The 124,186-nt window shown below is 42.7% G+C and overlaps 3 protein-coding genes across 3 annotated transcripts; 1 reads left to right on the top strand and 2 right to left on the bottom strand.

Moving 5' to 3' along the window:
* The first annotated feature begins 2,693 nt into the window (after positions 1–2,693).
* Positions 2,694–19,512, top strand: LOC130863519 (transmembrane protein 184C-like). The gene is made up of 10 exons (XM_057753568.1): positions 2,694–3,047; positions 6,499–6,629; positions 6,722–6,758; positions 9,207–9,412; positions 10,182–10,256; positions 12,151–12,244; positions 14,592–14,704; positions 17,541–17,640; positions 18,066–18,237; positions 18,722–19,512. The coding sequence occupies exons 1-10, from the start codon at positions 2,706–2,708 to the stop codon at positions 19,099–19,101; spliced, it is 1,650 nt and encodes a 549-aa protein (XP_057609551.1). The 5' UTR covers positions 2,694–2,705; the 3' UTR covers positions 19,102–19,512.
* Positions 19,513–27,366: 7,854 nt separating this feature from the next.
* LOC130863894 (protein arginine N-methyltransferase 9) lies at positions 27,367–70,183 on the bottom strand. The gene is made up of 12 exons (XM_057754225.1): positions 69,862–70,183; positions 64,311–64,459; positions 61,119–61,355; positions 58,928–59,095; positions 56,208–56,310; positions 54,891–54,997; positions 50,723–50,915; positions 48,240–48,423; positions 37,488–38,205; positions 33,426–33,579; positions 28,086–28,208; positions 27,367–27,809 (listed from the first exon to the last, which is right to left on the bottom strand). The coding sequence occupies exons 1-12, from the start codon at positions 70,042–70,044 to the stop codon at positions 27,594–27,596; spliced, it is 2,535 nt and encodes an 844-aa protein (XP_057610208.1). The 5' UTR covers positions 70,045–70,183; the 3' UTR covers positions 27,367–27,593.
* A 23,342-nt stretch (positions 70,184–93,525) lies between these two features.
* On the bottom strand, positions 93,526–94,404 carry LOC130863631 (histone H3.3A-like). Its single transcript, XM_057753788.1, has one exon. It carries the CDS (start codon positions 94,281–94,283, stop codon positions 93,759–93,761), a length of 525 nt encoding a protein of 174 aa, XP_057609771.1. The 5' UTR covers positions 94,284–94,404; the 3' UTR covers positions 93,526–93,758.
* Positions 94,405–124,186: the final 29,782 nt, after the last annotated feature.

Below are 124,186 nucleotides of genomic sequence, written 5' to 3'. Positions count from 1 at the left end.
ATCGTTTTTAAAAGTATTTTTAAAACACAATCTTAGTCCTGTGTGGTGGTATATACCTGTAGTCCCAACACTCAGGGTAAACCAAGAGAATCTCACATTGAGTTTGATGACAGCCTGCTCTCTATAGCAAGTTGTAGATTAGCCTATGCCACCGTGTGTGATCTTGTATCTAAACAATCAAAGAAGTAGTCAGACGGCCACTATGACATTTAAAAGATGAAGATAATTTGAGATAGCCTAACTATCTTGATGCCATCGTTAAAATTATAGTTCTGCTGGGTGTGGTAGTGTACCCTTTAATCCCAGCACTCCCCCGGGAGGCAGAAGCAGGTGGTTCTCTATGAGTTCAAGGCTAGCAGGGTCTACATAGCAAGTGTGAGGCCAGTCAGAGGTACATAGTGTGACCCTGTCTCAAAATGAATGAAATAAACTGTTTAAAATTATGATTGTCATGAATAAAACAGTATCAGTTTAGGAGAAGACATTTAATGGCATGAGGAAATGTTTATCAGTGTGTGTTTTTTAAAATACAAGGTAGGGATGGAGATACACTTGAGTGTCCGCATAGTGTAGACAAGGCCCTACTGCCTGTCCTCGGTGTCACAAAACAAACAAACAAACCTAGACATGGTGTTAGATTAGTAATAGGCTAGGTAATAAGAGTTACATAGACAAATCTATCCAGTTTAGCAGTTCAGTAAGGGGAAAAGAGAAAAAAATTCATGGAATTGCACTGCCAGAGCAATGATTAGCATCTGAGGGCACACATCATGTGCAGTCTTCTACAGACGTAATTTATGCTAGAAAAACTTCTGGAACTCAACAGTATTCTAATTCAGATAACCCATAGCTGGCAGAATAGCTCAGCAGGGAAAGGCCCTTGCTGTGCACACCAAAGAATTGAGATTGATCCCCAGCACCCTTGTAAAAGCAGAAGTAGAGAACAGAGCCGCCCTCAGGGACCCTGCCACACTGATCATAAAGGAGGGGGAATAAGACAGAGTAGTAGTGCCGTGGCGTGGGTCAGCAGGAAGAGAGGCTTGCCGTTGCCAAGCCTGACGAGGGGAGTTCCACCCAAGAGCCCACAGTAGAGGGAAAGAAACGGCACCAGCGGGTTGTCCTCCGATCTTACATACACGGCCGAAAATAAATAGTATTTTTTTGATCCTAGTAATTATCCAGGTGTGATGGCACGTGCCTTTAGTCTCAGCACTTGGGAGGCAAAGGTAGCCAGATCTCTGGTTCAAGGCCAAGGCCAGGTTGATCAACATAGCATGTTCTAGAACAACCAGGGTTGCATAGAAAGACCCTGTACCTAAATAAATAAAATAATAAAATAAAGTGCTAGTAGGCCCATATAAACACACTGTTAGAACGCAGAATCTAATTATTTGTACCTGGTTTCAAAACAAACAAAAAAAGATATGTAAATCAAATGCTTACGTTGTGAGAATACATAATGAAATTCATCTTATGAAGCTAATTCATTTGTAAGGCAAGGTGCATATATTTAATGAAAACACAGTTTGTTTGGGAGTGTGTCCTGAAGGCAGGATAGTTTGGAGTCCTAGGATACACTGAGGCCTTAACTGTTTGTGGTTGTGTATTTTAATCTTTTTGTGTATATGTTATGTATGTGTTTATTGTGAGTGGGAACATGCCCATGTCACGTGTGCATATGGAGATGAGGAGCTTTGGGTGGCCATGTCTTGCATTGAGGTGAGGGTCTCTCAATTGTTCACTGTACACACCAAGGCTTGCTGGCCTGCGGTCTTCCCCGGATTCTGTCCCACCTCTCAGCTCCCCTCAGGAACGCTGGTTTACGTGTGTGTGTGCTACATGCCAGCTTTACCTGGGTTCTGTGCTTCTCACTTAGGACCTTCCTCACTCTTGTACAACAAGCGCTTTGCCCACCAAGCCACCTCCCTAGCCCCTAATTGCATAAAACAGCTGGTCATTTCATGATTTAGATTTGACATTTACCTCTTCTTGACATCCAGGCAAGCAGTATTAATCACTGTACTGCTAAAATCTGGCATAATTTCAAAGATACATGTGATGGAAGGGCAACGTCCTGAAGCTGTGGCCACAGGCCTGCAGGTAAGTTGGGCTGTCTCTGAACTCAGGGGGTGTTACTGTTTAAGCTATTTAATGCAGTGATGCCCAGAACCTGCCAACGTGCAAACAGTGGGCATGACTGCTAGCTTACTATGTAGTGAGGAGCGAGAACCCGAGAGAAATGGCCCATAGGGACTCATGAGTACTGATTTCATTCCTGATCCGCTTATGTCTGCATGGTTCCTTTCAGTGCTTGTGTAATGCATTGAGAAATTCTTGAGTGAGGGAAAGCAAAAGAGATGCAAACTTTGCTTGTCATGTTATGAAGTGGGGAAAAATGTTGAAAAGGAATATAATCAGGATTCTATTGGCCTTGAGCATCTGAACGGAAACGGAAGTGGATTCATTTCTTTCGAAGATGAGTTCCACTACAGTGGAAGTTCCGGAAGCGTGAGTGAGGAAGTCGGGGGCCGGGTCTTCCGGGGGGCGGAGACTCGCCTACCAGAGCAGTGGGGAGGGAGTCGCTGACTTCCAGCTGCAGGTGGGACCCTCCCCAGGTCACCCCAGCTGTCCTCGGGGCCATGGTGCAGCCAAGACTTTAGGCGACCCCCAGGTGAGCGGCGACTGCGCCGCGGCCGACGGGGTGCATGCCGGTTAGCCGGCGAGGATGCAGCCCGCACCTGCGAGCATCCCGAGCTGCTGCCGCTGCGGCAGCCGCAACCACAGCGCAACCCGAGGACGCGGTGCCAGCGGCTGCTGAATTTTCCCCTGTAGAGAGCCAGAGGAGAAAAAAAAACGAAGAAAAGAAGCCAAAATCTCGGCTTGGTTCATTTTTTGAGCTGTTCAAAACTAATTTGTTTATGGAAATGCCCTGCGCCTGTAATCGGAACAACTGGAGGCGATGGATCCGGCCCCTGCTTGTACTTATTTACGTAATTTCCATCCTCGTCTCGGTTCCCTTCGGTGTTTGGGAACTTCAAAAACTAAAGGTAGGAGGGTCCAGCACCTCTACCCTTTCCCACGCTAGTTGGCAGAATCCCTTTGTCTGCGCTCTCATGCTTGGGGTCTGAAAAACATTTTGTCTTTGAATATACGGACCCGTCTGATTTCATTTTGCCGCTACAACTGGAGGTGGGACCGGGTGGAGAAAATAGTCAATGTTGCTGCTGAGAATGCTTTGCCGATACCCATCAATTCCCAGAGAACTCTTCTTGAAATCAGATCTGCTGTGCTGATATTGGTCTTAACCAGATAAAATAAACTACCTTGAAAGCTACGTTCTGGATTTTAGAAGCTCTTCCTGAAACGAAAGGATTCCCTTTAGTTTGACTTGCTAATTGTTTTTACGTTTGAAGTTACGTCTTTTGTTTCTTTCTTTAATGGGATAAAGTCTTATGTAGACCATGCTCTTTGAAATTTGCCTTGTAGCCTAGAGTAAACCTCCAAGCACATTCTCAGCGCTTCTGATTATTGAACGCTGGGGATGGAACCCAGGGCTGTGTGCATTTGAGGCAAGCAGGCATTCTCCCATCTGAGCGACATTCCCAGACTTGAAGTTACTCCTCAGTAAGGGAAAAGTTTTACTAAAGTTCCTGTGTATTCATTTCTTTTTCCCCCCTTTCTTCCTTCCTTCCTCCCTCCCTCTCTCATCCTCCCTCCCTTCCTTCCTTTCTTTCTTTTCTTAAATGTATTTGTTGGTGTGTTCGTGGGATGGCCCGGTTGTGGAGGTCAAAGGACAGACAAGTTGGGGGAGTTGGTTCTCTCCTTCCTTCTTGAGTGCTAAGTGAGGACCGAGCGCAAGGGATCAGTGTAGTGTTGGAGGCCAGCACCTTAGCGCAGCCATCTCTCTGACCCACCCTTCATTATGTGTTGATGTCATGCTGTGGCATTAGTAAAGCATTGCAAGCTGGGTACCTAACATATCCATAATATATGTATAAAGGGAACTTAGAATTATCGATTAATTAATTAATAACCAGAAAGTACTTTTATTGAGAAACACTTCTTTTGGAAGAGTTATGACATACCATGTAGATAACCCCCCCCCCTTTGATTGTGGAAAATATTTTAGTTAAACAATGTGTCTAGACATATTTGTAGGGTGCTTTTGTTCACTAAACTTTTTTGGCTTCTCTTATAGTCCATATAGCTAGTTCGGGCTATTAAAATATGACATTAAATATTTCTCATTTGTTAAGTTTTTAGGTTATTTGAAATTTTGTTGTCTAAATTTGGGTATAGCAATCTTAATATAAATATAACTTCCTCATTTAGTAGTCCTTGGAATATAGTATATGAAGGTGAGTGAAATGTGTACCATTTCTGCTTAAGACTTCTCTTAGTTGTGAGCTGCAGTTTCAAAGCGCCTCTAACCTTTCAGACCAATTCTGATCTGCAGTGTAAACTGCCAGCACCCCAAGTCAAGTCCCTCAAGTTCTGATAGGGATGTCCAATGGAGGGTGTGCAGGTGAGCCTGTCATACTGCACTGGATATGCAAGTCTAGACCTCAGAACCGCTTCAGCTGCAGTTACTTGTCTTGTTTGCTCTCTCTGCCCTAAGAAAATGCCATAAACTAAACTGTAAAGATGGCTCAGCAAGTAACGCAATAGCCAGGAAAGCCCGACCCCGAGTTCCCCCTCTATAGCCAACATGAACGATGTCTATGGCAAGAGGAAGGTAGACACATAGTTGCCTAGAAGCTGGTCAGCCGTCTGGCCTGGCATATGCAGCACAGCAGCAGAAACAAGAGAGACCCTGGCTCACAAGATGGAAGGAGAGCTGATTTCCCAGAGTTGTCCTCTGACGTGCACACATGCACTCACACCTGCACACCTGTACCCACACCTGCACTCATACCTGCACACCTGTACCCACACCTGGACTCACACATGCACACCTGCACTCACGCCTGCACACCTGTACCCACACCTGCACTTATACCTGCACACCTGCACTCACGCCTGCACACATGCACACCTGAACTCACACACGCACACCTGTACCTACACCTGCACTCACACACGTGAAAGCACATGTTTATGAACTGAGTGCCTTCAACAGGAATTTATCTTTTCACAGTCCTGAAAACTATTTTGGAGTCAGATATCATGGGGGCCAGAGGGGTTGCTCTCTGGGGAGGATGCTCTCTGGTCACAGGTTGGCCATGCTTTTGCTGAATCCTCAGGTTGTTGCCCATCTCATTTTGTGATCACCAGCCCTGTGAGACTATGACCTCATTTTACCTAAGTCACTTCCTATCAGCCTTATGCCCAAATATGGCCGTTGGCATTCGAGGTTAGGTTTCAGCCTCTGGAAGGGGAGCACACCTAGGTACTCCTCCAGGTGTACTCCTAGGTATGGTCAGACTTCAGTCAATGTCCGCAGATAAAGAGTGCTTTAGATCAAGGATGCAGAGAAGGAACAACGGTAAAGGACTGGCACCAGTATTTCACAGGAAATTACAAAGAACGAAGTGAATGCCTGGGAAGGAGGGTTTTGGGGAACATTTTGGCTGGTGTCCATTGTTGCCACCTTGCCTGTCACGTTTCACAAGTAGAAAGGTCATTGGGAGCTCAGTGATTTCACTGCAGTTGAAGGACTAAAGCCAGAACAGAACTGTTCAAGTGGGAATGTGTAGTGGAAGCTTAGAATCCGGAGAATCTTTGAGTTTTGAAGATTTGACTCTGAAGGGCCCTGAGAAATGATAGCACAATGGGCAGAGAAGACTGAGATTACAAAGACTTTGTTTTGTGTTTAAGGTTAGAGGTATTAGCTAGAGCATATCCTCAAGATCGCTCTCATTCATTCTGTAACTATGATTTTATTTAGCCCTCTGAGAAATGCTGAATACAGGAGATTCCCTCTGTGGACGAGGACACTGAGGCAGAGAGAAGTGCCCACAGCGCTGCCGTGCTGTGGCACGTGACTGCAGCGGTGGCTGTGGTGGCTCGTTTTTCCTGTCACGTGGTTTATGACTGCTCGACATGGAACTTTCCTCCTAGCAGCACTCTGTGAGGACACTTGGTCTGCATCAGTCCTTGGCACACTCAGTGCTGGTCCTCACTCAGACACAATTCCATGGGCAAAGATAGTATGGGGAATGTTTTGTTTTGTCGAGGAGGGTACTTTTGGTTGTCCTGGAGCCTCCTCCTTGGACACACACTAAAGGTGTGTGCTCTCCCACCCCTCTAACTTCAGGTCCAAGGATTCTAGCGCCCTCTTCTGGCCTCAGCAGATACCCACACATGCACATACCCACACACAGACACAAACATACGTAAAATTTTTTTAAAAAGTAAATCTTTTTTAAAAATTTTTACTAATTATTTTGGAAATGCCAAGCAGGATTAGGAATCAAATGAAGACATAAGAAATAAAAATATTGATCTGTATAGTTTTAATATCAGAATCTAAACTAATGCGTTCTTTTGTTTTTCAAGGTTGGAATCCACACCGAAGCATGGTTCATCGCTGGTGTCTTTCTGCTGTTGACAATCCCTGTGTCCCTCTGGGGGATTGTGCAGCACTTAGTGCATTACACGCAACCAGAACTTCAGAAACCTATTATAAGGTCAAATCTTAATATATTTGCTACTACTAGTGTTGACGGACATAATTCATAAACATGATATTAAATGTTATTTTATGTTTTACTTTCGATAGGATTCTTTGGATGGTCCCAATATACAGTTTGGATAGCGTAAGTATATTTTATTGTATTGTATTAAGAATTCTTGGGCTGGAGAGATGGCTCATCTCTCTCTCTCTCTCTCTCTCTCTCTCTCTTTTTATTTTTGAGATAGGGTCTCACTGTATTTCTGGCTGTCCTGGAACTCACTCTGGAGACCAGGTTGACCCTGAACTTACAGAGGGCTCCCAGTTTTTTGACAGAGGTTTCTGTCTCCCCTAGTCCTACAGCTGTTCAATCCCAAAGAAACACACAGAACTCTACATTAATTATGAACTGGTTGGCCTATTATCTCAGGCTTCTTATTAACTAATCCTTATATCGTACATTAGCTCGTAATTCTTGTCTGTGTTAGCCACATGGCTCAGTACTTTATATCAGTGAGGCAGTTTCCTCTTGTTTCCTCTGCAGCTGAGTGAGGACTGCAGACTGAATCTTTCCTCTTCCCAGAATTCTCCTGTTCTCGTCACCCCACCTATACTTCTGCTTTATTAAAATACACTTGACAGGGTACAGACCATTGTCCCACAGCACCAGTCTGTCTCCCTAGTGCTAGGATTAAAGGCATATAGCACTGAAACTGGCTAACTCACTTTTTTTAATGTTGGCAAAGAAGATAATGTAATGAAAAATGAAGCTGTTTCAAATATTTCTAATGTGTAGCTCTTTTCCTGTGATTGTCTTAAAGACATTTGTAGGCGTATTGTAGGGATGCATCTCTCACCACTACTCTTTTTTTTTTTTATGGTAACACACATCTTTAATCCCAGTAGCCATGACACACACCTTTAATCTCAGTAGCCACACTAGTTGCCATAGAAACCAGGAGGTGCATGCCTTTTTTTTTTTTATTCTTTTTTACTTAAAATTTCCAACTGCTCCCCGTTTCCCATTTCCCTCCCCCTCCTCCCACATATTGCCCCCTCCCCCCGCTCCCCTCCCCCTATCCCCACTCCACTTCTCCTCCCCCTAGTCCACTCCCCCTCCCTCTCGATACTGAAGAGCAGTCCAAATTCCCTGCTCTACAGGAAGACCAAGGTCCTCCCACTTCTATCTAGGTCCAGGAAGGTGAGCATCCAAACAGGCTACGCTCCCACAAAGCCAGTTCATGTATTAGGATCGAAACCTAGTGCCATTGTCCTTGGCTTCTCATCAGCCTTCATTGTCCGCCTTGTTCAGAGAGTCCAGTTTCAACCCATGCTTATTCAGTCCCAGTCCAGCTGGCCTTGGAGAGCTCCCAATAGATCAGTTCCACTGTCACAGTGGGTGGGTGCACGCCTCGTGGTCCTGATTTCCTTGCTCATGTTCTCCCTCCTTCTGCTCCTCATTTGGACCTTAAGAGCTCAGACGGTTGATCCAAATTGGGTCTCTGTCTCTCTCTCGATCCATCGCCAGATGAAAGTTCCTGTGCCATTCTCCTTGGCCTCTCGTCAGCTCTCATTGTCCACCACATTCGGAGAGTCCGGTTTTATCCCATGTTTTTTTCAGTAGCAGTCCAGCTGGCCTTGGTGAGCTCCCAATAGATCGGCCCCCCTGTCTCAGTGGTTGGGTGCACCCCTCATGGTCCTGACTTCCTTGTTCATGTTCTCTCTCCTTCTGCTCCTCATTATAACCTTGGGAGCTCAGTCCTCACCACTACTCTTTAATATATGCTTGGAATTAATAATAGTGACAGCCCTGGAGGTTGAGATAGGGGTGCAGATAAGAGAACCCCCATGAGTTCAAGACTAGCCTGGTCTGTCTAGTGAGTTCCAGAGTGCAGACCTGGGGTCAGGAGCTGTTTTACATGTTTCTGCCCCAGGGTTGGCTGAAACCATAGATGCAGATTCTCAAGGATCACTCTCACGCTTTTCCGTTATTATTTTGTCACCTCGCCCCCCAAAAGAGGAGAAAAGGAAAGGACAAAAGACTTTCCACAGTGGATGTAACTACTCTGGTGGTTAGATATAAGAAAATGGCTTTAGCCAGGTGTGGTATTACACACCTTTAATCCCATCCCTCAGGTGAACTCTGTGAGTTGGAGGCCAGCCTGGTCTACCTAGTGAGTTCCAGAATATCCAGGTTACATAGACCCTGTCTGAAAAAAAAACAAGAAAGACACACACAGATGTCTTCAGGAGTATTTTCTGTGATCATTTTCCCCTTAATTTCGGATAATTTGAGAACGCAATTAACTTTTCTTTTTATATTCCTCATTTGCCCCAGCACTTACCTTTTTTGTTAGCTGTATTGAAGCTGCTTGTTGCACATCAAGGCATGTGTTACAGCGCTGGGGGTGCAGCTCAGTGATGGAATGCAGCCTTGCATTCCCTGGCCTCCTCCCCAAGTGAATCCATTCTGGATTATGGTAGTTTGCGGCAAGCATGGGACACGATCTCCAGGCTCTAGAGTTAGCTTCTGTGAGTGGGGTGAATTCACGTTATGTCGGTGACAGGTCTTTAACGTCTTGTTTTCTTGTAGTGGTTGGCTTTGAAGTATCCTAAAATCGCCATCTATGTGGACACCTGGAGGGAGTGCTATGAAGCTTACGTCATTTATAACTTCATGATATTCCTTAACAACTACCTAACAATCCGATTTCCCAATTTGGTGCTCCACCTGGAAGCTAAAGATCAGCAACAGCATTTCCCCCCTCTGTGCTGCTGTCCACCCTGGGCTATGGGAGAGTAAGTATGTTTGTCTTTAGTGAGCCTCCGCGTGGGCTTTCAGTATCAGTCAGCTGTTTTTATTGTTTGTTGTTTTGTTTTCTTTTTATGTTGTGAGTGATCACTCTGGTAGAAAAGTTCATCAGTGTATTGTAGGAGAAAACCTTAGAAAACATTTAGTCAGCATCCTTTTTACAGCTGGGAATAGGAGCCTCCGTGATCTTGTCTGTGATCAAACAGCTAATTGTCTCACTGCTGGGACAAGATGACTGACAAGAGCAACTAAGGAACAGAGTTTGTGAGGCTAGACCATTGTGGTGGGAAGGCGTGCGGCCAGTGCACCTGCTGTCAGGAGGCCGAGGAAAGCCGGAGCTCAGCTCACCACCTCCTCTGTGCAGTCTGGGACACAGCCTGGAGAATGTGCTGCCACCCTCGGTGGCTCCCTTGTCCCAGGAAATCTTTCTGTGAACACATTCTTACCTATGCACAGGTACATATGCACAGTCGATCTGTGCCTCAGTTTCTCTCCTGGAGTGTGTGTGTTAGAGCTTTCATTGTCACTTCTAGCAAAAATGTCTGAGATAATCGGGTTTATTTGGACTGTTGATGAGATCATTGGGTCCTGTTGATTTGAGGTATGTCATGGCAAGATTGGGAAACAAGGAAAGACCAAGGTCCCAGAACTTTCTACTCCTTCTGTTACATGCCTTGTAAATGACTTCAGTTTGGAGGCTTTGAGATGCTCTGATGCCACTGAATAGTTGAGCTTTGGTGTTCTCTTCTCTTGCAGAATGCTTCTTTTTCGGTGCAAACTAGGAGTATTGCAGTACACTGTGGTCAGACCGATCACCACTGTGACGGCGTTGTAAGTGTGACCTTTCGGGAGCTGGGTTTATTTTATCTTCTTGATACATGCCAGGGAATACAGCTCAGTTGATAAGAGTGTTTGCTTTGAATGCACAAAGCCTTGGGTTTAATTCCACAGAAACCAAGTGTAGTGATTCATGGCAAATAATCCTAGCATTTCAATGTATATTCAGGAGAATTGAGAGTTCAAGGTCAGACTGGGCCCTGTCTTAAAAGAATAATTTATATTCTTAAATGGGAAAAAACAAGTAGAAAATCAATATTGATTAATAATGTAAATCCATATATAAAAGCTGGATTCTATTACAGTGAACAATGCAAGAATTATCACAAGATTTATTCTTTTGAGAGCAGGCTGTAAAACACAAAAAATAAAATCTCCTTTGGGTTAACCACAGTTTATTTTCTACCTTGTTAAGAGTTATTAGGAGCCAGGCAGTGGTGGCACACACCTTTAATCCCAGCATTTGGGAGGCAGAGGCAGGAAAATCTCAGTGAGTTCAAGCCAGTCTGGTCTACAGAGTGAGTTTGAGGACAGCCAGGGCAACACAGAGAAACCCTGTCTCAAAAAAAAAAAAGTTTTATTAGGAGCACTGTCTTTTGTTACAAGGAGCAGGGGCCCCTTGTTTGTCCCGGCCACCTGGCTAACTTACACCTGAAGTAACCACACCGGAACTATTAGTGAAAACTGCTTGGCCATTAGCTCTAACTTCTTATTGGCTAACTCTTACATATTAGTTTAACCCATCTCCATTAATCTGTGTATCGCCACGTGGCAGTGGCTTACTAGAGATTCTCATCAGCGTCCATCTCAGGTGGAGGATCATGGCTTCTCTCTGACTCTGCTTTCTTCCTCCCAGCATTCAGTTCTGTTTTCTCCACCTACCTAAGTTGTGCCCTATCAACTAGGCCAAGGCATTTTCTTTATTCATTAACCAATGAAAGCAACACACAAACAGAAGGAACTCCTACACCAGTCTTTTACTGGTGCCACCTTTCATCCCAGCACTGAGGAGGCAGAGGAAGCAGCTCTCTGTGAGTTTGAGGCCAGCATGGTCTACATAGACTGAGTCTCAAACACAGACAAAAACCATTTGATGTCAAAATATGAAACATAATTAAACTACCTCGGAAACATTCCCTAAAAATATCCAAAGTGTCAATTTATATGATTCCTCTGTTAGACCTCAAAGTTCTGCAGCTCACAAAGTAAAGACAGCCACGCTGAAACAAACCAGGTCAGTTCTTTATTCTGCCCTCGAGCTGGAGTGCTTTATGGCTTATGCTTTGTTTGTTTGCTGCTTAGAAACTGGACGAGTGCATAACCCAGTACTTGTGCTAAAAATTACTTTCAGGGCGGGGGGTGGGGGGACTGGGTCTGCAGATACACATCTGCCAGGTTGTTTACAGGGAAAAGGTGAGCTGGAATCAATGTTTATCTGTCACACTTTTCAAAATCAGGCCTTGTCTTTTGGAGTTAGTGGTGATTTTCTAGTTTAATGATGCTGAGTTTGTCATTCCTTTGAGGTAGAAGGAATAGTCATATCATACACATCTAGAAGAATGTTTCTCTGTCCGTGACCAGAGTCACAAGATGATCCATAGCGCTGCTGAAGTAGATGGTCTCAGAAATCTTCAGTGCTGCCATCATACCTTCCGTGTGTGTTCAGGGTTAAGAGCACCCCGTACTCCTGCAGAAGACTCGGGTTCAGTAAAATCTAGGGCCAGCGTGGCCAGCACCCTTTTCTGGCCTCCAAAGGCATTGCACACACATTGTGCACAGGTCTGCATGCACTAGAATATTCATATACATAAAATAAGTCTCTAAAGGAGACATATTAAGATATGGGTTTGCTTGGTTAGTCATAACGTTGATTTTTGCAATTTTTTAGGGTATGTGAGATTATTGGTGTCTACGATGAAGGGAACTTTAGTGTCTTCAATGCTTGGACTTACTTGGTTATATTAAATAACCTGTCACAAGTGGTAAGTAAATCATCATTCCCCGTAGCTGTACTAAGTTAGTTTCTGTTGCTGAGTGTTATCAGGCACTTTTCTTGAGAAAAATATTACTTTTTAATTTGTACATGGAACCTGAAACAGCTTTAATGTATATAAAAGTACAGTAATGTGTTCATGAATGATTTGGTGATTACATGCACACCTGTTTGCCCTTGTTACCGCATAGCTGTGGGTAAAAGCATTGTGTGCTTCTAAATGAGCAGAACAACACAATCAGCCTGTTCAGTTGGAGGGAAAGTCTAAGGGTGCAAAAGGAAGGATTCACCAGGTGAATCCCAGCATAAAGGCAAATCTCTGAGTTTGAGACTAGCTGGGTCTACAGAGTGAGTTCCAGGACAGCCAGGACTACACAAAGAAACCCTGTCTCAAAAAAAAAAAAAGAAAGAAAAGAAAAGAAACAGAAAGAACTCAATTGTCTTTTCTGTATTTAGAATTAAAGGAAAATAAAGAGTGAAGTTTTTTTGTTTTTTGTTTGTTTTGATTTTTCTCTGCGTAACAGTTCTTCTAGCTGTCTTGGAACTTGCTTTGTAGACCAGGCTAGCCTCAAACTCACAGAGATCTCCCTTCCTCCACCTCCCAAGTGCTGGAATTAAAGGCATGCACCACCACTGCCCGCCAAGACTGAAACTTAAAAAAAAAATGGGTGCTGTTCTAGGAACTTAAGGGCTGTAAGCAGTGTCTTTGGGTGGTGCTTCCTACAGTGTAGTAACTGAAATACAGTGGCCCACACACAGTGTTGGAAGTTTATAATGGTTCTGGGCATGGCAGCGCATGCCTTCAATCCCAGAAGGTGGGAGGCAGGGGCAGGCAGATCTGAGTGTGAGGCCAGCGTGGTCTATGAAGTGAGTTCCAGGACAGCCAGTGCTACACAGAGAAACCCTGTCTCAAAACACCCAAAACAAAACAATTTTTAATGGAAATAAATGTGGTGTGTCTCCAGAGATTTCCGTCATGTTTGCCTTCATGACCCGTAGTCCTTTTTCTGGAAATGTAGTCTAAAGAAATGGTCAGAAGTGCTTTTGCCTTCCGGATGAAATACCCATGATAAGAAAGGACTGGAAACGCTCTTCATTGTGGGCATAGTTTGTTCTTCCCATTGGCATTTAGATAGATATTAAAAGTAAAATTTAAGAAAAACACACAAAAGTTAGCTACTTTTAGTTGAGAACAATATTGGGGAACAAAATTTTATTTTAGTTCATGACAGATGTTAGGAAATTGGGTTGTGACTGGTGGAATATGGAGTGTTTGCCTAGCACGCATAGCCCTGGGTATGATCCCAGCCTAACAGGGTAACAGTTCATATGTACAGAGAAATGGCTCGGTGCCGAGAGTCAGTTTGTTTTGGTTTCTGTTGTTGCTGTTGCTTTTGAGTTTTTGAGACAGGGTTTCTCCATAGTTTTGGAGCCTGTCATGAAATTTGGTCTGTAGACCAGGCTGGCCTCAAGCTCACCGAGGTCCACCTACCTCTGCCTCCTGAGTGCTGGTATTAAAGGTGTATGCCACCACCACTAGGCCCTCAATTTCTTTTTTTGGTTTGTTTTTTTTAACAGTACTAGAGTTAGAACCCAGGGCCTGTGAGTGTAGAGCATGCAGCTTGCTTGGCCCTGACTCCACTCCAAGGATCTGAAGAAGGATCCTTACTGCTTTCCTGTCCTGGAGTAGTTTAAATGAGCATAAAGTGTCTTATCATTTTAATGGGGAAAGTAAGCTTTCAGAGATGCTTCTTGCTGTTGAAGTCCTGGTTGGTTATTAGAACTGACTCTAACGTCATGAACGTTTATTCTAAGAAGTCAGGCCAGCTGGACTAACAGACTGCTGTCAAGAAAATTTGTATGATGTAGATTTCATGGTCACAATTTTATTGAAACTGTACTTATTTAATGTGTTGATTTATAAACCGTGTATGTATGTGTGTTGTGTAAATGTTACACAAGAGACTAGCTAATAATAATAATAATAATAATAGAGTTTTTATAAAAAGTGACTGTAATTTGTGTTTAAAAGCTTAACAGGTCTGTTTCCCTTCTCTTTCGACTGAAGGAAATCTTTTCTTCTGTTCATGTCATTTGTTTATTGCTTGAGTTACAGTATGTGAATACTTAGAAACACGTTCAGGAAAAATGGTCCATATGTCTTGAGAAATTTCACATGTATACCTCTGCAGTAACGTATTAAAAGCACTAAAACATTGACTAATCAGCCTTAAGTTCCACCTGGAATGTTCCTGTAGAGCAGGCTCTGGTTTCGGCTTTAAGAGTCAGTCCCTGTCTTCCTACTGCAGAATGATGAATGTTGCTTTTGTTTCTAGTTTGCCGTGTACTGCCTCTGGCTGTTTTACAATGTGCTGAAAGAAGAGCTCAGCCCTATACAACCTTTTGGCAAATTTCTTTGTGTCAAACTGGTAGTCTTTCTCTCATTCTGGTAAGTATTGCGTGCTCTTAAATATTCTTTCTTTATAAATGCCAATAAAATTGTTGTTTAAGGGAGTTTTTTACAGTAATGTGAAGACAATGCCAGACTCAGTGGTCCCAGCCCTTGGGAAACTGAGGCAGGACCATCCGTTCAAGGCCAGTCTAAACTAGGCAGACGTCCTTGGGCTGGAGAGAGGCTCAGCAGTTAGAGTTTGCTGCTTATCCTGAGGACCATAGTTTGTCCCCAGCAGCCATGTATGGCAACTCACAACCTCATGTCACTCTAGTTCAAGGGACCTGAAGCCCTCTTCTGACCTCTGTGACACATGCACATACTTGCAAAGTCTCAGTCTCTCTCTCTCTCTCTCTCTCTCTCTCTCTCTCTCTTTCTCTCTCTCTCTCTCACACACACACACACACACACACAAATTTTTTTTTAAAGATTTATTTAATTATGTATACAACATTCTGCCTCCATGTATGCCTGCAGGCCAGAAGAGGGCAACAGATCTCATTACAGATGGCTGTGAGCCACCATGTGGTTGCTGGGAGTTGAACTCAGGACCTCTGGAAGCTCTTAACCACTGAGATGACTCTCCAGCCCCTGAAATTTTTTTTTAAACCCATCAGTTTAGCTTTTGTAAGATTTACAAAAACAGGGCTGGAAAGATGGCTCAGCAGATAAGAGCCCTTGCTATTCTTTTGGAGGATCTGGGTTGAGTTCCCAACACCAACAAATTTAGTGGTCCCAACCTTCTGCAGTTTCAGGTCCAGGTGATTCTAATGCGCTCTTCTGGTATCTGCAGATACTCTACTTGTATACACACATGCAGGCAAAACTCACACAAAACTAAATATTAAAAAATAGTTTTTAAAAGTATTTTAAAAACATAATCTTAGTCATGTGTGGTGGTATATACCTGTAGTCCCAACACTCAGGGTAAACCAAGAGAATCTCACATTGAGTTTGATGACAGCCTGCTCTCTATAGCAAGTTGTAGATTAGCCTATGCCACCGTGTGTGATCTTGTATCTAAACAATCAAAGAAGTAGTCAGACGGCCACTATGACATTTAAAAGATGAAGATAATTTGAGATAGCCTAACTATCTTGATACCATCGTTAAAATTATAGTTCTGCTGGGTGTGGTAGTGTACCCTTTAATCCCAGCACTCCCCGGGGAGGTAGAAGCAGGTGGTTCTCTATGAGTTCAAGGCTAGCAGGGTCTACATAGCAAGTGTGAGGCCAGTCAGAGGTACATAGTGTGACCCTGTCTCAAAATGAATAAAATAAACTGTTTAAAATTATGATTGTCATGAATAAAACAGTATCAGTTTAGGAGAAGACATTTAATGGTGTGAGGAAATGTTTATCAGTGTGTGTCCTTTAAAATACAAGGTAGGGATGGAGATACATTTGAGTGTCCGCATAGTGTAGACAAGGCCCTACTGCCTGTCCTCGGTGTCACAAAACAAACAAACAAACCTAGACATGGTGTTAGATTAGTAATAGGCTAGGTAATAAGAGTTACACAGACAAATCCATCCAGTTTAGCAGTTCAGTAAGGGGAAAAGAGAAAAAAATTCATGGAATTGCACTGCCAGATCAATGATTAGCATCTGAGGGCACACATCATGTGCAGTCTTCTACAGACGTAATTTATGCTAGAAAAACTTCTGGAACTCAACAGCATTCTAATTCAGATAACCCATAAGCTGGCAGAATAGCTCAGCAGGGAAAGGCCCTTGCTGTGCACACCAAAGAATTGAGATTGATCCCCAGCACCCTTGTAAAAGCAGAAGTAGAGAACAGAGCCGCCCTCAGGGACCCTGCCACACTGATCATAAAGGAGGGGGAATAAGACAGAGTAGTAGAGCCGTGGCGTGGGTCAGCAGGAAGAGAGGCTTGCCGTTGCCAAGCCTGACGAGGGGAGTTCCACCCAAGAGCCCACGGTAGTGGGAAAGAAATGGCGCCAGTGGGTTGTCCTCCGATCTCATATACACGGCCGAAAATAAATGGTAATTTTTTTGATCCTAGTAATTATCCAGGTGTGATGGCACGTGCCTTTAGTCTCAGCACTTGGGAGGCAGAGGTGGCCAGATCTTGGGTTCAAGACCAGGTTGGTCAACATAGCAAGTTCTAGAACAACCAGGATTGCATAGAAAGACCCTGTATCTAAATAAATAAATAATAAAGTCTTAGTAAGCACAGGTAAACACACTGTTAGAACTCAGAATCTAATTATTTGTACATGGTTTCAGAACAAAAAAAATATATAAATCAAATGTTTTTCTGAGAATACATAATGAAATTCATCTTATGAAGCTAATACATTTGTAAGGCAAGGTGCATATATTTACTGTAAACACAGTTGGTTTGGGAGTGTGTCCTGAAGGCAGGATAGTTTGGAGTCCTAGGATACACTGAGGCCTTAACTGTTTGTGGTTGCGGATTTTAATCTTTTTGTGTATATGTTATGTATGTGTTTATTGTGAGTGGGAACATGCCCATGTCATGTGTGCATGTGGAGATGAGGAGCTTTGGGTGTCCGTGTCTTGCATTGAGGTGAGGGTCTCTTAATTGTTCACTGTACACACTCAAGGCTTGCTGGCCTGCGGCTTCCCCGGATTCTGTCCCACCTCTCAGCTCCCCTCAGGAACGCTGGTTTACGTGTGTGTGTGCTACATGCCAGCCTTACTTGGGTTCTGTGCTTCTCACTTAAGACCTTCCTCACTCTTGTACAACAAGCGTTTTGCCCACCGAGCCACCTCCCTAGCCCCTAATTGCATAAAACAGCTGGTCATTTCATGATTTAGATTTGACATTTACCTCTTCTTGACATCCAGGCAAGCAGTGCTTATTGCTTTGTTGGTTAAGGTTGGCGTTATTTCAGAAAAGCGTACGTGGGAATGGCAAAGTGCCGAAGCTGTGGCCACAGGCCTGCAGGTAAGTAGGGCTGTTTCTGAACTCAGGAGGTGTTACTGTTTAAGCAATTTAATGCAGTGATGCCCAGAACCTGCCAACGTGCAAACAGTGGGCAAGACTGCTAGCTTACTCTGTAGTGAGGAGCGAGAACCCGAGAGAAATGGCCCACAGGGACTCATGGGTACTGATTTCATTCCTGGTCCGCTTATGTCTGCATGGTTCCTTTCAGTGCTTGTGTAATGCATTGAGAAATTCTTGAGTGAGGGAAAGCAAAAGAGATGCAAATCTTGCTTGTCATGTTATGAAGTGGGGGAAAAATGTTGAAAAGGAATATAATCTGGGTTATATTTCAAAGTTATTGGCATTCTAAGTAACTTTGAAAAGTTAGCAATTTGAAAAATTAGATCGAAGCCCAAAGATGTCTGATATTTGTGTGGCTGTTGTAGGATTTCATCATCTGCATCGAAATGTTCTTCGCGGCAATTGCTCATCATTACTCCTTCTCCTATAAACCCTACGTGCAAGAGGCAGAGGAAGGCTCGTGCTTCGACTCCTTCCTTGCCATGTGGGATGTGTCGGATATCAGAGAGGATATTTCTGAGCAAGTAAGACGTGTCGGTAGGTAACAGCTGTTTAACTTCTGTTAGTGTAAGTGTGTATATTGGGAAGCTAGGTTTGTGTGTGTACACATGGGGTCAAAGATGAACCTCAGGTGTGGTCCCTCGGGATGTTCAGCTTGGGTTTTGGAACAGGGTCTCTCGCTGTCCTGGGGCTCACAGATTCAGCTAGGATGGCTGACCAGAGAGCCCCAGGGATCCTATCTCTGCCTTGCTAGCACGGGGACTATAAACATGCCCAGCTTTGTACCCGTGCTGAGGATCGAACTCAGGTCCTCATGCTTGTGTGGCACCCTGACCCAAATATGTAAGATAAGGAAGGTCATTTACTCTAGTAATTTAAGAAATGAGAAAATATGGAAAGCAGTGCTATGATACAGGCTCTTCAGATTTGGGGAAGACAAAGGGGGGAAGGGAGTGGTTAGAGAATTATGTTTACAGCAGTAAAAATAACCGTTGGCTATTAAATTTATATTGTCTTATAGGGAGAACAATGCGAGGTTATCCCCCCAAAAAATGTTTTCCTGAAGACCCAGAGCATACTGAACACACAAGTCTGCTTTCCTCATCACCACGCGATGCAGGTTCTCCAGGTTCAAAGTCATCCTCACCCCAGGGCCAGTATCAGGGCTTTGGACACACGATCACTCCCCAGAATGCAGCTGCTGCAGCCAAGCTCTGTGAAGACGTCATGATTGACATCCCAGAAGAGCAGGGCCCTCCTGACAATGCAGGCCAATATCCTGACTTGGAAGACACAGTGTCTTCACAGGACAAGCTCTCTGCAGACCAGATGTCTGAAGATGCCATGAATGACATCCCAGACGAGCAGAAGAAGCTCCTTGACACATCCGCAGACTCCTAGAGAGGTGCCACAGCTCAGAATGTTCAAAATTTCAGATAGGCAAAGCCAGATATAACTACTATATAATACTAATACATACATGTTAGTATATATATTTGTATATGTTTTATATATCACAAATAACACTTAAATTTCCTAGGCTTTGGCTTTCTTAAACTCTTAGGGTTTCATATATTCAAACAGTAGGTAACAACTTCAGCTGAGTGTTCTTGCATTTCTCAAGAGGATGGACATTTGAGGATAAAAAAATTAAAAAAAAAATCAGTGCTTCTTACCACTGCATGAATGTAATGCTCTGGACTGAAAATGTAAATATAAAATTCAGATTAATTTAATTTAATAATCATGTGCCATTTAAGTTTACATAATTATACTTCAATTACATGTCTTTCAATAAATCTAGTACTGTTTTCTGAAACTCTTACGTCTTATTTTTTTACTCTTTTTTACTCTTTTGTTTTTTTTTTTTTGTTTGTTTCTTTTTTTCTTATTGAGACACGGTTTCTTTAAGTGTTCCTGGCTGTCTTGGAACTCCCTCTGTAGACCAGGCTGACCTTGAACTCAGAACAGCCTGCCTGTGCCTTCTAAGTGCTGGGACTAGAAACATGCACCACCACTTGGCTGTGTCTTATTCTTTAAGCATAAATTCTTAATGCTTTAGCAAAAATTTCTTGATTAGAAGTCCAAAATTTTTGAGCCAGACTTAATGATATACCCAGCACTCAAGAGGCAGAGGTGGCAGGACTTAATAAGTTCCAGTCCAGCCTGGTCTAGTCCAAAAATGTAAACAAATCATTGGTCAAAGAAAGAGAAAATGGAAGGACACACTGTGAATCCAAATAAATCTTATCACAATGCCCACACTACCCATAGGAATATATAGATTCAGTACAACTGCCAGCAGAATCTTAGTGACATTAGTCAGGTGAACAATCCTAAAACTCATGTAGAAATATTAAAAAAAAAAAAAAAGGCCAAACCACTTCTGAGGAAAGTTGGACACATGGTCCATCCTGATTTGAAATACAAGCTGGGTGCCATGATTCATGTCCCTGTCATCCCAGCATATGAGGCTAAGGGAGAAGGGTCATTTTTAAGACCCCATGTTTAAGATTAGCCTGAGCAACATAGTGAGAAACACGCACATACAACATACCATATGCCTAAGAAAGAGTTGTTAAGAGAACTCAGTGGTCAAGAGCGGTGCCTGGAGAGTTGGCTCAGGGGTTAAGAACACTAGTTGCTCTCCCAGAGGACCCAGGATTGATTTCCAGTACCAACATGGTGGCTCACAACCATCTGTAACTGTAGTTCTGAAAAGTTTAGTGTCTTGTTCTAACCAACTCAGGCACTAGGCATGCCCACTGGTACACAGATATACATAAAGGCAAAACGCCCAAACACAAATGAAAGTGTTTTAAGGAAAAAGAGTGAAACTAAGAAAAACCAGACAATTGGAACAAAATGGAAAGTTCAGGATAGTTGCTGACAAGAGCACCAGATAGGCATACTAAGAAAAAAACAGCTTCCATCCAGGGGATTGTCCCAGGAAGTCTGGATTCCACACACCAAAGGATGAAACTGGACCCTCGTTTACACCAGACACCAAAATCAACTCACTGTGTAAGACACAGATATAACTGAGACTTTGAGAATATCACACCATCAGAAGGTACCATACAAGCTTCCAAAGTCCTACACAGCTATGACAACCTCAACAACAACCCAATGTCATGATAACCCTAGGGATGCAACAATGGCATGTGTATTCTATTTGGACGTAAGATCTGCTCAACAAGAGGGAAACCATGCCTGGTACTGGAAACCTAGTTAACTACTCAGTGCTAATAATTATTGGAGGAGAATCTACAACCACTAATTTATAACACCAGCCTAATCCCTAACAAAAATCTATAAACATCTGTCCTTATACCCACAGATGAGTGTAGTTTTTACCCCTCATCAAGGGAATTTATCTACAATAGACCATTACAGAAAACCATAACCAAACATGCAGAGTTGTGGGGCCCAGTCCCAATGGTTAAATCTACAAAACATTCCTACACCTAAGGTTGAGGGGACATTGTGGAAGAGGGTGGAGGAAGAGTAAGATCCAGAGGATCAGGGACTTTGCTGTGAGATTGTGGCTCCAAGTAATGTCAGAATCTACACTCACAAAGTCTCACCAACATGGCTACCCAAATGTGAGCTGAGCAAGGACAATACCAAGGTACAAACCAAACCGGACAGGGAAAATCCCACAAGGCCTCAACCCTACACAAAACTGGGCAACTGAGGAAAACTGGAAGTAGGAGAGGTGGTGTTTTTTTCATAAAATGCACAATAATAATTGGTTGTCTAGTGTCAAATGGTCAGCTCCTAAAAACAAATGCAGGTAGATTATATAGACTGAGCAGGTTATATTTAGGAATATATATGGTATACATATATGCATACAATAACAATGAGAAAAGAGGTCATGAATTTGAAGGAGAGCAGGGAGGGATGTATGGGAGTTTGGGGGAAAGGGAATGGAGAACTATTATTATATTCTCAAAAAATAAAATATCATACCATAAATTTGTTTTACAAAAGCAAACGAAATGAGTGAACAGGACTTGATCCACAAGATTCTACAAGAGATGGCATCTGCCTACACCCAGATTCAAACAGCCCATGGTCACAAGAGATGGCATCTGCCTACACCCAGATTCAAACAGCCCTGGTCACAGCTGCCTACTGTGCTAGACAGGCACCTTTTCCTGTCTTCCATGCATGGCCCCGACACTGCATTGGCTGCCATATCTAGAGCTCCCATAAGGGCAGGACAAGTATATAAATTAAAAGCTTCTGCAGAGCAAAGAAAATATATCAGTGACACAGAGCAGCAGCCTACATGCTGGGACAAAGACTTACAAACAGTAGCTACTTAAAAGGAGTTAATAGATATAAAAAAAAGCAAAAAACTCATACAGCTCAGTAATAGAAAAGCTGAACAAACATTTCATAAAACAAAAATAGCCAGCAAGTGCTGTCTGTTTCTTCCTGACTGTGGACAATATGACAAACTTTCTCACATAGCTGCCACTATGCCACAGGACTGTATCCCTCTGTAGGCCTTCACGCTATTTGCACTGAGAGCTGTGCACTTGGCTCCAGCCAGGCCCCACATCAAGGCTTGTTTCTTTGTTGCTTTTAGTGCAGCCCCTTCATGTAGAATGTCCTTCTGTATATGTGTTGCTTTTATTGGTTGTTGAATAAAGTTGTTTCAGCCAATGGCTTAGCAGAGTAAAACCAGGCAGGAAATCTGAACAGAAATATACAGAAAGAGTAGGCAGAGCCAAGAAGACACAATGTAGTTGCCAAAGGAGAAAGGCGCTAGAACCTTACTGGTAAGCCACAGCTTCATGGTGATACATAGGTTAATAGAAATGGGTTAAGATGTAACAGCTAGCTAGGAATATGTCTGAGCCATTGGCCAAACAGTGTTATAATTAATGTTAGCAGCAAATGCCTTGTAGCTCTTTTAAGAGGTCCTGCCACCAAACACTCAAATGCTGTTTATGAGCAGCCATCAGCATGCTTCTTGGTGGTGGCATGGACCTAGAAACTCCACTGAGCTGTGGTAAAAAAACGTGGCTCCCACCAATACCCCCTCCATGAGGCAGGACTCTCAGGAACCAAGGAATAAGACAGATCCAGTCACCAAAACTGCAGCACTAATCCTAGCCATATCACTTAGCAGGTTAAAGACTCAAGGTCAGAAAAAGATAAAGGTACACAAGACAGATTCAGACAAAAAAGATACTCTAAATGGTTTACAGTGTGTTTAAAAATATACACGGGGCCGGGTCCCAGCACTTGGGAGGCAGAGGCAGGTGGATCTCTATGAGTTTGAGGCCAGCCTGATCTACAAGAGCTAGTTCCAGAACAGACTCTAAAACTACAGTGAATCCCTGTCTCAAAAAACCAATACACAGGGAGCTGGAGAGATGGCTCAGCAGTTAAGAGCATCGCCTGCTCTTCCAAAGGTCCTGAGTTCAATTCCCATCAACCACATGGTGGCTCACAACCATCTGTAATGAGGTCTGGTGCCCTCTTCTGGCCAGCAGGCATACACAGACAGAATATTGTATACATAATAAATATTTTTTTTAAAAAAACAATACATACACAGAGGCTTGGGAGAGAAAAGAAAAAGGATATTAAAAGTTCTAAAAAAAGAAAAAAGAAATAGAGTAGTTGGATGTGGTGGCACACACCTTTAATCCCAGCACTTGGGTTGCAGAGGTAGGTGGAGCTTTGTGAGTTCAAGGCCAGCCTGGTCGAGAGTGAGATTCAGGACAGCCAGGGCTACACAGAGAAGCCCTTCTCAAAAAACCAAAAGTTTAAAAATAAAAGAAATAGAGTAAAAACAAAACAAAAAAGCCACGTAAAGATGGAAAATACACAGAGTCTGGATTGTGTAATTATTGTGTTTTCTTTGAATTTTTTGACTGTTAATGAGTTAACTGCTGAAAACATTTGATTCTGGGGCTACTAAGCCAAACCAATATATATATTTTAAAAGTATCTTGACTTCAAAATTTGAGTCTAAGGATATGTTACTTTGGAAAAGAGGTTCTGCTTTTGTTTCCGTAGAAGATGAGAACCTGTGGATTCCTTCTAGGTTAGTGTGGTTTGATGGAACAAGACCCCCAAAAAGGTCTCTGAACCCTAAAACTACTTTGTCCACCAAACAACAGGAAGCAGTTTGGAGAAAACTATGCCCAAATTCCCAAATGATTGTTTATAAATGTTTTATTTTCATTTAAAGAAGGTTGTTTATAATTAATGGTCACAATTTTTTTTTCTTCTTTTTTTTTTTGGGGGGGGGGGGTTTCAAGCCAGGGTTTCTCTGTGGTTTTGGAGCCTGTCCTGGAACTAGCTCTTGTAGACCAGGCTGGTCTTGAACTCACAGAGATCCGCCTGCCTCTGCCTCCTGAGTGCTGGGATTAAAGGCGTGCGCCACTACCGCCCAGCCACAATTAATTTCTAAAAAAAATAAGGGGAGATGATAGTATGGATTTTGGTCTGCTGATACAAAATTAAAGTCAATTTCATTATATGTATATTTCTACTCTTGTTTAAGGTATTATGTTTATACAGCTCATTTAAAAATGTAATGTATAATTTAGAAATTATGGGTTAATAGTCATGTATAATAGTCAAACTTGTAGCCATGGTAGGTTTTCTAAATATACAGCAATATATTTCAGTTCCACAGACTCATAGGGAGTGGCATCATTTGAATTAGGACATGCATCCTTGTTGGATTAGGTGCAGCCTTACTGGAAGGTGTGTCACGGAGGGTGGGTTTTGAGGTTTCAGAAGCTCAAGTCAGACTCAGTGGCTCACTCTCTTTCTGCAGTCTGTGGATCAGGATGCAGAACTTTCAAATCCTTCTCTAGCACCATGTCTGCCTGCACACTGACATGTCCTGCTATGAAGATTGTCTCAGTTTCTACTGCTGCAGTGAAATACCTAAAGTCTAGCTGGTGGGGGGGAGCGGGGGGAGGGGACAGGTTTATCTGGCTTATACTTCAGCACCGTCAAGACAGGAAGTCAATCACGGCAGGATCCTTGAAGCAGGAGTTGATGCAGAGGCCATGGAGGAGAGCTGCTTGCTTACTGGTTTGTTTCCCATGGCTTGCTTAGCCCACCTTTTTACAGAACTCAAGACCAACAGCCCAGGAATGGCACCACCCACCATGGGCTGGGCCCTCCCCCCACTGATCACAAGATGAGAAAATGCCTTACAGCTGGATCTCATGGAGGCTCCTTCCTCTCTGATGACTCTAGCTTGGGTCAAGCTGACAGACAAAACCAGCCAGTACAACGATAATGAACTATAGACCAGTCCCAATTAAACATGACCATGGTGTCTAGCCCAAGACAGAGGTCCAAACACTATTGCTTTAGAAGAGGTGGGGCATACAACAAAACATGGACAGACTGTGGAGCCAGGTTATCAGAAAACACTAGGAATCTTTTGACTGGACGAAAACAAATGCACCCAAGAGGCTATGGAAACAGACACAGTACGGCTGTGCCACAACAAATGAAGAGCAGGAGAAAGCGAACACTGGAGCGACAGGATCGAGGTGCTTCTCACTGACAACTGAACAGCAATGCTCCCAAATCCACAAAGACACAGATGAGCCCCTCGCGGTCAAAATAAGGATCTACTATTTGTTGTCTCCACAAATGAGCCACCAGTATAAACTGATGGTACTACGCGGTGCCAGGATGAAATGGTGTTCCAAACAAATGGAACTATAAACAAGCAAAGTGCCACTGTTTTAATGCCTGACAGAGCCAGGCAGTCACAAGGTCTAAGATATGATTGTGTATCTAAGGCAACAATCTATCAAGAGGACATTACAATTCTAAACTTCTGTTCACCCAGCACATGTGCACCCATTTCACAAAACAAAACTACTAGATGTAAAGTCAAAGATGAGCGGTAGGAAGATGGCCCAGTGACTAGAAAGGAGCAGGAGCAGCATCCAAGCTAGACAGCTGTGGTTATTCTCTGTCACCCAACACTGGAGGAGAGCCAGGGTCCGAAAGGCAAACTGGCTTGAAAAGACTTTGCTATTGGCGCTCTCTGGCTTCAGCAAGAGAACATACCTCAATAAACGATGAACGAGGGAGAGAGACAGTATCAACTTCAGGGTTCAGTATTCATGGGTACATACTGTGTGTGCACACTAGCATATACATGTACTAGCACACAAGCCACATGCAAATAAAATTTTTAAATCAAATAAAAGGTCACAAATTAATCCTGACACACAGTGGGTGACTTTCTCAGCAGCAGACAGGTCATCGTGTCAGAAGGTACACACCAGAGTTAACTGACATAGCAACAGAGCCTATAGTCCATTCCAGCACTTCAGGACAGACATTCTCAGCAACTCATAGGAACGGCTCTAAAACAGACCATAATAGATCATATAATAGGACATAAACATAGGGAACTTTAAATAACTTTTATTTTAATCAAAATGTTTAAAAAACTAAAAATCAACAGCAAGAGTAACTACAGAGCATGCAAACTTGTAGAAACTCAACAACACACCAATGCCATTGCACTGGCATTGAAGAAATCAAGAAGGCAATCAGAGAGCAGGAGAATCAAAGCAAAAGGAAAACAACAAACTAAAACCTACGGAACACAACAAAAGCATTTCTAAGGGGAAAGTTGTAACCAAACGTGTCCACATTTAAAAAAAAAAAATCAGAGAATCTCAAAGAAAAATGAACCTCAGAGTCTTGGGAGAAAAACAAGCCAAACCTAAACAGCAGTGGATGGAAAGAAATTAAAATGAGGGCAGAAACTAATGAAAAGACTCATGAAGCTAAGTTGGTTCCTTGAGTAGATGAATAAGGGATGGCAATGGAGTTTACTAAAAATGTTTGACTAGCATGCCCAAAGCACCGAGTTTGGTCCTCAGCAGTACACAAACCAGAGGTGCTGGCATGTGCCTGTAATCTCAGCATTTAGAAAGTAGAGATAGGAAATTCAGAAATTAAAAATTATCCTCAGATACATTGCTAATTTGAGACCAGTCGGGGATATATAAGACCCTGTCCAAAAAAACAAAAAAAAAAAGAAAAGAAAAAAAAAGGGAGGAGGAAGGATCAAAGAAAGAAAACGGAGAGGAGAAAAGAGAGAAGAAGAGACTGGAACAAGGGAGAAGATTTAAAAAAATCCTTATTGCTGGGCGGTGGTGGCACACGCCTTTAATCCCAGCACTAGGGAGGCAGAGGCAGGTGATCTCTGGGAGTTCGAGGCCAGCCTGGTCTACAGCCTGGTCTACAAGAGCTAGTTCCAGGACAGGCTCCAGAGCTACAAAGAAACCCTGTCTTGAAAAAAACCAAAACCAAAAAATAAAGAGAGAAAGAAAGAAAGAATACCTTAGCAAAATCAAAAGTACAGAAAGCACTTCAAGATACAGACACGGGCAAGGACTTTCTGAAGGCTTTCAGATCACTCAGGAAACAGTAACAATTAAAAATGGGATCCTGTGAATTACAAAGCTTTGCAAGAGGACATTCAAATCAAAATTTAGAAAAATTCTGCTGAGCCGTCTCTCCAGCCCCTGAGTTAGCATTTTTAAGCTTTTGTTTGTGCCTCCTTAAGACACCTCCTAGAACCTTCACTCTCTAACTCGCTACCTAACAGAAGCAAGCTCTGGCTCACACCACCTTTCAGTCTTCAGTAGAAGCCAAGGCCTCAAAACCTTAAAAATCTGTTTAACTAACATGACAATGAGGCAGATACCTTTCAAATCTCTACTAAGCCCAATAAAATGAAACAAAGGACACATCCTTTTCTAGAGAGCAAAAACAAGGCTGCACGTTAAGACCGTTACCATGTGCTTTATTAATGCTTTACTTTGACCACGACAAGGAAATTTACACTCCTCCCATGATTACAGTCTCTCTCACTGCTTCACTGTGATGCTGACATTGCTCTTGTGATGCTGCACATTGAGCACAAGCTCCTCTCCCGCCTGCACCTGGATGGGGGTGTCCAGAACCACGGCAGCTTGCTTCCAGTGGGAGGCTTCACCTGAGGTGTCCAGCCTGACCTCATCATCAAGGCACAAATGAAACCAAAATGGGACAGCAGTCACTCGTCCAGATCTACAAATGCGGACCTATAGAAATCGAATTTTGAACATTTTATCACGGCAAATCATCAAGTCTTTCTCTTTTTAATCAATTTGAATATAAGAACTAAAAACATAATGAACCACCCATTCAAATTTAATAATAACTAGTCCTAGACACTAATATTTATTCAATCTATTTTTGCATGTTGTCTAGAAAAGATTTAAATCTTCAAAGAAAATGATAAACCGTGTGAGTATAGTATCCCTCATGAAGGCGAACTATTCTGACTGACAAGAGTGACCGCTGGCCGTTGTCCTTACCTTTACTTCTCTACTGGAAGTGTTCAGATATGGCGTCATCAGATCTAATCTTAAGAGTTCTACTGGCTGGCTTAAAGGGACACATGGCAACGAAGATAAATCCAAAAACACACGGATAGGCACCTGAAAGAGAGAGAATACTCTGACTTATCATTTGTGCAGTCAGGTTCACTCTGTGCTTGATTTACAATGAGCTCCTCATGACCGATGTTTACTGCCTCGTTTATATTCTGCATCACCCTAAGGCATGAACCTCACAATCAGCTTTTCAGGATGAATGAACAAGCTAAGGTTTAGGCAGGTTCAACACTTCCCTATGGTTTGTTACCTGCAGGTCTTTCTCTTGGATGAAACCACACTAAACTCTGAAGTGGCCAAACAATCCCAGAAACATTCGTTCCTAGAATATGTGAATAAATAATCTAACAGTAAGTACTAATGTGTTTGATCAGAGGCAGCAAACTCAGCCAGCCATGGTGGGGTGGTTCATCCGCTTAATCCCAGCACTTAGGTATCTTTATGAGAAGCCAGCCTGGTCTACATAGTGAGTTCAGACCAGCTTCAAAGAAGCAAATTCATCCAAACAGATTCATCCTGAAAAACAAGCTCCTTTCTACAAGGCAATGGTTCTCAAAACCTCGGCTGCAAATTCAAGCAAGTTACTGGGGGTGTTTGAAAAGGTCTACCTGCTCAGGGCACACCCTATGTCAATCCGTAGTCGGGCTCAGGATTCTGAAGCTCTCAGAGTCCCCACAAACTACAGTCTTGCTTGCACTGCATCTCTGTCTCTCATACTTTCGAGACGGTGTTACTAGAAGATGCTTTCCTGCCTATGGAAGGCTGAGACTGGCCACAGATTATCAACCTCTTCTGGGCATTCAACCGTCCAAACTTTATAAACACTCAGCAGCTCCAAACCACTTCCAGTCTTCTTCCTTCTGCCTTTTACTCCTGTCTATCCAGTGCCTGTGACCTCTACATTCCCACTTTTCACTGCCTGAGACTGAAATCCTCTCGGCTCTCCTCACGCCTTACTGTCTGCCCCACTTCTGCTTCTCTCCTGTCACCATCAATAACCTTTCTAGATGTCTAAATTCAGCCCTCAACCCTTTTTCTGCACACCCCTAATGTTCCATCTAGTCTTGTGGTTTTCAATACCATATATAGGATATCGACTGTTTAATTTGCATAAGCCTAGAGTTTCTTTGATTCCTTTTTGATTCCTTATTCCTGACACCTCCTACACACAAATACAGCTGATCACTCTGATGTTTCCCATATCAATAACTGCTAACTATCTTTCCTGGTCCTCTCTCATACACCATACGCAATCTGTAAAACTCCAACTTTTAAAATACATGCAGAAGCACACACGGCTTCAGCTGCAGTTTAAGCCACTACCTCCCACTGCATCGCTACCATGTTTGTGCCTTTGGCTGGCTTCAAAGTGATTTACAAAGCAAGTTGGCACATCGTTCAACTCTGGTGCTGCCTAAGGATCCTTTTTTGCCCCATGGGATATGACCCACACCATATCAGAGATTTTCTTAGTGGACAGTTAGTTATTCAGGGTTTGAAGTCATTTAATTTCATTTCTGGAATCAGAAATTGTATCCTAGCTCCTGAGGGAGCAGGGTATCTGACTGTGTGATGTGGATGCTGGAGCTGGAGATGCTGTCCTCTCTTTCTGCCATGGAACAGCTGTTTGAATGACTCGGAGCTCTGCATAGGCCCTGACCCTGAAGGAAAGAAGAACAGGCCTCAGGCTGGAACTTCTGGGACCAACAGCTCCAAAACTGTCTGGTGAAGGGTCTTCTTCCCTTAGTCTCGCACTCAAAGGCAGAGACTATGGGCTACTGCTTTTCCAAGGATCTGACAACACTGACTGCTGTCCCCATTGTAAGGTTCCACCACTTTTTTGTTCTTGTTGACCTGAGTCAATCTACCAGCCTCCTTCATAGTCAGAGGCAACAGAGTTGAGAGGTTTCCTATCCACAGCACCACTCTGTGGCTCGTATTGCCTTCTCTGTCAAGCTCACACAGTTTAAGTGGTCTTCTCATTGGCTGTAGCAGAACAGCATTTTGCATGGATCTGGATTCTTTCCTGGGATCTCCCTGCCTGGCGGTCTACGTTAGTGACTAGAGTTAACTAGGTGTCCCCAGGCCCAGCATCTCTAGGTTGGCTGCCAACCTGCTGAACTGTTGGTCATGGTTCCACCTGAAGGATAGGAGGACCCCTTAAGGTTGAGCTTGCTGGCCATACTCTTAATCTCTCAGCCATAGAGAGGTTCCATTTATTTATGTAAGCCTTAGATTTATACTGAGATACCTGTTTTGCATAGAATTGGCAGCAATGTGCATGGTGACAAAAGATTCTTGAGTTCTCTACTTCAAGCCTCCTAATGTGGCATAATGGACATATTAGGGCTATAAAGCCTATCATTTATGGAAGTATGAATCAATTCTACCTGGAGGGAGTGTATCTATCATAGGGTAGGATTTCAAGCTGCCTATATATTTGACTGGGTATGTTCTTCAATTGCTATATGCCATAGATAATGAAAAAGAAACTAACAGAAAATTCCACAAGCTAGGACTATTTACTGTCAGGATACACTGAAGTTCTGGAAGACATACTATGACACTCTGAGAAAACTGTAACAGGGAAGTATGTGTGGAAGCAGTTTATAAATGAAATACTACAAAGCTTGTAATAGTGCATCCCGTTTATAAAAAAGAGCTGCTATTGGTGGAATAGTAGAGCATCATATTACCACTATATACCAATGTTGAAAGCTTCTGTACACACGTTCGCTTTGCTTCCCAAGTAGCACATGCCTTCGACAGTCTCATTTGCTATCTAACATGCCAATCATAGTTTTGCAAATAATCACTATTATTATTTATGAGACGAATTTAACCAGTTCCAAGAAACAAACTTCCAGAATCAGCAAAGCAACATTAATACTCACTTTCCCCCAAGAAAATGGAAAACTCATTCTAAAGACATGATACAAACCTAATGGAATGAACTATGCCCCTAGAGAAGCAAAAACGTGAGAAGAGTTGCAAGCCTGGAAAACATTAGGAACTAAGTGACTGAAAAGTCAGTAAAAACTCAAGAAAGTCAAAGGAGAATTGTTTTCCTAGTGCGACATCAAACGTGTCACTGGATTACTAGAAGCTGTTCTGTCACGTTTACTGAGAGTGCCTAGTCCCAGACAACACATGGAATCCTGAAAAACCAGAATGATTGCTTTTATTCTGAAAATAGTGGTACACAACTCAATTATTTCTTTAGTTGCTTGGACATCTTACCATCTTAAGACAATTTAAACATGGTTGTCTGCAAATTCTTTCTTTGCAATAGTAGACTGTTTACACTTTGCTGCTGATCTGTGTGCTTTCCCAACTGCAGTTACTAAACAACTAGTCTAGACATTGACGGTCTACATGAATATAACCAAACATGAGAAAATGGAAACTACAAATTTTGAGAACTGCTTTTTTTTTCTTCCATAGTAGGCTTTTAAAATAGAAAGAAGCAAGTGGTCACTTTAGCAATTGAGAATGTTAAATCTACAAAAGACCCTTCAGACAAGCTGTTCTTAAAAACACAAATTATTGCTGGGTGTGGTGGTGCACACCTTTAATCCCAGCACTCAGGAAGGAGGGAAAGAGGCAGGTGCAGGTCTGCATAGTGAGTGCCAGGACAGCCAGGTCTATGTAGAAAGACCATGACTCAAAAAAACCAAAAAGAAAAAACAAAACCAACCAACCAATAAACAAATGAAAAACAACAACAAAAAACAAACAAAACCCAAAAACCACAAACCTCCCACCTTATGTTTGACAGAGGTAGAATTTTCCTCCACGATGGACTGTGTTCTCGCAGACTCCGAGCCAAAACAAACCTTATTTTAAGGTGCGTTTGTCAGGTGCTTTGGTGTAGCAATGAGTAGTTAATATGTACACATAATTTGGGAATGGTGATGTACATCTATAATTCCAGCCCTCGGAAAACAGAAACAGGAAGAGCAGGAGTTCAAGCTGGCCTCAAACTTACAAAGATCCACCTGCCTCTGCCTCCCAGTGCTGGGATTAAAGGTGTGCGCCACCACCACCCGGCCAAGGTTATCCTTGGTCACATATTGAAGCATGGGGCTATACATTAGACCCTATCTAAAAAAGACAAAAATAAATAAAACAGCACATGTAGAAGATGTTCAGTAAACAGGTTGAATAGTTTTTAATGTACTATAGTCCTTTAACAACCTCTGATTTTGTTTCATTGATTCAGTTACCTAGTAGTGGAGATAATATCTATGGCAATGGGTAAACAGTCTATAAAATATAAAACTGCCATGACAGGCCAGTGGTGGCATAAACCTTCAATCCCAGCACTCAGGAGGCAGAGGCAGGCTGATTTCTCTGACTTTGAGGTCAGCCTGGTCTATGGAGTGAGTTCTAGGACAGCCAGGGCTACCCAGAGAAACCCTGCCAGAAAGATAGATATAGACAGACAGACAAATAGATAAGACAGACAGATAGATTAAAAAAATATATAAATCTTCCAACAAGAGTTATAGATTCTCTTTAGATAGTTAAGGGCCAACTATAGGGTTCACATAGACATGTAAACAGTCGGTGGGATTTAACCAAGGCAGGATTACACAAGAACAGGAATGGGGTGTACTATCTAAATTACATGAAAATACACAGAGCACAAAACCTAAGCTGTTCAGGAAAGAGTAGCCACAGCTGGGAGCACAGTGAAAAGGCAGCAGGCCCAGTGTGCTGTGACTGATAGAATTGCTAGAGTCAGAGCAGAGGAAGATGGGGTGGAGAGAACACAGCAATTGGGAGCACACACTGCTCTGGCAGGTGCCCTGCGCTCAGCACCCAGCACCCACATGGTGGCTCTAGTTCCCAGAGATCTCATCTCCTCTTCTAGACTCCATGAGCAATGCACACACAAGACACACCTGCATACAAACACTTATACATTAAAATAAGTAAATAATTCTTTTTTTATCATAATAGAAAGATAGATGATAGTATTTTGGGACCATGCACAGAAACAGCGTTAAGTATTAACCATCTCTATCTTGTGATAGATGATTCGGAAGACAATCTGTAAACTTTAGTCAGTATTCATGACAAAAATCCTTGCTTATTCTGACTCTCAGGTTGGCTTTCATTGGTGACATGTTCCTTTACTCTAGGGAACTGCCTGTCTTTCTATCCAGCTAGGCCCACTGACTAAGTAAAAATTCAAAGGAGAGACAACGATAACAGGAGGCAGCAGGGTCTTGGCTGAACGGTTCTCTACACGCTTACCTGGAACTGGTTAATAAAAGGTGCTATGTTTAACCCAAGAGTGTGCTCTGTTCCTTGAACAGCACTCTCTTCTACCAGTGTCTGCGACTCCACGAGCATCCCGAGCATCAAGACGTACTGGGGGAAGATCTTGCCTCCAGACTGCAATAAACATCTGAAGAAGGGTAGATAATTATAAGGCCTTTTAATTCCGTACATTTTATAGATAACAAGTAAGAGTCACAAATTAGTGGAGTGTAGATGATATATAGTCTAGTGGACTTTGGCATTATTGACTAGTCATTCAAAATTTAAACCATTAGAAATAACTGCTCAAGTCAAATTTGGACAGACTAAGGCAAGTCCTTAGTTACAGGCCATAATCATTAATGGGGAACCATCCTATGTGGAAATCAAAGTGCTCCCAAACCAGCACGTTTAGCCAGGCAGTGGTGGGGCACACCTTTAATCCCAGCACTCGGGAGGCAGAGGCAGGCAGAACTCTTGAGTTTGAGACCAGCCTGGTCTACAGAGTGAGTTCCAGGACAGTCAGGGATACACAGGGAAACCCTGTCTTGAAAACAAGTAAATAAATAAACAAAAGAATGAATAAATGAATGAATGAATGAATGAATTCCAGTGCTTTTTGATTGTTCATACAATATAATATAAGGAAAGTTTTATGTATGACTTCATGACTAGGCTACCATCAAAACACAAGTGCACTAACAACGGTTCTGGCTGCTCTACAACTGTGTGTAAGATGTATAGGAAACATGAATAAATTTCACGTGTAGACTCGTTTCCTCCACAAGCTATCACTACGTGTAAGCAGCGGCAACACTGATGGTCCCAAGCATTTCAGGCAAGGTGAAAGTCTGACTGGAAAAAGGACAGTCTCACAATACAACACTACACATAGCTCAGTACATGAGGGCAGAGTATACAGCAAGCTCTCTGAACTACTCTGTGACGTCTCTGAAGTGGACACTCTATAGGACTAAACTCTCCAAAAGCAAACATAAATGTAAACTGAAATATTCTAGAAAGGAAAGCCAAGATAAAGGTTAACAAAGCCTTGCTCATGCAACTGCGCTTAATGCAACCACCACACTTGTTCACCTTCGTTCTCCCTGTAGTCCCACAGAAATGGCATTATCAATACTGCGTGTGCTTATTAAAAAGCAGCTTCTGAAGTAGGCTGGACCTGGACAGAGAACTAGGAGCAAACAGTAAGTGACGGGTGGGAAGCTGGCACCCCCATGTGTGAGGTACCGGGTGCTCCTGTGAACTACTGTGGAGTCTTATTTCTCATACCTGAGCCATAGGGAGGAAGCAGAAACAGAATACAAGGTAGGTCTTAGGACAGCGAGACTGTTCCTCACTGTCACATTTTCAAATATCAGTAAAAACTGAGTCCTCTGGGATGTCTTCCACTTCAACTTCCAGAGCAGGGACCACAAAGAGGTGGCACTGATCACCTCAAGTGTCTGTCACCGTAAATTTAACACTCAAGTTAAAGATGGAAGGATCTACTTTAAAATTACAGCCTAGCCATCTGGCCAGTTTGTACATATCTAAAAAGATCATGTGCATAAGTGTTTCCATTTTTGCTATATAGTTCCCTAAATAGATCATTAAGACTTGGGAGCTGGGGAGACAATTCAGTGGATAAGGCACCTGCACTCCAAATGTGAGGACCAGAGCTAGATCCATAGCACCCAGGTAAAGCGGTAGCATGTCTGTAATCCTAGCACTGCGGGGGTAGAGATGGATCCTCAGTGGAAGTTCAAGACCTAACCTACCAAAGAAGCAAGCCGCGTGTTTAGTGACCCTACCTTAACAAAGGGAGGAGGAGCAAACAAGGACATTCAACAATGACACACAGGAGAGCAGGAAGGAGTGGAGCACTAATGTACACAGGACTTGCTCTAAGCTCAGGTGAGCATGTGCTTACAGCGAGTAAAGGGATTAGCTTAGTCCAAGGTCATGACTTACCTGTCTGATGCCCTTAGATCTGGTGTCTGTGACTTGCTGACCCTATGCTCTCCTACACTGTTCCTAACAACTTGTTTGGGTGTGAGGGAAAGTCAATCTCAATTAGTGACATCTCAAATTAGTGACTTAAAGCTCTCAACAAAACCATTCCTATTATCTTGTGAGCTGTGTGAGATTAGTCTATTTACTTGTTAATTTTCTGCCCATTTACTTTAACTTTCCAAACTCTGAAACTCAAGAAAAGTTCTAAGAATGATAACAGTGCATACTAACTTGTTATTTACCTGTTACTAAATGAATCATTTAGCAGGCACTGACATTCTATTAGGTTTCTCTTTGTAGTACTGGGGATACCAGAGCAAGCTCATCAATACTGAACCATACCTTCAGCCCATAAACTTGACTTTTACCTTAACTTTATTTATTTCTCTTATTTATTAAAACTTCTACCACCAAACTGGAAGGCGAGTTTTTCCAAAAAAAGAGCCAGTTAATTAATTCTCTGTCAGCTGAGCATCTTAGATTGCTAGTCCACGCTAACGTTCTCTAGGGTTCAGTCCCACGGGCCTGCCTCACTTCAGATGCCAATCCTAACCCCAGGTGTCCAGTGCACTCTCACTGATAGACATGTGGAGTTCACACAACTCCCTCATTAAGGGAAGTATCTGATAACTTGCTAACATGGCTCAGAGAACTAAGAAAAACATAATACCTCTATGCACTGGTACGCTACAAAGATTAAAACTCAGAAATAGGAAGCTAGAGAGATGGCTCAGCTGTTAGGAGCATTTGTAGCTCTTGCAGAGGACCCAAATTCGGTTCCCAGCACCCATATGGTGGTTCACAACCATCTGTAACTCTAGCTCCAGGGATCCAACATTCAATTCTGATCTCTCCAGGCACCAGGCGCACACGTGTGGTATAGATACATACATGTAGGCAAAACACACTTAAAATAAATAAATACATCTAAAAACATTTCAAAGACAAACTCATTCAAGAATGGCTAAACAGAAGACATACACAGGGCAATGGAGATTTTCTCTAACACTCCATTTGATCTTTATCTTGTCTTTGTTGTTGATGCTTTTGTTTGTTTTTTGGTATAAAACATAGGCATTTTTTCAGAGTCAACGAAATAATAAGAACTCTTGTGTATACCAAGGCCATGCCAGGTGCTAGGGACTCCAGGAGTCTTGGGTTTCTCCTCCAGAAAGAATTAGGAATGACTAGATTAACTTGCTGTCTTACTTCCCTGCCAGGTTAAATTATCGCTAATACCCAGTGATGCCCCACAAAATCCCGAAGAGACAGCACTGAGACCTGTGCAGCTCAGCACGTAAAAGTTCCTGGCCAGCAAGTCGGGGGAAGACCATGGAGACTCTGAACCCTCTGCAGCTCTCCTGCTGGCTCCGCATACATAATAAATAGGTTCACCCAAGCCACACATTTCCCTAAGTCCTGTGAGCTGTGATAGCAAATTCAGCCAAATCTGAAGAGGGTTTTATAAACTGAGGGACTTTAATTTGTGCCTGGTGGTGTAGAAGCACAGGTGACAACCTACCATGTGCATCAGTGCATCTGACTTTTGAAGCTGTGGCTGCCCTGTAGGTTCTGCCTACCTCCAGATGGGACCAGAACTGAACTGAATTAAAGAAACCCAACTGGTGTCTGCTGGGGAACAAACTGCTCAGAGTGTGGTCTCTCTGCCTAGCTATCACCATGAGAGCTGACAAAAGGTGGGTTAGAGGAAGAAATAGCTCTTTATGGGAGAGGGGCACTCTTGAGGCCACTATTCTCCCACATTTTGATGTGCTTACCTCCTCTGGAAAGCCTGTAAACTTTCTATTCAGAGCTGAAGATTCAGTTAGTCACTGGTGACTAACTCCATTTCAGGTGAGGAAAATCTAACCAGGCAACTAGCCTCTCCCCCAGGCCTGTCAGAGGCCCTCAGCAGAACAAACTCCAATGTCAGGAATGGTTAAACATTAAGACATTCATCTCACCCCATCACATACAAAACTCAAAAAAGAAAGTGAATTTTGAACCCAACCCCCCCATTCAATTTTATGGTTTTTGTTTTACCTGGATATTGCAGCTTTTTCCATTATTTCCTGCTGAATGAGCCCAGACGGCTCAATGACATCTAATATAATTATGCTCCACAATTTATCTGATTTGGGCCTTTGCAACACAGCAGCTTCATCTTCTATATGTCTCAACCAAAACTCCAGTGTTTCCTTAGGGAAGTGATTGGCTTCAGATATGAGGTTCAAAGCAACACAATGCTGGTCTTTCTCCACAGAACTGTAGGGCTTAACCTCACCAAGTGTTCCAGCAATTATAGGCAAAAGAGAGAAGCCTTCGGACACATCCAACACATAGAGAGGGTCAGAGGTGCTCGGTGCAGTAGCACTCTGTCCACTTCCAGAGTTCATCTCAGAGTCCTGACACTGAGGATCCATGGGCTGGCACAGTTTCTCTGGAGCCAGCGAAGACAAGACCTTCCTCATGGCCATCCTAAAGCCTTCATGATATGGAATGTTATTGAGCAAAGCAATCTCTGTAGGTTCTAACACACAGGTATGCTCCAGAGCATCTGCTCTACTGGTCTGAAGGTTAGCCAGAGCACTACAGAGCTCAGCCTCATTCCCTAGAGACAGCAAATCTTCACTCTTGGTAAAATGCTTTATAACTTCCATTTCATGTTCCAAATGCACGATATTGATACTCTGGATTCTTAGGTAACAATCTTGACAAGATGCTTCCATTGTCACATGGTCCCCGGGCTTTATCCAGTAGTCTTCATTAGTAAGAAAGGAAAAAATATATATGTAACTGATTGTCATAGTTAGTTCTATTGCTATAATAAACACCATGACCAAAATCAAGCTGGGGAGGAAAGAGTTTATCTGGCTTATACTTCCACATTATAGCCCATCATTAAAGGAAGCCAGAAGCAGGAGCTGACGCAGAGGCCATGGAGGGGTGCTGCTTACTGGCTTGCTCCCTATGGCTTGCTCAACTTCCTTTCTTATAGAACCCTGGACCTCCAGTCCAGGGGTGGTTCCACCCACAATAGAATGGGCCCTCCCCCATCAATTACTAATTATGAAAATGCCCAGAGGCTCACCTACAGCCCCATTTCATGGAGGCATTTTCTTAATTGAGACTCCCTTGTCTCAGGTGACTTTAGCTTGTGTCAAGTGAACATAAAACAAAATTGTCCCCTTGTCACTTTAAGCTCTGAACATTCCACGGCTGCTGCTGTTCTTGGCAGTTGTCTCGTGATATTGTCATCTCCAAAGTGCTAGGGTCTCTTGCTACAACTGAGCTGCACCTTAAACTTGCCCTGCGGCTAAAGTTGACCTGGAACTCCTTATTCTTCTCCCTCTACCTCCTAAGTGTCGAAATTGCAGATGTGTACTACAAAGCCCAGCTTCTTACAGTTTTTTTTTTCATTTTTACTAAGATCAGTAGATGTACTGCCAAACTCAGGAAGATGTGGGGATAGAAAGAGGCTTTGTCTGTAAGCAAAGATAGATGAAATTCAAGGATCAATATCAAGCCTCCTTTTAGCTTAAATAGACATTCTTTTCCCTAAAGGTAATTTCCAAAAAATTGAAAGCATTCAACACAATGGCATCTAACAGTCCTTAAGCATTTGGGAATCCGCGTGTTTAGGAAGATCACTGTTTAAGGAAGGCTAAGTCCTGCAGAAAGGGCTATCCTCTGCTCCTTTCTGAGTTTTCACAGCGTCCATTTCTAAGCCGTCGCGGATAACTGTCCCTGAGTCATAGAGCCAGATGAAAACACAATCTGTCCCAAACAGCGGGGAGCTGAGGCAGAAAGGTTCCTTGAGCCCCAAAAATCTGCTTCATAGCCCTAACTACTGGAATTCAGTGCCTAGAAATCCATAAAGGTAGAAGGAAATGGTTGTCCTCTGAGCACATGCATGCAATGACAAGTACACGTCCCCAAAAACATCTACACATCACACAAACAAAAGTTTTAACTGGAGGCCGGGCACCAAGCGAAGGGCAGCGTGATACCCTGCTAAGAAGGGCAACCAGCTCCTTCCTCCCAACGCACACATGAAGAAAGCCACAATCTTTCTCAGTCCTGCGCCTGCAAAGGGCGCTGAGGACAACCTTTCAGACTGGGGAGTGGGTGACATCCCGGGGCGGGGCTGAACGTATGAGAAAGGAGCACTGGGCCCCTTCAGCTCCTGCTGCAGGGGCTTCTTGGCTCTGTACAATCCACCCCTCCCCCAATTTCACCCTTTTGTCTGCGGGGTCCTTCGACCTCCAAGAGTCCTGCCCCTGTGCTGAGGACAACCTTTCAGAACGATGAGTGGGTGCCATACCAGGGCAGGGCAGAACGTCCGGGGAAAGGAGCACTGGGCCCCTTAGCTCCTGCTGCAGGGGCTTCTTTGTTCCACACATCCCTGCCCACCCCCTCCAAGCCTGCCCTATTGGCTGCTAGTTCTGTGGCCCAGGAACAGTGCCTACTCCTGCACTGAGGCTAACCACCCAAAGGGGAACAGTTCCTGCTTCTGCACTGAGGAGATCCACCCAGAGTCAGTCACAGCATAGATTGGACCAAGACACCAAGACTCTCCTGGCTGCATTTGAAGGAAGAGATGGGCAGATGTCAATGCAAGAATTCCTCCAGGGATCACACAACAAGAAGACCTGAACACCCTATTCCAGAAGAAGTAGAAGAAATCGACATTAAATGTAACATTATGAAAATGATAGAGGACCTTAAACAGGATGTGAAAAACTGCTGTAAAGAAGTGGAGAAGACAAACAAAAAGGTAGAAGAAATGAATAAATATCTCAAAGATACCCAAGAAAACCACAATAACGCAATCAAACAGGTAATGGAAACAGTTCAAGACTTGAAAAATGAAATGGAGGTAATGAAAAAAACAGAAACCGAGAGAAGGCTGGATATGAAAAGTCTGGGTAATCGATCAGGAACTACAGAGAGAAGCATAACCAACAGAATACAAGAGATGGAAGAAAGAATCTCAGACACCGAAGATACTATAGAGGAAATAAACTCATTGGTTAAAGAAAATAACAAATCCAACAAATTCTTAACACAAAACATCCAGGAAATCTGGGACACTGTGAAAAGACCAAACCTAAGAATAATAGGGATTGAAGAAGGAGAATTACAGCTCAAAGGCCCAGAAAATATATTCAACAAAATTATAGAAGAAAACTTTCCCAACCTAAAGAAGGATATTCCTATGAAGGTACAAGAAGCATACAGAACACCAAATAGACTGGATCAAAAAAAGCATCCCCTCACCATATAATAATCAAAACACAAAACATACTGAATAAAGAACAAATATTAAGAGCTGCAAGGGGAAAAGGTCAAGTAACATATAAAGGGAAACCTATCAGAATTACACCTGACTTCTCAATGGAAACCATGAAAGCCAGAAGGTCTTGGATAGATGTGCTGCAGACACTAAGAGACCATGGATGCAGGCCAGACTACTATACCCAGCCAAGCTTTCTTTCACCATCAATGGAGAAAAAAAGATATTCAAGGACAAAAACAGATTTAAACAATACTTAGCCACAAACCCAGCCTTACAGAAAATACTAGAAGGAAAACCACAAACCAAGGAAGCCAACAACACCCATAATAACATAAGCATCTAACAACCCTCCACCAGCACAACTCAAAGAAGTGAAACACACAAACACTACCACCAGGAAAAATAACCGGAGTCAGCAACCACTGGTCATTAATATCACTTAATATCAATGGACTCAATTCACCTATAAAAAGGCACAGGTAAAGAGAATGGATACGAAAACAGGATCCAACATTCTGCTGTTTACAAGAAACACATCTCAAACTCAAAGACAGACACTACCTCAGAGTAAAGGGTTGGGAAAAGGCTTTCCAATCAAATGGTCCAAAGAAACAAGCGGGTGTGGCTATATTAATATCTAACAAAATTGACTTCAAACTAAAATCAATCAGAAGAGATGGAAAAGGACACTTAATTCTCATAACAGGAACAATTTATCAGGAGGAAGTCTCAATCCTGAATATCTATGCCCCTAATATAAAAGCACCCACAGATGTAAAAGAAACATTACTAGAACTCAAAGCATACATCAAACCCCACACTCTAATAGTAGATTTCAACACTCCTCTCTCACCAATGGACAGGTCAACCAGACCGAAACTTAACAGAGAAATAAGAGAACTAACAGATGTAATGAACCAAATGGTCTTAACAGACATCTATAGAACATTCCACCCAAACAGAAAAGAATATACCTTCTCAGCATCTCATGGAACCTTCTCAAAAATTGATCACATAATTGGTAACAAAGCAAACATCCATAGATACAAAGAAACTGTAGTAACCACCTGTGTACTATCGGATCACCATAGAGTAAAGTTAGATCTCAACAACAATGCTACCCCCAGAAAGCCTAAAAACTCATGGAAACTGAACAGTCAACTACGGAACCACCCCTGGATCAAGGAAGAAATAAAGAAAGAAATTAAAGTCTTCCTTGAATTTAATGAAAATAAAGAAACAACATACTCAAACCTATGGGACACTATGAAAGCAGTCCTGAGAGGAAAGTTCATAGCACTAAGTGCCCACATAAAGAAAACGGAGAAAGCACACATTGGAGACTTAACAGCATACCTGAAAGCTCTAGAAAAAAAAGAAGCAGATTCACCCAGGAGGAATAGAAGACTGGAAATAAATCAAACTGAGGGCTGAAAGCAACAAAATAGAAATACAGAAAACAATCCAAAGAATCAATGAAACAAAAAGCTTGTTCCTGGAGAAAATCAACAAGATTGACAAACCCCTATCCAAACTAATGAAATGGCAGAGAGAGAACACACAAATTAATAAGATCAGAAATAAAAAGGGGGACATAACCACAGACACAGAGGAAATTCAGAGAATCATTAGATCTTACTACAAAAGCCTGTATGCCACAAATTGGAAAATGTAAAAGAAATGGACATTTTTTTAGATAAGTACCATATACCAAAGTTAAATCAAGACCAGGTGAACAATTTAAATAGACCTGCAAGTGGCGAAGAATTAGAAGCTGTTATCAAAAATCTCCCTTCCAAAAAAAGTCCAGGACCAGATGGTTTCAATGCAGAATTCTAACAGAATTTCCAAGAAGAGCTAATACCTATACTCCTTAATGTATTTCACAATATAGAAACAGAAGAGTCATTGCCAAACTCCTTTTATGAAGCTACAGTTACCCTGATACCAAAACCACACAAAGACCCAACCAAGAAAGAAAATTACAGGCCAATCTCACTCATGAACATCGACACAAAAATTCTCAATAAAATACTGGCAAACCGAATCCAAAAACACATTAGAAAAATTATCCATTATGATCAAGTAGGCTTCATCCCAGAGATGCAGGGCTGGTTCAACATACGCAAATCTATCAATGTAATCCATCATATAAATAAACTGAAATAAAAAAACCATATGATCATTTCATTAGATGCTGAAAAAGCATTTGACAAAATTCAACACCCCTTTATGATAAAGGTCTTAGAGAGATTAGGGATACAAGGATCATACCTAAATAAAATAAAAGCTATATACAGCAAGCCGACAGCTAACATCAAATTAAATGGAGAGAAACTCAAAGCCATTCCACTAAAATCAGGAACAAGACAAGGCTGTCCACTCTCTATGGACCTCTTCAATATAGTGCTTGAAGTTCTAGCAATAGCAATAAGACAACATAAGGAGATCAAGGGGATTCAAATTGGAAAGGAAGAAATCAAACATTCATTATTGGCAGATGATATGATAGTGTACATAAGCGACCCCAAAAACTCTACCAAAGAACTCCTACAGCTGATAAACACCTTTAGTAATGTGGCAGGATACAAGATCAACTCCAAAAAATCAGTTGCCCTCCTATACACTAAGGATAAGGATGCAGAGAGGGAAATCAGAGAAGCATCACCTTTCACGATAGCCACAAATAGCATAAAATATCTTAGGGTAACTCTAACCAAGGAAGTGAAAGATCTATTTGACAAGAACTTTAAGTCTTTGAAGAAAGAAATTGAAGAGGATACCAGAAAATGGAAGGATCTCCCTTGCTCTTGGATTGGGAGGATCAACATAGTAAAAATGGCAATTCTACCAAAAGCAATCTATAGATTCAATGCAATCCCCATCAAAATCCCAACAAAATTCTTCACAGACCTTGAGAGAACAATAATCAACTTTATATGGAAAAACAAAAAACTCAGGATAGCCAAAACAATCCTATACAATAAAAGTACTTCCGGAGGCATGACCATCCCTGACTTCAAACTCTATTACAGAGCTACAGTAATGAAAACAACTTGGTATTGGCATAAAAACAGAGATGTTGACCAATGGAATCAAATCAAAGACCCGGATATTAACCCACAAACCTATGAACACCAGATTTTTGACAAAGGAGCTAAAATTATACAATGGAAGAAAGAAAGCATCTTTAACAAATGGTGCTGGCATAACTGGATGTCAATCTGTAGAAGAATGAAAATAGATCCATATCTATCACCATGTACAAAATTCAAGTCCAAATGGATTAAAGACCTCAATATAAATCTGACCACGCTGAACCTGACAGAAGAGAAAGTGGGAAGTAGTCTGCAACACATGGGCACAGGAGACCAATTCCTACGTATAACCCCACTAGCACAGACAATAAGAGCAACAATGAATAAATGGGACCTCCTGAAACTGAGAAGCTTCTGTAATGCGAAGGACACTGTCATTAAGACAAAAAGGCAACCTACTAAATGGGAAAAGATCTTCACTAACCCCACATCAGACAGAGGTCTGATCTTCAAAATATATAAAGAACTCAAGAAACTAGACATTAAAACTCTAATTAGCCCAATTAAAAAATAGGGTACTGAACTGAACAGAGAATTCTCAACAGAAGTTCAAATGGCCAAAAGACACTTAAGGTCATGCTCAACCTCCTTAGCGATCAGGGAAATGCAAATCAAAACAACTTTGAGATACCATCTTACACCTGTCAGAATGGCTAAAATCAAAAACACCAATGATAACCTATGCTGGAGAGGATGTGGAGTAAGGGGAACACTCATTCATTGTTGGTGGGAATGCAAACTTGTGCAACCACTTTGGAAATCAGTGTGGTGGTTTCTCAGGAAACTGGGAGTCAACCTACCTCAGGATCCAGCAATTCCACTCCTGGGAATATACCCAAGAGATGCCCAATCATACTACAAAAGCATTTGTTCAACTATGTTCATAGCAGCACTATTTGTAATAGCCAGAACCTGGAAACAACCTAGGTGCCCCTCAATAGAAGAATGGATAAAGAAGGTGTGGCACATATATACTTTAGAGTTCTACTCAGCAGTTAAAAAAAAAAAAAAAAAAAAAAAAAAAAACACTGACTTCTTGAACTTTGCATGCAAATGGATGGAAATAGAAAACACTTTACTGAGTGAGATAACCCAGACCCAAAAAGAGGAATATAGTATGTACTCACTCATAAGCAGATTCTAGCCATAAACAAAGGACATTGAGCCTATAGTTTGTGATTCTAGAGAAGCTAAATAAGAAGGTGAACCCAAAGAAAAACATATAGTCATCCTCCTGGATATTGGAGTTGACAAGATCACCAGGCAAAAGTTGGGAGCAGGGGGGTGAGGGTGGATTGGGGGAAGGGGAAATTGGGAGAGAGAAGGGAGAAGGGGAGGACTGGGGAGAGCTTTGGGGGAATGGGATAATTGAGATGGAGGAAGGGTGGATATGAGAACAGGGAAGAAGTTATCCTAACCAAGGGAGCCATTTTAGCGTTGGCTGGAGTCTTGGCTCTACAGGGGTTCCCAAGTGTCCAAGGGGATTTCCCCAACTAGTTCCGTGGGCAGCAGAGGAGAGGGTGCCTGAACTGGCCTTATCCTATAGCCACACTGATGAATATCTTGCACATCACCATAGAACCATCATCTGGCGATGGATGGAGATAGAGACAGAGACCCACATTGGAGCACTGGACTGAGCTCCCAAGGTCCAAATGAGGAGCAGAAGGAGGGAGAACATGAGCAAGGAAGTCAGGACTGCGAGGGGTGCGTCCACCCACTGAGACGGTGGGACTGATCTAATGGGAGCTCACCAAGGCCAGCTGGACTGGAACTGATGGAGCATATGATCAAACTGGATTCTCTGAATGTGGCTGACAATGAGGGCTGACTGAGGCACTGAGTTTTGATTCTACTGCATGGACTGGCCTTGTGGGAGCCTAGTCTGTTTGGATGCTCATCTTCCTAGACCTGGATGGAGGTGGGAGGACCTTGGACTTCCCACAGGGCAGGAAACCCTGACTGCTCTTAGGACTGGAGAGGGAGGAGGAGGGGAAGCGAAGGGAGGGGAAGGAAAATGGGAGGAGGTGGAAATTTTTAATAAATAATATATATATATATATATATATATAAAGTTTTAACTGGGAAAAAGAACAAAAAACAAAAGTTTTTATTATAAAAGTTGTTATTTTTATGTTTAAGCAATTAAAATGGCTTTTCCCTGAAGATTCTTCAAGGGATATTTAAATTACCTAAGAAAATATAAATAAATATAGGTTTAAAATGTAACTTTCTTAGAGCCAAGCCTTTTTATTTATATCTTACCATTCCCACATCCCTCTAGGGTAGACAGCACTGTCCTATTTTCAGATAAAACCCAATAAAAGTTCTAACATCTTTGTTGGCAAGTCATTCAACAAGAGAGCCAAGACCTGAACCCGAATCTTCAGACTACAGATTCCACGGTCGACTGGCCTTGGTGAATCAGATCCCTGTTAAAGAGACCACAGACATGGATTTCCTTTAAATGCGTACTTTTCCACATATCTTACTGTTGGAAACACAGAAACCCACCAAACTGCTATAAACAGTTTTCTTTTCCTAGATGGATAATGTCTTTAATATAACCTTTCCCAAGGGAAGTTTACAGATCCCCACATTCTCTCAGAACTGTAAGATTTGTACTTCTAGAACTGTATGCACTTCAACTCCTACACTTGTTCACTGGAGGCACATGCACACGCCCCGGCATGTGTGAGGTCAGAGGACAGCTTGGGAGAGTCAGTTCTCTTCTCCACTATATGAGTTCCAGAAATCAAACTCAAGTCATGAGAACTGGCAGCACCTTTATCCACTGAGCCCCCTGCATACATTCTTATTATTTGGGCTCTGCAAACGTTATCAGGGTCTCTATGGGTTAAGTACTCCCACACTTTATACTTTTCTAACTCATTTGGAAGAAGAAAAGAAGAGGAAGGGAAAAGGAAATAGAAGTAGGAGAATAAGAAGAAGGAAGAAGAAACACAGGACAGTACACACTTGAGAAGCACTTATACTAAAATTAAAACACTAGCATGGTTTCTCAGCAAGGTCGACAGGCAAATTCATGAAGTGGTTCATTTCTATTTTGTTGTTGTTGTTCTTTTGTTTTGGAGGGGTGTTTTGAGACAGGGTTTCTCTGTGTTGCTTTGGTGCCTGTCCTAGAACTAGCTCTTGTAGACCAGGCTGGCCTCAAACTGACAGATTCGCACGCCTCTGCTTCCAGAGTGCTGGGATTAAAGGCATGTGCCACCACCACCTGGCTTTTTTTTTTTTTTTTTTTAAGGAACATTTCTTTCATCTACTGGTAAGTACCACTTGAAATTATGAAATGATTAATGAGAGTTACAGCTAAGGAGCATGCAATAGAGTAACTTTAGATCTTTATTTAGAGACAGAGTCTCACTATGTAAAGCTGGCTGGCCCTGAACTGCCTCCAGGGTGCTGAGATTAAAAGTGTATGACACTGAACACAGTAGTTTTTGCTTTTTAATAGAATATCTTCTATTTAATCTTTTGGCAATTTCACAGACAAAAACAATGCATCTTGACAATATGCACTCTCAACCCCATCTCCAGGAACTCTCAGCCCCTCTCTCCCACTTTCCAAGGCAATGATTGAATCTCTCTTTTTATTTTTTGAGAATGGGGCTCAGTGTGCAGCCAAGGTTGGCCCAGACTCTCGCTACAGAGACCAGAGAGGCCTTGGATTCCCAGAGGTGTGTCTGCTCTTAGTGCCTCCACAGTCCAGTGATCAACAGTATGCACCACCACAGCTGGCTTCAATCTCTCTTCTTAACAACACAGAGTTCTAAAATTGACTTTTGGACAAAGAATGTGGAAATTCTGAAATACAGAAGCAACACTCTTTTGCTGAAAACTTTATCTCTAAAGTGATTCTGTTTTTCTTTTTGGTCACTGGCTCAATTACTTAGAATAAACAAAAAAACCCTGTTTGTTTGACTGGTTCCATGGGAAGAGGTTTGACTTAATTTTTTTAAAGATTTATTTATGCACTTTTAAAATGTATATGGATGGTTTGTCTGCATATCAGAAGAGGCCTTCAGATCCCATGGGACTATGGGTATAGACAGTTCTGAGCTGCCAGTGGGTGTCCGGAATTGAACTTGGGTCCTCTGGAAAAGCAGCCAGTGCTCTTACCTACTGAGCTGTTTCTCCACCTGCCCCCAATTGTGTTCTCAGTCTCTCCCCTTCAGTACTCTCCCATAGTCCCCATGCTGCCAATTTACTCAGGAGATCTTGTCTCTTTCTATTTCCCATGTAGATTAGATCCATGTATGTCTCTCTTAGGGTCCTCATTATTGTCTAGGTTCTCTGGGATTGTGAATTATGGGCTGGTTTTCTTTGCTCTATGTCTAAAAGCCACTTATGAGTGGGTTTTAATGAGATAATACTTACCTGCAAGGGCCTGGACTGGATAAACAGCCTGTTCCCAACAGGTTTCCTCCCCAGGACTTGTGGACAGACTGTATTCGTCATCCAGCTGGAGAACAAACCAAACCATGACAGCATCCAGCACGCCTTCTTTAATAGCAGGAACACTGAGGGGGTGTGGCTCTTTAGTTGCAAGACTCTTTAATTCCTGAGAAGAAATACAAAGTGGGTAAGAAAACAGTCTAGGAAACTAGTAAGGAACAAAACTAATAAAGAATGGGGTTTTATAAATTAATATGTATTTCCCTCAATGTCAACCCACAGTCCATCCTCGCAGTCAGTGCCCCTGTCCAATTGTGGGATCTCAGAATATCAGACATCTACTGAACATACAGTGCGAGCGAGCGTGCGCGTGCATACACACACACACACACACACCCTCTCTCTCCACGGAGGAAGAAAAAACATGCCAGCAGTGTAGTGCCGGATGACAGAAGCAGGCAGCAAAGCCATGGGGTCATTTATTTTATACTGGAAAAGTGCATATGTGCAAATGCACACACACGGAAAGAAGAGCAAGCCTGGAACACACACTTCAAACAAATAACCCAAAGGGCTGGAGAGATGGCTCAGCAGTTAAGAGCACTGCCTGCTCTTCCAGAGGTTCTGAGTTCAATTCCCAGCAACCACATGGTGGCTCCAACCATCTGTAATGAAATCTGGTGCCCTCTTCTGGCCTGCAGGCATACATGCAGATAGAACACTGAGAATACTGTACACATAGTAAATAAAAAAAATCTTTAAAAAAAAAGAAAATATTGCTCTTAAAAAAAAAAAAAAAACCCAAGGAAGAAACAAACCAGGCCTTTTCATTTCTGTTCTGTTTTCCTTCAAAGTGTTACACAGACATTGCTTCTAAAACTAAAATCTTTACAAGGTATGTGTGTTATAAGAAATAATTCAAATAAAAACTCTTAAATAACAGAACAGCTGTGGGGTACTTCACAGCTAAACTCCCACTACTCCACTACTCCTTGGAACACTGTGTCTGATCAGGAATGACCTAAAACCCAGGGCTGCTCAGTGTGATATGATAAAACTGAACTTAAAACAGCTGCACCCCTGCCCCCCACAAGAAGAGACGAATTAAGAGGGACTTCTGGCTGCACTTTTAAACTTTCATGACACAATGCCCTTCCTTCAGCCACCTCCAGCCCAAAACATGTGCCACGAACATCATTCTTTCTTCAAGACGTTAGAAAGGGATCTTATTCAACAGTTCTTGGGCGCTCTGGGCACACTGTACACACCTATCTTCCTATCACCCACCAGTACAGGTATAAACAAGCCAGGGCGGTCCGCCATCGGCTTTCCTCAGGCCTGTTCTGGCTTGAAAAGGCAAACCCCAAGCAGGAACTGTTGGCTCGTCTAGCATGCTCCACGTCTAGATTCAATCCCTAGGATCCTGACAGAAACCTAAATGTTCTCTGTCTTGGGAGCCTTCAGCCCTGGGTGAGATGGGATGCCATTAACCTAGCACAGTGGTTCTCAACCCTCCTCACACTGCGACCCTTATACAGTTCCTTATATTGTGGAGACCCCAACTGTAAAACTATTTCCACTGCTCATCATGACTGTGATTTTGCTACTGTTATGAATTGTAATGTAAATATTTGTTTTCTGATCGTCTGAGGTGACTCTTGTGATAGAGCCACTCAACCTCTTCCAAAGGGTCACGACCCACAGGCTAAGAGACACTGTCCTAATGACTTTAATTCGTTTAAATTTAGATTAGTGCTCATCTGAATGAAAACCATTAATTTGAGAAGACAGCATGCTAAAGAGAACAATAAAGATCTAGGCTGGAACTTTCGCCTGTGTATTTACAAACATGGGAACTTCGCAGCACTTACTACTGCAAACAGTTTCCTCTAAACAGCGCGCATTCTTCCTCCTACTGTCACAGTGAGTGTTCATGTAAAGCACACAGCACAGGATATACTCGGCAAACTCTAGAGAGCTTTGCCCTTGCATTTAAAAAGAGTATATTCAAAAGGGAATTTTAATTTGTTGCTAATCATTTCTTCATAAGTAGAACCTCATGTACATTCAAAAAGAAAGACATAGTTGGGCAGAATCAGTGGTAATGGAAGGACCTTTAAACCCAGCACTCACTTGGGAGACAGAGGCAGGTGGATCTCTGAGTTCGAGGCCATCCTGGTCTACAGAGTGAGTCCCAGGACAGGTCTATACAGAGAAAGCATGTCTTGGAGGGGGGGGATCAAAATAAAAAGTAAGACTTCATACACTACCTGAAACAATTAAGGAAATTCTTAAGAGTAAGAGTTAAGGGCCAGGCATGGTGGTGTACCACAGAGGTAGGCAGATTTGTATTATTTCCAGGCCAGCCTGGTCCACAAAGTGAGTTCCAGGTCAGCCAGAGCTGTTAGCCAGAGAAACTATGTTTGGGGTTTGGGGATAAGGAAGAATTAATGTCTTGTTTTTACCTGAAGACTGTTGAAATCCACTTTCATAATTTCAAAGCACTCTGTCAGAGGCAAATACCCTCCAGGGATCTGACTCATCTTCTCAGTTGTATACGGTTCAACTGCTTCTCCAGTTTCTGCAGAAGAGGAGGCCGAGCTCTGAAATTTCACACTTGCTGGCAAACAGACACCAGCAATGTCCTTAGTGCCCACCCTAGTAAGAGTTTAAGAAAAGGCGAGGTAAAAGATGTGGGTTTTTTTTAATTAATAAAATCATTATCTAATAGTTGAGAAAATATTAAAAAATGAAATAAAACCTCATAACCACAGATTCTTTAAATTATATACACACACAATCACATAAAGAAAAATATGATAAAAATGAACAACTTTGTAGTATAAAAAGATGGTTCAGTGTTAAACACACTTGCTATTCTTGCAGATGTCCTGAGTTCAGTTTGACTCCCGCACATACCACCTGCAACCCCAGCTCCAGGGGATACAACACGCTCTTATGCCCTCCACAGACACCATATACACACAGCAGAATTCACACAAATACACATGCATAAACAAAAATTAGAAAACTTAAAAATTCAAAAATTAAAAGGCAATATTTAGAACATATATTCAATAAACAATCATATTCAAATTTACTTTTGAATTCTGGCAAGTTAATAGAAAACAAACAAAAATGGACAAAGACTTAGATACTTCACCAAAGAGAATAACCAAATAAAATAAGACCATCAGGGATCATCAAAGCAATGAAATGAAAACCTACAACAGAAATAGTCAATAGCAAGGGATGCTGAGGATACTGTCTCACACGATTGGATTTATTGGTACCCTTTAATGAATTAATTTAACATGCAGAAGCACTTACATTTATACACACACACACACACTTTTTTTTGCATGCCAATCCCAGTTCCCCCTTCTTCCTCTCCTTCTGCTCCCTCCACCTTCCCCCACCTCATTCCCCATCCTCAGAGAGGGTAAGGCCTCCCCTGGGAAGTCAATTAAGTCTGTCTCATCACCTCACTGAGGCAGGACCAAGACAACGACCACCCCTACCACCCCTGTGCCTAGGCTGAGCAAGGTATCTCTCCATAGAGAATGGCTCCACAAAGTAGGTTCATGCATTAGGGTTAGATCCTGATACCACTGCCAGTGGCTGCACATACTACCCAAATCACACCATTTTCACCTGCATTCAGGGACCTCGTTCAGTCCTATGCAGGTTCCCCAGTTGTCAGTCCAGAGTCAGTGATATCCCACTAGCTCACATCAGCTGATTCTGTGGGTTTCCCCCATCATAGTCTTGACCTCTTTGTTCATATTATCACTCCTCCCTGTCTTTGACTGTATTCTGTGAGCTCAGTCCAGTGGTTAGCTGTAGATTTCTGCATCTGCTACCAACTGTTTCTGGATGAGGGGTCTAGCTTCTCTGGGTTGTGGACCTCTCTGGGTTGGTCATCCTTTGTTTTATGTTTGATATCGACTTATGAGTGAGGACATACTATATTTGTCTTTCTGAGTCTGGGTTACCTCACTCAGGATGATTTTTTTAGTTCCATCTATTTGTCTGCTGAAGCAATTAATAAAAATCCAGAGACAGAAATTGGGGTTCAACTGGAAGGTGAGAAAAGCAAAACACCCAGCCACTGGCTCTTACCTCTACCTCAGTCTGAAATGGCGACCTGCCTCCAGGAAACTTCAGATGAGACTGTGACTGAGATTGTCTCCTCCTGTGTTATAATCCTCTCCAGTTCTGGGAGTGAACTACCACTTGGTCTCTATGGCAAGCTAGTGTGGCTACTGGGATTAAAGGTGTGTGCCATCAATGCCTGTAGGACTGGCCAGTGTGGCTGTTTTACTTTTCTGACCTTCAAGCAATTTTATTTATTAAAAAACAAATGAAATGCTACTACAGCCTGCAAATTTCAAGATGTCATTTTTTTTCTTTTGAACCACTGAGTAGTACACCATTGTGTAAATGTATCACATTTTCTTTATCCATTCTTCAGTTGAGGGGCATCTAGGTTGTTTCCAGGTTCTGACTGTTACAGATAATGCTGCTAAGAACATAGTTGAGCAAAGGTATTGTGCTGTGAGTGTGCTTCCTTTGTATATGCCCAAAAATGGTATTGCTGGGTATTGTGATTCCTAATTTCCTAAGAAAACGATATGCTGATTTCCACAGCAGCTGTACAAGTTTGCATTCCCACCAGCAATGGAGTAGCATTTCCCTTACTCCACATCCCCTCCAACATAAGCAGTCATCAATGTTTTTTATCTTAGCAATTCTGACAGGTATAAGATGGTTTCTCAGAGTTGTTTTGCTTTGCATTTCTCTGATGGCTAAAGATGCTGAGCATTTCCTTAAGTGTCTTCTGGCCATTTAAGATTCTTCTGTTGAGAATTCACTCTTTAGATCTGTACCTTATTTTTTAATTAGATTATTCAATGTTTTGATGTCTAATTTCTTGAGTTCTTTATATTTTTGGGAGATCAGCCCTATGTCAATATGGAGTTGGTGAGGATCTTTTCCCATTCTGTAGGCTGCCATTTAGTGTTGTTGACCATGTCCTTTGCTTTACAGAAGATTCTCAGGTTCAGGAGGCCCCATTTCTTTATTGTTGCTCTCAGATTCTCTGCTACTGGGGTTTTATTTAGTAAGTGGTCTCCTGTGTCCATGCTTTCAAGGGTACTTTCCACTTTCTCTTATATGAGGTTCAATGTGGTTGGATTTATGTCGAGGTCTTTGATCCATTTAGACATGAGTTTTGTGTACGGCAATAGATATGGATCTATTTGCAATCTTCTATATGTTGATATTCAGTTTTACCAGCATAATTTGATGAAGATAATTTCTTTTTTAGCTTCTTTGTCAAAAATCAGGTGTTCATAGGAGTGTGAGTTAATATCAGGGTCTTCAATTCAACTCCATTTGTCCAACCGTCGGTTTTTATGTCAGTATCAAAATGTTTTCATTACTGTAGTTCTGTAATAGAGCCTGATGTCAGGGATTGTGATGCCTCCAGAAGTCCCTTTATTGTACAGGATTGTTTCTGTTTTGGCTATCCTGGGTTTTTTACTTTTCCATATGAAATTTAGTATTGTTCTTTTGAGGTATGTGAAGGATTGTGCTGGGAATTTGGTGGGTATTGCACTGAATCTGTAGAGTGCTTTTGGTAGGATTGCCAATTTTATGATTTTAATCCTACCTATCCAGGAACATTGAAGATCTTTCCGTTTTACAATATCTTCTTCAACTTCGTTCTTCAAAGAATTAAAGTTCTTATCATACAGATCTTTCACTTGCTTGGTTAGAATTACCCCAAGATATTTTATGTTGTTTGTGGCTATTTTGAAAGGCGTGTGTAATGATATTTTATTTGTATTTTAATTTAAAAAGCTTGCCTGAAGAACCATCAGCCATCCAGGCCATGCAGTGGTTAAAGAGAGTTTCCCCACATTAAGGAATGGGAAAAACCATTAAAAAGGAGGGATTTGGATCTCTGTATGATATGCTAGACAGTTTGAAAACAGAATGATGAAATGAGGGAGTATGTAATTTAAATGTCCTACTTGCTTGTTCTTTATACAACCAAACACCACTACCTACAGAAAGTAACCGCAAGAGTTCTCAAAGGAATGAAATCTGGCAGATGGATGTGTTCCATTTTGTAGAATTTGGAAAACTTAAATATGTACATCACACTACTAATAAGTATTAATGAAGTTATCAAGAAAAACAATATGAAAATTTATCTTCACATTGGAAATCCTTACTTGAACTTCAATTAAAATCAATGTGAACTTACTATTTTTCTACACAAACTACTCATGCAGTGAGACAACGGTAAGCTGTAGGAAAAGTTCACTTAGAAAAAGCTAGCTTCAATATTAGAGTTCTACTTACAGTAAGACTAATTAAACATGATAAGCAGGCACGAAGCTTGGAAGAAGTGTTTTTCTTTTTGGGGGGGGAAAGAGATGGGGAAGCTGTCTCAGAAAGACAGGGTTTCTCTGGATAGTCCTGGCTGTCCTGGAACTTGCTCTGTAGATCAGACTGGCCTCAAAATCAGAGATCTGCCTGCCTCTGTCCATCCCCATCCCCAGTGCTGGAAATAAAGGTCTGTGCCACCACTGCCCAACTTATGAGTCTTCTTCTCCCACTTACCTATGATGTCTTCGTATCTCTGAACACTCCACTGCCATCCCAAATATAACAACACTTGCTGGTATAACTCTCCCATACTGTCCACAATTTCCATTTGCTCCTTTGGTCTGAAAATATAATAAAAGTCTTATCATTATATGTACAAGTAAGTTTGTGTATATATACAGGTTAAGGAATTTTTCCTTTAAAAAGTATTTTTACTGCTTTGTGTGTTTAGAATACAAGTACAAAAAAGAGAGAGGTATAAAGCTGTATCAGTTTAGGATATAATAATTAAAAAAAAATGAGCCAGGTGGTGGTGGTACATATCTTTAATCCCAGCACTCAGGGGGCACAGGTAGGCAGAACTCTGCAAGTTCAAGGCCAGCCTGATATACACATAGAGTTCCAGGACAGCCAGGGCTACACAGAGAAATTCTGACTTCAAAACAATATTGGAGGAAGTGGAGAGATGACTGAGGTTGAGAGCAGTGGCTACTCTGGCAAGGACCCAGGTTCAATTCCCAGTAACCACAAGCAGCTCACAGCCATCTCTAGCTCCAGCCTCACAGGGTCAATGCATTCTGACCTCCACAAACACTGCACACATGACAGGCGCACATACACCTTCAACAGGCACACACACACTTGACAGGCACACATGGCAAACACTCAAACAAAATGAAAGTAAATACATATTTAGAAACAGAAAGAAGATAAAAGTAGGCTCGAAATATAGTTCAACAGTAGAGTGCACTGGCCATGTGTGAGGCACCAAGTTCAAATCTTAGCAACAAAAAAGAAAAATATCAAAGTCATCATTATTTCTTTGAAAAATAAACTGCTGTTGCGTGTTAAATATATATCTTCTGTACACAGTGGACTTTACTGAAGTCTCTTCCTATATTCCGTATACACGGTAAATGAACTGTACTATTTATATGGCACGTGGACTTCAGCAGAGGAGTTCAGAGCTCTGTCTAGAGCCTGAACTCACTGAGGACCTTAAAACATTACTGAACTAGCATCCCTATCTTCTCTTTTAGAGATGTGCCAAAATCCCAAACACCAACACTGTGTGGTCCAAAGGACTCCCTCCCCTACAACTATACTCAAACAAGGTCACTCATTCACCTCCCTTCCCGTCACATTCTTCTCTGTAAACCTTCCTGGGACACACAGTGTACACCGTGTGTACACCACTATAGAAGGCTTCTCCTTGTGTTTCTCTCCAGGTATACAGACATACTCTGATATATTTCTGTACATCCTCAGGACTCAATGCACCTTTTGAAATAGTGAATTCTTAATCAAACTTGAGTGTTTTACACGACTTACCTTTGGTTGCAGAAGCAAATGCTCCCATGCATGAATTAAACTCTCCACAATTCCTTCTCCAAACACACCTGCATCGACAGTTTCTGTTACAACTAGGGACACTCTATAGAATGATGTTTTAAAGATACGTGTGAGTAAAATGACATGCTATTTATTTAAAGCTGTCAAAGCTGAGACATGATAAAAAGGCAAATACATTATAGAAAATCCTGTGTAAAGTTTCCTAATGCATTGCATTTTAGCACCTTCCCCTGAACCCTGCGGTACTGCTTGGGTTCCTCTCTTCATCAGTTCCTCTTCTTTGCTCTGGGCATAAAAGGGCTACCTTCTCAAACGTTCATTCACTCTGCCTCAGTCCTGAAGAGTAAGGGATGCTCACATCTTTCCTGGTCCCTTCATTGACATCAAACATTTAGCACCTAACTCTAACATTCCATACAAATGTCCTACCAGCCTAGAATGATGTCTTATGTCTGTAAGCCCTGAACTTGGGATGTGGAAGCAAGAGGATCACACAGAAGTTAAAGGTAATCTTTAACTATGTAGTGGGTTTGAAATCAGCCCAGGCTACATGAAACCCTGCATTAAAAAAGCAAAAATAAATCAGGAAGGGATTACTTCCACAGGTTCTCCACCATCAGGGAGGGACTACATCCACAGGTTCTCCTCCATCACGGAGGGACTACATCCACAGATTCTCTACCATCAGGGAGGGATTACATCCACAGGTTCTCCACCATCAGGGAGGGACTACATCCACAGGTTCTCTACCATCAGGGAGGGACTACATCCACAAGTTCTCCTCCATCAGGAAGGGACTATATCCACAGATTCTCCACCATCAATGACCCTTCTTAAAATAAATTTTTATTTTGTTTTTGTTTTTATGAGACAGGATTTGTCTGTGTAGCCCTAGTAGTCCTGGATTTGATGCTGTAGACCAGGCTGGCTTCAAACCCAAAAATCCTCCTGCCTCTGCCTCCCGAGTGCTGGGACTAAAGGCGTTTGGCACCACTTCCCGACCACGTCTGTTTTGTGTGTGAATCGGTTCTCTCCTTTTACCTTATGGGATTGAGGGATTGAACTCAGGTCATCAGGCTTAGCAACAAGTGTCCTTACCCAGTGAGCCACCTTGCCAGTCCAGTTATACTTCTTGCTGTGCAAATAACACCTAATGCTGATAAGAACCTTCCCTTCCAAAACTTCCCCTTCCCTGGGCCTGACCGCGCCTGTCTCTCTGCTTACTCCTCCAGTTTCCACAACAACCCACTCCAGAGTTATGTGCTCTTACTCATTCATTCACTCTTTCTAGAAAACTCAAAGACACTCAGAAAGAAGCATTCACCTTTTCTGAATTCCTTTAGCTTTCCCTGTCAGCATCACTCACTTTTGTAGTTTAAAGACATCCATAAATTCCATCAGTACTCCTTATGCCCCTCTCTAGACTTATAGGTATCTTAACAGCAGGGATGACTTGGGTATCCTCCACAGTACCTAGACCCAATTAGACCCACAGACAGGAAACATTCAATATTTATGACTGCATATACTTAGAATACGAAAAATACCTCAAACCGTCAAGTCCTGCAACTTAGCTCAGAAATTTGCTTATTGTCAAAGTGAACAAATAAGAGTCTGAATTCAAATCTCTATTTCATTTGCTTCAAAAGCAGTCTGTGAGGAAAATACAAATTAAAGTAACCGTAGACTCCAAATCTTATGTGGAAGCCCTAATCCTATATTTAGAGACAGAGCCCTTAGGAGGCAATTAAGGTTAAAGTCACCAACATGAGGGTCTAATTCAACAGGACTGGTGTCCTACTGAGAGAGCAAACACTAGCAATAGGTCACACACAGAGCGAAGGTCACATGAGGATACAAAGAGCATGTAGCCCACTGCAGCCAGGAGGAACTGGCTGAAAACTTTTGTGTCTGCTGTTTAAATTGTGACCTTAAGCTCCTAAGACAACTTAGGACATTTTTGTTTTTTATAAAGTGAGTACACACCTGCACTAACAATCTGATAAACATCTTCACGAACAAAGTTTAAGTACCATGCACACTTATTGAAACTGAAAGACGACTTAAAAATCAGAGTTCAAATAACAATAGAGCATAATAAATTCTTCATATGTAGACTACATTTAAGGAAGGCAGAAGAGAGACAGCATAGGCAGGGTTACAAGACAAGTGTCACATTAAGAAAAGGGAAAGTTCTTTGAAACGGTGGGCCAGATGATTTTTAAATCCCTGCTAGTTCTAATCCTCATTGTTCTCCTGACCACCCTGAGATGCAGAAGAATACTCAAGGCTGCTAAAACTGTTCTTACAGCATCTGAGAAATGCAAGGCAAAAAACCACTGCCAACTGGCACTTCTAACCTTCCATTTTCAACAAGGATAGTAATGAAAACGTGATGTCTGCTCAGGGTAGAATGTTCACACTTTATACACAGTTATTTAACACAGGAAGTCTATCCATTTTTATGGACAAAAAAACATGAGCTTACATGATGTGTTAAGGATGTTTTTTTGTTCAATTCCTCACTATCAATTTTCCTTGAGTTCTTAGGTACTCTTTAAAAAGCATGTTATCATAAAATCCTGTATCTTATTAAACTGGCCAGTAACCGTGCCGTCACAGAATGAGGATGCTAACACTTTCATTTACACAAAAAACTGGAAACGTAGCTTCATGGTTTGGGTGAGTTATAAGCACACCTTTCAGGAATGTGTTTTGGAATTTCTATGTCAAGTGACTTCATGTGTAGGAGCTTAATTCCAGCTTCCATCTTGTTTGCAGTCACGACATCACAGGCAAGCTCATACATGGTCTTGGATAACTCACAGGCATACACTGAGTGTGCACCGGCTTTTTTAGCAAACATGCTGCAAAAGAAGAAAAATCTATTATATCTTTTCCCAATTTCAATAAAATTATAATTCTTCAAACATGGGATCTTCCTTCCATTCTTCAATATAACTATTATTTGCTCTGCTTGTAAAAGATTAGGGCTAGCAAGATGGCTCAACAGGTAAAAACACTTGCCATTCAAGTCTGACAACCCAAGTTCAATGTCTGAAACCTACAGTGGAAAGAGAAAGCTGACTCCTGAGACTTAACTTCTGACTTCCACATGCGTACTGTGGTGCACAGGCTTACACGTGCATGTGTACACACAAAATACGTAGACATACACAGTAATAATAATATAATTACACCAGGCAGTGATGGAGCGCATCTTTTTTTTTAAGATCTATTTATTACATATATGATATTCTGTCTGCACATATGCCTACAGGCCAGAAGAGGGCACCAGATCTCATTATAGAGAGTTATAAGTCACCATGTGATTGCTAGGAATTAAACTCTGGACCTCTGGAAGAACAGCCAGTGCTCTTGACCTCTGAGCTATCTCTCCAGTCCCTGGCAGAGCACATCTTTAATCCCAGCACTCAAGAGGCAGAGGCAGGTAGATCTCTTTGAGTTCAAGGCCAGCCTGGTCTACAGAATGAGTTCGAGAACAACCAGAGGTACACAGAGAAATTGTCTTGAAAAACCAATATATATTTATATTATATATATATATTTAATATATATTAGATATGTATATTTTATATATAATCTAATTAAAATTTAATCAGCTAAGATAAGGCCAAGGATATTAGTGCATGCCTTTAATCCCTACACTTAGGAAGTTGAAGCAGGTGGATCCCTGTGGGCTCCAGGCCAGCCTACTCTACATAGCAAGTTCCAGGACAGCCAAAGATACACAGTGAGACACTATCTCAAAAAGACTTTTAGCCTGGCAGTGGTGGCACATGCCTTTAATCCCAGCACTCGGGAGGCAGAGGCAGGTGGATCTTTGTGAGTTCAAGAAGAGCTAATTCCAGGACAGCTAAGACTGTTACACAGGGAAACCCTGTCTCAAAAAAAAAAAAAAAAAAAAAAAGACTTTTAAAGATTAAGATAAAAACAATTGGGTATGTTGGAGCACATCTTTAATTTCAGCACTTGGGAGGTAGAAGCAAGTGGATCTGTGTGAGTTCAAGACCAGCCTAGTCTACAGAGGAAGTTTTAGGACAGCCAGGGCTACACAGAGAAACCCTGTCTCAAAAAAGAAAAAAAAAAAAAAAAGAAAATAGTAATTATAACAACAATAATAATAAACAAATAAAAGAAAGAATGAACTAGAACACCTTTTAAAAACAATCCAGTAAATAATGACATCCACACAGTTTTTTGTTTGGTTTTGCTTTTTGTTTTTTCAGACAGGGTCTGTCTATATGACGTTAGCTGTCCTGCAACTCACTCTGTAGACCAGGCTGGCCTCAAAGGCACAGAGCTCCTCCTGCCTCTGCCTCCCAAGTGCTGAGATTAAAGGCATGCACCACCACACCCAGCTCAGCATTCACCCAATTAAGACATCCACACAATTAAGAAGTTTGCTTAATGGGCTTTCTAGAATCCATCAGAATGTTAACATAAAAAAAATACTCTAAAATTCATTATCCAGAATTTCAATAACCCCAAGTTTTCCTTAGTTTTCTTGAATTATTGATAGTAAAAATTACAATGCTAATGGTTGCATCACGCTGGGCATTGGTGGTATATGCCTTTAATCCCAGCACTCAGGAAGCAGAGGTGGATCTCTGTGAGTTCAAGGCCAGCCTGGTCTACAAAGTGAGTTCCAGATCAGCCAGAACTGTTACACAGAGAAACCCTGCCTCAAAAAAAAAAAAAAAAAAAAAAAAAAAAAAAAAAAAAAGGAAGAAAAGAACAGCTGCCTGAATACTCTAACAATATTTTGAAAAACAACTGCTATTCTTATATACCAATGTTACAATTTTAGTAGCTAACAAAACTGTTTATTCATGTAAATATAATAATAAAACAATAATTATAACAAACCTCAGTATTCCAGTTCCTGCGCCAATATCCAAAACACTCTTGGACCCCAAGCTCACTGCCTTCTGGATTGCTGCATTGTAAATCCTGTTCCTCTTGGTGTCATTGAGCATGATGAAGTGCCAGCGCTCCACCAGCCAGTTTGCAACACGATAGAAGTTCTCCTTTGCATCACTGAAATCAGGGTTGAGCTTCACTGCTTTACGAAAATACCCAGCTGCCTCATCTCGAAAGCCCATTCTAGAGGGGGAAAAAATGACAGAATACTTCAACTCTATGCGATTAGTTACAGTGCCTCTGTTCACGCACTGACCAAGCCTGAGAACCCTTCATCACTACCCCATACCCCAGAGCAGTCTCCTTGGCAAATTTCTCCTTATGTAGGGATGGCACTCTCCTGACTTCTGAATTTCCACCTATGAATCTCAGAGATTCTGGGGGTGGGCGTGGGGGTGTCAAAGGCATTAATGTGTACTGAATGTGAGCATATAAAAAATTTTAAAAGGGGGGAAATACTACCAAGTCATCTGAACGTTGCTTCTCAAACTGTGGGGAAAAACTCCGACACTGTTTAAAATAGTTACGCACAGGCTGACTGCACTGCCCATGACCAGTATGTGTCTCACATACTATCAGAATTCAGTAGCATCCAAAACTGGTCTATACTTTGCTCACCCCATGAGCTCCTTGACCAGAGATGTCCACTACTATCAAATTCTATACACAGCTGTCACAAATCAGTAATTTACAGACCACAAATTCAACAGAGCAGAACAAGTAGAATCCTCACTTGTTTCTTCACAAGCACCTTTATTCGCCATCCATTCTAAAGAAACTTAATCATCACTATTCATTCCAGGCATAGACAGATGAGACCAACTAACAAAAGGGCAATGCTGTGTTAAATTACAGGCATTCATGCTTTAGTTTAAAACTGAAATATTTAAGGTCAGTACATGTTCCTTCTTTCTTACCCTAAAGATAAAGGTATCTCTTTATATTTTCTGGAACTGCATAGCACACGTCACAGTAGAAAACATATGATATAAATGTGAACAAGCCTCGTCATGCTGAACCAAAATGTGTAACAAAGGAAGACTACTGCTCAATTAATTTGTCAGAACTGAAAAGATTGTATACACTCCCTTCTCCAGAGCCCCAGCCCTGCACAGTCCTGAGGCAAGAAAGGGCCCCTTGGGAGTAGGAGACAAAAGTACTAGGTTGATTGTTGTGCTGTTTGAAGGTAGGGAGTGGCACTATCAGATGTGGCTTTGTTGCAGTAGGTAGGGCCTTGTTGGAGGAAGAGTGTCAGTGTAGGGCGGGCTTAAGGTCTCATGTATGCTTAAGCCATGCCCAGTGTCTCAGTTCACTTCCTCTTGCCTGCTTATCTAGACGTAGGACACTCCGCTCCAGCAACACCATGTCTGCCTGCACACTGCCATGTCCCAGTATGATGATGACAGAATAATCTCTGAAACTGGACACCACGGCCACAATGGAATGTTTTCCTTTAAAAGTTGTCATGGGGCCGGGCGGTGGTGGCGCACGCCTTTAATCCCAGCACTCGGGAGGCAGAGGCAGGCGGATCTCTGTGAGTTGAGACCAGCCTGGTCTACAAGAGCTAGTTCCAGGACAGGCTCCAAAGCTACAGAGAAACCCTGTCTCGAAAAACCAAAAAGAAAAAAGAAAAGTTGTCGTGGTCATGGTGGCTCTTCATGGCAATAGAAACCCTAACTAATTATCAACAGCCAATAGAATCTAGATATATTTAAGAGAAATTCTGTGTGCACTAAGTAAGGTGCTTCTTAGTTCATTACTAATAACATCAATGACCTGAGAGGATGCATGGTAGAGAAATGCACAAGAATAAACTAGAAGGAATATATAAAATGCGACTCATTTAGTAAACTCTTAAATTTGAAATTGCAACTTGTCAATTTGGCAAAACCATGTTCTTTCCCCCATTTCTTTAAACTTTCAAATGCAGAGGCAATGCTAACCGTCTATTATGGTCCTGTAATTTCTCAGGAATGGATACGGCTTGTACTGGTGTGTACAGAGTTTACATGGCAGGCCTCACTGGTGACCTCTGAGAAGCCTACTCACAAGGCTGATCTTTGGCTGGCATGTAAGCACTTGGATTGATGAAGAGCGATTCAATGTGCCTCAAGGTTTACATAAGTTACCTACCATGCATGGGGGCGCAGCATCCAATGGGGTGGTGCCAGCAGCAATGATGGCAGCTTATCCTTGACTCCACCCAGTGGAGTCTCATCAACAGAATGCTCCCAATTTTATACTTCCCCATCAGGCTTTCTTTGGCACCCCAAAAGAAAAAATTCTAGCAAGTTCTAAAGACTTTCTGGCAAGGCATCCTGTGAACCACAGCACTGCCTTTTCAAACAAGGACAGGCTCTGAGTTCCTTCAATGCTTCCTCAGTCTCCATGGGTCAAACCCTTAAACAATAAACTATAAAATTGCGATGGCCAGCAAGATGGCTCAGCAGATAAGGGTTCTTCCCACTAAGCATGAAAACCTTAGTTCAATCCCAAAACCAACATGGTAGAGGGAGAGAACCAACTCCCAAAAGTTGTCCTCTGACATCCACAGGCACATTACAGCACATTACCCACACACATGTACAAATTGCACATATACCCAGATGTGCACACATAAAATAAATCTAATTTTAAATTGCCAGATTACATACCATATTTGCTATTCTTATATTCTTTTGAGTTCTCCTTATTACTAACTAATCACTCATTCTTTTGATCCTACTCTAATTATTTTTTCTAAAATATTTATTTATTGAGTATACAAATTCTGTCTGTAGGCCAGAAGAGGGCACCAGACCTCATTACAGATGGTTGTGAGCCACCATGTGGTTGCCGGGAATTGAACCCAGGACCTTTGGAAGAGCAGGCAATGCTCTTAACCGCTGAGCCATCTCTCCAGACCTACAGTTAATTATTTACATTAAACTTTCCCTATTTAAATCACCCTATCTATAGGCATGGTAGTGCATACATGTAGTCTCAGGCTAAAACATCTCATAAGTCCACAAACTCCAGCCCAGACTGAGCAGGCGGTAAGACTCCATCTCACAACTAACAAAGTTAATGCATAACTTATACTTGCTTTGGACTGATAAAGAATAGTCTTCAACAAGTAACAGTGAAGTCACTACAAACCTGAAGAGATGCTCTCCCATACTATTGCAAATCACCTCATCATCAGGAAAGAGTTCCAAGGCCTGCTCATAGCAACCAAGTAAGTCCTGTACTCGACTGAGTGCATCAAGCTCTTCAGCCCACTTGAAGAGTGTATACTGAAAAGTTTCCTTTACAAACAAGAAAAAAAAAAGACAAATTAGCAAACAAGAATAAAGAACACACAACTCTAACTGAAGACTGCAGCCAATGGAATGATGACTGAAATGAATGATGACCTGAAATCACTAATTTTCAGTAAGTACTGTTTACCAAATGTGGTGGTTCGAATAAGAATGGTCCCATAGGCTCTTATATTTGAATGCTAAGTCACCAAGGAGTGGTACTTGTTTGAGAAGGATTAGGAGGTGTGGCCTGGTTGGAGGAAGTATGTCACTGTGGGTGGGCTTTAAAGTTTCAAAAGTCCAAGCCAAGTCTAGTGTCTGTCTCTCTCTGTCTCTCCCACAGCCCCTTCCTTCCGTCCCTTCCTGCAGATCAGGATGCAGCTCTAAGCTATTGCTCCGGTGCCATGCATACTTCCTGCCATGCTCCCCACAGTGATAATAATGGATTAAACCTCTAAAACTGAAGTGAGCCCCAATTAAATGCTTTCTCTTCTATGAGCTGCCTTGGTCATGGAGATTCTTCACAGCAATACAGCAGTGACTAAGACACCAAATAAGCACATGTAAAAAAAAAATACTATGTAGAATCAGACAGTATGATCTTCCTGTAAACATCTATTCTTGGCTGCCTCTCTCCTGCCTCTGCTTTCTGCAGGTAGCTATGCATCACGAGTGTCCTTGTTCATCCTTACTCATCCCAGTACACAAGCGCATCTGTGCTAATGATGCAGCACGTACACGACTACTTGGGCCCTTGTTTTCCAGCCCTCAGACTCTGGCTATCTCCACCCATCACGCATAGGTCTCCAGTCATCTCATCAACCAATGTGCAAAGAACTAGAATGAAAATTCAAAGATGCACATGAATGTTGCTTCTATCTTAATAGAATCCTGTAGGCAGAAATTTAACAACATGTCCTCAATTGTCACACCACCTGTCCTTCACAGGATACAAACGGATACAAAGGTATTATTCCATCTCAAACCACAAATCACTACTTACTGCTACCCTGTTGTACAAGGTTCCTCCAAGATTAAAACATTCCATCCTTTAGGAAAGGTCCTTAAAACAGAAGGTAAACAACTCAAGATAGCTTCAGGAAGTCCCTGAAACTGAGCAGATTCACTACACCTCCACCTCCCATGCACTCTCACAATAGTGCTGAGAGTCCCTCAGACAAGACAAGCTGCCAGGAAGACTTCTGAGATCAGACCAGCTAGCCTGGAACAAGCAGAAACCAGCCAGGCTACCAGGAGGTTTAGACCAGGGGCAGCTGGAGAGGATGCTCTCCAGTCTGTTGAACTGCCAGCAGGCTGTGCAGAGTGCTTCAGTTTCCAGCTCTGTGAGCTGTCATCCATGTTCGGGTGGGCTTTGACAATACACCTGTCTTTAAGCTATTTCTGTCCCTGTAAGTAACCCCAATAAAACTCAATGGTTCACTAAGTTAGTCTTTCATGGTATCTAATTGGTGTAGGAGGTTCTTCTTTCTATGTGCTGCTTTCATTGGTCAAATAAAGAAACCGCCTTGGCCTTTTGATAGGGCAGAAACTTAGGTAGGCAGGAAAGACAGAACTGGATGCTGGGAGAAAGAAGGCAGGCAGGGAGAGCTACCATCAAGTCACCAGAGTCAGACATGCTGAATCTTTCCCAGTAAGTCACAACCTTGTGGTTCTACACAGATTATTAGAAATGGGTTGAATCAAGATGTAAGAATTAGCCAAAAAGTGGCAGATATAATGGGCCAGGCAGTGTTTAAATGAATACAGTTTCTGTGTAATTATTTCGGGGGTTAAGCAGCCCGTGTTCCTCATACAACATCTAACTTTGGTCTGTCAGGGGATCCCTACCTGGGTGAGTAGACATGTATGCTATGTCCCCCAAGTTTGGTCACAACACATCCTACTCTACTATCTTTAAATCTGCTGCTTTCTGACGAGCTCTACTGCTCCAACCTAACCTGGCCCTCAATCACTTGGTAAAGCACAGCGACTGCCTTCTCACTGCCCACCCAGCTCCAGTCTCATCTTCCTGCAGCTGTTTTCCATGATACTGCTCTATGGAGAAAAGGCAGGCTCTGACAGTCCACATACAAACTTTACACATAAGAGTTAATATCGGAATTATAACAGTTTACTAGAAAAACAAAGATAATGAAGGAGATCCTATTATATGGTAGATACTCTGGATATCTAGATATTATATAAATGGATCAAGAGTTCTATAGATTAGTAGATTGCTCAGTGGTTGAGTACTCTTTCCTAGGATGTTTAAGGCTCTGGGTTTCGTCCTTGGTAACAACAAAAATAAGTAAATGAATAAAACAGCTAACGGCTGTGGAGATGGTTCAGTAGAGGCAGAGGCAGACAGATCTCTCAGTTCGAGGCCACCCTGGTCTACAAAGCAAGTTCCGGGGCAGCCAAAGCGACACCGAAAAACCTTGTCTCAGGTGGAAGGGGGAAGAGTATTTGTTGCTCTTGCAGAAGACCCAGGTTAAGTACCCCCAGACAGCAGCTCACAACTGGCTATAACTCAGCTCCAAGGAATCCAATGCCCTCTTCTGGTCTCCTCCATGAAGGAACTCTAGCCAGTCCAAGAGCAGCAAGCATGGGTCTGGTCTGGCAAGTCTTACCCTTCTCCCTCATTCCCTGTCTTGCTAAAAGCCATTAGCTTACCATTTCTAAAGCTAGCCACAAGGTCTATTCCCATATTTGGCCACTTCCTCCTCCTGAGGCAGCCTACCAAGGGCCAGCTATCAAAGTACTGAAGTCCAGCAATCAAAAGCCCCTTTGGCTCATCTGATTAACATTCCCAAGTAAAACTAAACACCATATCCTAACACAGGGTCTCCCCCTTTATCTTTATGAACCACCAATTGTCTCCTCTTTATCCAAGAGCAATACCCCTTCTCCCTCTCCCTTGTTCCCTTCCCTTCCCCTTTCTCCCTGTCTTCTATCTCCTGTCTAAGCTTCTTACTTCCCATCCAGTATCCCTCTGAGGCAAATAAAAGTCCTTTGTGCTGAGAACTTGGTCTTGTGGTATCCTGAGTCAGAACTGCACACATGTGGTACATATCCACACATACAGGCAAATACTCATACATATTAAATTTAAAAGTTTAAAACACAAATGATTTAATGTGACCAAAGTGTGGGTATAGGTAGTAGAGAGGCTTTCAGAAAAGCAAACTTCTGTTAATGAGGCTTTTGCAAAAAGAAAAAAAAAAAAGAAAAAAGAACTTTGTTTCACATAAAACCAAGCCAGTTACTAAGCTACTGAATGCTGGCCATCACCAGCTTGTCTGTTTTTAATAAAAAGTTAGTACAGGGTCGCATACAACCCTACCTCAACTCATTATGTAGCTGAAGATAATCTGGAACTTCTGATTCTCCTGCCTCCACTCCCTAAGTGCTGGGATTACAAATGTGTGCTGCTGTACTAGCTTTAGACCTGGTGCACGTTAGGACAAATCCACCAACTGAGCTATGTCTCCAGTCATATAGTCAAATTTCACATAGTTTTTCTGTGCTAGCCGTGGAACCCAGAGCATCACACTCAGGGCCATTCTATGGCAAGCTGTTGTATAGGCCTATTCCCAAGTCAAACAACTGCCATCTTGGAAGGAAGTTTAGCTGTGCCCACTTGCCAAGATCATACCAGATGGACTTGTTGACTGTTTAACTCTCTCCCAGGAAGGCAGGCTGGGTCATGAGACCCTCACCTGAGTATCCCGCTGTTCATACCACCTGTTGTGGGCAACACTGCCTTGACTGCATAGCCTCAAGTAGAATCTAAAGCTGTGGTTTGAGAATGCTCAAACTTTAATTAATGTTGTATTAATGCTGTGACCCTTTAATACAGTTCTTCCTGGTAGGATGACCTCAATCATAAAATTATTTTTGTTGCTACTTCATAACTGTAATTTTGCTATTTTATGAATCATAATGTAAACATGTGATATGCAAGATGTGTGGCCCAAAGGAGCCACAACCCACAGGTTAAGAACCTCTGGTCTCCAGTATATAACCAGGGAGGTGGCGGGGAGAGAGAAGCCGTGCAGCTATGAGAAAGCTATCATTCCTGCGGGTAAAGGCTTTCCAGTGCAGCCTTCTGTAGGGGAGCACCCACATTGCAGTAAGTAACCCCTCCACTGTGCTCTGTAAGTAAGCCCAGTGAATTCACTGCTTCCCCGGAGACCTCAGTTTGTTGTTGGGATCTTAGGAGAAAGGGCAGATACAGTTTATGTCTTCCCCGGGATAAGAATTCTACCAACACAAGCACTCTACCATGTTCTACACTCACACCAACTATTTATCTTTCCGTTCACAGAAGCAGCAGCTAGAGCTGAGCCAAGAGAAGTCGTGTTGATGAGACTGCTTTCTACACGAGGGAGCAAACTACCCAGAATACTATGTAACAGATCCTGAAATTTCTGTGAATTACAAGCCCCTAATGTTACTGCCATCTAGTGGACACAGGACAGACCACGCTGCTACACAAGAAGGAAGACAGGGTCAGATTGAGAAATTCCGGGATGAACAAAGCAAGAAGGTCCACGGCTTAAACTGAATATGCAATTCAACTGCTTCGTGAAACTGAGATTCTAACACACGAAAGTGTACAGTAGTTCAGCAGGGTAACTGCTGCACATGAGACGGACCATCAGATAAAGAGTCCCTTAGGGTTGCACAATTTATCCAACTCCGGACGAACAGTATTTCTTGTACACATGATAATTTCCTTGTAAACACAATAATACAAAGACTTCAAGGTAGGGCTAATTAAATTACATACTGGAGGAGAGAAAGGACTACCTAGTGGCATTGGCATTTAAAGGACATTTGGATTTTCTTTTTCTTTTTGGTTTTTTTCGAGACAGGGTTTCTCTGTGGGATAGTTCTGACTGTTCCGGAACTCATTCTAGACCAGGCTGACCTCGAATTCACAGAGATCCATCTGCATCTGCCTCCCGAGGGCTGGGATTAAAGGCGTGAGCCACCATTGCCCGGCGGCTTTTGGAATCTTAAGAGAGGTAGAAATTTTCAAACAGATGTAAGACGATTTTTGACTTGTTACTAAAACCTGGCTGCGGGGCGGTGGGGCGCACGCCTTTAATCCCAGCACTTGGGAGGCAGAGGCAGGAGGATCTCTGTGAGTTCGAGACCAGCCTGGTCTACAGAGCTAGTTCCAGGACAGGCTCCAAAGCCACAGAGAAACCTTGTCTCGAAAAACCAAAAAAAAAAAACCTGGCTGTACCGAGATGGGCTGCAGGAGGCCCAGGAGGGAATCGACTTCCATGGTAGTTAGAAGCTTGAGGTGTCTCCGTCTCTGTGTCATCACTGTCTGTCTGTCTGTCTCTCTCTCCTCACACACACACACACCCTACCCTAGGGTCGCAGGAAGGCCTCACCTTCACGTCGTCTTTGAGCTCCGGCGCCAGGCTGAGCACTAGGAGGTAATGAGCATAGGCAGTGCCGAAGTCCCGGGCGCCCAGACAGTGCTCAGCGCTCTGCAAGGACCGCGCCACCAGCCGATCCCGGCCGGCCGCTCCTGCGCCACCGCCCCGCCGGGGTCTGGGCCGCGAGTTCGGCATGGTTCAGGCTCCGCTCCGAAGCCCTCGAGGAAGGCGCTCTCCTCCGGGAAAAGAGCCTCTCCACGCCTCACTTCCCTGGCACCCAAGGCAGCAACAGAAGGCGCAGAAGGAAAAAGCGCTCTCCGCTACACAGAGCGAAACCCCGCCTTCTCCGCAACGGGCAGCCGCGCGCGACAAGAGGCGGCGCGCGGTGATGACGCCACCCGGGCCCGCCCTCTCGGGTAAGCCCCACCCCCAGCGCCTGGGAGCTCCTGAGCGTGGTCCCTTGCACTAGGAGTGAGCCTGACCGTCCTCTCTCCCTCCTCCTGGAGTGTAGTCGCTGTGAATGCCAGACCCTGCTTTTCAACTTGACAGGCATGTGCGATGCTAAGGCCCTCTGGAGCATAACGTGCGAGTCTCACTATTTCAAAACGAAATACATCACCTTAAATTTGGTCATGGTGTACTCCCTTAGCGTCAGATATTCTTTAAAAAAAAGAAAAACACGTGAGGCGAAACTTTGGGTTACACTCGAAAAAGAAAGAAAAAGTAGTCTCCGAGAACTGCGTCAAGGTCACACAAGTCCGTGGATGTCCGCGGGATGGTACAGCTGAATGCGAATTTCCTGGTGACTTGTTACATTGACACAGAAGACTTGTGTCGCATGTGGCCTCTTAGAAGTCCGAAAGTTTTTAAAGATCTACAGGAATTATAGCGTTAGCTAATTTTGTTGCCATTTTCAAGAGATTAGTAGTGTGTAGAGTAAGAAATAAGAAATGGAGGATAGAGTATTTTGTACATCAAACAAAAAATTCTCTGGTTCTCCTAAAGTCAACCTTTGTGTGCCTTTTTGCTTTCTCTTGTGACTTATTCTCTGACCCACCCTTGTAAGCACATACCTATGTACATCCTAACGTAAGGACATAAAAAAAAAAATTTAAAACTTTGCAGCATCAAGAGTTAGCTGGAAACAGGAAACTTTGCAAAAGTGCAAACCAGCTGTCCCTGCCAGCTAGCCCCCTGTGACACCCACTTTGTGATCTAGACAGAAGCAGACTTAATGACTCGGGAGAGGGCGGGGGAGCATGCACAGAACATAAGAAGCCTCTTAAAGGAGGAAGGGGGTATACTGAAGTGGTCCATACCCTGCGTTTAGCAAGACCAACTCTCTTGACCCTAAGTGAACCTGGCTCACGGTTTTTACCTATATATATATCAACCCCAAATGAGAAACGGGAGCTCTCCCCACTGTGCTGCATTGTGAGTGGTGGCTTTGAGCTCCCAGCTAGCTGGAAAGAATAAACCTTGCTTTTGCATTCTAGACTTGACTGGATTCCGGTGTTGTCTCTCTGGGGGTCTTAACTTGGACACAACACTGATAAATTTATTCAAAGACAGGAACCATTCTCAATCAATCTAGTATGTACAAAACAAGAACTTTAATAATTCTACCTTTGATGGAAAGTGTTTCTCCTGCTCTTTAGTTTTGTTTGTGTACTGTTCTAACTATTCGTATCCTCATTTGCTGCTTTCTGTACTAAGCAATGTAGGATATAACTGTACAGTATTTCTCTAAGAAGATGGAAACACAGCCGGACCGTGGTTGCACACGCCTTTAACCCCAGCACTTGGGAGGCAGAGGCAGGTGGATCTCTGTGAGTTCAAGGCCAGCCTGGTCTACATCTACAAGAGCTAGCTCTGGGACAGGCTCTAAAGCCACAGAGAAACCCTGTCTCGAAAAACAAAGCAAAAATGAAGAAGGAGCAGGAGGAGGAGGAGGAGGAGGAAACACAAAGGAAGGCCTCTACACAATGGGACTGAGTAGAATATAAAGACTAACAGATTTGGGGGAAGGATCTTGTTCTACTCCATGCTTTCCCCCTTCTGTTCATCTAGTAACCCTTCCTTAAGACATTCAAAAAGACCTAATGAAGCTCTCTTCCTGGAGTAAGTCATAAGGTTGATCAAATTATACAATGAAATAATCTGTAAAAGCATTTTACTTATACATGCAAAATTAATGTAATTCATTGTTACCATTTTCGAGAAACATTTAGAAATTATCTGAACTTTCAAAAAAGTTATTACACCTCTAATAACTGTAAACATTTGATCAAATCTGCATGCTGTTATTTGCATGTTATAAAGTCAAAGGACATAGACTGCAGTTGAGTAGGAAGAGATACCCTCGTCCTTCTTTCCAGAGGCTTGCCTTGAAGATATGCTGTTTATTGTTCATTTTCAACTCACAGAACCTAGAATTGTAAGACTTTAAGACAATTCTGAAGCCATTTTGACAATTCTGAATCCTCTCAGCCTCTGTGCCATAGTGCTTCCCCTCCTCCCCTGGGAACCAAGGACCTAACAGCTACACATGCACGTACTCAGTTCCTGAACAATTACCCATATACGTATGTTTTGATTCAGTCCCCTGGGAAACGGGGTCAAAATGACCTCTTACCTCACCTCATCTGGCAACAGCTCTCCAGTCAATTATTGGTAATAGCCCTTTCGAATAAGCCAATCATAATAGTCAAAGAACAACCCCCCTTGCTTCTGTGGCCCCTTTAAAAGTAGCCTGTGCCATCTATTTGGGGTCCCTCGGCTTCCCGAATGCTGGGGGACCCTGTCATGACAGAATTAATAAAATCCTCATGCTTTTGCATCGGCTGTGGTGTATGAGATGGTCTCTGGGGGAGACTCCTCCTCGGTGTTTGGACGCTAGAGTCCAACAGAATCACCTGGGAGACTGGCCTCTGTTCATATCTGTGGGTGATTATCTTGACTGCTTTAACTGAGGTAAGATTTACCTACTGTGGGTAACACCATTGACAGGCTCAAATCCTGGACTGTGTGAGTGGAGAAAGGAAAATGAGACACAATGTGTATTTATCACTCCCTGCTTCCTGATTGTGCCAGTGATGTGACCGGCCACTGCATACTGCTGCTGCCCTGGCTTCTCAGCAATCCCCCCACCCCTCTTAACTTCCTTTTGTCAGAGTCTTTTATCACTGTGAGAGCCAAGGTCACATTTTAAGTTTTAATAACTACGTCTAAGTAATCCAGGAAACAAAACTGCCTCATATCTGCTAGCCCCTTTGCTCGAGGACAGATACTTCTGAAATGCTGGAGCTACCTTTTATGGGAGATAGCAAGCTTTTCATTCCCCTAAACAAGTTCATTTGACCCATCTGCACAGGGTGCACTTGATCACATGTGGACAGGAAGTTCACTGTTTGGAGGAACAAGATGTTTCTTGGAACTGATTGGACCTGATAGTAAATACAATGAATTATGGGTTTTCCTTCTTAAAATGCTACAAACTGTTATTCTTGACCATTTCCTGGGAACCTCGGTATGGATCTGGCCAGAGCCCATCCACTTGGCCAGATTTTATTAAAGCTTGCTTCATATTTGGCTTTAAACTGTGGTAGTGATTTTATTATCAGTCGATGGGATTAACAATGACAAAGAGAGGTATCTGTGTGAACACTTAGTCCCTAGATGACGGTGCCATTGGGAAAATGGCAGGACTTCAGGAAAGGAACTGAGTCACTGAGGTCCAGCCTTGAGATTAATAGACTAGCCCAACTCTCCCCTCTTGACAAGTCAATGAGATCAGCTCTGGTTCTTACTACCAGGCCTCCTGTCTATGGAGGACTGTGTTCCCTAAAACTATGTGGAGAAATTTTAAAAAAAAACAAACAAAAAAACCTTCCTCCTGAAAGATTCTTGTTGTTGTATATTTCAACAGGAACAAAAAGTAACTAATACAAGAAAGAACATTCTGATCACCATGTGAGTTTCTGCTTTGGGTGAATTACTTCATTGTGTTAGTTCATCGGGTGCTGCTAGCTCTCTTGTTAAGAAAAGGCAGATAGGCGGGGCGATGGTGGCACATGCCTTTAATCCCAGCACTCGGGAGGCAGAGGCAGGTGGATCTCTGTGAGTTCGAGGCCAGCCTGGTCTACAAGAGCTAGTTCCAGGACAGGCTCCAAAGCCACAGAGAAACCCTGTCTCAAAAAACCAAAAAAAAAAAAAAAAAAAAAAAAAAAGAAGACAGGAGCCCTGCTTCTGTCTTCTTTCAGAGCAGACCTGTAATGAACAAGGAAACAGATTCCTCTGAATGAATAAATAAAGGGGAATCTGTAGTGTAGATAAAACAGGAAATTCATAGAATAAGAATGAATGCAAGTTGGGATAATATAAAAGCATTTCTTCTTGTGTGTGGTGTGGAAAATTACTAAGGTGAAATATTAAGAGAACATTTGCCTGCTTGAAGGCTGCCACACCCATCTGACCCTGCCACATGGGGGAGGCTGCACCCAGTAACCTTGGTAATGAAGTAATCTTGCCACACGAGAAGGACCCCCACCCTTCTGTGGCCAGTCGATACTGATAACCTAGGACACCTGGTGATCAGAAGGATCAAATGAGAGGCAGTTTCAAACTGGCATAAAAAGGGCAGAAGCAGGGCAGTTATCTCACCTCTTATGATGGCCTGGGCACGCCAAGCCTTGTAGAGAGAGATCCTCCAAGTCTACCTCCCGAAAAGCAGAAATATTTAGCGCCTTGCCTAAACATTTAATGCTCTGTCTCCTGAGTACAGAGATTCATCTCCCAAAAGCAGACATTTAATGCCTTGCATCCCGAATGCAAAGCCTCATTTCCTGAGAGTGAACATCGAATGTCTGTTTCCCGAGAACAGACAAGACACTCTGCCTTGCCGAGTGCAGACAGAACTCTTATCTTCCCGAGCACAGGCAGAACGCTTTGCCTTCCGAGACCAGGCCATAGACTATGCCGTCAAGAATTGATGTAGCACCTGATTGGTACCAGCCTAAGAACAGGACATGGAAACCCTATCTCCTGAGCGCAGACTATGGGGTCAAGAGTTGAGCCTCGCTGTCAAGCCCCCAGTGCTGTCAGGCGTCCAGCCTGAAGAAATTCAAAAAGTCTCTTTTTAAGGCTGAAGAATACCAGGTCGTATGATGCTATTTAATGCATGCATGAAATGTTAAGAGAAGAGCATAGATGTGTTAATACATATGTTTAGTATATGGAATGTTAAGAGATATCTTATAGATAAGTGATAAGTTGTATTAAGGTTAAGAAGTGCTTTATAGGTAATGGATAAGTTGTTTAAGGTTAAGAAGTGTTTTATAGGTAATGGATAAGTTGTATTAAGGTTAAGAAGTCTTTTATAGATAAGTGATAAGTTAGATTAAGGTTATGAATTGGTTTTATGTATTAGGATTAGTAGGATTAATAACTGTGATATTGAATTGCCTGTGTGTTGCCCATCATCAATACCCCATGCCCTATTAAGATTGTAAACCCCATGGATACATTGGCTATTGAAGTTGCTAGTAAAGAATCATTATAAAGACAATTCTCTTGCTTCGTCTGGTTACTCATCACTCTCTGGGGAGAAGTACACAGGTCCTCATAGCACTACTTGGAAAAGAACCTAGAGCTGAAGTTCCCCAGCTCATAACAAGACCTGAGGCAACCACCTCAAAAGGAGCAAGTACAAGGGAGTAGCTGCTGAGGGAGACCTCTGTGGGACCAGGTCTGAGCCAGCTGGAACAGGCCTGAGGCAATGAGCTCCACAGGAGCAAGTACGTGGGAGTCAAGAGACCTTTGCACCAGAGACCTTTGAGGGACTGAGTGCTAATCAGTGACCTTGGCTGGAGCAGCGACCTCCACCCAAGTAGGCCTGAGCAAAGGACTTAAGAGCAGGCCCAAGGCAGAAACCTCTGTGGGAGCAGCCCAAAGCAAACAACCTTCATGGGAACAGACCCAAAAGACCACAGGGATTGCAGAGCAACCCCGGGGAGCATTGAGAAACCTTCAGAAACACCAAGTGACCTCCGGGGTGACTGAAACCATGGCTCTGACGGCACCATGAGTAGCAACCATCTGAGCCTTGGATCCACTAGAAGCTGGAAGATTGATTACCAGAGATACAGCCCCAGCTACACCAATTAGAGGAAATATGGGTAGAAAGGTAAGAACACACGCAACAAGACAAAGAGCGACACGACACTAACAAAGATTAGTGGTCCTAAACAGCAAAACTTGACGGGTGCAAAGAGCTAGTCACATTGGGTCCGTGTGAACAGTGGGAGACAGAGCAAGTGTAATGGTCTGCCCTGTCCCTTTAAGAGACAAGCCCACCCACTCCCTCCCCCATCCACCACTGAGGCAGGCAGATCTTCCTGCCTGCCTACAGCCCGTGCCCCACCCCTCTCAGAGGCAGCTTCTGTTTCTTCCTTCTCACTACTTTCCTCTCCCCCCCCTTCTCTTTCTCTCTCTGCTCTTCCTCCTTCTCCCCTTCCATTCCATAACCCACTAAATAAATAACCAACTTCACTCTACATGGCGTGCATATCCGTCTCTGTCTCTCACCCACCATGCGGCTTCTTGCCTGGGACCTGGCTGCTTTTGTGGCCTGCTGGGGTCTCAGGACCTGCTGCCTGCTGCCGCTTTGGGGACCTGTGGCATGGTCTCATGGCCTGCTGCCCAGTGCCGTGACCTGCAGCATTTTACTTAAACCATTACAGCGAGACTTGGGACAGCTGCACACAGCTCGTCACAGTGGGTCCATGTGAACAGTGAGAGACAGACTGACAGAGAGAGGCTTGGAGCCGACGCACACAGTCACAGTCTGTGTGAACAGTGTGAGAGAGAGCAAGGCTTGGAGTGGGGGACTTACCAAGAAGCCATGGACGCTTCCCTGAGTGGGAGCAAGGATGTTGAAGACACCATGTGTGCTCGCCACAGTGAAGACACCACGGGCACTTGCCCAAGCCAGAGCACAGAACATGTAAACACCTTGGGTGCTCCCCCAAACTGGAGCGCAGACCCTGAAGACACCATGGACACTTGCCAGAGTTGAGACAGTGAAGTCACCATGGGCATTTGCCTGAGCCAGAGGGCAGAATGTGCCAGTCCCCTGAACCTCTCAGGACCCAGAAAGAATGCTATGCAGGCAAGACCTGACTAAACGGGATCTGAGGGTGAAAGGGATGAATCAGCTCACACAAGTCTTCAACGTCCTCCCCAATGCTCTCTCTATGTCCTCCCCAATGCTCTCTCAATGTCCTCCCCAATGCTCTCTTGATGTCCTCCCCAATGCTCTCTCGATGTCCTCCCCAATGCTCTCTCGATGTCCTCCCCAATGCTCTCTCGATGTCCTCCCCAATGCTCTCTCGATGTTCTCTCTTGATGTTCTCTGGACCCCACAAAGATCCCAGTTTATGTACACATACAGACACAATTAGCAATTCTTTAGGCAATAGCAATGATACCAGTCATGCATCTCACAAAACCAAAAAGGCAGATAAGGCAGACAAAGTGGGCGCCTGTTAGCTTTCTTCTGTCTCAGAGGGTGCGTGACTGTGAAACACCTGGGCACATCTGAGAAGGTAATTAGAGGTAATTAAGGCTATGCTTTCTAAAGGGAAAAGGGGAGTTTGTGTGGATAGTTAAGCAAGAGTTTATAATTGATAAACGGAGCTACATTTATAGTGTGATATGCGATGTGAATTAATATTAGCAATTCAAATGGAAATAAAGTCACGCAATGGGATGCTTACCTTTAATCTTAGCACTTGGGTGCCAGTGGCAGGCAGATTTCAGTGAGTTTCAGTCTAGCCTGGTCCACATAGCTAGTTTCACAATAATGTTGTGGAATAATGTTCCATTATTGTGGAACTAGCTCTCTCTAACCAGGGCTGCATAGAGAGACTCTGTCTCAAAATAAATGGAAATAAACAAAAAGGATTGGAATCAAGAACCAAAATTTGCCTTGGCAAAGCTACCAAGATAGGCAGACTTATACAAATTGCCATCATTACAACTGCTCAGCCTTACAGCTTTAGTGTTATTCAATACATTCTGACATGGAGGAAAGATGTGAGCGCATCCTTCTGTGAGAGGTTACAGGCTAGTGACTGATGGATCTCAGTGGATTCTCCTCTTGGCCAGCACAAAGTCAAAATGAAGATGCCAAGACAGAAGCGAGGGAAGAAGGACCTATCAGCTGCAGCAGGAAGGAGAAGCAGGGCATTGTATCTACAGCCGGGCTCGCCCAAACCAAACAGGTGTGAATTTATAGGGAGGCCACACTTGTTCCTATAGGGAGGGCGCATTCCTGTGCATGCCCAGTCTGTTCTACAAAGCTTTATCGGAAATAAAAGATCACCTGTCATTGACACAGTGACTACCCTTGAAGGTGCAGCTCTGCATGGCTACTGACAGTGTGAAGCCAGTGAAGCTTCATGAGACCTTGTTTCCAAACCAAAATATAGGAGCTGGGGATATAGCTCCATCTGGAGAGGCTCTCTGCTTCCTGACTGTGGATGCCATGTGAGAGGCCGCCTTCAGCTCCCACTGCCATGGTAGACTCAAGTCACTGTTGTCTCAGCAACAGGAAAAAACCAACGCACCACATTACTGTGTTGAACACGGGGTTTCCGATGTTTTTGAAGATTTGGTGGCTGAGGACAAAGCCTCGTCTTATCGATCTCCCAGGTATAAAGAAATGCCAACATTAGCACCTCAGCTCTCATTCTAAAGGGAATAAGAGATGATTTATTCTGGAGTCATTTAGAGTGAGCCCGGCCCAGGAACACAAATTGAGGTTACCCCAAAATTCCATGTTCCAATATGGAAGTCTTTTCACAGGATTTGTGCAGTTTTACACATCAAAGACAATCATAAGTCAAGGCAGCTTTACAATACATTTGTGGGCACACCAGAGCGGCAGGTACATCGAGAAGTGGGGAGCGCTATTCTACAGGCGAACAGGCGATCTGATGACATTCTTAGAGCTCTCCGTTTTGAGAAGCTAATGTTCTGCTAAGTTAATAGCTTCAAGGAGGTGTTTATTATCATGAGTTACTAGTTTTGATAGAGCGACAGCTGGGTGGTGGTGGCACACACCTTTAATCCAAGCATCCAGGAAGCAGAGGAAGGTGGATGTACAGATTTCCAGGCCAGCCTGGTCTATAGAGTGAATTCCAGGACAGCCCTGGATAGACAACCAAACCCTGTGTGTTTTGAAAAGTCAAAAAAAAAAAAAAAAAGAAGGAAGGAAGACAAGAAGAAACTCAGATATTGAGTGCGGCAAGGAGCTAGAACTAGCACAAGGTAAAGTAATTAGCCGCTGGACCTGTCAAATTCAAACCTCTGCACAGTATTGAAATTCTGCCTAGACTGTCTGTTTCTCTAGACACAACACAGACCCCTTCCAGGAGCTTTGTTGTTGTTGTTGTTCACAGCCAGACAGCTTCTTTTCAGTTTTGTTCATACAAACTAAGTAAACTATTTTATTCATAACGCAAAGTAAATTAAACCAGGTATAGGGAAGTACACCTGGAATACCAGCAGCACACAGGACGTAGAGGCAGGAGGATTCCCATGAGTTCAGTGCCAGCTTTGGATATATAGCAAGTACTTCTGATAGCCACATGCTGCGAACACATACACACATAGGAACTCACACACCCATATACATAGGAACACACATACACATAGGAATACACACACATACGCACAAGAACAAACACACATGCACATAGGAACACATATACACATAGGAACACACACAAAGAGTACTAAAAATAATAATTAACAGAATTTAGAAGGCAATGCCAGGCATGGAATCGTGCCTGCAGTTCAAGGAGTTGGGAGACAAAGGCAGGAGGATCAAAGGTTCCAGGCTATTTTTGTCTACATAGTAAATCTGACGTCAGCCTGGGCTACATAAAACCCTGAACCCTCCCATTTTGTGGGGAGCAGAGTCGATGTTGACCTTTTTCCATGACTCAGAGTTGCAACAAGGGGTCTATCTTCCACCTTCTGAGTTTTTGAACATAAGCTGCTTTTCTTCCCCTGTGAGCTCCCAGGTCTGTCTATTCCGGGTTCTCCCTTAACAGCCTTCTCTCACCTGGTGTGTGCCTATGCTGCTGGGATAAGAAAGCATTGCTGAATCCAAAGCTGTGAAAATGTATTAAAATGTTTTCATTTCCTTTTTTAGAAAGGGTCTCATGGAGCTCGTGTTGTTCTTAATAGTCTAGAGATGTGCCGGGCGGTGGTGGTGCACGCCTTTAATCCCAGCACTCGGAAGGCAGAGACAGGCGGATCTTGTGAGTTCGAGACCAGCCTGGTCTACAAGAGCTAGTTCCAGGACAGGCTCCAAAACCACAGAGAAACCCTGTCTCGAAAAACCAAAAAAAAAAAAAAATGGCCAGAATAGTCTAGAGATGACCTTGAACTTCTGATCCTCCTGCCTTCACCCCCATATGGTAAGATTACCACGTGTGCCAACATGCCTGGTGTCCCATCCAAGTGCTAACTGGGCCCAGCCCTGCTGAGCTGATGGGATGAGGCTGTATGGTCAGAGTCCGGGATACCTGGAGTGTGATACAAGTTAGAGAGTAAAGCTCCCAGCTTGTAGAAAAGATAAGTACCAAGCAGTCACATGATCTGCTTATTATATATTTCTCATTCTATATAGGAATGATGCAGAAGGTAAACCTAGGCCACCAGGCAACACAGTCAGCTCTCTGCCCTGCTGATTTGGCATAAGGCCCCAGAAATGTCAGTCATTGACGTGACAGAAAACAACCTTTGAACTGTCACCCTCAGCAGTTTGAGCTTTTAGGGATCTTGACTCAGGAGAAACCGGGATTTGTGTTTTTGACACTGAAAAGAATTTCAGGAGTGGCCTAGATGGCAAGGATATTTCAATAGGCTCGAGGGTGAGGAGATGTCTATGCAGTGAAAGCCCTCGCCCGAGGCCCTGCTGCCAGTGCCACCAGCTGAGCCCACCACCATGCTGGTCTGATCCTCTGCAAGCCTGAGCCAAATAACCTCTACCTCCCTTACACTGAATCTTGGTATCGATGTGGGAGGAGCCATGAGCAAAGAACTCTAAAGCTATGCTGGCTTCTGGTCAACTGTGATTGGTGCATGGCTCCATGACCTCACAAGGAACCATTGTGATGAATGAGAGAGGCCTGCCTATATTAGGCACCAGCTGGGCCTAGACCTTGTTCTTAGGCTGCGGTGAAACCATTGTTTAGCTAGCTCCAGAGGACTTGACTGTAGACTGTGATTTTTATAGATTTTGATTTTTAGTGTGCGTCTGAACATCTGTGATCACCACTGACCTGAATATCGTGAGTGTGCTTCCCAGTGGGGTCGGGTTTGTGCCTGAATTTTGACTGACTTGGTTTAGGTTTAGTTTATGCCTTGCTTCAGTTTATTTCATCATCAACCATTTTCTGTTATTCTCTACACATTCATCTTTGACATTTCATACATCGGTTTATTTCTTTACCTTAACTTTTGTTAAGTTAGCTGTAAAAGATAAGGGATTTGATTTGGTCGTGCACTTGGAGCATACCCACCTGCCTTGTTACTTTCCCTGCATTTCCCTGTGGTTATAAATCCCCTTACCATGTTAAGACTCTTCTCCTGCCCACCATGCCACTCTCTAAACAGAACACGCTCTGGAATGTCTCGAGGGACGACAGTGTCTCACAGTGTCACAGACAGGCCATCATCCTTTCAGTGCCCATAACTATGGGTTTAAGGGTCTCATGGAGCTCATGTTGTTCTTACCATATGTCTAGGGATGACCTTGAACTTCTGATCCTCCTGCCTTCACCCCCATATGGTAAGATTACCATGTGTGCCAACATGCCTGGTGTCCCATCCAAGTGCTAACTGGGCCCAGCCCTGCTGAGCTGATGGGATGAGGCTGTATGGTCAGAGTCCGGGATACCTGGAGTGTGATACAAGTTAGAGAGTAAAGCTCCCAGCTTGTAGAAAAGATAAGTACCAAGCAGTCACATGATCTGCTTATTATATATTTCTCATTCTATATAGGAATGATGCAGAAGGTAAACCTAGGCCACCAGGCAACACAGTCAGCTCTCTGCCCTGCTGATTTGGCATAAGGCCCCAGAAATGTCAGTCATTGACGTGACAGAAAACAACCTTTGAACTGTCACCCTCAGCAGTTTGAGCTTTTAGGGATCTTGACTCAGGAGAAACCGGGATTTGTGGTTTTGACACTGAAAAGAATTTCAGGAGTGGCCTAGATGGCAAGGATATTTCAATAGGCTCGAGGGTGAGGAGATGTCTATGCAGTGAAAGCCCTCGCCCGAGGCCCTGCTGCCAGTGCCACCAGCTGAGCCCACCACCATGCTGGTCTGATCCTCTGCAAGCCTGAGCCAAATAACCTCTACCTCCCTTACACTGAATCTTGGTATCGATGTGGGAGGAGCCATGAGCAAAGAACTCTAAAGCTATGCTGGCTTCTGGTCAACTGTGATTGGTGCATGGCTCCATGACCTCACAAGGAACCATTGTGATGTATGAGAGAGGCCTGCCTATATTAGGCACCAGCTGGGCCTAGACCTTGTTCTTAGGCTGCGGTGAAACCATTGTTTAGCTAGCTCCAGAGGACTTGACTGTAGACTGTGATTTTTATAGATTTTGATTTTTAGTGTGCGTCTGAACATCTGTGATCACCACTGACCTGAATATCGTGAGTGTGCTTCCCAGTGGGGTCGGGTTTGTGCCTGAATTTTGACTGACTTGGTTTAGGTTTAGTTTATGCCTTGCTTCAGTTTATTTCATCATCAACCATTTTCTGTTATTCTCTACACATTCATCTTTGACATTTCATACATCGGTTTATTTCTTTACCTTAACTTTTGTTAAGTTAGCTGTAAAAGATAAGGGATTTGATTTGGTCGTGCACTTGGAGCATACCCACCTGCCTTGTTACTTTCCCTGCATTTCCCTGTGGTTATAAATCCCCTTACCATGTTAAGACTCTTCTCCTGCCCACCATGCCACTCTCTAAACAGAACACGCTCTGAAATGTCTCGAGGGACGACAGTTTCCTCGTGTCACAGACAGGCCATCATCCTTTCAGTGCCCATAACTACGGGTTTAAGGGAAAGAAGCTGAGTGTCCTGAGGGTGGAGAGGAAGAGGGCTGCAGTAGTTAGAGTCATCAGAGAATTTGAGGGTCTGAGTGAAAAGGACTTTAAAGAAACCTGCGTGTTCACTATCTAGTCCATAGCCTGTCTCTAACCCAGGCTAGCCCAAAGCCGGCTGAGTCCACTCTTGTTGTTACTGCTGCTGTTATTAAAGTCCAAATGTCCTCAAGGTTGTGAGGGAGAGGTTTCACAGCATCTCAATTCTCTGGATTTCCGGTCTCTAACTGGGGGTGCTATTCAGGACATTGTAATGTCCCATGGTGGTGGAACCCAGCAGGGGGAATTGAGTCATTAGAGGCAACAGGACATGACAAAGGCATGTAAGCAGCTGCTTCAGACCCATCTTCCCAAGTCCCCAGACATGGATTCCCTGTCCTTTGAGAGTCTGAGACATAGCACAACCCATGGAACAAATGTTGCTGTTTCTCAGGGAATTGGTCATGACAATGAGAAAACCAATGCAGTTTTAGGAGACAAAAGGTGAAGGTTTTTTTTTTCTTGGTTGTGAATAGCTATGATTGGTTCATTTCCTCCTATGACCTCACTGGAGCCATTGTGAGGAGTTGCAGACTCCGCCCACATGAGGCCCTGGCTGGGGCTTCTCACTCTGCAGAGAAGCTGTAGCTAGGTTGTTTGCAGAGTTGTTGAGCTCAGACTTTGATTAACATAAACCTTGATATACAAAAACAGACGCTGTTCATTTGCTTTGACATCCAAACAGTGAGTTTGCTTCCCAGGTTGTTGGTTTTGATTTTTGTCTCTGAGGTGGTTCTTGACTTAATTTGTGCTTTTCATTCAGTTTCTTCTGACTAGTCCCATATTTCTATTCTTAAACATGGTTCCTTGATATTTTTAAATATATTTTTTCTGGTTTTCAAAGTCTGGACAAGCTGTAAAAGCCATCTATTTCATCACCGTGTGGATGTTTATCACATCTACCTGTGCCCTCTATTATCTCATAAATCCTTTGAAGCACTTAAATGCTCATCCACCCTGGTAACTATCTTCCACACTTGCTATGTTGCACCCCAACGCCCTGCAAAAAAGACCCAAAACTCTCATGTGTACCATGAGGTACAGTCCATTTCATTACAGCATCCCAGTGTCGGGGAGGGCTAGCATCCTTTAGATGACCATCTATATGAGTTTTAGATAAAGGAATGGAATATGTGAAGTGTGGAGACAATGTCTGTAGTCGTCAGAATACTTAGAGAACTTTAGCATCCTAGTGCAAAGGGCTTTGGGACAGACCATGGGTTCATTCTCTAATTAGTCCATACCCGTGTCCCTAGCAAAGGTCAGCACAGAGTTGCTGAGTCTGTTCACCTTGTTACTATGGCACTTGTTACCTTGTTACCATGTTACCTGCTTACTATGTTCTTAAAGTCAAAGTGTCCTGCTCAGGTTCGATAGGAATGGTTTCACACCTTCTCATATGTCTGAATGCCTGGGTTCTAGCAGGAGGTGCAGTTTGGAGAAATCATAAAAGCCCAGGGCCTCAGGAGAAATTGGGTGACTGGATGCACCATGGACCTGCCAAAGGCATGTACCCAACTGCTTCAGACGTATCTTCCCAAGTCCCCAGCTCCTCATCTGCCATCCCTCCCTGTCCCCTGAGAGCCTAAGAGGAGGGTTACCCTTTGTCATGTAAGATGTATCTTGTTGGGGGATTTGCTCACAGCCTTGACAAAAGTTATGCAGTCCCTGGAGCAGGGCAGAGAATCACCTTTTGGTCTCTTTGCTGTTACTGGTCCATTCCTTACTGTGATATCACAAAAAGCCTTTGTGAGAAGTTATTGAAATCTTTTCCTATAAGGCCCTGCAGCCGACTGCGGTTTGTCTTGATGCTGCAGAGAAACTCTTGTTGGATAGAGAGCACCGGACTTATACACTTGACCTGATAAACTGGAATCTCCTAATGTCTTGGACCTTGACATTGGGAGATTTCCTCTTTGTTGGCTGGATTTTGTGTTCAGTTGTTCTTTTTGATACATACACTCAATGCTTTTCGTTGAGGCACAGATTTCTGCTTATGTGTTCATTTCATTTAATTGTTCCATTTAAATTTTTTGCCATGTTTTACTTTGGTTTCATTTTTCTTATTTTAAACGATATCTGTATGAAATAAAAAATCCTTTGTAACACTTCTATAGATATAAACAGTGACCTGGGATCATTTTCATCTCCTCTGTGACATTACAGCTGTCCCTTGTGTGTGCCCCAAAGTCCCCCATTTCAATTAAAGTTCGAGCTACTGATCCATAGCTCTAGTCACCATTTCTCTGGAACTGGGAGGGGGGAGGGCATTGCAGTGCGAAGTCATGTCCATTTCTTCTTCAGAGAATGACAAAAGTTGATGTTTTGTGGCCAAGTGTGGACCTCTTCACTTGATCTCCTTCCATGCTTGCTAGTTTCCCCATAGAACTGTCCTAGGATCCCCGTTGAACTCTGTGAACAGGAAACATCCTAGCTGTCATGTATTGTTTGAACTTGTGTGAAGAAGCAAGGAATCTGATAACAGATGTACAAGTGGATATTCCTCAAGAACATCGGAGTATACTCAAGCCTGTGTGTGTGTGTGTGTCTTGTGGTTGTTGTTGTTATGGGCTAAGCCTCAGGGTTATACTGGTTTTCAAGACTGTTTGCAATGATCTTTCCTAGTATCTTTTTGAAGCTTCCTGATGAACACTGGTCTCCGCTATACGGAAAGACCCATCATGCACTCTGTTGGTCCTGGGATGTCCTTCATAGCAGAAGTTGTGTTTCTCTTTCCATATCATCCCTAAATTGATTATATTGTATGTTTTGTAACATCCAGACTTGATCCTCACGCCCAGGGTGGAGTATCTGGAAGGCAGCAATTGCTATGTAGATTTGATAACATCTTATCAATGTGAATGTCTCTTTTATGACTCAAGAAATCTCTTGCTTACAGGGGTATCAACTCTGCAGTCAGTTCCCATCACACACGCAGGGCTCCCTAGGTCCTGCTTGTCCTTTCATTCCTCATGTCTTGTCTCACATTTCAAGAATTTGAATCTTCTCTCTGGGTGATGCAGGTCAAGGGTTTCTCAGACTTCATCCTTTCAAATCACCAGATCTTTGCTTTGATCTTTGTTTCTTTGGCCTTTGATTCTGACTCTAAGAGACCACTTATTTCATCTCTGAGGTTTCTCATGCTTTCTCATAACTGCTTTGGGGTTTGGGTTGGCGTTTATTTTCTTTTTAACCTCTGACCCCAATATGTATCATAAGGAGGTTTGAGATAGCTAATTTTTTGATGATTTTCATGATGTAGACATTGAGAGCCATAAACTTCTCTTCTAAGACCTGGTTTTGTCTTTTACCTTCTAGAATCTTGTGGTGGTCCCAGCCCCCACCTGTCAGGGTGGGGGCCATGGAGGAGAAAAAGGAAAACCTGTGGCATAAGAGCTGGCCGGGTTTTTCGGCCCCACAGATTTATTCTGAGGAGATGGAGAGTATGTCATCATATGAGACTGTCCTTGACAGTGAGTTAGAGGAGGACTACTTCTCCTGTGTAGAGGATTTAGACATGGAGGATGACAGCGAAGAGGCTGAGATCCAGGAGAAGGGCAGCATCACCATCCAGTCAGGCCTCCATCCGCTCTGTGCCCTGCACCAGAGGGAAGACCATCAAGAAACCATGGGCCCCAGCCCAAGCCAAAGCAAAGTAATTGAAGACACCATTGGTGCTCCCCTCAGCCAGGGATTAGTCCCTGAGGTCAGCATGGGCACTGGCCCCAGCAGGGATACTGACTCCAAGACAGGCCATGGCCTAGACATTGATGAAACCGGTTATTGTGCCCCTGAGAGCCAGACTACAGTGCCTAATGTCAGCACAGGCACTGGCCCCAGCAGGGAGAGTGAGGGCACCATAGGCCATGGCCCAAGCCGAGGCCTAGACATTGATGAAACCGGTTATTGTGCCCCTGAGAGCCAGACTACAGTGCCTAATGTCAGCACAGGCACTGGCCCCAGCAGGGAGAGTGAGGGCACCATAGGCCATGGCCCAAGCCGAGGCCTAGACATTGATGAAACCGGTTATTGTGCCCCTGAGAGCCAGACTACAGTGCCTAATGTCAGCACAGGCACTGGCCCCAGCAGGGAGAGTGAGGGCACTGTAGGCCATGGCCCAAGCCGAGGCCTAGACATTGATGAAACCGGTTATTGTGCCCCTGAGAGCCAGACTACAGTGCCTAATGTCAGCACAGGCACTGGCCCCCGCAGGGAGAGTGAGGGCACCGTAGGCCATGGCCCAAGCCGAGGCCTAGACATTGATGAAACCGGTTATTGTGCCCCTGAGAGCCAGACTACAGTGCCTAATGTCAGCACAGGCACTGGCCCCAGCAGGGAGAGTGAGGGCACTGTAGGCCATGGCCCAAGCCGAGGCCTAGACATTGATGAAACCGGTTATTGTGCCCCTGAGAGCCAGACTACAGTGCCTAATGTCAGCACAGGCACTGGCCCCAGCAGGGAGAGTGAGGGCACCGTAGGCCATGGCCCAAGCCGAGGCCTAGACATTGATGAAACCGGTTATTGTGCCCCTGAGAGCCAGACTACAGTGCCTAATGTCAGCACAGGCACTGGCCCCAGCAGGGAGAGTGAGGGCACCATAGGCCATGGCCCAAGCCGAGGCCTAGACATTGATGAAACCGGTTATTGTGCCCCTGAGAGCCAGACTACAGTGCCTAATGTCAGCACAGGCACTGGCCCCAGCAGGGAGAGTGAGGGCACTGTAGGCCATGGCCCAAGCCGAGGCCTAGACATTGATGAAACCGGTTATTGTGCCCCTGAGAGCCAGACTACAGTGCCTAATGTCAGCACAGGCACTGGCCCCAGCAGGGAGAGTGAGGGCACTGTAGGTGATGGTCCAAGCCAGGACACAGAATTTGATATAAGCTTTGGTGGTCCTGTGCCTCCCTGTCTGTACCCTGAAGTCATCATTATCCCTGGCCCCCCCTGGGAGAGTGAGGAGTCCCTGAACACTCCCCTGAGCCACAGGGAAGCATGTGAAGATACTGAGGGCATTCTGCCCAGCCCAAATGAAGACAACTTGCATGGTGAGGAAAACCAGAACCCAGACAGGAGGAGGAGATGGCGCCTCAAAGGGGTGAGGAGGCAAATCCGTCGTCTCTGCTGCTGTTTCTTCTGTTGTCTCCTCACCCCAACGGAAGAAGCCCCAACCCCCAGGTGAGGGACTGGGAGAGGTGGGAAATGGAGTCCCAGTGAGACCGGGTAGACAAGCCCAGTGACTTCTTGTGTATTTCATCTTTGCTTTTGCCGTGGATACGCGGCACCATTTAGAGGACAAGAACCCTAATGTCTGTGACCCTAGAAGGAGCTTTCCCGTTCTGCCCCTTTATATGGATTCTGGGAAAGTTGAGCCTGAAGCAGACAAGCAGAGGATGCAACCAGGGGCAGTGGAGGGAAGGACAGGGGTTTGGGCTTGGGGAAGGGAGATCAGGTTAGGCAAGAGGAATCATGTAGAGTGCTGTGGGACAAGAGGCTAGCCCAGTGGTGAGTCCTGCCTGTGTCAGAGTCACTAACAGAGTCCTTTGCTTGTGTCTTCTTTCAAGGTCTGAAGAACAGGCCTGGGGCCATGGTTCTTAAACCATGGGTCTCGTTCGGCCTGGTGTGGCCTACCAGCCACAAGAGGGGGCCAGGCCAGAACATTATAGAGCTTTGTACCCGAAATCATCACGCCCTGTGGCACATGCTGTGACACGTGAGGACAAGCTCTGTACCCCTCCTCTCCCTGCAGTGGGAGCTGTTAGCTCCCATAAGGTAAGCTGATACTTGTCGTCCCAGCACTATGGCTGGACAGAAAAGCCGGACACAGGGCCACCCCATTTTAAAGAGCCAGCCTTCCAACTTCTGCAATCCACGTTATGCAACTTCATGTTCCACACAACATGGGGTCTTCACCAAGTCGTCCCCTAATTTTTGAAGATCCTTATCGATGAGCAGCTGTAAAGAAGTCCATGTACAGGGCAGAGAGGAGGAGAGAGGTGTGTGGGACAAGGCAAGAGAGAAGAAAATCAGTAAGGCAGAGAGGGGGACAGGGCATGACACTAGGGAAGGAGAGGAGTCTGCCCATAGGAAATTCCAGTTCCAGCCAGGCAGCTGAGAAGAAAGAGATGAGAATGTAGGGCAGGGACAGGGACCTTGGGCGGGCTGATCGGGAGAAACTTCCTGAAGAAGAGACATATGAGATGCAGGGCATGGGTTCCCAGGAGCGGAAGACCATGCCTCCCCAGGGGGTTCAAACCAACCCCTTCCCAGGGTCCTCCTCCTCTTTCTGCTCTAACCAACCTCAGGCTGATCTGGAAGAATCTGTGTCCTTTTCTTCACAGCCTCCTGCCACCAGGGTCCACGCTGCCCTTCCCATGTTCCAGAAGTTCAGAAACTGTGGTAGTATTTTTATCCCAGTGAATGATTCTTTCACTTTGACTAAAATTACAGGACTTTTCTGGCTACTGTGAAAAGGTAACTAGGACTTGAGAGGGCTGTGGAACATCACCGCTGGACAAGGCCAGCATCCTTAGATGGCTTTGTGTCCAGTGATGACATCCGGGGTCTAGATTGGGGCAACAGTCACTGTCATGGAGCTACAAGGTGTCAGCCAGTGTTATTGTGTACATTCTTGCTGAGTGAGGTGTCTGCAGAATTCTCATGGTCACCATGCAGGTTGTGAAGAGCTCTCTGGGTCAGCAAGATCTTCCCAGCTGACAGGGAATCCAGGGTTCTTCTGAGGGGATTATTTGGATCAGTGGTTCTCAATATTCCTAATGCTGCAACCTTTTAATACAATTCCTCATGTTGTGGAGACCCCCCAAGAAACAGTTACCTTTGCTCCTGTTTCTGATCTTAGATGAGCCTGTGAAAGGCTCATTCGATCCCCAAAGAGGTTGAGACCCACAAGTTGAGAAGCGCTGAAGTGATGAATTAGTTTGAGTTCTCTGAGTGTCTTTTTATGGAGGATGAGTTTCTGAAGCCTGGTCTTGATGGAATCCACCAATGAATCGGGTTTTCTTATGACTGCTGAGAATGCTGGCATTGGTCTTTCTGAATATGGGTGTTGTGTCAGCTTAGCAAATAGCAGTCTACTCCCTCGGCCACCGCTGAGCACAGCTTGCACACACAAGTCTCTGTGGCAGCCTACAGTGCCGAACTCTACTGGTGTTGATGGTGCAGTGGGTCAGCAGGTCATCCTGAGGAGGGCTTGACACTTGTCTCCCTGTGTCATGAATCATTTGCCAGATACCCTGGGGCCTTTGAGATAAGAACTTGGTGCAGACAGATACCTATTCTAGCATTCACTTACTGAATTTGCCCATTCCTGCTGTTTCTACTCTATCGCCACTTAAGCGAAAAAGCATGTTACTTAGGGGTCCACAGTTGCAGATGGGGACAGCACATGACCATCCTGATGGGAATCTAGCAATAGGCAGACAGTCATGGCATTGGAGCTGGAGGTGATAGCTGACGCTGATTCTCAAGCAACACAGAGAGAGAGATTAGAGAGAGGGATATATATGTATACACACATAAACACAGACATATATATATAGAGAGAGAGAGAGCGAGAGAGAGAGAGATTAGAGAGAGGGATATGTATGTATACACACATAAACACAGACATATATATAGAAAGAGAGAGAAAGAGAGAGAGAGAGAGAATTATTTGGAACGTGTTTGGTTCTAGAATCCTTAAAGCTCTGTGACCCCTACTGAAACTTCCTTCTTCCAGGCCACACCTCCTGTTCCATATCCAAACATGTTCATCCATGGGGGCCATTCTCATTCAAACTAAGCCACATACTAACCAGGATGGGGACAGGACACTCTTGGGTAGCATCGCCCTGAGTTCTGACTGTTGATGTCCCCACTCTTCTGTTCTCCTTGCACTCTCAGAAAGCAGATGACACCACTGTCTCTCTTGAAAGTTGCAAACCTGCACTTCCATAAAGATGTCTGGAAGACAGAAGAGACCCTTACACTCAGTTTTATCCACAACGAAGTTTCTTTTGTGGAGCCCCTCACCTAGAGGAGCCCTTTTTGCCTCTCTGCACCCAATTGGATGTTTGTGACCACCTCACACAGTCAGAATGGGCTAGATAGTCTCAGAAAAAGAATAACAGGCACACCCCTCAATCCTCATTGGAAGACACAACATACAAAACCATCAGTGGTCTGCCTTATGTGACAATGGAAGCCTGATCACAGTGGCGGCCTGTCAACCAACCCATGCCACAGCCTCTCTGCCAACTTGCTGAAAGAGGTGGGGCATTCAGTGTTGGTGTCTTCCTGCCGCTGACTACCAGACACAGTAGTCAATGTGAACATAAGTCCTGGACCAGTGCAGGGCACCATGGAGTTTAGGGAGTGCCCTGCCAATCAGCTCCTTGTGTTGGGAAAGCCATCTAAGCAAGCAAAGGGCGATTTTCTCAGTTTTCTCATGAGACTTTGGAAAGTGGGGATTAGTAAACTCTGTGTGACTCTGACATCATGATCTGCCTCCTGTCATGGGGAAGCTGAATGGGAGGCAGGTGGGCAGGTGGCCAGAGAATTCAGGCTGAGCACCATGGAAGGTTAGAATGGGACACACATGTCTGGTCAGCTCTCCTTAAGCAAAGGCTGTCTAGCCAGGGACAATGTGAAAGAAATCTGTCCCTACAGACAAGGTTACAGAGTCCATTAGGGACACCATCCAGTAAAGCCAGGCCACTTCCTTTCAAAGACTTGAAGGCAGGGGCTGGAGAGATGGCTCAGCGGTTAAGAGCATTGCCTGCTCTTCCAAAGGTCCTGAGTTCAATTCCCAGCAACCACATGGTGGCTCACAATCATCTGTAATGGGGTCTGGTGCCCTCTTCTGGCCTTCAGGCATACACACAGAAAGAATATTGCATACATAATAAATAAAAAATAAATTAAAAAAAAAAGGTAGCCTTAGGAGCTGGAGAGATGGCTCAGAGGTTAAGAGCACTGACTGCACTTCCAAAGGACCCGAGTTCAATTCCCAGCAACCACATGGTGGCTCACAACCATCTGTAATGAAATATGCTGCCCTCTTCTGGCCTGCAGGGACATTTGCAGGCAGACCACTGTATACTTAATAAATAAATCTGTTTAAAAAAAAAGGGGGGGGGCTGGAGAGATGGCTCAGTGGTTAAGAGCATTGCCTGCTCTTCCAAAGGTTCTGAGTTCAATTCCCAGCAACCACATGGTGGCTCACAACCATCTGTAATGGGGTCTGGTGCCCTCTTCTGGCCTGCAGACATACACACAGACAGAATATTGTATACATAATAAATAAATAAATTAAAAAAAAAAGACTTGAAGGCACCAGCCTCATCTGCCCTTCGGTCGTACCTCAGGAAAGCGCGTGGTCGCTTCTCTGCCCCTTTCAGACAGCAAATCCACACTGCTCATCTTCACACAAGTCAAGAAACCATGTGGTTTGTTTTGTTTTGATTTTGGCCAAACTTCCTGATCCCCAGGCTGCTCACCATGGCAGGAAATGGATAATAACCTTTGGTCTTCCTTACCTTGCAGGCACTCGTAAACATATTCAACCATAAGCTTTTCTTGCTTCCCATACAGAGCTCCAACAGGGGATTGACTACACACAGGGTCAATTATTCATTTGTTCTGTTGACAACATTAGGCTCCTGAGAGCTATCATAAGATGAGAATGTAGCCATGAAATTGCCCTCCTAGTGACAGGAATAACTCACTCCACCAAGTGCTCGGTCTTTAAATGTGAGGGCGTGGGCTCAGAACCAGCTGCCACATAAAAGTCTTGAAGGCCAGTGTGAGCGTTTCATCCTACCTCTATGGAGGCGGAAGGGAGAAGCCCCCTTTTCATCGTTGGACAGGTGGTCTAGAGTTACCGACAAGTCACAGGTTCAGGGAGAGTGTCTCAGGAAGCAAGGTAAGTGTGACACTTGAGAGCCCTCCTACTCACACAGGAGTGGACACAGGCAGTGCTCCAGAAGACACATATGAACCCAGACACACATAAAAGTTGGGAGGCATGAAAAAAAGGGAATAGAAAGAAACATGGGTGAAGGCTTCATCTTTCATAAATGATTGTTCTTATGTGCGGGATCTATTTCTCAACCTGCGATAACTGATTTTTGTCCACAGCATTCTAGCGAAAGGCTCCTGCATAACTGTGGTTTCAACTTCATTTTTGTCTCCTCAGATGACTCTGCTGAAAATCATGGGTCGCTTGAACCTATAAAGAACAGCGGGGTAACCTGTTGTAAGCTGCCTCTGTTGGATAACAGAATGGCAGCTCATAGCTTTGTGTGGCAGCATTTCTCACGATGCCACACTGGTATGGAACCCACTGCTGCTTTTCACTTGATGTTGGCGCATCAGGACTATGTTCTACTCTTAAGAACATATCCCAGGCCTAAAAGAGAAATTTCTCTGTTTATTATTTCTTTTTTCAAGTCATAACCAGTTTTATTGCAAAAGGACCCTGTACATTTATCAATTCTAGTACCTTAATAGCTACCCAACAAGTCATTAACATACAGAAACATGCATCATGAGAAGCAAGTACTATCACCCATCCCTTCTGCACACCGGCAACTTGTCACTCCTGAGCCACAGCGCCCACAGCACTGAGGTCTGTGAACAGTCACTCTCCCCATTCATCCTGAGTGAAAGATGGAATGACTTAAGTACAAATGCAACATATTATAAACAATTTCTTACAAAAAAAGTCACAAATTAAACCAAAGTATTTTACAGAATTTACTACAAAATGCCATAAAAACCGCCTCGACTTAAGCTCTCTCCCCCCCCCCCGTATCCGGCGAGCCAACTGGATGTCTTTGGGCATGATGGTGACTCTCTTGGCGTGGATGGCACACAGGTTGGTATCTTCAAACAACCCCACCAGGTACGCTTCACTGGCCTCCTGAAGGGCACCGATGGCTGCACTCTGAAACCTCAGGTCCGTCTTGAAGTCCTGGGCGATCTCCCTCACCAACCTCTGGAAAGGCAGCTTCCGGATGAGCAGCTCAGTCGACTTCTGGTAGCGACGGATCTCTCGCAGAGCCACGGTCCCGGGCCTGTAGCGGTGCGGCTTCTTCACCCCGCCGGTAGAGGGCGCGCTTTTCCGGGCCGCCTTGGTGGCCAGCTGCTTGCGGGGCGCTTTCCCCCCGGTCGACTTCCTAGCGGTCTGCTTGGTTCGGGCCATTTTCTTTCGCCCAAAGCCGGAGTCTGAGGCCCGTGCTGGGACCGCCGCGCCGCTGTGAGCGCGCAAACGGGAGCCGCGACCGGCGACAGGAACAGAAGATCTACCTCCAACGAACGACCAAACCGCTCTCTCTGTTTATTATTTCATTATTCAATAAATAAATTCCTGTTTATTATTTACTTTATTAAATGTTGACTTGATTTTTATCCTGACCCGTGGGGCAGTATTATACAGGCCCTACATTGTATGGCAGCCAAACTTACAGACCAGCTCATACCTGGCCACAGGGAAGGTGGTCACATGACTTCCAGACAGGATGTCGCCATCCTCAAAAGATTAGGATATGCTAATATTGTTCTGATTCTTTCTTTGCCATTATGGAGATCACCTGGGAAGTGTTAATCCAGGCTACCTGACAGAGCAACCATACTTGCAGCAACTCGTGTGTCAGGATACCTATGTCTTATTGGTAACTGTTTCTGACACCCACAGACATGTCAAGTCTACAGCATGGCCACAGGGACACCCTATGCCGTTTTTTTGTTTTTGTTGTTGTTGTTGTTTTGGGGGAGACAATATTTCTCTGTACCTTTAGAAACTCGCTCTGTAGAGCAGGCTGGCCTGCCTCTGCCTCCTGAGTACTGGATTAAAGGCATGCGCCACCACCACCACTCAGCAAACTGATGCTTTGATTGCATTGACATGAGCAGTCCAGGAAGGAGCTAAGAAGGCCTTCTGGGCTCGGGGTCACATGGTCACAGGGCTCTCATTTGTGGGAGCAAAACAAACACTTTCTGTGATGGGCAAATAAAAAGGAGACATCAAGGGATGTAGAGCTGCCAACCACAGAGGAAAACATTTTTAGGTCAATTAAACTGAAAGAGGCAGAGAACGTGCCTCAATTCAGATGCCCCTGCTCAGCTGTCCAGCCATCAGCATAGGTCTGCCTTAGGAAATTCAGAGACACAAATGACATCAGAACAGCTAGGGAAAACATGAAAACCAAAGCTAAGGAAGCACACTCAGGAGGCAGAGGCAGGAGGATCTCTGTGAGTTCAAGATCAGCCATGTTCACAAAGGGAGTTCCAGGACATCAAAGCTGTTACATAGAGAACCCTTTTCTTGAAGAATCAGAACTCCCCTCCCCCCCCCCCCCGAAAAAGCAAAGGAAGCTTGAGTCTGTACACAGCTTGGTAGGCAAGCATGAGGCCTGACTTCCATGTCCCTCTGTGACAAACAGGAATGGTGACATGTGTTTGGAATCACACCACTGGCAAGGCAGCCATCTGTTGATTACTGGGTCTCACTGTCAAGTGACCCGGTATCAAAAGAAAAAAAAACAAAAACAAAAAAAAACAAACAGTGACTGTGTCTGAGGAACAAACACTGAGGTTCCCCTGTGGCTTCCACATGCACATACACCAAATGAATGTATGTGTGCACACACACACAAGTGCATGCATGCATGCGTATATGTGTAAGAAGAAACACAGAAACAGGAGAGAGAGAGAGAGAGAGAGAGAGAGAGAGAGAGAGTGAGAGAGAGAGGGGAGAGAGAGAGAGAGAATAAAAGATCAATTAAACTTTTGTGGACTGATTGGTGTGTCTCAAAGTGTTTTGATTTTTGATTCTTTGAGACAGGGCTAGCGGCTCATTCTGCAGTTCAGTGAAGGCCCTATGTATCTCTAATGGTGACCTCAAACATTTGCTTGTTCTGCTCTACTACCAACTGAAGACATTACAGGTATTGGCCTCGCTCTTCATCTGTCCAGTGCTACAAATCTGTACCAGATACTGAAGCATGCTGGAGCAACCTCTGTGACTAAGGTGATCCTGAAACCATTTTACAAATTTCATGGAGGGCTTGGAAACAGAGGTTTCTCTGGACTGAACCGTCCAGCAGCGGCTTTGAAATAAATCCTCATTATATTGTTATATTGAGTAGAGAATTTTGGCTTATAGTTCAGACTTATTACTAAATATCTCTTACATTTAAATTAACCTGTTTCTATTTATGTATTGCCATGTGGCTGTGGCTTTACCGGTTCCCTGTTGTCTTGTTTCTCAGGCAGCTGGCTCCAGTCTTTGGACTCCGCCCTTTTTTAATCCCTGTACCTCTGTTTGGCTTCCCCAAACTTGTACCTTTATTCTGCCTTGCTGTAGGCCAAATCAGCTTTATTACCAACCAATGAGAAGAATACATATTCAGAGTGTACAGAATGGTTATTCCATGGAAAGACCTGGCATCAGGAAATGGAAGAAGGATCTCTGGACTCAGAATTAGTGTGGATGCTCTCAACTCATGTTGTGTAGCTTGGGTCCCTCTTAGCAGATATTCACACCGAGAAAGGTGTCAGAAACTAAAGAAATGATATCACAGGATGAGAAGTGTCAGTAGACACCATGGTCACTTCCCAAAGCTCAGAGAGACTAGGGACATAGCCCCTGAGGGCCTCAGAAGAGACAGTCCCTGGTAGAAATGAGAAGGCTAGGGGATGGGCTAACTCTACACAGCCAAACCTCTAGGACATGATGACAGTTCTGACCAACAGGCAGAAAACTTCTTAGTGTTCTTCATCTTGGGTCATCATCTTTTGTCAGGACACAGGCAAAAGTCACATCAACACAGATGAACAGACACCACATAAGCTTTGTCCTGGGGAATGGAATATTGGTTCCACATTCTGAGGAACATCCGGTTTGTGAGAGCCACACAGAGTGACAATTATGGTGAACATGGGGACTAAGAAACCACCAGAACTAGGGACTGTGCTGGGGGGATTCCGTGGTTGGCAGAGTACTTGTCAGACAACAGTGGGGACCTACGTTTGTGTCCCAGCACCCGCATATAATGTCGGTGGCACTAGCACACAGTGGTAATCCCTACTCTTGAGAGTACCCAAACCACACAAAGACACAACTAAGAAAGATAATTACAGACCAATCTTCCTCATGAACATTAATTCAAAAATATTCAATAAAGTACTGGTAAACCAAATCCAAGAACACATCAGAAAAATCATCCACCATGACCAAGGAGGCTTCATCTCATAGATGCAGGGATGGTACAACATACAAAAATGTGTCAGTGTAATCCATCATGAAAACAAACTGAAAGAAAAAAAACACATGATTATCTCATTAGATGCTGAAAAAGCCTCCAACAAAATACAACATCCCTTCGTGATAAAGGTCTTGGAGAGAGCAGGACTACAAGGAACATGCCTAAACATAATAAAGGCAATATACAGCAAGTCAACACCCAACCTCAAACTAAATGGAGAGAAACTCCCAGTGATTCCACTGAAATCAGGAACAAGACAAGGTTGTCCACTCTATCCATATCTATTCAATATAGTTCTTGAGGTCCTAGCTACAGCAATAAGACAACAAAAGGAGACCAAGGGGATACAAGTCAGAAAAGAAGAAGTCAAACTCTCACTATATGTTGATGATATGATAGTTTACATAAGCGGCCCCAAAAATTCTACCAAGGAACTTCTAAAACTCATAAACACTTCAGTAATGTAGCAGGATTACAACTCAAAAAATCAGTAGCCCTTCTGTACATAGATGATAAATGGGCTGAGAAAGAAATCAGAGAAACATCACCCTTCACAATAGCCACAAATAACATAAAATATCTTGGAGTAATTCTAAGCAAACAAGCAGAAGACCTGTATGACAGGAACTTTAAATCTTTGAAGAAAGAAATTGAAAAAGACACCAGAAAGTAGAAAGATCTCCCATGCTCTTGGGTAGATAGAATTAACATAGTAAAAATAGCAATCTTACCAAAATCAAATGTAATGCCCACCAAAATCCCAGCAAATTCTTCACAGACCTTGAAAGAACAATGCTCAATTTCATATGGAAAAGCAGAAAACCCAGGATAATCAAAGCAATCCTGTACAATAACGAAGCTTCTAGATGCATCACAATCCCTGACTTCAAACTCAACTACAGAGCTACAGTATTGAAAACAGCCTGCTACTGGCATAAAAACAGACAAGAGGACCAATGGAACCAAATCAAAGACCTAGATATCAATCCACACACCTATGAACACCTGATTTTTGACAAAAAAGCAAAAATATCAAAATGGAAAAAGGAAAGTATATTCAACAAATGGTTGATAATGAATATCAACATGTAGAAGAATGCAAATAGATCCATAGCTATGCACAAAACTCAATTCCAAATGGATCAAAGACCTCAGCATAAAACCAAGAACACTGAACCTCATAGAAAAGAAAGTGGGAAGTACGCTTGAATGCAATGGCTCAAGAAATCACTTTCTAAATACAACCCTAGCAGCACAGACACTCAGAAAAACAATAAGTGGAACCTCCTGAAACTGGGAAAGTTCTGTCAAGCAAAGGACACAGCCAACATGACAAAATAGCAGCCTACTGAGTAGGAAAAGATCTTCACTAACCCCACATGGAACAGATGGTTGATCTCCAAAATATACAAAGAACTCAAAAAATTGGTCATCGAAAGAACAAATAATCCAATAAAAAAAATGGAGTACAGACCTAGACAAAGAACTCTCTACAGAGAAATAAAATGACTGAAAGACACTTAAGGAAATGCCCAACATCCTTAGCCATCAGAGAAATGCAAATCAAAACAACTCTGAGATTCCAATTTACATCTGTAAGAATGGCCAGGATCAAAACCACTGATGAGAACTTATGCTGGAGAGGATGTGGGGTAAAGGGAACATTCCTTCGTTGCTGGTGGGAGTGCAAACTGGTACAGTCTCTTTGAATATCAGTATGGCGATTTCTCAGAAAATCAGGAAACAATCTACATCAAGACCCAGCAATACCACAAGGACATGTGCTCAACATGTTCATAGCAGCATTGCCATAGCCAGAACCTGGAAACAACCTAAATACCCCTTGACTGAAGAATGGATAAGGAGAATGTGGTACATTTACGTAATGGAGCACTGCACAGCAGAAAAAATCATGACATCTCTAAATTTTCAGGCAAATTGATGGAGCTAGAAAACATCATACTGAGTGAGGTAACCCAGACCCAGAAAGAGAAATAACATATGTACTCACTTATTAATGGCTTTTAGACATAAAGCAAAGAAAACCAGCCTACAATTCACAATCTCAGGGAACCTAGACAACTTTGAAGACCCTAAGAGAGACATACATGGATTTAACCTACATGGGAATTAAAAAAAGACTAGATCTACTGAGTAAATTGGGAGCATGGGGACCACGGGAGAGGGTAGAAGGGAAGGGGAGAGGAAGGAGAGCAGAGAAAAAATATATCACTCAATAAAAACAATTTAAAAAAAGAAAAAAGAAAAGGCAGACAGGTTTGCCTTGCGAACAGGCTTCACAGTAAAGCCTAAACAGGCTGCAGGTGCAGCTTCCCACTAAAGAAACATGCTCTGCACTGACTGTTCCCAGTAATAACTACTCATGTCTCTGCTAAATCATTAGAGGGAAAGAGTGTGTTCTAAGATAAGGGAAGGTCTGACAACATGGAAACTTAAAACTTGTAACTTCAAATTGGAGCTGTTCTGGGAAACAGCACATAGTTCACCATCATCTTAATGAAGTGCAGCCAGGTGGGAAGTCACCGTTTTGACTAGGGATGGAAGAGAGGAATGTCATGTAACTTTACCAGCATTTTGATCAGAGGTGACCACCTAGGAGGGAGTGGGGCCTACCTAGGAGGTAACAATAGATTTCCAGGATTTTTTGGATTAGGATGGGTTTTTGTATAATTCCTGTCTGTCCTGGAAACATGGTTTATGAAGAGAAAGGGTAATCCACTTGGTGTTGATTTTAGAGACAATGAATTGTTTACACTGTTGAAAATTGATTTTGCCTTCTACAAACTGTGGTTGTGCCCTGTCATCATTCTTGTAACAAAAAGGTACTTTAGTTGCATATTAGCAGAACACACAGTTGAGAGATCTTAAACTTCTTAACAAGAAACTTTTAAAGTTTTACAGAAAGTTTAAATAAACTGGATATTTTTAAGAAACAGTTTTTCAATTGTTTTTATTGAGCTATATATTTTTCTCCACTCCTCTCCTCGCCTCTCTCCTCCCCTTCTACCCTCTCCCATGGTCCCCCCAAAAAACAGTTTTTTAAAAGCTTAAATTTTTAAAGCTATGGGACATTTTAAAATTTATAAGATCTTTTATTATGATACCTTTGTTAATACATGACCTTAATAAATATATAAATAAAAAACTAAAACTTAGGACCACAGCTAAACACAGGGATTGTGTTCCTAGCTTATGATGCAGTAAGATGCTGACCTAAGCAGTCTGGCAAACGTTCTCTCCTTAACTATTCAGCTAACAGAGATGGATTTAGGAATATAGTCTAACATCCCCGCTTTTACTAACATTGTTAAGCTGTAGCTAATTTGGTAAACTAAGTCATAGAGAAAACTGTTGTGTTCTATAATGGTTTACTATAAAAGGATCAGGAAACTTTCAGTTTTCTTTGTAGACAGTGTTTATGAGTTAAAAGACTTATCTTGAGCGCACACCTTTAATCCCAGCACTCGGGAAGCAGAGGCAGGCAGTTCTTTGTGAGTTCAAGACCAACCTGGTCTACAAGGGCTAACCAACTAGAGAAACGTTGGTTTCTAGTTATTTGTTTTAGGCTTAATTTTGAAAACATACAAATCTGAACATATAAAAAAATGATCCTTTCTGAGGTATCTGGCTATTAACTTGTTTGTCTTTTAAGACTGAGATATAGATAATCCCAGCACTTGGGAGGCAGAGGCAGGTGGATCTCTGTGAGTTCGAGACCAGCCTGGTCTACAAGAGCTAGTTCCAGGACAGGCTCCAAAACCACAGAGAAACCCTGTCTCGAAAAACCAAAAAAAAAAAAAAAAAAAAAAAAAAGACTGAGATATAGGCCTTATCCCAGCTAGGTTTAGCTTTTAAAAAATAGCAATTTCTAAAGTGAAGGTCTTTTAATACCAAGATAAGTCTTTTTTTGCTTTGTTTTTGTTTGTTTGTTTGGTTTGGTTTTTTTAGACAGGATTTCTCTGTAACTTTGGAGCCTGTCCTGGAACTAGCTCTTGCTCTTGCTGGGATTAAAGGTGTGTGCCACCACTGCTCAGCCCCTGTCATTTTTAATAAATTCGGAAACTGCTTGGTCCAGGCTTCTGCTTACTCAGGTAACATTTATCCTTCTCTGACTAGAAGAATGGTTCAGCGGTTAAGAACACTGCCTGCTCTTCCAGAGGTTTTGAGTTCAATCTCCAGCAACCACGCTGAGCCTCACAAGCATCTGTGATGAGATCTGGCACCCTCTTCTGGCCTATAGGCATGCATGCAGACAGAACACTGTATACATAATAAATAAATAAATCCTTTTAAAAATTTATTCTTCTCAGATTTGATGGTGTTTGACAACTAGGCTAGCCTTTTGCTCTGAAACCAAGGTGTAACTCTGTTCAGCCGTTTCACAGACACCTGCATGTTCCTAGGGAAAGCTTGCTGCCCTATATCAATGAATCTGACCTACGGGAAACTGATATTGAGCCATTCCACAAATTACCTGAAGAACTTTGTCACTATAATCAGGACACATCTCCATTCCATTCTTTCTGGCAGTCTTCACTCTTCCCATGGCCACTTTCATTCAAAGGGCTGGTGCTAACAACTCCAGCCCTGAGCCTGCTCCATCCCTGCAGGAAAGGAATAGAGAGGTCTCCAGGGTGACAGACCTCCCGCTGAGCACAAGACCACTGGCTCTCCTCCTCGCCATCCCATGCCAACAGGTGTAGCACAAATAATAAAAAACCAGAGACAGAAATTGGGGTTCAGCCTGAAAACCAGCCACTGAGAAGTTCTACCACTACCGAGGCTGGGTGACCGCAAACTAAGCAGACTAAGCAGACTAAGCAAAACATGAGTTTTGAAATCTCAAAGCCCACTCCCAGGCCTCCTCATCTTTCCCAGAAGCATGCAAATATACGAGTCTATGGGAGCGTTCTCATCAAACCCCACAGTGAATTAGTGCCTTTGTGAACTTTCTCATGTGACGTTTGTGTGAACATATGTTTTCAATTCTTTTAGATACTATCTAGGAACTGAGTGCCTAGGTCACAGGTCACTTCTGCATTTAAGGTGTTAAAGTACCGATAAATAGTTTTCAAAGAGCCCGTACTATTTTTATTCCAACTACCAATATTGTAAGGACTCTATTTCTTCATGTCTGGTCAACACTTGCAATTTGCTTATTTTGTGTACAGGTATCCTGGTGGAATAAAGTACTATCTTATTGTAGATTTAAGATTTATTTTTACATTTTGTTTATCTATATGCATGTCTATGTGAACACTCGCATATTCAGGTCGGAGGACAATTTATGAGACTCAGTTCTCTCTTTCCACCATGTGGGTCCCAGTGACCAAATCCAGACCACCAACCTTGGCCACATGTCCCTTTACCTGCCGAAATCACCATGCCCTCCCTCATGGCTCCTGGGTGTTAGTTCCTAATTCTCTAATGAGCAATTGTGCCAGGAATTATTGGCTATTTGACTGTCTTCTCTACTGGACAAAGGTTTATTCAGACATTTATTATTATTATTATTATTTTTGAAATAAGTGATAAAGCGATGCTGTGTTGGTCAGAATGGCCCTGAGCCTGTGACCCCCTTGCTTTGGGGAGTTGAACACCTGGGACTCTAGGCTTGTCACCTTGCATGATCTGTGCTCTTGTGGAACTGGAAGTCGAACCCCATACAGGTTACAAAGCAGACGCTCTGCATCCCAAGCCCCCTTTGCCTGTTTTCAATTGGTTGTCTTTTATTAGTAAATTGTGAGAGTTTTCACTAGTCAGTTTTCTGTTACTGTAGCAGAATACTGGAGGCAGCCAACTTCATAAGGAATGGAGGTTTATCCAGCTCATAGCTTTGAAGGCTCAAGGACATGGTATGTTTTCATAATTAAGAAAAGATTATTTGAAAGTGGTTTCATATCAATAACTAATGTGTAGACCATTCAGTGCCATTTCAAGCAACAGGGCTGTGGTAGACTGAATAAGAATGGCCCATAGGCTCAGGTATTTGAATGCTTAGTCAACAGAGAGTGGCACTATTTAAAAGGATTAGGAGGCGTGGCCTTGCTGGAGGAAATGTGTCACTGGGAGTGGGCTTTGAGGGTTCAAAAGCCCAAGCCAAGCCCAGCCTCTGCTCTTCTGCTCCCTGTGAGTTCACATGGAGAACTCTCAGCTACTTCTCGAGCACCATGTCTGCTTGCATTCTGCCAGGCTCCCCGCCATGATGATAATAGACTAAACCTCTGAACTGTAAGAAGTCCCAGCTAAACGCTTTCTTTTCTAAGAGCTACCGTGGTCATGGTGTGTCTCCACGGCAACAGGGCACCAGCTATGACAAGGACTAAGGGGTTACTGATTGTGACACAGACTCGGAGGTTATCTCACCAACCTCCCTGCTGAAGGAAATAGGAGAAAAGAGGAATTTATGTTTAATTGGTATATCAGAACTCCATTTCTTGCCCCCAAGATGTTCAGAATCAGGAATGTGTTTGGTGACATTGGCAGATGGAAGTGATGGGAATTCCAGATGTGAGAGGGAAGGATATGATTTTCATTATCATAGCCACTTGTAAGTTGCTGATGCTGTGATAACTAACCCAGGCCACGCTAACAGCAAACCACCCCAATCAAACTCATTGTATCATATAAATAAATAAATAAAGACATCAAAGTGGGAGCAGTTAAAAAGAAAACAATTCAGTGGAAATAGGAGGGGGACAGGAAGAGGTAACAAGGATTAAAATACATTATCTGCATTTATGAAATTGTCAAGAATTAATTAAAAGTATTTCCAAATGACTCTTTGTAGCTAATGGAAACATAAAGAGAAATGCCTTCAGCAGAGGTAGAAACATGCATGCACACAGTATATAAATAAACCTTTGTGATACTCCATTCTTGGCTATTGTGGAATTCTTTTGCACACCAATAGCCATTTGAGAGCAATGCTTTGTCCTTTGGTGTTATGTGATAGATATTATATGACATCAGAAATTTTTCCTGTGTATTCAGATATATTGTCAATTTATCTTCAGTAATAATATGGGCATTCAGACAGTAATTGAGTAAAATAATAAAAATAATATAAACATATGATTAGAATTGTGAACTCGGCGGTGGTGACGCACGCCTTTAACCCCAGCACTTGGCAGGCAGATTCTGAGTTTTATTCCAGCCTGATCTATAAGGAGAGTTCTAAGACAGCCAGGGTTACACAGAGAAACCCTTTCTCAAAAAGAAAAAAGACACACTGATGGTTTGATAATACATCCTATCCCATTCTCCTCTAAAGTAAAATATTATCAAGTATGAGAAGTAATTTATCTGGTAACTTTTGTTCAAGATCAGCCTCGGACTCTGCCTGTAGCAGAGTATTTTATGTGTAGTTTGAGTTTCGTCGCCTAGAGTATCAGAACAATGTGCACTAAAGACGCAGACAATAGAGGCAGCAACTTCTGTGCTTCTTTAGTGGCATCTGGAATGCTGTCCTGCCTTTATTCCCCTGCAGGTGTGTGCGGGTGACGAGCACAGCGCACAGCCGCCTGGATTCACGCTAGCGCACCAGTGCAGATGTGAATCAGTGAAGACGTCAAATACTGCCCAATCTTGTAATTAAGATGGTGTTGACCTCAGCCTCTGAGGTGCTTTCTAGGGACTTTCAGAGGTTGAAGGACCACACGTGAGAACTGATGCCTGGAACGTGAGCTCTCGGAGAACGGTGCTGCTTTCGCTTCCTCCGTGGATGAACGCCACTGTTGCTCCTCTCACAGTCTGTGCTAGGTAGATCCAGGGCCGTGGGGACTCAATCTCATGCCATGGGCAAATAAGGCCTGGGACAGCACTGTACAGTAGCAAGGATGGAGCCAGAGACTAGGAACGACCCAGCAGAGAAGAATGAGGCTGGGACTCTTGCCAGGATCCAGCCCAAGTCACTGGCATTTTTTATGGAAGTGTTCTGCATACAGGAGGCTGTTTACCACCCCTGCGCTCCAATGCAAGGCCCTGCCATTTGACAACTGAAAATGTCTTGCATATTTCTCAGTGTCCACCAGAGGGCGCGTATTACCGCATCTCACACACGTTTGCTAACAAGCACCTTCTGAGAAGTAGTGGAATTCAATACAGAGATCAGGATTGTAGAGTTTATGATTAGACTCCCCTATCGAATATAGGATAATTGAACCGGCTGGCTCTGGATAAGGGTGGTAAGCCAAGAACAGATAACTGCATTTCTCAGGGAAACGCTATATTTGGAGCTGGCAAAGGGGCTCCGTGGACAAAGGGCATTCGCTACCATCCATGACGGCCTGATTTCCATACCTGGGACCGACTGGTGAAGGAGAGAACCAGCTCCTACCCCTTCTTGTCTCTGACCTCCACATCTGTGCACTGGCACACTCCACCCCCACAAATAAATAAACGAATAAATAAATGTTAACTCAAAAGTGAAACTGAGGGCTTTTTACATAAGGGCCACATTTGGTTTTTTTGGCTTTATTTTGCTTTGAGAGAGATAACAGAAAGGTTCTTGTTTTGTTTTGTCCAGAGCAATTGCAGCACAAACCTAAGGCACGCTATCAACCAAAGGAAATAAAGGTTCAACCTAACGCAATGAGGAAGAAAATACAAGGTCATGTGGTTAGAACTTGGAAGCCCAAGAAAGGGTAGTGCCCTGTCTGCTCTCCTGAGTCAACTGAAGAGAAAGTCAGTTCACTGCGGACAGGGAAGATACTACCGAATAACCGAGCCTGTCTCCCACCCTCAGGACATTCCATTCCAAAGTTCCCTGTGTCTGACGAAGGAATGGGAAGACAGAGGCATGGGTGGAGCCTATGGCCAGGGAGAGACTAGGTGCAGACTTGACTCCAGGAAAGGGGCTGACCTCAGAGACTTCAGGGAATTGCCCTGCAGTCCATCACTTCCTGTAGAGACAATAAGCTCGCAGCCGCCCCTCCTTAGTTGAGTCCATTACAGTTTAGGAGGTGCCCAGTGCTGACGGCAGGCAGTTCAGTATGGAGTTAATTATTCGTGCGGTTTTGTCCACGTGTTGACGAACGAGTGCCCGTTGTTTCAGTTTGTTTTTTTGTGTTGAGACAGGGTCTCTACAGCCTTGGCTATCCTGGAACTTCTTGTGTAGACCAGTCTGGCCTTGAACTCAAGGAGATCTGCCTGCCTCTGCCTCCAGTGTTCTGGAATTAAGGTGGGCAGCCCCATGCCCAGCTCCAGCTCCAACAGCTTTAATGCTGTGCAATCAGAAATACTCTGAAGTCATAGGACTGGCTGAAGATTTCCCTTAGCAAAGAGTAAAACACTTCAGGATACTATTAATCTGTCCATGTTTCTTTTTACAAATATTTTACTTTTATTTATTTGATTATATTATTAAGTGTGTGCATGCATTTAAGTGTATGCGTGTGTTTAAGTGTGTGCATGTCTTTAAGTGTATGTTTAAGTGTATGCGTGTGTTTAAGTGTGTGCATGTCTTTAAGTGTGTGTTTAAGTGTGTGCATGTGTTTAAGCGTGTGCATGTGTATGTGTGTAGGTGTTTAAGTATGCTAGTGCGTGTATGTGAGAGAGAGAGAGAGCTGTAGTGTACATTTGGCATGAGGCGTCACCTTAGCTTTGACTGAATATTAGTCAAATATTCACTGAGACAGGATTTCCCTGGCTCGATCTGTAGACCAGGTTGGCTTCCAACTCAAAGATCTGCCTGCCTCTGTCTCCTGTGTGCTGGGATTAAAGGCATATGCCATCACCATTCAGTTATTCATACTCTTTTTTTAAAAAAATATTTTATTTAGTTATTATAAACCAGATGGTGGTGGTGCATGCCTTTAATCCCAACACACAGAGGGGATCTCTGAGTTCGAGATCAACCTGGTCAACAAGAGCTAGTTTTAGGACAGGCTCCAAAGCTACAGAGAAATCCTGTCTCAAAACAACAACAATAAAATAAATAAGATTTCATTTATTTATTATGTATACACTGTTCTGCCTGCAGGCCAGAAGAGGACACCGGATCTCATTACACATGGTCTGAGTCACCATGTGGTTGCTGAAAATTAAAGCCAGCACCTCTGGAAGAACAGCCAGTGCTCTTAACCTCTGAGCCATTTCTCCAGTCTAGCTAGTCATACTCGTAATAAAGGCGTTTTTGTTTGTTTGAACTTGGATGTCATTTATTTGATAAACATACACATGTCTTTGGAAATGAACTCATTTAATTCAGATGAGAATCTCTTTTGTTTTTGGTTTTTTGATACAGAGTTTTCCACGATAGCCCTGGCTGTCCTGGAACTTGCTCTGTAGACCAGTTTGGCCTCAAACTCACAGAGATCTACTTGCCTCTGCCTCCCCAGTGCTGGGACTAAAGGCATCAACAAGTCTGACTGAGAATCTCTTTAATGACAGACTGGTGGGGTGGGGGAGGGTGTGGTTATGGAGTCTGGGTGGCCTTACTCTCCTAAATCTTTGGTATTGGTTTTTAGGTTGGTAATCTCTTCTTTCTTCTTCTGTTCCCAGAAAGCATTAGGGTTGTGTCCCCACCCCCAATCCTGTTCTCAAAGGACATCAAAACAGTCTGAAAACCAACAAAGCAAAAGCGTGGGGGACACACACACAGGAGGCTCTTGAGCTGTCATAGCACACGGGCATGCTGTCCCATCTGTTCTAAGGACGGTTTTTAGTAAATTATGTTTACTGTTACAAACGGGTGAAGTGGCTGTGTTCTAACACTGCTAGTGTTGCAACCAAAGTCCTGTAACTCTCCTGTTCCCCTTATCAAGTGTGCGGCTTTTAACCTGCTTGCCTTATGTCAAAGCCTGGTGGTGGGAACAGAGGCCTGTGCTGAGCCTGGTCTGTGTTACTGTCACCCGCAGTCTTCAGGGGTTCACTTTTGACACTCGACTCCTGTAAAACAAAGAAGACCTACAAGCTTGTTTCCCAGGGGATGGCAAACAGGTTTGTGGTTTATTCTGCTCTTTGATAACTTTGCATTTTGTTGCTTGTTTAGGTCTTCAGAAAACATGGATTGGTAGCTCAGAAAATGCCTGTGCTTTCAAGAACAAGGAAGACAGCTGGACTCTGGAGGTGCACACCTTTACTCTGAGCACTGAGGAGGCAGAGGCAGGCAGATACTGTGTTCAGGGCCAGCCTGGTCCACAGACTGAGTTACAGGATAGCTAGGGCTACCCAGAGAAAAACTCTGTCTGAAAAAGGGAGGGGAAATAGGGAAGGGAAAAGAAGAACAAAGAAGACTTTCTTGACTTTGAGGTTTTGGGGGGGTTGGGAGCAAGAGGTCTCCCCTTGTTTCTCAGGCTGTCTTTAAACTCTTAGGTTCAAGTGAGCCTCTTTCCCCAGCTTCAGCAGTAGTATATGCCCCCATTCTGGCTCTTTCTCAGACTTCTTAATCATACTAGTGTGTTCTTTGTATAAGACTCAAATAGAAAAACAAACTAAAAAGGGCTGAGGACTTAAATTTTATTTTCATCATTTGATTGACTTACTTGGTAACTCACAAGAAATACATAAGTTGTAAAATTCCAAGAACTAACTTTGGAACTCAACCCTCAGAGTCCAAGGAAAATGTGAGATAAGACTGATTTAAGCATAGCAAATCATTTATATCTTTCTCTTGTATGCTCTTGTGAGCAGGTCAGCACCAATAAGAAGCTCCTGGGGAACCTTTATCAGTCACTCCAAAACCAGCTCAGCTCATCACAAGAAATTAACCCAGACCATAAAATCAAAAGGGGGGACCCCTTGCCGTATCAACAAAATGATAGGTATCAGCAAACACTGCTCATTGATAAATCTCAACATCAGTGGTCTCAATTCTCCCAATAAGACACCGACTAACAGACTGGGACAGAAAACAAGATCCATTCTTCTTCTGCATTCAAGAAACACACCTTAATATCAAGGATAGACATCACTTCAGGGAAAAAGGATGAAAGAAATTATTTCAAGCAAATGAATACAAGAAGTAAACCAGTGTAGTCATTTTAATATCTGATAAGATAGATTTCAAACCAAAACTAATCAGAAGAGAGAGGACAGCCTATACTTCTCAAAGGAAAACTTTACCAAGAGGACATTTCAGTTCTTATCATATATGCATCAAACACAAAGGTACCCAAGTTTGTAAAAGAAACATGACTACAGCTAAAACTACGTATTGACCTTCACGCACTGAAAGCATGTGACAGCAGGAGACTTTAATACCCCACTCTTGTCAATAGACAGGTAATCCAGACAAAAACTAAACAAAAAAATTCTGCTGATTTTTTCTAATATTTATTTATTATGTAGAGTGTTCTGCCTGTGTGTACAGCTGCACACCAGAAGAGGGCGCCAGATCTCACTATAGATGGTTCTGAGCCACCATGTGGTTGCTGGGAATTGAACTCAGGACGTCTGCAAGAGCAGCCAGTGCTCTTCACCTCTGAGCCGTCTCTCTAGCACAAAGAAATTCTGGAGTTAAATAGCATAACAAATCAAAATGGCATAGCAGATATCTACAGAACATTTTACCCAACACAAAAGAATATACTTTCTTCTCAGCAGATCATGGAACTTTCTCCAAAATCTATGACATACTTGGACACAAAGAAAGTCTCAACAGACACAAGAAAATTGAAATTGCACTCTGCATCCTATCTGACAACCATAAATTAAAGAAGGATATCAATAACAACAGAAAGCTTACAAACTTATAGAACTCAATTCCAAATTTAAATTGGTCCAAAAAAGAAATTAAAATCCAGATATACTAACGCATGCCTTTAATACCAGCCCTCAGAAGGCAGAGACAGGTGGATCTCTGTGACTTTGAAGTCAGCCTAGTCTACAGAGCAAATTCCAGGACATCCAGAGCCACATATTGAGACCTTGTCTCAAAACAAACAAATCAACAAAAAGAAACAGAATTACAGACCAGTTTTCCTTATAAACATAAATTCAAAAATATTCAATAAAATACTTACAAACCAAATTTAAGAACACATCAAAAACATTATTCATAATAATCAAGTAGGCTTCATCCCAGATTCATAAAACAATAACTGTAATCATCCCAGATTTATAAAACAATAACAGTAATCCACCATATAAACTGTGGTAGTTTGAATGTAATTGGCCTTCATAAGCTCATAGGGAGTGGCACTATTAGGAAGTATTACTTTGTTGGAGTAAGTATGGCCTTGTTGGAGGAAGTGTGTCACTGTGGGGATCGATTTTGAGATTTCATATATATGTAAGCCATGTCCAGTGTCTCAAATCACTTCCTGTTGCCTGTAGGTCAAGATGTAGGGGTCTCAGCACCATGTCTGCCTGTATGCCACCATGCTTCCCACCATAATGATATTGGACTAAACTGAAAATATAAGCCACTCCAATTTAAATGTTTTTCCTATATAAGAGTTGCTGTGATCATGTTGTCTCTTCACAGCAATAGAAATTCTAACTAAGACAGAAGTTGGTACTAGGGACCAGAGTATCGCTGTGATAGGTCTGACTATGCTTTTGTTGGAAGATATATGGACCATGGGGCCTGTGGATTAGAAAAGCAGTTGAGCACTTTAAGTCCTGCTTAATGAGCCATCCTAGAAGGAGCAAGGAAGACTGTGAAACTGAGTGTGATTTGATGAACTGTGGGAACCTAGATTAAGAGGTTTTAGAGGAGAAGTTCAGTATTTTACCTAGAAATCATTCTTATGATGTTTTGGTGAAGAATGTGGCTGCTTTTTGTCCTTGTCTGAAAGGTCTGCCTGAAGCTAAAGTGAAGCATTTTGGATTAATTACATTTGCAGAGAAAATCTCAAAACAGGCTAGTATAGCCTTTGTCATGTGGTTGCTAGTGTTCATGCTTATAAAGATTTATAATAAAAGCTGAGCAAGAAAAAATACAAAATGGACAATTTGAGGAGAAAAAGAACACCAGGAAGTAGATGAAGCTAGGTCCTGTGTTCAGGGGATAAACAGATTTAAAAATAAAATGAAGGGAGTGGTGGTCTCAGGACAAGATCCCACCTAGGTAAGAAGAATTCAAAGTATCTTTATTTACAGATAATATAATTTTATACATAAATGATCCCAAAATCTCCACTAGGAAACTCCTACAGTTTCTATGAGGAAACTCCTGATAAACACTTTCAGTGAAGTAGCTCAATACAAAATTAAGACACAAAAATAAGTAGCCTTCCTATATACAAAAGACAAATGGACTGAGAAAGAAATCAGGAAAATTTCTTTCACAATAGCCTTTAAAAATACAATAAAATAGTTTATGATAACTCTAACCAAGTCTTGTGGTTTGAATAAGAATGCCTTGACTAAGAATGGTCCTTCATAGACTCACATAATTGAATGATTGGTCAGTCACCAGGGAGTAGAACTATTTGAAAGGCTTAGAAGGATTAGTAGGTGTGCCCTTGTTAGAGGAATTGTGTTATTTGGGGTGGGCTCTGATGTTTTAAAAGCCCATACCAGGCCCGGTGTCTTTTTCTGCCTGCCATAAATATCATATGTACTCACTCATAAGTGGCTTTTAGATATAAAGCAAAGAAAACCAGCCTACAGTTCATAATCCCAGAGAACCTAGCCAACAAAGAGGACCCTAAGGGAGACATACATGGATCTAATCTACATGTGAAGTAGAAAAAGACAATATCTCCTGAGTAAATTGGGAGCATGAGGACCTTGGGAGAAGGTAGAAGGGAAGAAGAGAGGAAGGGAGGGGAGTGGAGATAATATATAGCTCAATAAAAACAATTTTAAAAAGAGACTCATCAATCAAAGAAAACATTAAAGACAACAAAGTCATAACACAAAATATCCAGGAAATTTGGGACACCATGAAAAGATCAAACCTAAAAATAATAGAAGAATACCAGTTCAATGACACAGAAAATATATTCAACAAAATCATAGAAGAAAACTTTCTCAAACTAAAGAAGGAAATGCATATGAAGATACAAAAAAACTTATAGAACGCCAAATAGACTGTAACAAAAAAAAACTTCCCTTGCCACATAATCAAAACACTAAACACACAGAATAAAGAATATTAAGAGTGAAGGAAACAGGCCAAGTAACATATAAAAGTAGACCCATCAGAATATCACCTGACTTCTAAATAGACTCTGAAAGCCAGAAGGCCTTGGAAAGATGTTATGCAGACACTATGGGACCATGGACACAGGTCCAGATTGCTATACCCACCAAAACTTTCAGTTACCATAGATAGAGGAAACAAGATATTCCATGACCATATTTTTAATAATACCTATTCAGAAAGCCAGTCATACAAAAAGTACTAGAAGGAAAATTCCAACCCAAGGAAGTTAACCACACCCACAAAAAACACAGGTAATAGATAATCCCACATCAGCAAATCCCAAAGAACAGAAACTACACACACAATAACAAAACTAAAACATAACAGAAATTAACCATCACTGGTCATTAGTATCCCTTAACATCAATGAACTCAATTTGCCTATAAAAAGACACAGGCTAACAGGAGCCAACCTTCTGCTGCATATAAGAAACATACCTCAACCTCAAAGACAGACATTATCAATTAAATGGACCTAATAAGTAAGCTGGTGTAGCTATTCTAATAGCTATTGACTTTGAACTAAAATTAATAAAAAGAGATGGAGAAGGCTATTTCATATTCATCACAAAAAAATACATCAGGATGAAGTCTCAATTCTGAACTTTTATACACCAAATATAAAAGTATGCATGTATATAAAAGAAGATTTAGTAAAGCTTGAATCACACATCACGCCCCCCACACTAATACTGGGAGAGTTCAATACTCCACTCTCACCACTGGACAGGTCTGTAAGACAGAAACTTAACAGAGAAATAAGGGAACTAACTGATGTTATGAATCAAATGGACTAAACAGACATCTATACAACAGTCCACCCAAACACAAATGAATATACCTTCTCCTCAGCACCTTATGGAACCTTTTCTAAAATTGACTACATACTCATTCACAAAGGAAATCTCTACAGATACAAAAAATGGAATAAAGCTCTGTATCTTATCAAATCATCATGGATTAAAGTTAGAATTCAACCATAACACTAATCGAAGAAAGCCAACAAACACATGGAAACTGAACAATGCTCAACTGAATTACCCCTGGGTCAAGGAAAAGAATGAAGAAAGAAATTAAATACTTCCTAGAAATCAACAAAAATGAATACACAACATACCCAAACTTGTGTGTTAGGGGAGACTGCTCATTCATTCCCAGCTGCCCTGACCTGAAATAGTCACACAGAAACTGTATTAATTACATCACTGCTTGGCCAATCACTTAAGCATCTTTCTAGCTAACTTTTATATCCTAAACTAACCCATCTCCATTAATCTGTGTATCACCATGTGGCTATGACTTACCAGGTAGAGTTCTGTCCACCATCTAGCATGGTTTCTCTTGACTCTGCCTTTTTTCTTTCAGCATTCAGTTTGGTTTTCCCCCACCTAGGTCTACTCTGCTCTATCATAAGCCAAGGCAGCTTCTTTATTCATTAACCAATAAAAGCAACACATATACAGAACTTCCCACACCACCCGTGGGACACTATGAAAGCAGAGCTATGAACGTTCTATGAACTTTCCAAAAATACAAAAAGAACTCAAGAAACTAAGCACCAAAATACCAAATAATCTCATTTAAAATAGGGGTAAAGATCTAAACAGAAAATTCTCAACAGAAGAAACTCAAATGGCCAAAAGACATTTAAGGTTCAACATCCTTAGTCATCAGGGCAATGCAAATCAAAATGAGTCTTACACTTGTTAGAATGGCTAAGATCAAAAACACTGATGACAGCTTATTTTGAAGGGGTGTGGAGTAAGGGGAACACTTCTCCACTGCTGGTGGGAGTGTAAATTTGTACAGTCACTTTGGAAATCAGTATGGTCATCTATCAGAAAATTGAGAATCAATCGACCTCAAAACCCAGCAATACCACTCTTGGGTATATTCCCAAAGAATATACAATCATACTACAAGGACATTTGCACAATTATATTCATAGAAACATTATTTGCAATAGCCAGAACCTTGAAACAACCTAGGTGCCTCTCAACTGAAGAATGGATAAAGAAAATGTTATACATTTACACAATGGAGTATTACTCAGCTGTAAAAAGAATGGCATCTTGAAAGTTGCAGGCCAAGGATGGAACTAGAAAAAATCATCCTGATTTAGGTAAGCCAGACTCAGATAGGCAAACATGGTATGTACTCACTCATAAGCAGATACTAGCTATAAAGCAAAGGATAACCAGACTACAGTCCATAGCTCCAGAGAAGGGAGAGATAACTGTTGTTGAAATGTAAAATGAAATTTAAAAAATAAATAAAAGAAAACAAGTAACACAATTTAAAAATGGTGCACAAATTTTAAAAGTTCTCAAAAGAGGAAATACAAATGACCAAGAAACAAAGAAATGTTCAACATTATTTGTCATCAGAGAAATGCAAATCAAAACTGCTTTGAAATTTTATCTTATACCCATCAGAATGGCTAAGATCACTATAACAAGTGATAGCTCATGCTGTTGAAGATATGGAACAAAAGAAATATTCATCCACTGCTCATGGGAGCACAAGCTTGTACAATCACCTCAGGAAAGTGGGAATAAATCTACTTCAAGATACAGCTATGTCACTCTTGAGCATATATCCAAAGAGCTCCACATCCTACTACAGAGACACTTGTTCAACCTTGTTCATTGCTGTTGTATTCATAATACGAAATTGGAAACAACCTAGATGACTATTGATGGATGAAAGAATAAATGAAATGTGGTACACTTACACAATTAAATATCAATCAACTGTTTAAAATATGAAATAATGAAATTTGCAGATATATGTATTGAGCTGAAAAAAGAATCATTCTAAGTGATGTAACCTAGATCTAAAAGATAAACATACTATGCATTCGCTTATATGAGGATGTTAGTTATTAAGTCTTCCATTAGCAGGCTATGATCTGTGTAACCATAGGGGTTAGATAAAGAGTAAGGACTAGAAAGGAGGAAAGGCTCTTTCTAAAAAGGTGAAATAGAGTAGATAGTTATGACTTCGGGGGGGGGGGGGGGGGCTGGTACAAGAAGTCCAAAGAGGAATGGGTAGGTAAGAGAACAATAAGGGATAGAAGACAGAGATGGGCAGTTAAAATTAAGAGCGTTAGGGGGTCATTCGGAAAACTAATACCATAGAAACTTCCTAAAATACAAACATATATGAAGGTGATATAAATGAAATCACCAAATAACAGGGGAGACAGAGCCCCAGCTAAACAAGCTCCAAATACAAAGAATGTAATCAAGTTGTTATGGGAACCCACAAACAACCCATGCTATTGCCAAGGTTTATTGGTTGCTCCATACACACTGATGGGAATGCTCTATTGCTGAAGACAATACCTGCATAAGTCATTGAATATGCAGAAGTTGAGCTAGTGCTAGAGCCTTCATTCTTACTGACCAGTGTTCACGGTACTGGAAGGTACTCTGCCCACTACTAGAGGAGAAAGGTAAACAAACCCTTTGATGAATAATTGTGACCTGCCTTCATGATATACTGGTTCAATAGTGGCACAATGTTGTAGAAGTAACCAACCACTATATGATCAAACTTAAGGCCCACTCTATGATGTAAAACCCATGTCTGGCATTGCTCAGGTATCCAAGAACCTGAGATGAACAATAAAAGGATTCCTAATGGCATTCCTTACACTCATAGTTCTGTGTCTTACTCAGCCATCATCAGAGAAGCTTCCTCTTACAATCGATGGGAACGGACACAGAAACCACAACTGGACAATGTGCAGAGAGTGAAAGACCCTGGAACACTCAGTTCTTTTTTTTTGGCATTTTTTTTTTTTTGGCTTTTTCGAGACAGGGTTTTTCCGTAGCTTTTTGGTTCCTGTCCTGGAACTAGCTCCTGTAGACCAGGCTGGCCTCGAACTCACAGAGATCCGCCTGTCTCTGCCTCCCGAGTGCTGGGATTAAAGGCATGCGCCACCACTGAGCTCAGGGAACTCTATGGAAAAGGAGGTCAAAAGATTGTAAGAGTCAACAGAGATGGGTGAATCCAGGAAAACAGAACCTTCTAGATACACAGAACTGACCCCCATATGAAGTCACAGAGACTGTGGCAGCATGCACAGGGCCTGCTCAGGTCCAGATGGGGTCCCATTGAGAGGGAAAGTGGACACAAGCCTCCATCCACAACCCAGAAGCCATCTTAAATTGATAACCACTAACATAGGAAAAACAATTTCCTCCAATGGAGTCTCACTAGGTGTACAAACTTAAGGACAGCCTCATGTCCAGCAGTAGATGACCAGTACAAAATGAACTCAGTGGTAACTTTGGAGGATTTTGGGGGGTCCCAGAAGGCTTTGTCTGTGCTTTTTTTTAACCTTATAGGTATTTATTTGTGGGGGGGGTTTTCAAGAAAGGGTTTCTCTGTAGTTTTTGGTGCCTGACCTGGAACTAGCTCTTGTAGACCAGACTGGCCTCGAACTCACAGAGATCCGCCTGCCTCTGCCTCCTGAGTGCTGGGATTAAAGGCGTGCACCACCACCCAGCACCTTATAGGTATTTTACTTATATGTTATGATTTTTGGCTTTGTATTTTTAAGGGAAATCTGTGTATGCAAACGTATTGGTTTCTATGTCTATATGTATATGTGTTTCTGGTACTTTTTTGTTTTTTATCTGTTGGTTTGTTTGTTTTGTACTATTCTGACATATCTGTATTTATTTTAGTATTAATTTTTTATGTGCCTGTTTGTTTTCTAATGAGAGCAAGAAAGAAAGGGAGTGGGTTTGAATAGGTGGGAAAATGGAGAGAATCTGGGAAGAGTTGGAGAAAGGAAAACCATAGTCAAAATATACTATATGAAAATAATCTGTTTTCATTTTTCTTAGGGTTTCTATTGCTGTGAAGAGACAACATAATCACAGCAAATCTTATAAAAAACATTTAACTGGGGATGGCTTACAGTTTATGAGGTTTAGTCCATTGTCATCATGGTGGGAAGCATGGTGGCATACAGGCAGACACGGTGCTGGAGAGGTAGCTGAGAGTTCTAAAACCAAATCTGAAGACAGCAGTAAGTGACAGAGACACACTTACTCTAACAAGGTCATACCCACTCCAACAAGGCCACACTTCCTAACTTTTCCCTATAGGCCTATGGAGGCCATTTTTATTCAAACCACACATCATTAAAAAATTAAAAATATATATACACATAGAAGCATGCATGTACTAATATGAACACATATCCACATATGAAATGAATGGAACTAGAAAAAAATCATCCTGAGTGAAGTAACTCAGACCCAGAACAACAAACATGGTATATATTCACTTGCATGTGGACATTAGCCATTAAATAAATTATAGCCAACCAACAATCCATAGACCCAGAGAGGTTAGTTATAGAGGAGAGTATGGGAGACATGTGGCTCTCCCTATGGAGGGAAAATAGAATATATTTTACAAGTGGACTTGGGGTGAGTGGGGACAGGTTTGGGAAGATTAGGTAGTGGGGAGATAGTGCTGAGGGAGAGATGTGAGGAGAAACAAATGGAACTGAGGGCCACTTGAGGAGTGATATGTAATCCTAGTGTAGTGTAAACTTCCTAAAATATGTGAAGACAATTCTAATAAAGTCTCCTAATAGAGCATAATGAGTCCCAGCTGGCCATCTCTTGCCACCAAACTAGGTTTCCACTATCGGGACTAAGTTGCATTCAATTGAGTTGTTGGCTAAGGGGATCCCATGGAAACTCCCAGGCTGTTGCTAAGACAATGGATTGCTTTCCACAAACTGACAGCAGGGCCCCACTGCCAATGACAATACCCATGCAACTCCTTGAACAAGAAGTCAAACTGGTATCTACATGGATCCTTCACCCCTGTGGTCTAGAGTCTTTGGTGCAGGAAGGTACCAAGCCACCTACAAAACCTTTGTTTTAAAATCTGTCTTAATTACAAGATATGCTAGGGCAATGGTGGGCACAGAACTTGTGGGAGTAGTCTGATTTGACTTAAGGTCCATGAAATGGAGCCCATACCCAATACTGCTTGGGTGACTAAAACCAAGAAACTAGATAGTCCAAAGACCTAGAATAAAACAAAACACTACTGGTCTTAAAAAAAAATCAGTAAAATGACTCTTAATGCTATTCTGCTATTCTCATATGTTGGTAGCTTATTCAGTCATCCTCAGAGAACCTTGCTCCTGCAGCAGATGGGAACAGATGCAGAACTCCTCAGCCAAACATTAAAGAGAGAGAGAATCCTGGGAACACACAGCTCTAAATGGAATATTGCCATCAAATTTCTTTCTTCAGAGCTCAGGGAAACCCACGAAAGAGGAGTCAGGAGGAAGGTAAGAGTCAGAAGGTATAGAAGACACCAGGAGAACAAGTCCCTCTGAATCAAATGAGAAATATTCATATGAACTCAGAGACTGAAGCAGTAAGCTCAGGACCAACACAGGTTTGCACCAGGACTTCTGCATACATATTATAGATTTTAGCTTAGCATCCTTAGAGGATGCCTGAGTGTGTGAATGAGCGGGTCTCTAATTCTTGTGCCACTCTTGGGTTTATTTTCCTTCTATTGGGTTGCCTGGTCCAGCCTTGAAGTGATATTTTTGTTTTATCTTATCATACTTTATTTTGTTATGTTTTGTTGCTATCTCTTAGAAACTGTTCTTTTCTAATGAGAGATAGAAAGGGAATGGACCCTTATGGAAGGAGAGGTGGGAATGAATTGGGATGAATAAAAGGGGGGTAAACTGTAATTTTCATATATTGTATCAGAAAGAATCTATTTTCTTTTTCTTTTCCTTTTTTAGGAGTGTCCTTATTGTTTGAGTTTTTTTGAAGACAGTGTTTCTCTGTATAACCTTGGCTGCCCTAGAACTCTGTAGACCAATCTGTCCACAAACTCATAAAGATCTGCCTGCCTTTGCCTCTGAGAGCTGGGATTAAAGGCTGGCACCACCTCATGTGGCATGAATCTACTTCAATAAAATTTGAAAGAAAAAAATATTTCAATGTATTTTTGGAAAAAAAAGAGATGTTCTATAGGCAAAATGTTTTATAGGAAAGAATATAGAAAAAATATTCTATAGGCTCGTCTTAAACAAGTTATTGATGCGGGAGGGCCCAGCCTATATGGCTGGAGCCACCCTTGAGCTGGTGGTCCTAAGTCCTGTAAGAAAGAAGGCTGAGCAAGCAATGAGGAGCAAACCTGTAAGCAGTACCTCTCTATACCTCCTGCCTCCAGTTCCTGTCCTGTTTGAATGCCTGTCCTAATTTCCTTCAGTGATGAACAGTGCTATGGAAATGTGAGCCAAATAAACCCGTTCCTCCCCAACTTGCTTTCAGTTATGGTGTTTCATCACAGCAATAGCAACCCTAAGATACACATATATACATACTAAGCATATACATGTAAGCATATACATATGAACATAAATGAGCACGTGGACATACATATATGTACAAATGAACACAAACATACTTAAGCACATAAGAATGAAAATACACATATCAATATGAAGTCCAAAATGAGTATGTGATCACATATTTGCATCCAAACACGCACATATGAAGGCATACATGCACATATTTATGCATATAGAATTCACAGATACACATATATAAATGAACAAATGCATGCACATTTATAAACAGACATTTGTTTCCCTCAAATATCTGTATATTGGATGGATGTTTGGTTCCCAGCACTCACATGCCAGTTCACAACTGTTTGTAACTCCAGTTCTAGAATATTCTACAGTCTCTTCTGACCTCTGTGGGTACTACATGCACATAGTGCTTATATATACTTGTAGGCAAAACACTCACATAATATATAATATATATAAATGATATACCTAGCTACAAATCCAGATCTACAGAAGATGCTGAAAGGAAAACTTCAACCTGAAGAGATTAATCACACCCAAGAAAAATACAAGAAATAAATAATCCCAGGCCAGAAATTAAAATACAGAAGAAAACCCCACACCATAACAAAAATAAGCAAACAAAAAAAAATCAGTAAACAATAAGCACTGTTAAATCAACATTACTGGCTTTGATATCCCCAATAAAAAGATAACACACTGGCTGGTTGGATTAGAAAACAGGGTCCATCTTTCTGCTGCATCAAAGTAGAACACTTTATTACTAAGGATGGATATTACCTCAGTGTAAAAGAATAGAAAAAGCTATTCCAAGCAAATGGACTCAAAAATCAAGCAGGTATAGACATTTTACTATCTCAGAAAATAGATTTCAAACCAAAACTAATCAGAAGAGTTAGGGAAGGACACTTACAGGGAGTCAGATCAGCCCACGTCCTACTTAGAGGCACTGATGAAAGAACAAAGGGAAATTTAGACTGTGTCCTTGTCCAGGGCTGGGGTTAGTGCCTCCTAGGAGTCAACTTTTCAGTTTCTGGAGACCCGAATCTTCTCCCCTGGGTTGTGGTTATCAGTCCTTAGAGAGCTGACATATCTGAAGTTTTCCCCATTATCATTACTAACATTGTCTGACTTAGTTCTCTGTTGACCTTGGCCATTTTTTCTTTGCAAATAGTATCTAGGATAGTGTACTTCTTAATAAACTTGCTTAGCATAAGTCATCATCTTGTAAAAGATCTCCAGGTCCCAGACATTGTTTTGTATTTATTTCTTATTTTCTTTATTTCTCATTCCCAGTTTTTCCACTCAACACCTAACTGTTATTGTGTTAATATGTCCCTTATTCCTTCTGGTGTGAGTAAATGGCACCCAACATGGGGCACAAGAGCAGGAAAAGTCATCAAGAGTGAGTAAGGCCTTGATCAAAATACAGAGCAGAAGAGTCAGACTAGAGAACCACCTGAAATAATAAGTAAATAAGTAGAATAGAGGTTTTAAAAAGGGAAAAGGATGTGGGATGACTGGGTGTAGAACAGGGGACAGCTGGATTATAAAGAGCCTTCCTTTTTTTTTCAGAAGCTTCTTGACTTTTGCACTCTCCTTATAATGTATCGCTACAATACTTAGAGAAATTCTTTACTTCCACGAAAAAATTGTCCTTGGTTTCTGAAGATGGTTCTGTGAATTTAAAGACATGGGTGTTGGTGTTTGGTTTTCTGCAAGTCTGTGAAAAAAAAGTGAGGTCACTCCAGGATGAATTTTGGCTTAGCAACAACAGAGAAACCTGTTTCTGATGAACTGATTGTGTTGCTTTGCAAAAGGGCTTTATTATTGTTACACCATTTACACCTTAGCAAGTCAATTCCACATATCAAAACCTCTTATCTGAAGCTCCCTGAAAGAAACAAATGCCTAAGCAATTCTTGGTCTCAGGACCTCTTAGTTTTCCAAGTCCTCCCACAACCAACTTTTACATAGGCTTTGAACCTTTCAGGAAGAACTCAGATAAGATTCAGACACTTCTAACAAAGGGCATCAATCACAAAAGGTAACAGTCACAGAAGGCAGATCAAATCCAGGTGCTAATGTTCTGGAATACAATTCAGCTGCAGTAGTCTAGATCTCCCACTACATGTGGGAGCAGGTAGGTGAGAGTTCAAAGACAGAATATCATCCGTGAGGGCCTTGAGTTTCATACTGATGGGTTTACACTGTATTGTTGGAGGAAAGCCCACTTGTTGGTTCCTGGTCGCCCGGCTAGCTTAGACCTGAAATAATTACTCAGCAACTGTATTAATTAAATCACCGCTTGGTCCCTTAGCTCTAGTTTCTTACTGGCTAATTTTTACATATTAATTTAACCCATTTCTATTATCTGTGTATCGCCACATGGCAGTGGCTTACTGGTAATGTTTCAGCATGTCTGACTCTGGCAGTGGCCCCATGGCATCTCTCTAACTCTGCCCTTCTTTCTCCCAGAATTCCATTTAGTTTTTCCCACCTAGCTCCGTTCCCCTATAGCTCTGCTATAGGCCCAAAGCAGTTCCTTTATCAACCAATGATATTCACAGCATACAGAGGGGAATAACAAATCACCTCCCATCTTCTGTTTAAATAAGAAAGGAAAGTTTAAACTTTATTTCAGGGCTAAGCAGACAGGGACCAAAAAGTGGCACCCTCCTCCAACAAACTGGCACCAACGTGGTTGCCCAAAATCCACTTAAAACCTGAGAGGGCTTGAAAAGAAATTTTAGACACTAAAAAACAAAACTTAGACACATTTTTTTCCAAATAGGCTTTGCTTGCTGGTGGGACGTGGTAGCTCCTTTAAGAGAGGTCTTACTGATACAGTGGTAGCAGCCTCAGTTTCAGAATGGCAGCTTCCCGGCTGTGGGCCATGCTACTAGCACGAACTCTGACTCTTTTGGGAAACTGAATATTTGGATGGGGTTTGTGAGCAGCATGCTGTGGCTTGCTTGATGGCAACATGGACTGGCTGTGTGCCTGGAACTGGGGCAGTGTGCCTGACTCTCAGAAGCAGTGAGCAGCTCTGCCATGTTGGAATGGGCAAGGCAAGCAGGAAGTACCGTATTTCCCCTAGCAATGGTGCAGCTTAGATTCTTAAGTGCTTAGCATTTTAAGAAGTACTTCTGGTCAGAAAATAATTACAGATATGCAATAAAGATGAATCCAGATAAAAAAAAGAACTCTAAATGAGTCACAGTGCTGGATAAATATACATAGGCTTGGGAGGGAGAAGAAAAAGAGTATAGAGAGTCATAAAAGGAAATTAATGGTAGGAATAAAGAAAAACAAGTTTCATAAAGATGGAAAATTCACAGAGAGCCTGGATTGTGTATATTATTGTATTATCTTTTAATTTTTTACTGCAGAGAGACTGCTAAGCTAAGCCAACATATATGTTTTAAAGGTATCTTGTATTCAAAATGTGGGTCTAAGGATATGTTGCTTTGGAAAAGAGGTTCTTCTCTTGTTTCCAGAGGATGAGAACCTGTGGATTGCTTCCAGTCTGGTGTGGTTTGATGGACCAAGATCCCTGAAAGGTCTCCTTGAACACCCCTCAAAAATTACTTTGCCCAATAAACAGCAGGAAGCAGTATGGAAAAAACTACAATTCCCAAATATTGTCTATAAATGTCTGTTTACATTTAAAGGGGGATATGATATATATATGTATATGTATATATATATGAATAATTTGCATTGGTATGGATCTTGGTTTATTGGTAGAAATTTAAGATCAATTTTGTTATAATTAAAAAATATAGGTTAATAGATAATCTGTAATAGTCAAGCTTGTAGTCATGTTAGTTAGATTTTCTAGTTGTATGGAGATATATTTCAGTGAGATAGGTATTCTTCAAATCTTTCAGAGACCTTCAGAATATGGCATTTAAGATGTTTAAGAACTTTAGACTTTTCATGACAGTGAGAGACACATCTGCCCCTGACAGTACCAAGCTACTTCAAGAGGATGGTGGGCATTGAAGAGGCTCCTTATAGAGTTGGTTGGTTGACCATTTGGCAGGAAACTGCTCTTGCCTGAACTGCTTGATAAACTGGACATGCAGGACCTGCAGAGACATGACTGCAAAACTTGTCTAAAAGTGATATGATGCTTCAGGGTTCCTGCTTCATGAAAGAGTCTCCTAGACATTCTGCAGGACACACACACAAAAATGTGACAGACAAACTTCCAGTATAGGTGTAAATGTCTTTGAAATTTCCTGCTTCATTAAAAAGTCTACTGGGTACTATGGGCCTGTAGACTGAAGATGGATGCCCCAATGGTACAGAAGAACTTTGGGTGATTGTACAGG

Source organism: Chionomys nivalis, chromosome 21, assembly GCF_950005125.1.
Source record: "Chionomys nivalis chromosome 21, mChiNiv1.1, whole genome shotgun sequence".
Classification (NCBI taxonomy): Eukaryota; Metazoa; Chordata; class Mammalia; order Rodentia; family Cricetidae; genus Chionomys; species Chionomys nivalis.
Note: the sequence above shows the minus strand (reverse complement) of the source record. Positions and strands in the feature narration are given on the sequence as shown.

Coding starts and splice junctions, on each gene's coding strand:
- LOC130863519 (XM_057753568.1), top strand. CDS start 2,706: ATGCCGGTTAGCCGGCGAGGATGCAGCCCGCACCTGCGAGCATCCCGA. Junction 12,245..14,591: donor TAAATAACCTGTCACAAGTG/GTAAGTAAATCA, acceptor TTTTGTTTCTAG/TTTGCCGTGTACTGCCTCTG. Junction 14,705..17,540: donor GTAGTCTTTCTCTCATTCTG/GTAAGTATTGCG, acceptor CTTGACATCCAG/GCAAGCAGTGCTTATTGCTT.
- LOC130863894 (XM_057754225.1), bottom strand. CDS start 70,044: ATGCCGAACTCGCGGCCCAGACCCCGGCGGGGCGGTGGCGCAGGAGCG. Junction 64,460..69,861: donor AGCTCAAAGACGACGTGAAG/GTGAGGCCTTCC, acceptor TTGTTTGTAAAG/GAAACTTTTCAGTATACACT. Junction 54,998..56,207: donor ATTTGCTTCTGCAACCAAAG/GTAAGTCGTGTA, acceptor TTATATTTTCAG/ACCAAAGGAGCAAATGGAAA.
- LOC130863631 (XM_057753788.1), bottom strand. CDS start 94,283: ATGGCCCGAACCAAGCAGACCGCTAGGAAGTCGACCGGGGGGAAAGCG.